General features: G+C 48.0%; 3 protein-coding genes across 9 annotated transcripts; 1 reads left to right on the top strand and 2 right to left on the bottom strand.

Moving 5' to 3' along the window:
• Positions 1-8085: 8085 nt before the first annotated feature.
• Positions 8086-23269, bottom strand: SNRNP40 (small nuclear ribonucleoprotein U5 subunit 40). The gene is made up of 10 exons (XM_037882037.2): positions 23033-23269; positions 22134-22263; positions 19567-19660; positions 18478-18643; positions 17312-17434; positions 15994-16114; positions 14152-14234; positions 13655-13716; positions 10246-10349; positions 8086-8570 (listed from the first exon to the last, which is right to left on the bottom strand). The coding sequence occupies exons 1-10, from the start codon at positions 23171-23173 to the stop codon at positions 8521-8523; spliced, it is 1074 nt and encodes a 357-aa protein (XP_037737965.1). The 5' UTR covers positions 23174-23269; the 3' UTR covers positions 8086-8520.
• Positions 23270-23398: 129 nt separating this feature from the next.
• Positions 23399-60467, top strand: ZCCHC17 (zinc finger CCHC-type containing 17). Of its 7 annotated transcripts, XM_043532044.1 has the most exons (9): positions 23529-24532; positions 24696-24786; positions 24941-25115; positions 28033-28090; positions 29785-29885; positions 31330-31421; positions 32995-33095; positions 39061-39200; positions 57062-58471. In XM_043532044.1, the coding sequence occupies exons 3-9, from the start codon at positions 25050-25052 to the stop codon at positions 57242-57244; spliced, it is 741 nt and encodes a 246-aa protein (XP_043387979.1). In that variant the 5' UTR covers positions 23529-24532; positions 24696-24786; positions 24941-25049; the 3' UTR covers positions 57245-58471. The 7 variants fall into 7 exon arrangements, with proteins under 7 accessions (XP_037737966.1, XP_043387983.1, XP_043387981.1 ...); XM_037882038.2 differs by lacking the exon at positions 24696-24786 and having other exon boundaries at positions 23399-23536; XM_043532048.1 differs by lacking the exons at positions 24696-24786; positions 57062-58471 and adding an exon at positions 60411-60467 and having other exon boundaries at positions 23402-23536.
• A 746-nt stretch (positions 60468-61213) lies between these two features.
• Positions 61214-83951, bottom strand: FABP3 (fatty acid binding protein 3). The gene is made up of 4 exons (XM_027828404.3): positions 83667-83951; positions 76915-77087; positions 62057-62158; positions 61214-61476 (listed from the first exon to the last, which is right to left on the bottom strand). The coding sequence occupies exons 1-4, from the start codon at positions 83737-83739 to the stop codon at positions 61423-61425; spliced, it is 402 nt and encodes a 133-aa protein (XP_027684205.2). The 5' UTR covers positions 83740-83951; the 3' UTR covers positions 61214-61422.
• Between the last annotated feature and the right edge of the window lie 18839 nt (positions 83952-102790).

Genomic DNA, 102790 nt, shown 5'->3' on the forward strand with positions numbered 1-102790 from the left:
GGTTAACACTGCTAAGCAGAGATAGTGCCATACCATGACGGTGGAGTTTACAGCCGGTTGGACCAGTTTACACAGAGAATGCGGATGCATGAACAGTTAGATCAGAGGCAGCTACAGAGAGGGCCGAATCTGGCAATAAATCGGGAAAACGCATAGTAGAGTTAGGAAGCTCAGCGGACCAGATCTTCTCCTGAGTTTCACCATTGTGAAAGGATCTGGTCCGCTGAGCTTCCTAACTCTACTAAAGAAGATCCAGTGGAGTTAATGGAGTGGGACCAGAGCAGAACTGGCAGAGGCGACAGGCATTTAAACTAACAGTTTCCTGTTCCTCACCCCATGACGGGGAGGGGTGGCAAGGGGCAAATGTCTTCGGACGGAAAGCCAGGAGCATGGAGCAGAGCAACTGGCAAAGCAGGGCTATCGCTGGCCCAGCTTCCTCCAGCCTCAGCCACTAGCCCAAGATCATGCAGGAAAGGCCCGGACAGACGTATGGGCTGTATGGGCTAAAGAAGTATGGGCTGGATGAATGGACTATAAGGTGGATAGAAAGCTGGCTAGATTGTCGGGCTCAACGGGTAGTGATCAATGGCTCCGTGTCTAGTTGGCAGCCAGTATCAAGTGGAGTGCCCCAAGGGTTGGTCCTGGGGCCGGTTTTGTTCAATATCTTCATTAATGATCTGGATGATCATAGAATCATAGAATATCAGGGTTGGAAGGGACCTCAGGAGGTCATCTAGTCCAACCCCCTGCTCAAAGCAGGACCAATCCCCAACTAAATCATCCCAGCCAGGGCTTTGTCAAGCCTGACCTTAAAAACTTCAAAGGAAGGAGATTCCACCACCTCCCTAGGTAACGCATTCCAGTGCTTCACCACCCCCATAGTGAAAAAGTTTTTCCTAATATCCAACCTAAATCTCCCCCACTGCAACTTGAGACCATTGCTCCTTGTTCTGGCATCTGCTACCACTGAGAACAGTCTAGATCCATCCTCTTTGGAACCCCCTTTCAGGTAGTTGAAAGCAGCTATCAAATCCTCCCTCATTCTTCTCTTCCACAGACTAAACAATCCCAGTTTTTAAGGTCCGGCTTGACAAAGCCCTGGCTGGGATGATTTAATTGGGGATTGGTCCTGCTTTGAGCAGGGGGTTGGACTAGATGACCTCCTGAGGCCCCTTCCAACCCTGATATTCTATGATTCTATGATTTTATGAGACCCAGGAATCCTGACTCCCCGTTCAGTCTTTTAGCCACAATGTCATCTGTATCCCTGGCCCTGCTGGGAGTTTGTGGAGGTCAACACAAATCACCTCCCACTGCCATCCTTTCCTTTTTCCATCCACACTGATCTGTGTTGGGGAACTGAAGCAAGATCCATGCTGTGTTTCACTGCACTGTGTGGAACAAGCACTAGGCTGCAATGGGAAGATAAACAACAACAACGTCAAATAACTAAATACATTGCCTCCCTCATTCCACTGCAAGACACCAGGCCCTGCCCAGTGCTCTCCGTGAGTACGTCTACACTGCAATTAGACACCCGCAGCTGGTCCACGCCAACTGACTCGGGCTAAGGGGCCATTTCACTGCCGTGTAGATGTTTGGGCTCAGACTGGAGCCTGGGCTCTCGGACCCTGCGAGATGGGAGGGTCCCAGAGCTTGGGCCCAAGCCCAAACATCCACACCACAATTAAGTGGCCCCTTGGCCCAAGCCCGAGTCAGCTGGCACAGGCCAGCCACAGGTGTCTAATTGCAGTGTAGACGTACCCCGTGTGCGCTTTGGCAAATCTCAGTGCTGCTTCTCCCCTGGCCGGACAACCGGGAAGTCCGAGATCTCTCCCATTGTATGAAATAGTAAAATTTTCACCCACAGGGAAAATCGCCATTGCAGCTTAAACTGCTGCTGCTGTTCTCTCCGGTCTCTGGTGTGAGAGCGCCGACCGCACCCACTGGCTGTAATGCGAACAAGTGCGTGGCCGGCGGCTGTTCCAGCTCCTGCACACACAGCCGCTGTGACACACTGAACCTCCCTCCTCGGACATCGCACCCACCACCCAGACACAGCTCTGACAACGTCCCTCGCTCCTGCTGCGTAGCACCCCCTGCTTGTCTAATCCGGTGCCCCCCGCCCCAGGGAGCCACTGCTGACATCAGCTGCTATTCCAGGCCTTTGCCTCTCTGAAAACAAGGTGGCCAGTCTGAAACTGCGTTCTTGATGTGCACAGATGTAGTGGGTGAAGAGAGAGGGGACACCCCACTCAATATCAGATTACAGCCTAACCCAGGAGAATATCCCATGGTTGCTGCGGTGGAAAGGCTACTAGGCCAGCTGTTTCTGACACAAGAGAGAGGTATTTTGCTTCCCCTTTATGGAGCAACTGGGAAAAGTCTAGATGGACAACAAAATTTATCTGAGCCAGAGCAGCAGGGAGAGAAACCTCCCTCTCACAGCTTCCCAGCTCAGCTCCGGTTTGTTCCGCTCCATGCTGCAGGCTCTGCAGCTGCTTGCACTGGCATTTATGAAAAAGCTTTTTTAAAAACAAAGATGATTCAGAAACCTGCAGGATTATCATAGCATCACTACTAAATAAGCCTGGGAAAGCAGTTGCTCTCAGCTGAATCTCTCTCTTTCCCCTGACACTTGGGTGTGTATATATATATATAAACAATAATCCCGGGAAGTTTATAATAGGGTTATTAAAAGCTAAGAAGAGCAAGTGATTGCATCTTTCTTGTTGTTCAGCAATGATACTAACAAGGAAGGGACACCAGCAATGTGCATCACCGAAAGAATAGAATCATAGATTAGGGTTGGAAGAGACCTCAGGAGGTCATCTAGTCCAACCCCTGCTCAAAGCAGGACCAACCCCAACTAAATCATCCCAGCCAGGGCTTTGTCAAGCCTGACCTTAAAAACTTCTAAGAAAGGAGATTCCACCACATCCCTAGGTAACACATTCCAGTGTTTCACCACCCTCCTAGTGAAAAAGTTTTTCCTAATATCCAACCTAGACCTCCCCCACTGCAACTTGAGATCATTGCTCCTTGTTCTGTCATCTGCTACCACTGAGAACATTCTAGATCCATCCTCTTTGGAACCCCCTTTCAGGTATTTGAAAGAAGCTATCAAATCCCACCTCATTCTTCTCTTCCGCAGACTAAACAAGCCCTGTTCCCTCAGCCTCTCCTCATCAGTCATGTGCCCCAGCTACCTAATCATTTTTCGTTGCCCTCTGCTGGACTCTCTCCAATTTGTCTACATCCTTTCTATAGTAGGGGGGACCAAAACTGGACGCAATACTCCAGATGTGGCCTCACCAGTGCTGAATAGAGGGGAATAATCACTTCCCTCGATCTGCTGGTAATGGATCCTACTAATGCAGCCCAATATGCTGTTAGCCTTCTTGGCAACAAGGGCACACTGCTGACTCATATCCAGCTTCTCATCCACTGTAATGCCCAGGTCCTTTTCTGCAGAACTGCTGCTTAGCCAGTCGGTCCCCAGCCTGTAGCAGTGCATGGGATTCTTCCGTCCTAAGTGCAGGACTCTGCACTTGTCCTTGTTGAACCTCATCAGATTTCTTTTAGCCCAATCCTCCAATTTGTCTAGGTCCCTCTGGACCCTATCCCTACCCTCCAGCCTATCTACCTCTCCCCCCAGCTTAGTGTCATCCATGAACTTACTGAGGGTGCAATCCATGCCATCCTCGAGATCATTAATGAAGATGTTGAACAAAACCGGCCCCAGAACGGACCATTGGGGCACTCCGCTTGATACCAGCTGCCAACTAGACATAGAGCAGTTGCTCACTATCTGTTGAGCCCGATGATCTAGCCAGCTTTCTATCTACCTTATAGTTCATTAATCCAAACCATACTTTTTTAACTTGCTGGCAAGAATACTGTGGGAGACCAGATCAAACGCTTTGCTAAAGTCAACATATATCACGTCCACCACTTCCCCCATATCCACAGAGCCAGTTATCTCATCATAGAAGGCAATCAGGTTGGTCAGGCATGACTTGCCCTTGTGAATCCATGTTGACTGTTCCTGATCACTGGTTAGAGATCAGCTGTAATTCCCGAGCAGGGATTCCAGCTCCACACTGCACCCATGATGGATGGATTCATAATCCTAATTTATGTACATTTCAGTGCATGCTATTTAATATGATGCAGAGTTCAAAATGAATCTTCCCTGCCTACCCTCTCCCTTCCTGCTTCTGTGTCTGAAGGGTCATTAGTTTACATTTCTGTAGAGCCTTTCATCCCAGCAGATCCAGGAGTCGGATTCTCCTCTCACTCACCCCCACGGGTAACTCCCCTGATTTATGCCCAAAGTACAATGGTGTGAGAGGGCAGAGCTGGGGCCCAGGGAAACAGCAGCACTGGAGTGCAGCTACCTCTGAGGTGGAGGACAGCAGCCAGGTTCACTGCATGGTGCACGGTAGGAGCAGAGGGAAATTTTTGACCTCACCCCAGGGCAAATACCTACTGTTAGGGAAAGTGCTCTCGGATCTGTACTTTCCACCCAGGGCAGATAGGACTTAAGTTTTTTAAGATCTTGTCTAAGAGAGCCCAACTGCACTCTCACTTCCTCCTGCTCCATCCGTCTGAAGTCGGTGTGGGATCAGAAGCCAACCCAATTCCTTACCCCACCGTGAAACTAGTCCTCCCAGGATTTGAACATGGGGTTCCAGGGAACGTAGTTCTTTCAAAGTTGATACTTAACATGTTAAGACATCCCCTCCAGCTGTCTACAGTGAAGTGTTCAATGAAAGATGCACATACAGGCCAACAACTTTCATGGTGTTGTTAAGCACACACAATCCAGTCTGTGCTGAATTCCCCTCAACTTGATGTGAATGTAATAATCAAGGATTAGCAAACCAGACCCTTGGCTTCTAATTCCACTGGCTTCAGGAGAGAATTAACCTAGGGATAAATTTGACCCACTGCATTTTTCAAGAGATTCAGGGGGGATTTCTGACACTGTTTCATTAAAATCTGTAACCACCTCTAAGAACATGGGGCTGTAATGCAAGCTGTTCCTGTGAACTGGGGTAAGCAGACTGGGGATGGGGTAAAGGATAGGATGCTGCAGTCTAACAGATCCCCCAAACCTGCACAATGGGGAAGTTGGTCAGAGGTGCTTGATCAGCCTCATTCTTGGCAACTTGATCCCTGCAATTTCCCCCTCACTGTTAACGTTTATGGCCCAGTTTATTGTGCATAATGCAGCACTCACTTTAAGGCAGTTTGCTCTCGCATTACTCCACCAGGCACCAGTAGCACACAGGGAAAATGGGCCTGCGACAGGATGCTCTGCTCACTGCTGGACAGTGCCTCCTCCTGGTGACCTGGGGATTAGCTCTGCCAGGCCCCCCTTTCCTGTGGCTCCTCTCTCGCTCCTCTTCACACTCAGCTCTCTGGCCAGGTTGCTCAGCGGTTTCCCCTTCTGGGGTGGCCGTTCAGAGTTTGTCTCCACAAGCAGCATCAGGTAGCCCTCATGCCTGCCGCCCTGACTGTGTCACTCCCGCAGTGACTCCGGTAGGCTTCGTATCCACTGCCCTTAGTAATACCACTCTGCAGGGGTTGGCAGGGGAACCCAGGCCCACCCTCTACTCTGGGGGCCAGTCCAGGGCCCTGTACTGAACAGTTAAGGTCTGCATCTACCCCAACCTTACAGCTCTTACCCCACGACTCCACCCTATCATGCTGCTTCTCCCTTACCTCAGGCAGAGGGGCTGCAGGCTTCCTCCCCGCTGATCCCCATGTTGTTGCGGCGCTTCTCTAAAGCCTGGAGGCCCTCCTAGGTGAGCTTCCTTCTAGTTTGCTCCCTCCACACACCTAAAGCTCCCCCATTGGCATCTTACTTGGCCGATTGGGCCCACTTGGCCTCATTCAGCACTTGCAGAGCCAGTGTGGGGAGTACACCCCATCAGAGGGCCCCACACGCTCAGCAGAGGCAGACGCTGCAGCACACAGCACTCTCAAAGGAAGGGGGGTTTGTCTTTTCCTCCCTTTGCTTCCCAAAGCACAAGCTGCATTAACGATGGCTTTCCCCACTCCTTAGCATCCCATGGCTAAGGATGAGATGGATTCTCCATCACTTGCAATCTTTACATCAAGCTCAGCCATCTCTCTAAAACAGCGATGTCCAATACGTTCGCCACTAGCCACATGTGGCTAATAGGCTATTGAATTGTGGCTAATGCATGTGGCTTTTTTATAATGTGGCTAATGAGAAAAATTCAAAACCACAAGTGTGGCTAGCATTGAATTTCTATTGGCCACGGCTGCTCTAAAAGATCCACTGTAGCTCAACCAGAGATTCTGGGCTGGATGCAGAAATCACTGGGTGTATACTCTAGCCTGGTTATGCAGGTCAGACTAGATCATTCTGTCCATCCCTTCCAGCCTTAAAGTCTATGAGTACGTGGTGAAAGAGAACAGCAAATTGCTGGGACTTTGACTGCCAGGGTGCAGTGCAGAAGAGTGAGCTACACAGGGCCACTCATGCTCTCAGAGCTCGCTTGCTCTCATGAGAAACACCCTTTGATTGTGCTGTCCAGATCCATTCTAACCTTTACAGCCCCAAGCTCGCCCACCTTCTAGCAGCTTCTTTATGCACCACTCGACAAAGCTCTGGCAGAGGCTTCCCTCCAGAAAACCCACCCACACAAGCAGAGGATGAGTCAGCGTACACTCCAGCTCTGGCTTCTTCTGAAACGGCAGCACAGGGTAGGCTACAGGCCCTCTGTACTGAGGTCAGTGCAGTGCCTCAGGGGAGGGGTATGCCATGGAAGGGCATCCACAGAAGACCCTGCCTGGAAGAGACTAGGGATCATTGCAAGAGAGCATGTGGGGCACAGATCTGTACATGTGGGTTCCTGTAAGCTTTGGCAGCATGCATGTCCATCTGGGTGCATTGTGAACACAACTCTAGGTCAGATGTTTAGCCCAGAGCACAGAGACCACACGGTGAATTTATTCTGTGCAGTCAGGCAACTTTTGATTTACAGACTTGAAAAACTTGCTGCGAGGATAAAACCAATACTGTACCTACTTGTCCAACCCCTTGCAGGCAGCCCAGGGGAGGGGGCAGGTAAAGTGAGCACAGTTGACTGAGCCAGCAGCTTGGTGAAAAGCTGATGAAGGCACTTTTAGAAAGGACGGGTTTAGATCAAAGGCTATTGGCCAAAACAGTGTCTCTGAGCAGCCTGAGCCACCCAGGTCACAGGTGCTCTGTAAAGACATTTCTATTCACTTGAGAGAGGAACTGTGGTAAGAGGAAACCAGGCTCACCCAAACACCCATGTCTGGGCATCGGAGCCCACTGCACCCTTGTCGAGGGGCAACCCCACCACCATCTGATGAAGGCTAGTAAGAGGCATGCTAGGGGGACTTCCATGGGTTCACTTGTGCTGTCCAACCCCATTTACTCTAGTTAGGGGACCGATATTTGACAGCTACTTTAAAGCATAAAGGAGGGTTGTGGACAAAGCCTGAACTCTTCATCTAGAATGATCCCATGGGCAAAGCAGTTCTATTTCTGCCCTTTGGCAGTGGACTGGCCTAGATGCAAACTCCCAGCAGCAGGGATGTAGTCAGTTGGGAAGGATTTCTGATCATCCTGAAAGAAATTCATTTCTGGAGCATCAAAGGCAAGGCTGAGAGACAGACTGGCTAACCGGCCAGAAACCCTGCTACTAGCCCCTTTCATTCTGCTCCAGCCCCCACAAGAATGCTCCCTGCAGAAACTGTGTCTATGGGGAATGGGGAGAGTGACTGTACTGGTTCCTTTGGCTGCCGAGTACTAAATACTCTAACTTTGTCCTAGAAACCCCTGTCCCTTTAAAGTTTATTTATAGCATTTGGCTGGTATTCACACAAAAGAAGAAAATAGGATCCAGAGGCTGCCGGATCATTATTTCCAGCATGGTCACTTTTATTGCTCTGAATAAAAAATAAAGCAGCTCCTCTGAAGATGAAGTGGATTCTTTCCCTGGACTCTATTAAAGCAAAATTCCCCATTTAATACTGTACAATAGAAGAATAAAACAGAGCAATAAATTCCAGGCACAGTTCTTATAAAAAGTTGTCTATTTAGTTTTTCTGTATAAAAACAACCAAGAGAAACTGGACAGGAAATATACAAATCACTTAATGCATTTTAACACATTTGACAATAAATTGTAAGTGATTCTGGTCATGGCCAATAACCTCTTCAGCAGCTGAAAGTGGGAATACCTGAAGCATCTTAAAAATTCCAACGATTTTAGGCTCTAATGCATTTCCTACCAAAAATTCTCCTCTCTTCTCTTTGTGGGAGGCGCATCCAGATAAAGCTTCTTTGAAGCCTTGTTGGTTAAGACATAAATATTGCTCTGCAAATGAAGCTGGCGTGATATTTTCCATTACCACATGTGTCTGAAGGGGCTGGCATTGGTTAGAAGCAATTCAATTCTACTTCTGTAAACCAAAGGAGTCAAGGTCAAATATTAAGCAGTCTTCTCATCTTCACTGGATCTCTCCCATATACAGTCTTTTGTCACTAGATGCAGAGAGTACTGAGTCACGAGAGAGAGAGAGAGAGAAACAAAATCAAAACTTTAAGAGCCCATTGGAGAGTTTAGTTGCAGATGAGTGAACACCCATCTGGATTTAAGTACTCATTTCACCTGCTCTCAATCTTGTGTCTATAAAGTAACTTTTGAACTAAAATGGTTTTCTCCCCAGCATGCTTTTCAGAATTAGTTACCTGACAGCTAATCACATTTTGCATGTTCCTGACACTGATGTTTTTCCTATCCCAAGTTATAATTGCAGGTATACCTCAGATTAAGGTACACACTCTGTTTACACTGTTACTGCTGTTCTCCTTAAGAAAAACCGCAATAAAATGTCAAAGATGTTATTTTCTTTGCCAAAAAAATATTCAGATATCAGAAATTTAAGTACTCTAATTCTGGTTGCTAGCCACTAGAGGGAGCAATCTCTTTATCAAAAGTCTTTAAGGGCCATTATTCTTGTTTACCACAATAGTTATGAAACAAAACATTCAGCTGTCATCCCAACATAACAAAGCACTGAACCACCTTTAATTCAGACATAGTTGTTCAGTGGTTTCACGACACAGATCTCAAGTGCAGTGACAGTCTCTCTAGACCTGCTGTACCCGTTACCCAGAGCAGGCTCCCATGCAAGTCAATTGGAGACTTTCTTGTTTAAGGATTACTGATTTAGGCCCATAATCTCAGTCTTTGGAAGTCTGTGCCCCTCTGCATGCAGAGGTGTGGGGGTCTTGGAGGAAGGGAGTGGTTTACAAGATTAACTGGATGTTAACAGGAGTCACTCTCATAAACCCTTGCCCATGGAGGGGACAGATCACTTGTTTATTTTTTCAGACAAATGATTGATTCACAAAGCGGTACTTAGCTGAATGCAATTGCAAACAACAAACCCCCTCTGTGGAGGGGAAGATTGCTCTGCGCTTTTAGCACCTTCTCTGACCTGGAGACAGAACAATGAATAACCAAGGCACAAACCCATAATTCATGGCACTGAATTCCCACACCCAACCTTCTGTGCAGATATTCATTCCTGGGAAAAATGCATTTACAGGGGTGAGGAGTGTTGATTTCCTGGCCAATGCAATGGGGCGACCCAGCCCATGGTAACTATGAGTCTTTGTTTCCATGGAAACAATGTAACCCTGAGGACCTGTCTGTACTACAAAGAAGACTATACTAATAAACAGGTGTTGTTAAGAATGGTTTCAGCTAACGCAGTGCTGGCACAAGCACAGAGAGGGCATCGTGTGATTATGACGGTTTTCAAAACCATCTAGCAGATTGAGTTAGATTTCCCCTCCACCCCACCGAATCGGGGTACCACGGTGTCTGTCAATACCACCTAGAACAGGCCATTTAAAGAAACAACGGTAAAAGGTCACTTCACATGCATTTGAATTTGCATGTGTGTTAATTTCCAGCGCTTCCCCTTTATGTCTGAGAACACTATGAGGGGAGCTCAGCCCAGTGAGGTGAAGGAACATACAGAAGGTTTTATGATGGTGTTTGCTGGTGACAGCATTGCTGCTTGCAGAAACCCTACAGCACAGTGCCCCTCTCTTGGGATCTGAGGGAGTCCTGCACTTAGCATACAGGCTTAGAAATATTTCAGCAGCACTCAGTCTCATTTCCCCAGAAGACTAGAGCTTTTTGACAAATCAACAAGACTTACTAATTGGTTCCTCTGGATGGAAAGCCACCTCGTTTACTGAGCCGGCATGGCCTGGCAGCTTGTAGAGAATTCTCCTGGAGGTTGTATCCCACACATAAACAAACCTGCAAGACACAGTCGTTATGAGGGTGAAAGCTTCCTGATGGCAGGACTTCAAAAAAGAAAAGAAACTTCCAGCCCCCAATTTGTCTAGGTTTCCCGGTAACTTACATTTCCCCAGCTATACTTTAATAGTTACAATTGTCTTCTAACTTTAACATGCCAAGAGACTACTCCTGAGATGAAAATTTGTCATTACCAGGCACAGAGAAAAGAAAGGGACAGACAGCGAGAGCAGCCTGGGCAGGGAGCAAGCTTCTCGGCCTATACCTGTAAAGGGGTGAGAGCCCTAGCAGGGCGTTTCACACAAGGAGGCAGATGGCTGGAATTACATGCCACAGAGCCACTCTGCACCCATCAATAATTTTGGATGAAGTGGCGTCTGGGACGAGAGGGGTGTCAGTGGGGGCTTTATCTGAGCGCCACTGCCCCAGCATGCTAGTACAGGGCACTGAGAGCCTGATGTGTAGGCTTTGGATGAGAGCAGGTCTGAGATCCTGACTTCTGGTGGTTATGTAACTCTTTGGAAGAGCAGGATGCTCATCCCAGTGTCCTGGGGAAGTACCCGGCTACCATTCCGCCTCCTTACAAATTCATCCTGAAAATTTCAGCTGGATATCAGCATTTTCCACAGCTTGTGACAAACTACTATGTAGTACAGCTGTTTGCTGCTAGACAGCTGCCAGCCCAGCAGCACCCTGCAGCAGTTGCTATCAGTCAGTGTGTCAGCGCGCCTTGGGATGAGCACTGCTATAGAAAGACAGGTTGTTCCACCAAGGAATGGCTGATTATTTCACACTAAAACCAACTCTCGATACCGTTTAATTCCTCACAGCTAATAACGTTTATAGGTGGATTTCTATCTCCTAATCGGTTACAAAGTCAGGAGTCACTTCCCAGTGACCTAGTTTATGAGGGGATTGATCAGATTTTGTAAAGCCCTTTTGTGAATCTCTTCCTACTCTCCATCCCTGTTTGCACCATGTCTGGGTCCTGTCCAGCTGTGTCGCCTTGGCTGAAGGACATTGTGAAGGAGACACTAGAATATTTCCATGTGATGGGTCAGAAATTAACTGCTGGCAGTATGAGTAGTTCAGCTTTTAAGCAGATTATGTTTACAAAGAGAACTTCTTTTGAGGAAAAAAGCCCCCTGCAAATCATGCTACACCAAGAATGCAAACTGACCAATGCCTGAAACGTATTATTGTAAATATGGTTCATTTATGTGTCATTTGATGCCAGTCCGGCTGAGAAAGTAACTGTTCAACTAATGCCCAATTTCACTGGAAGACTTGACCCTAGCTAGAGTGAGATTTTTAGGGGTTTGTTGTCAATCAGAATGAGAAAGAGCTCTGAGCAAAGTATCATAAACCAGGCAAAACCACTGTGTGTCCCACCTGAATGACTTCCTTTCAAATACACCAGAACTGTTTTATCATGTGAAATGCCACTCATTACAGGGTTCACATCTTAGAGAATTCACTGAAATGGGCTCAGGAAAGCTGCCAGTTACGGACTACATTTAGACTGCTCTCTCTTTTGCTTTGGCATGGAAATGCTAACAGAAAGAAGAGCTCTTGGTGGACATCACCAGCCTCTCAAACTAATTCTGCTAGCTGGGGAATAAGTTTTGATGCTGCAGTAATTGGCTAGGCTGAATGAGAAGGTTGGCTCAACTGCTTTGCATCACTACTAAAAGGGACATTGCAAAGAATGAGGGCACAGAGGACGACCAGACAAGAAAAACTGCATAAAGGCAACCTACAGTGTTGTATTACTCTGAAATAGGTCTCTCTGCAAAAGGGACCCCATAGTTATCTCTCTCCAAATCAGATGTGCTCTGTTTAAAAGTCTCTTCTGCCAGCCCTGCAAACTCAGCCCGAGATCTGAGTGCCAAGCCTGCGTCAGCCCACTATTTCTGCCTTGTGTATTACCAGTAATCAAGATTCAGTAAATCCTTAGTTACAGCTGTTCGATCTTATTGCCTTCCATATGGTTTCACAGGAGTGACGGGGCAGAATTGGGCCTTGTAATTAGAACTTTAAACAACTCTTAGTTGACACAGAATCCAGCTCCCTCTCCCAGACGTGTGTTGCTCCAGAGGGTTAACTTATTTTTGGTCAGGTAGGTAGGTCCTACTCTGGATATGCACATAGAGCAGATCTGCTGAGCAAGCCATAGTCACTTTCCAGACTGGAACCACACTTTACCTGCTTCATTAAAGCTCTTTAAAGAGAAAAATATGCTACCCACAAGCATGGGTAAGTTATGAACCCTTATTTAATGCTGCATCTATTTAAACTAGAGTATAGCTATTTCAACTTAGTAGGTGAGAGCTGTGACAAATCTTTGCTCCAACATTCTCCCTGTTATCTATTTTCATTAATGCTGTGGGAGAGGCAAGGCACTTCTATTTGCTTCTTTTAGGCACAACAAACTCTTGAAGGCTCAGCAAATAGTCATTTTACATGCTTAAGGATCTCCAGCTAAATTTAGTCATCTTGAGGGTCCATGTAATGTAGCAGGAAACCAATCATTACTTGGCAGCCAACTTTTACACCTCAAAGAGGCAGAATACTTATTTTCACTTTAGTTTCCTACTAGGACTTAAAAAAAAGATTTTGCAGCTGTATTATTAGTGGAAGAGTACTCCGGACAGGCCCAGAATATAGCATCCCTATCTGTCCCACCATGAGACAACCACATGCACTTGGTTATGCATTACACACAAAGTTCATTTCAGGTTGTGGGACTGCACCCAGCACCCACGGACCTAATCTAACAGCTTGTAGTTTTAACCCTGAGTCACCATGCTGCGCTGTCCAGTCAAGGACCAGACGTAGCTCTAGCTGTGTTAATAAACAGCAGCTGTTCTATTGTCTAAGCAATAACAGCATTAGCATTTCATGTAGCAGCACTTGGAAGAAGCATCACACAAAGGCTACTCAGTCTCTCAGCTGCTCTGTAATTTGATCAAGAACGAACCATGTTTGTAAGTCCTTTGCAAACCCCATTCTGTTACTGCTAAAGGTCTTGTTATCCTCAAAGTATAACTACATGTCATGTAACAAATACATCATGGATATTATTTTAACAACTACATTCACATTGTTACATTATTGTGCAGTATTGTGTTCTAAGACTGCAGCTTCAGTCTCAGCTATGCCCCTGGGCTCATCTCTTGTATGTGCCATTTGGAAAATGAGTCTAACTGAATTTAACTCACAGGGTTAGGAGGAGGCCCAGCTAGTGTCTGTAAAGTGCTTTGGGATGGAAAGTGCCAGACAGAAGCACAATGATTAAGTTTTACCTGTCTGCTGATCCGCCGGCTATTTTACTCCCATCTGGTGACCATGAGCATCTCAGAAGATTCTGCGAAACAAACAGAAATGCACACAGGTCCATTTCGATGAGAAGTTTTTGGTTCCCCTTTTGCTTAAAATAAAGTCACCATGGGATTTTAAATATCACAAAGAACACTTTAATGATCTCCTTTTCGAAGATAAGCCTGTAGTTAAGAGACTGTATTTTAATACTGGAAACATCCAGTGCCTTGTTATTTTACACAAAGTAGATACTAAATGTAGAAAATATTTAATTTACAGCTAATTATAGCTGAATTGAGCAAAGAAAGCCTGTTACTACAGCTTTAATTGGAATCCCCCTTTACACATTAACCTTGCCTCTAGTCCTCATTAAATCCTTTCTAGTTTATATTTTTGAGTTTAGTAATTTGTCTGTAAATTGTTTTTTAAAGAGCTGCAGCGTTTCATTAATGAGCAGCGTTTCGGTTAGCAGAACACTCACCTTCTCAAAATTATGCACATTCCCCTGGAATATCTTCACACATCTCTCTTTAGGGGCAAACGGTCGCACATCCCAGATACGAACTATAATGGAGCACATAAGAATATAAGAACAGCCATACTGGGTCAGACCAAAGGTCCATCTACCCAGTATCCTGTCTTCCAACAGTAGCCAATGCCAGGTCTCCCAGAGGGAATGAACAGAACAGGTAATCATCGAGTGATCCAACCCCTGTTGCCCATACCCAGCTTCTAGCACAGGGGCTAGGGACACTTCAGGGCACGGTTTTGCATCCATGCCCATCATGGCTAATAACCTGGATAGACCTATCCTCCATGAACTTATCTAGTTCTTTTTTGAACCCTGTTATAGTCTTGGCCTTCCAACATCCTCTGGCAAAGAGTTCACAGGCTGACCGTGCCTTGGGTGAAGAAAGACTGCCTTTTGTTTGTTTTAAAATTGCTGCCTATTCATTTCATTGGGTGACCCCTCGTTCTTGTGTTATGAGGAGGAGTAAACACCACCTCCCGATTCACATTCTCCACACCGGTCACGATTGTATAGATCTCCGTCATCCCCCCCTCAGTCGTCTCTTTTCCAAGCTGAGCTGTTCCAGTCTTTTTAATTGCTCCTCAGATGGAAGCTGTTCGATATCCCTACTCATTTTTGTTTCCTTTTTCTGGACCTTTTCCAACTCCAGTGTATTTTTCTTAAGATGGAACGACCAAATCCGCAAGCAATATTCAAGATGTGGGCGTACTATGGATTTATACAGAGGCAATATGATATTTACTATTTTATTATCTATCCCTTTCCTAATGATTCCCAACATTCGGTTCTCTTTTTTGACTGCCGCTGCACATTGAGTGGATGTTTTCAGAGACACAATGACTCCAAGATCTCCTTCTTGAATGGTAACAGATAATTTAGACTCCATCATTTTATATGATTGTTTTCTCCAATATGAATTACTTTGAATTTATCAACATTGAATTTCATCTGCCATTTTGTTGTCCAGCCACCCAGTTTTGTAAGATCCCTTTGTAACTCTTCGCAGTTGGCTTTGGACATGTGTCAGCAACTAGCGAAAGACCATTAGTTATTGTACCAAACAAAATGACTACGGGAGCAGCCATCTCCACAAATGAGTATTATTTGTAATTCTTTTTTGTTTTAAATAGCTTTTATTTCTGGTAGTATATTTAAGCTATTACAAGTATGTTCAAACCATCTTAGCTCCTAGGCTAAATCCACAAGAAACATGAAATTCAGAACAAAGGCTGAAATTCCATCCTTCCTTCAGTACATTGTCCCAAGACATTACCAGGTTCTCTAAACTGGAGGCTGTTTTAGATCAGTAAACCCCAGAACACTCATTCCAATTCATTGTGCTTGGGGTGTCAGCTGAACGATCTGCCTCTTGCAATGCTGAATATTATGGAATCAGAGACAGCAGGATAGATCTGGGTCAGCTCACTTAGGTCCTGACAAGGTGGGGTTGATGCTCCCTGAATGTCCGCAGTGCTTTCCACTCCTAAGTAATCTGTATTGAGGTCTCCTTCACCTCACTTTGACGAGATGACGAGCCCTCCCCGTGCAGTCACCCTTTTCATGAAAAAGCATCATTGTAAGTAGAGTCACTATAACTGGAATTACCCCTTACAGACACACTATCATCAGTCTATCAGACAAGTTCAGCCTAGATCTTCCTTTGTTCCTTTGGCATCCAATTACATTGAGTTATTTCTCTCACAATGCTATGCAATCCCACTCCTTAACCAGCTGTAGCTCTCACTGGTGTGAAAAACTCTGCTTCCTAGGATGGCAAGCTGTGGCAATTACCTGTGTTGTCCATTGCGTTGGAAAGCAAGTAAGAGCCTTCTGAACTCAAACTGAGGCCTGTCACTGAGTCAGCATGCCCTCTCATTGTGTACGTTAGTTTGTTCTGGCGAAGGTCCCATACCTTTAAGAAAAGCGCACATGCATGGTATTGTGGTTTGGTTCTCCATGTAAGGAAGCACCTGTCGATGTAATTGGTAAGAGTGGAAGAAGCTAGCCTGACTGCTCTGGAGGCTGAACCCACAGAACTGGTACATCATAGGCAGCAACAGTGCAAAGTTCTCCTCACCATTTGTCTCAAGCCTGATCTAGAGAGACAGCCGCAAAGACCCCTTGTTGGTATTCTCACCAGAAACTAATTAGTGCAAATTGTGATGCACACGCCTACCCAAAGAAACTGACTGGGACCTCAGTCCTCAACTCTTTTCACACAGGCCACTGAACAGAACAGTCATGAGCTGGGAACAACTCTCACTCACTGCTGGGCTGGATTGGAACTGGTAAATTAGAAGAATTAAGCCTGCACATCTGTCTCAAGCATGGTATATATGGCTTCATATACTTCCTACCCAAGGTACCCCTGCTTTATGCAGTAAGGAGTTGGATGTTGGCAGCAAAATGAATGATGCAATCACCACATGGTCAGTGATAACCCTACCAACACTTTGGAGCTACAAACTGTCTGACAGAGAGAGGGCATGACAGCCAGGACCCAGAGGTTGTGCTCTGTTCTTGTTGAAAAAAAAAAAAAAAAAAAAAGAGATTGTGGAATCTTAAGCTTCAAACGGTCAGCCAGAAATGACACTGCTCTAGTGCTTCATCTCCGTGACAGCCCCTTCAGCATCTCAGCACTCCCCAGGCCTAGCACTGACTTGCCCAGGCCCTAGATAAGATGGAGACTGGATGCTCGGAGGAGGAACCATCACCAGCTGTGCTATACAGTCATGTAAGAACAGTTCTGCAGACCACATCACTCAAAAATAGCTGAGCAGTGTTTCATTTAAACTAAATGTAATCTTAGCAAATATCTTTGTACCAGCCTGGCCCTATCTTACCTAATGGAATCACCTCCTGGTAGGAAACTGGAGCTGGGTTTGCAGAGGCTAAGTTTATCACAGAAGATGCTCAACATGGTCAAATCAGTCTGGCTCTTTAGGAAAAATGTATCAAGTGTCAGACTTCCACAAGATTAATATAACCATCAAGACTAGCCCACTACCATATCATGCCATTACCCACAACATCTGGGATAATGTAAAAGGTTTGGGGAGTCTGTTTGGGATAGTTACAATAGGAAAGTGCATTAAAACAGTCAACATACCTTGATATCATTGTCTATGCCTCCTGATATAATCTGATCACTGGTGTCATTGAAGGTCACGGCTAATACCTGGTAAGTGTTCTGAAATGTCTGGACAGCAGCTTTTTTACGAATATCCCACAGCTGAAAGGACACGGGAAGCAAAAGTTTTTAAAGTTATACGCACACCATACATTTCACAGTACAACTAAGTAGTCACATCAGTACTCCCCACATTGTCAAAGTGCTTAAGGGCTGAATTTGGGGGAAGAACATGTGGAGGATCTCTACAGGACAGATGAAACCTGTTGTCCTGAGACACAGGTTTGTTTTCAAGTGGCGGGGAGAGACAGGGAAAAAATCAGACTGCATTTTTTCTAAACTTAAAACTAAGGGTAGTTAGTAGGAAAAACTGGAACACGTTACCTAGGGAGGTTCTGGAATCCCCATCATTAGAAGTTTTTAAGAACAGTTGAGACAAATACCTGTCAGGGATGGTCCACTTAACTGTGCCTCAGTGTGGGGGTGGAGGGATGGACTAGATGACCTACTGACGGCCCGCCCAGCCCTATATTTTTATGATGCTGTATAAATATAACTCCATTCCCCAAAGAGGATCTAATAATGTAGGTTAGACTGCTCCAACATGGACACTTCTGTGGTGCCTTGGTAATGCCTGCCCAAACGGTGGTGATGGGGTTTTGGGCAGGGGGAAGGAGAACAGTATTGATCTTTTAAATGTTGTTAGCCGGTGAACTTACAGGAGCATAATTAAGGACAGAACTGGACACACAGAACTGGACAACTCTGATCCAGGAAAAATCTCATTTAAAAATCCATCTTGATTCACAAAAGGAGCCAGCCATTTTCCGGGTTTAGTTTCATGTTCTTTTCTAGGATTTTGATTTTAGTTTTAACAATCTAGTATTGTTTATCCAAAACATTTCAGGGCCAGCATATATGAGGATAACTAAGGAAGTTAATGGATAAGTGACTCAGGCTGGAATTTGGTTCAGAGGCAATTCTGGATGAAGAAGTCTCAGATGAACAAAGTTTTACTCAAGTGGTTTATTCAATTAGTTATTTTTGCAAAGTCACCAAAGTTGAATGTCCTTTATTCAGATGGGTCATCTAGTGTTCGTATAGTCTCCATCACTGCAAAAGTCAGCCCCTGCAGAAGTACTGACCTTTACTGTTCCATCATCGCTGCCTGTACAGACGAGCTGGGGTCCCCGCCTCGCTGGATAACAGGAGTTAACAAATGATGTGTGCCCCTTCAGCCTCTTCACTCTTTCTCCAGTCTCACTATCCCACACAGCTACTGTTTTATCTGTGGATGCTGAGAAGAGCATGCTAGCATGGGGGGGGAAAAGACAACATAGCTATGGAATCCTGAAGGGTGATAAAATATCTGCCCCCAACCCCTTTTGTTACTCTACAAGCACAGCCAAGACTAGAGGTTACAAAATTAAGTAGATGCTAGCTAGAAGACTAAGCCCAATACTCAGAGGCTGATATCAAAAGATGACTCAAGGTTTTGTGGCAGGACCAAGGGGTAGCATGATGGTGAAAAGCCCATTTTCTATGTTCCCCTCAATCCAATTACTGGAGGGGTGTCTGCTGGCTTCCTGCCAGATTTCACCTCCTTGACATCGCTTGGGATGATGGTGAAGTGGGAGGGATATCTTTTGTAAAAACCTCAGATATTGTTGGATAATGTCAGAAGCTGTCTCTACCAGTCAACTTCTCCTTCCCCATCTTTCTTTCCTTATCCCAAATCTCTGCTCCATTCTCTCTTTCACACTGAAAGTCCCCCTATTCACTTTCTCACAGATTCGCTTGCTAGGGTTGGGACAGAATGTCTAGGCTTTAGATCTTCTGCTCCCCATCCATGGGCCTTGGAACTTGTCACGCTGACTTTACTCTTTGCTCCTGCACTCTAGAACAGATGTAATATGTTGAGATATTTCTGGGAGGTGCAACCATTCAAGTAACCCCATTGCATCTCCTCGTCAGAGCCACCAGCTGAGAGCAAAAGCAATGAAGAGGAGCTGGAGAGTAGCTTATATTCACCAGCAGCAAGTATCCCCCTTGCCAACTACAAGTATCTTTTACCCAAGATCTTTTACTATCTCTACCCAAGACCTCAACACCACCACCTTCATTTAGCAGCTTCTTTCATGCAAACTATCTCCCAAAACATTTTGGAGCGTTCATTCAGAAACAGCAGCAAGGCAGGCTAATTATAGGTCAAGTCGGTTTCATCTGGTATTTACCTGCCATCAGTGTTATAGTGCAACTCCATAACTGCTCCACTGTGTCCCTTCAGGGTAGCAAAATTATCACAATCCCCATACACATGCCACAGCACTGTAAAAAATAAACCAAACAAACCCAAAACTATGTTTTAATACCAATTTGTCCAAATATCTATAGTGACACTTCCTAAACTCACTAAAATAAAGTGCCTATAGTATTCAGCACCATCTCCAAACCCAAGTATTTACTATGTGGAATAGGAAGCCTTTAAATGGTCAGTGCAAGTTCCATGTGAGAGAGATGGCTGAAATTTAAAATATACCTTAAATATTGGTTTGTGTGTGTTCTTAAACCAAGCTGGATAAGGGAAGCATGTTTTTGTAAATACCTCCACTGCCTTTCCAAGCACTAATATTTTTCTATTGTGGACATTCATAAACATACACCATTTTATTAGCTGTATGGTAAAATTTGCTTTTTTGGCCACCTGTAAGTGGTAGTAAGGAACATGGAAATTTTGGTAACGACCAAGGATATTATCAGATTCTTCAGAGGAAGGTGGAAAAAACTCTGTAGTGGACAATTAAGGAACAGTTTGCCCATAGTGGATTCGAGAAAATTTTCCCCATCAATGAGTGGCTGCCTCATGCCCAGAAGCAAGAAGGTTTATTTCCCTTATAAATATGTATTCTATCTAATGTAAACATGGATGACTTCCATATATATATCTAATCTTTTTTTAGAATCCTACTAAGCTCAATGGCATGTTGTTGCAGTGAGTTCCACAGGTTAATTATCCATTGTGGCGAAAAGTATTTCCTTTCCTCACTTTTGAGTGTCATGTTGGCTCCTGTACTATAAGTAAATAGAAGCATCTGTTTCAACTTTCCTATATACTTCATGCTGTATACTTCTTAATTTAGAGAGGTGACAAATATGAGGGGATGTGAAAGGAGCCCCAGATCAATCTTTCCTTATGCAGAAGGATTTCCCATCAGTTTATATTCCTGTTTGTATGAATATGGATTTAACTGCATGTTGAAAACAACAGTAACAAAAAAAACAAAACCATAACAGTACTATGCTGCTACTCACAAGAGTTAGCGTTGGGCATAACCCTATAAAGTCACAGCCTTCCTTGGGAAAGTTGCATTGGTATAACCCTAAGTGTGAATTTAAACTAGGGGTTCTCAAACTGGGGGTCGCAAGCTGTCAGCCTCCACCCCCAAACCCCGGTTCACCGCCAGCATTTATAATAGTGTTAAATATTTTTTAAAATGTTAATTTATAAGGTGGGGGCTGGCACTCAGAGGCTTGCTGGGTGAAAGAGGTCCCCAATACAAAAGTTTGAGAACCACTGATTTAAACTGATATAGTTAAACTCATGCAAATTCCTCAGTAAACACGCTTCAGTATAAGAATGGCTTCTTCTGGTTTAGTTTAATTCAACTAAGAACAGGATTAAGTTAAATTGAAAGGAACAACTTTTAAACCAAAATAAGAGCATCTACACTGGCTTTGCACCAGTCTAAGTATATCGATTTAAAAAACAGATTTAAATTTAATTTGTGCAATTTTCCAATGTAGACAAGTTCTAAATCTAATAAATGTGCCAGTCCTCCTGACTGAAAGATGCTCAGTGTGGGCTCTGGGAGACTGACAAAGAGACTGAGTTCAAACACCACCCCACCAATAATAATTCTGTTGTTAATGTTGCTAAGTTCCCCTTCAGAAAATGAGAGCAAGAACAATCCCTCCAATTCTAACTGATGTGGTGGAGTGCAAGGTGAGAGATGGGCTGGGTCCCAGATAATTTTAGGTTACCAACACTTTGAAATACTCCTAGAAGTACATAGCACAGGGGCGGGCAAACTTTTTGGCTTGAGGGCCACATTGGGTTTCTGAAATTGTATGGAGGGCCAGTTAGGGGAGGCTGTGCCTCCCCAAACAGCCAGGCATGGCCCGGTCCCCGCCCCCATCCGACTCCGCTGCTTCTTGGCCCCGATGCCCCCCCTCCCCCCCCAATCCCCCCTGTTCCATGACAGACCCCCAGGGACCCCTGCCCCATCCACCCCCCCCCCCGGCTCTCAGTCCCCTGACCACCCCTGGACCCCCCACCCCTAAATCCAACCCCCCCTCTCCTTCCTGACTGCCCCCCCAGGACCCTTGCCCCCATTCAACCCCTGTTCCCCAAGCTCTGACCATCCCAATCCCTATCCACGCCCCTGACCACCCCCCAAACTCCCCTGTCCTCTATCCAACCCGCCCCCTGACCACATTGCCTGGAGCACCGGTGGCTGGCATAGCATTGCGCTGCACGGCTACGTGGCTGCAAGAGACGGGAGACAGTCTCCCAGGCCAGGAGCTCAGGGGCCAGGTAGGACAGTCCTTCAGGCCGGATGTGGCCCACGGGCCGAAGTTTGCCCACCTCTGACATAGCAGGTCAATGCCAAGCTATCAGCATTCTGTGCTCACAACAGCTCACTCCATAGCCATTTGAACGTATAAAAAGCAGTTTACAGCAGCACTGGATTTTGTCAGAAAAATAGCTCATATCACGAACTACCGATCATTACAAACTCACAGATCAGTCTGTCAAATCCTGCAGATGCTAAAGTGGCTCCATTAGGGTGAAACTTGCAACAGTAAACTTCTCCTTCATGTCCTGAGAGCAGCATTATGGGTGCCTGGAGGGAGGAACATCGTGGAGGGCCCTAAAATACAGAGAAAATACAGAGAGCGATAATGAAACATATGAACCAGAATGTTTGCAGTGTGGGAAAGGAAGGCAGAAAAAAAAATCATAACTCCCTTACTGGTTTTACAAAGCTAACATTTCCACTTCTCTGTCCCCATTTACCAAAGAATCTCAAAGCACTTATCAAACCTCACAACTCCAGATGTGTCCCCATTTTACAGATGTGGAAACTGAGGCACGAGGAGGAGAAATAACTTGTCTAAAGTCACACCGCAAGTTGGTGTCAGTATAGATATTATAACCAGAGGAACCACACAAAGAATCTAAACCACGTTATAACAGGAGTCCAGAGAATGGGGCTGGGTAACTGCTCGCCTGCCCCAAGGGCTCTCTTGGGAGGGGTTCAAGTCTGCCACCCCTCTGGCTCGGGGTGCACGGGAAGGCACAGAGGGAGACAGGGAAGCAGCAGCTGGAAGCCCTTGTGTCAGTGTAGCCGGGGGAAGGCTCGCCAAGCCAGGCTCGCCTGAGCTGGCCGCAGCTCCGCCCGCGGGGGACGCTGCGGGGCACTGACAAGGCGGCGGGGGCACGGAGCGGCCCATCCCGGCATTGGGAACCCCGGGGCCAGGCTTGGCCCTGAGTGACCCCGGCGGGGGGGGGACCGCCTCCCTGCCCCCCCCCAGGGGAGACACGTGCTGCTGGCGGGGGACACAGCGAGAGCCCCCGAGGAAGCCGGGGCGGCGGGGGGAGCAGGGCCCGTGGGGCGGAGGCCTGGGGCCGGGACTCACCGCCTGCAGCAGGGCCCCCGGAGGCGGCTGCCCCCCGCCCGGGCCGGGCCCCAGCAGCAGCTCATGCCGGGGCCGCTTGGCCGCTGCCGCCACCAACGCCAGCTCCGGGCCCGGCCCCTTGCGCTTCTGCTGCTCGATCATCGCCGCTCCCTGTCGCCGCCACTCGGCCTCGGGGCTCGGACCCGCGCTAGGCCTCAGAGGCTTGACGCCGGAGCAGCCAAGCCCCGCCCCCGTCCTCCAGTCATTGGACAGAACGGTCCAGTTTCCCCTCTCTGATTGGTTGCGAGCACCGACCGCGCCACCACCTTCTTTTCAGTGCGCTGATTGGGTAGAGCTGGCCGTACTTATCGGCGGGCTAGCTGAGGGATTCTAGCATCGAGCGCGCCCATTAGCTGTGTGAGTGACACTCAGGAGCATGCTGCGTGGTGATTGGCCGGCGCAAGGTTCGTCAGGCTCGGTTGTACCGGGGCGCGGGCGGGTTAACGGCGGCGAAGGCGCCCTGGGGTGAGTGACTGGGGGCAGCGGGGTGGGCCGGCCGGGGGCGGCAGCGGGGAGTTGAGCCCTCAGCCCTTTCCCCGACTGGGGGCTTGTCACCCCCCCATCCCCTGGCTGCGCCCAGGGGCGCTGGGCGGGCCGGGCCTCCCCACCCCAGCTGCTGCCCGTCGATAGCCGCGGCGGGGTGATCGCTCGGCGGCGATCGCACCTGCGGGCCCCGGTGACAGCCCGTGTGATCGGCGCTGTACAGACTCAGCGCAGCGATGCGCTGGCCCCGCCCCGGGGGCTCGCCGTAAGCGCTCGCTATGGGCGCTGGGCGCTAGCCGGGGCGGGGCGGTATCGAGGAGGGGAGGGTGCGGCGTGTTTAGTGTTTCCGTCTAAGCCCCTGCTCTTGGAGCTAAGGACAGCCCGGAAACGTGAGCCGGAGGCAACCGGAAGGACGGCATGTAAAAAGAATCCCAAAGGCGGTGTTTAAAGAACGTTGTGATTTTTAAGTCATTCTAATGATTTGGGCTCATTACTTTTTAACTGGGGGGCTGGCAGTCCTGGAGATGCTCCAGTGTCTCCTTGTATGGGTGAGAGCGCGCCCCTCTGCGGCTGAGCCAAGCATTCGGAAAGCTCTAGTCCCCTCGGCCTTTTAAAGGGTGACGGCTTAGGCAAGGAATCGCGGGCTCCGTTTGTTTACGTTCTGGGTTTTTCGGCCTGTGTCGTAGGTACTAGGGAAGGGAACAGATTATAATCATAGAATCTCAGGGTTGGAAGGGACCTCAGGAGGTCATCTAGTCCAGCTCCCTACTTAGAGGAGGACCAATCTCCAATTTTTGCCCCAGTTCCCTAAATGGCCGCCTCCAGGATTGAACTCACAACCCTGGGTTTAGCAGGCCAATGCTCAAACCACTGAGCTATCCCTCCCCCCAAATACACCCTAAATACAGTCGCTGAAGAACAATAGGAACTACATATGCATGAGGGTGCTGAATTCTGAAAACAGGGCAAAATTGCAAAGTATTATCAGAGCCAATTTACAGTCATGGGTACATATTTTGCTGTATCTGCTTAGGTACTATAATACTTAGTATTTATGTAGTACTTTTCATACATACACACTTTTATGGGGGGGAGGAAGTGAGACAGAAACTTAAGTGACTTTCTTATAATTTTTACACAGCATGTTATTGGCAGCTGTATCATAGAAGTACCCACGTCTTCTGGTTCTTTGGCTTGTCTACCAACTGGATTATACTGCCATAGTATATAGTGTAAGCACCAGTCACTATAGTAATGGATATTCAGAAATTAGTGTGAGTAGTGTGAGTGAAAGTGGGGCAGGTAAGAAGGCCTCCTCAAGAGCTATTTTTTTTTATTACCAGTGAAGATATTTCTCTCAACAAGTGGTGTCTGTCTTCATTTCAGTTATGAATGGGGTTGCTCCACAGAAGGATAACATCTCATAAATGGAATCAAAGTAAGCTGCAAGGTTAGGAAAGAATTGTGCAGTGCATGCTCTTAGAAAACTTCCCAAATGAAGTCTGTGAGACCTGAGACGATGGAGACATTGCCTGAACTCTATGACATCTTCCAAGGAGAGGTATGTGTTGTCGTTGCTTAGGGTCACAAAAAAGTATTGGAGACATGAATAGTGCAGGATATTGAGAAAGAATATAGAGCCTTTCATTTTTAAATCAGCAGTTCAGAACCAGCCCTAATTACTGGCAACAAAGCTAAGTGACCTATGTGAAATGAGCTGCTATTGTGTATTGTGGTTCATAGAGAACAAGTGTCTACGTCACAAAACTACTGCCACCACAGCTGCCTCAGACTGACCCCTTGCTGGCATTCCTGGTATAGAGACTAAGGCAGGGATGGGCAAACTTTTTGGCCCAAGGGCCACATCTGGCTATGGAAATTGTATGGTGGGCAATGAATGCTCATGAAATTGGGGGTTGGGGTGTGGGAGGGGGTGAGGGCTCCGGCTGGGGGTGCGGGCTCTGGGGTGGGGCAGAAATGGGGAGTTCAGGGTGTGGGAAGGAGCTGCGGGCTGGGGCAGAGGGTTGGGGTGCGGGGGGGGGGTAGGGCTCAGGCTGGGGGTGCGAGTTCTGGGGTGGGGCTGGGGGTGAGGGGTTAAGGATGCAGGAGGGTGCTCCGGGCTGGGACGGAGGGGTTCAGAGAGTGAGAGGCGGACAGGAGTGCAGGCTCCAGGTGGTGCTTACCTCAAGCAGCTCCCGGAAGCAGCAACATGCTCCCTCTCTGGCTCCTATGCGGAGGCGCAGCCAGGTGTCTCTGTGCGCTGCCCGGTCCGCAGGTGCCACCCCGGCAACTCCCATTGGCTGTGGTTCCTGGCCACTGGGAACTGTGGGGGTATCACTTGGGGCGGGGACAGAGTGCGGAACCCCCTTGCTGCCCCTACACATAGGAGCCGGAGGGGGGACATGCCGCTGCTTCTGGGAGCTGTGCGGAGCCACGGCACATGTGGAGCAGGGCAAGCCCCCGACCCCACTCCCCGGCTAGAGCACCGGAGCGGGCAAGCCCCGGACCCTACTCCCTAGCGGGAGCTCAAGGGCCGGATTAAAACATCTGAAGGGTCGGATGTGGCCCCTGGACTGTAGTTTGCCCACTCCTGGACTAAGGAGTACATAGGCTATATAGAGAGAGAACTCCCCTCTCCCCCACTAGGTTAGACTTGATGCACATTGATAGGGATGAGAAGAGGACTTCAGTCTCTTGAGCCGCTGCCTTTTACCAGCATTCTCAGATTAAAGAAAAATATTTAACACACTTTTTTGCAGATATTTTAACTAGTGTTTTGAGAACAGGTTGAGACTCTTATTGCAGGTGTTATTTCATTAGATGTTTTTAAAATAAAACTGATGGGTGAGCCACATTGCTAATGCAAACACCTCCAGTCTGAAGAGTAATAACTCTTTAATTTAAGAGGATTAGCTAAGAATGTGTATTCATAAACATGCTAGTCCTCTTGTAGGATGAGAAAAGCTGTCTTCAGAAAATTCATGCTGATTATTTCTCTCAGCCAAGTCTAATTTTTCGACTCAAGTATGAGGGATCTGAAATCTTATTGCTTTAATTTTTGTGGAGCTTGGGGATAAAGCTTTCCATCCTGCCTCATGCTGTGAAATACAAGAGACTTTAGCTTTTAAAAGTTGGAAACTGTCTTGAATTTAATAGGTGCTATCAAGAATATTTGTTGTTCAGTTTGGCACAACTCGAAGTCCTGAATTGCAATACCTCGGGCTCACTCCACATATTGGTGCCTGAACTTAAGGGCACTGCACATTTTAATGTTAGCTTTCCATTCTTCTAATTAAAAGGGAAGTGAGATCCTGTCTGCCTTGTTATAATCAAAAAAGCCCTGGGTACTATTTTCCCCCCTTAAGAATAGTAAGAAGAGAACAAAGGCTAGAATTATAGGTGTCAAGGGACAGAGAATGAGTTAAAGAGCCTCTCAAGTCTAGATTGGTTCAACTCCAACATCAGGCCCTGATTCCATAATAAAGCTCTGCATGGGTGGATCCATGCCATGACTAATTAACTTCAGTGAAGTTCTCTGCAGGCTCAGGTGTCTATTTGCATAGAGTTTATTGCATAATTGGGGCCATAGTCAGCAGTGAGCAAAAGTCATTACCATCAGATGTTTGTTTGTAATAACTATGTGAAATTAGTTGATAGGTCTCAGTGCAGGTACTAGTGGACAAGTATCCATTTCAAAACCACCACTGCCACAATTGACACTGACTGGCCTTCTTTTGGGTAGTCTTATTAGAGAGGCCTAGGATAGAATAGAGCATGGAGGGATGGATTAATTCCCCTTAATCATAGAATCTCAGGGTTGGAAGGGACCTCAGGAGGTCATCTAGTCCAACCCCCTGCTCAAAGCAGGACCAATCCCCAATTTTTGCCCCAGATCCCTAAATGGCCCCCTCAAGGATTGAGCTTACAACCCTGGGTTTAACAGGCCAATGCTCAAACCACTGAGCTATCCCTCCCCAAATGGTAGGGTGAGTCCCTTCAGAGGCACACTAGTTTGAAGATTTAGGGAAGTTTTTGTTGTCTGTCCACTGTCTGTTCCATAGATGAGCATAAGACTGTTTCCAAGGCTGTCAGTCTGGCCTGTCAGCACTAAATTTACTCAAATGGTAAAATAGGGGAAAATAAAAGTTAAAAATATTGGCTCCTGCTGCTGAATATAGCAAATAGATTCTCTTTGAAAAATGTCATTTTTCAAGATCTGTCTGTAATCTTGCAGGGCAGAAAATAATCATCCTGTGCTTTTGTGTGTATCTGATGCAACAATATGTGTTGTTATGCAGCTCTCCAGTTCAAAAGAAGATAACCTGAAGCAGACTCATACAAGGCAAATTAGAAACAGCTGAAACCAAATGAGTGCATGTAAAGAGGGTGGGTTGAAGGGAAGGAGAAAATGAGACAGAAAATGGGTGTAATGTACAAGATTCTCTTTCAGTCAATGGATATATTGATTTTCTTCACAGGTTGCTGCTGTAACAGAATATGGGGCATTTATAAAAATTCCAGGCTGCAGGAAACAAGGTTTGTTTCTCAGACTAGATTTTCAGACTTAGTTCCATGCTGGTTTGCTTAATACAAACCTCCCCTTGCAGAAGGACTTGGCATCTTTTAGAAAATGCTGCAAAATGAGTCTGTTGCTCACCCCTTCCCAGTTGATTAAATCCTCCCAGTATGGGGTTTGGTTTCTTATGGAGATCTTGTATGTCCCCATTTATGCTACATAAGGGCTCCAGATACAGTGATGGGGCTATATAAATGCTTGCATTAATACTGAATATATTCATTTAACATTTTTTTCTGTAAATGAGAATAAGTGCATTTCCAGGTGATTATAGAATATGTTGGAGTGGCATTATAAGGCACTAGACTGGAGTGCAGTAATTCCCTACATATTCAGGGCCTGGAATGCTTAATTTCTGCTATGAAATGGAATTCATAGATGGAAGGAAAAATCATAATGGTAAATCATTGACTGCCTCACAGTCCAGGCTTTCCTGGTTATTTTTCATGTTGTTCCTATCAGTTGTGTGAAAGACTTGCACTAACAGGTGAATCTGAGTATACAAGGGAAATAGTGAAACTGTACAGGGAATGCTGTCAAATGCACAAGGTAAACAACCTGAAAAAGTATTAAATATCTTTTTCTCTGGTCTCTGCGTTGCAATGGCACTAGGGGTGTTACTTGTGACAAAAATAAGTGGCAAGTTTTCCAGTGCAACTGTGACACTAAAAAAATCCCAACAAACAAAACCTGGAGTTTCCTTTGAGATGTGATAATACCCTGAAAAATGCCACTATGGGTTCAATAGTTAATCTTGCTTGGACAGTCCCACACCAAATGTTTAGTTTGTGCAAGTTAAAAGGATGATTTTTCTCCCTGCTAGTTCTGCAATGCCAAGCCAGAGTCTTCAAGTCAAGTTATGTTTTCTGCCTCTGGTGTTGCCAGCTAAAAATTGTGCTGCTAATGCCCAAAATAGAATAGCATCTTGTTTGTCATCCCCCAGCTCTGCTAGGTCCACAGGATTGGCAGGAATTAAAACTTGATTGTGCCTCTTAAATTAGCACCTTTGCTGTCTGATAGGATGCTCTTTCTTTTAGTTGCTTTTCTTACTAACTGCACTCTAAGATCTAGACTATGCAGCCTCCCATCTTCCCCTTCCCACGAGAGTGATTTGTATTCTGAAGTAATTAGCATTGGGTTTAATACAGTAGGTACCTAATCCTGCAGCCTTTATGGATGTCTACATTCCATTGAAGTCATGGAGACTTTTGGCCCAATCTCGCAGTAAGTTCCATCTGGCTGCAAGATTCCCATCTGCACAGAGCTTGTTGCTGCACCAGAACCTTAATTTTGCATGCACCTATGCACAAAGACTTGCAGGATCAAACTCTTCGGGGGAAATTACACTAGCTCTATGAGATTGGAATGATATAAGCATTTTTTAGCTGTCAGGTTCTGATTTTGCAAGAGCTGCCCCATTGTGAGTTTGGAGCAGATTTTGGTGGGTTTAGCTGGATGCATTTGGCTTATAAATGGTTTTGAAAAACCAATAAACCTCATAAATCTTTATTCTGCATGAAGTAGTGGTTGAGTAACCCAGATATTTAATTTCACCTAAGGATATTCCAGACCTTGATGCTCTTATTTTCTAGAGGATAAAATGTTATGTTCAACCAAAAACAATTTTACTTTTTTCCCCTAAAACCACCTCTAGGCCTTGTCCATAAAACCCACATGTCAGCCTGTCGGGTCGACAAACCCTCAGAAATGGTAGATGTTGGAGACAAAGTGTGGGTGAAGCTTATTGGAAGAGAGGTAAAATTCCTTATGGTGTCTTAAGCACTGTGTAAACTAAGAAAAAATTTGCAACGACAGCAAGCTAATTGTTTTCATGTTAACAGAAGCTTAGTGTTCCAATCACTTTGTCTAGTGCATGATGCTGTTTGTTGTGAACACAAACTAATCATGTTCCTCATCACATGAGCATTTAAGAACCAACCTTTTGTCTGGTTTGCATGGGCTTCACAGATCACATGGCATTCTTCATAAAAGTAGGAGTTCATTCTTGATCAAATGTCATCTTGCCTCCCCCCTGCACCATTGTTCAGACTACTGTTTGCTGGTTGGCATGTCACCCTGTAGGTAGCTACATGACTCCTCTATGGTGTTTGTATATCATGTGAAGTACTTTAAGATTTATTGGAAAGTAAGGTGCTATATAGATGTAAACTGCTCACGATTGGAAAGGTCTCTTAACCCATTCTTAGCAGAAGCTGAGAATTCTCTTAATTCTATTTGAGGGAATGAACTTTCTTTGAAAGGACACTGCTACAGTGTTCATTCTGTTTTTAAAGATGACTTGCAAATTAAAAAACAATAGGGCTTGTGCCCTCTTCTGCTTCTTTGTGGTGTCTAAAGAAGGTCTGATGGGATGTGTGTGCAGGGTGGATAAATGTTGTTTTTTAAAATAAAATTATCTGTTAAAGCACCCAAAAGAACAAATGGACTTTGCAAATAAATAAATGAAAAATAACTCCCAAGTTTTGGCCTGACTGCAAATTGCATCAGAGCGGCGCTTCACTGTAACCTGCCCATTTCATTATTTCACACTATGATGGGGTTTACCCCACATCATTAGCAAGAATGTTTAAAAGGCTGTGTACTCTAGAAAGATGTCAAGCAACACACAACCTGTGAAACTCTCCAAGATAATATGGAGAGCAAGAGCTGATTAGGATTCAGAAAAGAGCCTTTTATACGGATAATTAGAACATTCCCATTTACCGAAAAGGACAAAAATGTGTAAATGATGTAAAGCCTCATGTTTCAAGGCATAAACCAACCACTAACCTGGCTCGGATCAGGAAGAAACTTACCTTGTGGCCAGGTTATTCCATAATTGTCCATTTTGGAGTTTCTTGTACACACCCTCCCTTCCCCAAAGTATTTGCTACTGGCCACTATTAAATACCAGATACTGGCTAGATGAGTCTATGTTCTGATCTGTTGGGGTAATTTTTATGATCTTATTTCTGAGACCATTATTTTTAAGTAATATACTCTGGTCCATTAACTAGAACATTGAAGTGTAAATGAAACTAAAATATACTTGTCAAAATTAAAACATTTTGTGATGTATCCTTGACTTTAGAGCATTCACTTCTTTACTAATTGGCAGTTTCACTCATTCTTTGTGGGTTTTCCTGTAACCGGATTCTGTTATGACTTGCTTTTTTCCCTCCGTGTCCGTCTCTTACAGATGAAAGATGACAAGTTGAAGCTGTCTCTTTCCATGAAGGTCGTCAACCAAGGAACAGGAAAGGACCTTGATCCAAACAATGTTGCCCTTGAGTAGGTAAATCTGCTCTGTTGGGTGTAACAAATCAGCCTGGCGACTATTGCTTCCTTTGTTCCCTGCCCTCCTATTACAGTGACTGTCCTGGTCCTCCTGCCAGGAAGGAGGCGGCAGCTCCCTCCTGAGCCCATCAATGCCGCTCTGAAGCGAATGGAGGGGTCTCTAAAGAACAATCTAAGATGTTCCCTCTGCAGCACTGTTGGCAAAGGACTACATTTGAATACCAAATTTCAGCATGCTAACAAAACGTGCTGTTCATAATGACCTGTCCATGGCAATCTTTCTTCCTATGCTGAGGGTGTATTTATTTCCTGTGAGCTTACAGCCCTACAAACACTTACCATCCCAGGCACAAAATCTCCTTGTCTGCTCTTTCTTGTGATGACGTTTTATTACTCCGTCAAAAATAATTATTTTATCCCAGGCATATGTTTGTGTACATTATATATACGTGTATGTATATATTAGTGTGAAGTAGGGTGTCACGGAGTGCCCGGGCGATGCTCTGGAACTGCTCCCCATGAAGCCAGTCAGGACTCTGGGGCAGTCGCCTTCCGGTGAGCAGCCTGTCTCCAGGGCACAAAGCTCACACAGCTTCCACCTTCCTGGGTCTGACCTTGGAGCATTCAGCATCCTCTGCCCCTCCGTGTGCTTCCCACAGCGAGTCCGCTTAGGCGGGGCTCCTGGGGAAGCCAGAGGGTCCTGCACCCCAACTTCGCAGTCAGACGGGACTCTCAGCCAGCCAGTAAAATAGAGGTTTATTAGACAACAGGAACATGGTCTAAAACAGAGCTTGCAGGTGCAGAGAACAGGACCCCTCAGCTGGGTCCATTTTGGAGGGCAGTGAGCCAGACAACCACGTCTGCACTTCACTCCATGTCCTAGCCAGCCCCAAACTGAAACTCCCTCCAGCCCCTTCTCCTCTGGGCTTTTTCCTTTCCTGGGCCAGGAGGTCACCTGATTCCTTTGTTCTCCAACCCTTTAGCTCTCACCTTGCAGGGGGGAAGGGCCCAGGCCATCAGTTGCCAGGAAACAGGGTGTCGGCCATTCTCTGTGTCCAGACCCCTGCACACACCTGCCCTGTAGGGCTCTGCAGTGATTATACACCCTTACCCCACCACCTAGATACTTAAGAACTGCATAGGGGAAACTGAGGCACCCCCACAATATTCGGAGGAAACATTAAGAACAGTCCCACTTCGTATATACGTGTATGTATATATTAGTGTGAAGTAGGGCAGCTGCGTGTGAGCCAAAGTATAAGGCTATACTATAAAGTATAAAGCTATGAGTGTTTGCCTGTATTCTGTGAAACTGACTCTGAAATGAGTCCTCTTATACCAAGAAACAAATAGGGAGCAAGCGTAATATGCTCTCTGTGGCTTCCTCCACCAAGTAGTCAACTGCATTCTGCAGAGTAGTCGCTTTTATTTAGATGCCTAGCTATGGATTTAAAAGCTTAACTTCAAGCAGCCATGTTTGAAAATTTTGGTTTGAGCTTCCAAGCAAATGCATGGGGTTAGAGGTGATGCAGATTGGAAGAGAAAAATAGTTCTTTTCTTTCCACAGTCAGGATGAGCGGAAGAAACGTTCATTCAGAGACTACACTAGTCAGAAGATTACCCTGGAAGCTGTCTTGAACACTGTCTGCAAAAAATGTGGTTGCAAAGGTACGTTTGTGCTGTTTCCATTCTTGTTCTATTCTAGTTTTTTGTCTTGACCTTCATTACGGAGGTATCAGTAGTGACTCTGCAATTATGGCTGTGTTGATATATTCAGTTAAAGCATGCTACCCATTTCTCGCTGTAAAGATTGAATTTAGGTCTCCAAACTTAACACACTTAACTCTTCAGAGGACAACTGAAATTTGTGTCATTTCTAACTATTGCAGGGGAAACATTTAGAAATGCTCATTCTTAGAGATTTGATTCTCATAGCCATGCTCTTTTGAACTTCATCTAGCTAAAGAACCAGTCGCTACAGTTTCCATACTTTTTTCTCTCACACACATTGCATTTCACAGCAAGGATACTGTTCTAATTTTACACTTCAACAGAAACTATTATTTCCTTAATTCATCCTAACTGCTTGCTATTTCAAGAAAAGCCAATGGAACTACTTAGTTCCATCAGCTACTAGGAACTGAATGCATGTTTGTGAGCAGTTCTGTTAGAATCTCTATCCAAACACTTAGTTTTAATGTGTGTGAGATAAGTAAGTTTGGAAGGATTAGATTTTTTTTATTGGTAATCATTGCTTTCACCACACACAGACCAGCACAAAATATTTCCATCTATGATAATGAAACTTATAGATAGTCAAAGAAATTAAGATGCTGCATGAAAATGAGTTTAAGCCTTCCAAGGGGAAGTGGGGACAAAAAACCTAACTGGCTTCAAGACTGAGTTTGATAAGTTTATGGAGGGGGTGGTAGGATGGGGCTGCCCACGATGGCACATGGCCTGTTGGTGACTGCCAGTAACAAAAATCCCCAACAGCTGAAGACAGGACACTAGATGGAGAGGGTTCCAAGTTATTACAAAGAATTCTTTTCAGGTGTCTGCTTGGTGTGTCTTGCCCACATGCTCAGGGTCTAACTGACCAACATATCTGGGGTCGTGAAGGAATTTTCCCTCAGGTCAGATTGGCAGAGACTCTAGGTTTTACCCCATACTGTAGAGGAAGGTGGAAGGGTCACTTGCATGTTTAAACTAGTGTAAATGGTGAATTCTCTGTAAATTGAAGTCTTTAAACCATGATTTGAGGATTTCAGTAACTCAGCCAGAGGTTAGGTGTCTATTACAGGAGTGGGTGGGTAAGGTTCTGTGGCCTGCAATGTGCAGGAGGTCAGACTAGATGATTATGATGGTTCCTTCTGTCCTTAAAGTCTGAGTCTGAGATACTTTGCATATTTTGACGTGAAGTTCACAGTTTGTGTTCAACAGTTAATAAAGCTTTGCCTTTTTGAATCTCAACATCTACTATTAAATAAATCTGCAAAATTATGAGGTTTCAGAACTGTGAAAATTGATCTTTATTTTTATGCATTTTTCCTATTTTTAGCTGTCAAAATTATAAAAAAAAAAAATATTGAATTCTGAGAAGCCTAGATATGAGGGTTGTTTGGAAGTGAATCTTGGCTTAACTGGGGGTTTCCTTAACGTATAGTGATTTTGTTGATGGGTCATATACTTGAGCAACCTTAGTCCTAATTAAGCATTTTGCCTGCGGAATTTGTACCGTGCCCTATTTGTTCTTATATATTACGTGGTCATTGGCTAATAGTTATTGTGGACTTTTAAACTGTGTTAAAAAAGCTTAATAAGTGTACATTTAAAAGCAGTTTCTGCTGATGCTAAATATAGTTACCTGTCCAGTATGGACTGCACACAACCATCTTGAAAATACTGCTAAAAACCATTTTCTAAAGTAGATTCCTAACTATGATAATGGTTTTAAAGCATTATTTTTAAAATGGCTTTTTCTGGTCCAAATTGACTAGGCAAGATGTGTTGGCAGGAACTATTTTTACAGTTCAGCCATTGGTGTGTACAGGGTAGATCCAAAATGAGGCTAATTTCCAAAACTAAGCAGTTGTTTCTGTATGGCTTGCCAGAATTTGATGATGATTTTTTTTTTTTTAAATTCGACTGATAATATCTATTTGTTTTTTAAGTACTTTTATTTTTGTCCATTTTAATTTTCAGTTGTGAGAAATTATTGGGGCATCAGACAGTTAGTTATTTAATGGCAGTAGACTTTGAGATTCAAAAAGGGACAGCTTCATTAACCTTTGAACACAAATTGTCAACATCGCCTGTCAAAATATAGAATCATAGAATATCGGGGTTGGAAGGGACGTCAGGAGGTCATCTAGTCCAACCCCCTGCTCAAAGCAGGACCAATCCCCAACTAAATCAAGGATACAAAATATCTTTAAATCAAACTGAGTTCTCATGCAGCATTTTTCTTAGTTTTCCTATCTTTGTTTTATTATTATCAATGGAAATATTTTTTTCATTGGTTTGTGTGTGTACAGTAAAATTGACACCGATTTTAAAAAATTGAATCCTTATAAGCCTTGGGGATGTCTTAAGATGCTTGGCTGGAAAGACATTCCCATTCTTGTGAAGAGCTTCCCTGACATGGGCTTATTCTCTCTGCCATATGCCCCTTCTGCTGTTGAAGCCCCTGCTCAGATAAGTCTCTCCCATAGTTCTTTGTTCAGACACCAGGAAGCTGGGTTTGTCTGATTAATCCCTCTTAAGTGACCTGTGTTCTATTCAGTACCCTGGGTTGGTTAATCAGTGCAGATTAAACCAGTTGAACATTAAAGGAAAGGAGATTGTCACTGCTGCATCTAATAAAAAAAGCAGTGATTTAAATGTCTGAAATACAATAAAAACAAATGAGAAACCACCATCTTTAGTCTTACAAGGCAAATCAGGACTGACCTCTGGTCCCAGTTTCCAAGTATTTTAAAGTACTGAATTTTATTTTTATAATTATATAATATGTGGTCAAAGGTAGATAAATTAGTTCCAGGTTAAGCAGGTCCCATTTCCCTAGGTAAAATAACAGGGACTATTCCAGAACACTTAAGAAGGTTCTAGAACTAATTAAGGCAGGCAGGCTAATTAGGACACCTGTAGCCAATTGGGAAGCTGCTAGAATTAATTAAGGCTAATCAGGACACCTGGTTTTAAAAGGCTGTCACTCCAGTTAGTGAGGTGCGCGTAAGGAGCTGGGAGTGAGAGGGTGTGCTGCTGGAGGACTGAGGAGTACAAGCATTAACAGACATCAGGAGGAAGGTCCTGTGGTGAGGACAAAGAAGGTGTTGGGAGGAGGCCATGGGGAAGTAGCCCAGGGAATTGTAGCAGTCGTGCAGCTGTTCCAGGAGGCACTCTAGACAGCTGCAGTCCACAGGGCCCTGGGCTGGAACCCGGGGTAGAGGGTGGGCCGGGGTTCCCCCAAAACCTCCCAACTCCTGACCCAACACAGGAGGTTCCACCAGAGGGGAAGGTCTCTGATCTGTTCCCTGACCCACATGGTGGATCAGTAGAAACTGTGGGGATTGTTCTTACTCTTTTTTTTTTTTTTTCCCCATGCTGCCTCCGATGAGGTTATCTGAGTGAATGGCAGATTTGAGCCACGAAAGTGGCCAAACTGAGGGCTACTGTGAATCTCTGAGGCGAGCAAAATCTGCCAATAAGCGCAGGACCCACCAAGGTAGAGGAGGAACTTTGTCACATATAAACACACGCAAAAAGGGCTACAATTAACTGTAAATTAACCAAACCATATTTTAAAAATAATTCTGAAACGTATTCAGTATTTCTCTCTTTTGGCCCAGTTATCTCAGTGCTCATCCATCTCTGTGAAGCACTGTTATCCCCATTTTACAAATGAGGAAACAGAGATGGAGAGGTGAAACAAGGTCATACAGCAAACCAGTGGCAGAGCCAGGAACAGAATGCAGGACTTTAGTCCTATTTTAGTGTCCTGTACACTGAGTCATCTGTCTGAAAATCTGCTTTTTCATGGGGCCGAAGTTCTCTCATTCCTGCCTACTGCTGGGATGTTTAGAGTTATACAATAAGGTGGCAACCTCAAATGAGAGACAACGACCACTAAATGGAGTTTGAAATAGTGATGGATTTTTAATAGTATGGTGATAGCATATTCCATCTGTTCCTTTGTAGAGAATGCAGCTTGGACACACTAACATAAATTCAAATTGATGAGCAAAACAAAAACAAATGTATGTAGTGGTCCCTTTCATTATCTTTAGTGTTGGTCAGTTTCAAAGGGCTCCAACTGTGAAGAGCAAGTTCATTTATTATTAGGGCTCCGTATCTGTCATGGAGGTCGCGGAAGTCATGGATTCCGTGAATCCTGCAACCTCCATGACTTCTGCAGGGGCCAGTGTGGCTGACCCCAGGGCCACCCAAACAGCTGGCTCCAGGGCCAGCCGCTCTGGCTGCCACCAGAACAGCCACACCAGCTGCTGCTGGAGCAGCCCTATGTACAGCCACACCAGCCGGAGTAGCCACGGCCCCGGGAGGCTGGCCAGAGCAGCAGCAGGCCCCTCACGCCTCGCCAGTGCGTCTTGTCAAAGTTTGACTCAGACTCACAATTTATCAGACCACTCTGTTTTATTAGCAAAGCTGCTCTGCTAATACATTTAGAAGTGAGCCCCCCGAGTGGGGCTTGTCTCTTTAATTTATACAGTTTTTTGGAGAACAAGTTACAGAGAAGTTACAGACAAAAGAAGAAAAAGATTTTAGTCACCACCCTTCGAGATCCCTGAGACCAGTCACATATCTTCAATTACCTGCCACCCTTAACAATCTCCTTTAACAGCTTCCAGTTAACTTAACTAATTGCCCTTCACACCTTCCATTCTGATGCCTGCTTCTTAGATGTGCTGGCTCTATCTTAATTGCTTCTCCATTCAAAAGCTAACTGTCCCTACGTGTGCTCCCTCAGATACTTTGTAACATGTTTTGGCATGCCCTCTCATATACAATGTATCCAGCATGTCCCCTTATACAATGTTATACTTATACAATGTTATACTTCCACAGTCTCCCCCCACAAGATTTAATCACAGGTATTTTTAGTAAAAGTCATGGACAGGTCACAGGCCATGAATTTTTGTTTGTTGCCCGTAACCTTTCTGTGACTTTTACTAAAAATACCCATGACTAAATTGTAGCCTTAATTATTATTTGTATTATAATAGCACCCAGAGGCCCCAACTGAGATCAGCACCCCATTGTACTAGAGCTAGAAACTGTCCCTGCCCTGGAGAGCTTTGCTTAAACAAAGACTGGGGGGAAGAACAAAAGCACAGTGGAAGGAAGTGTCTTACCTTAACTCTCACAGCAGATAGAGGGGAGCAGCCCAATGCTCACTTGGTATTAAGCAGGCATTCTATCGCTTCTAAGGAGATTTTATTTTAACATCAACAGACTGAAGTAATCACTATAGAAATAGGTTTCAGAGTTTCTGGACAGTCTCTACGTAAAAGAATAAATGGACACAAATCACATGTCAAGAATTATAACATTCATAAACCAGTCGGAGAACACTTCAATCTCTCTGGTCATTCGATTTCTGACCTAAAAGTGGCAATTCTTCAACAAAAAGACTTCAAAAACAGACTCCAACTAGAGACTGCTGAATTGGAATTAATTTGCAAATTGGATACAGTTAACTTAGGCTTGAATGACTTGAATAGAGACTGGGAGTGGTTGAGTCATTACACAAAGTAAAACTATTTCCCCTTGTTTATTCCTCCCCCCCTCCCCCCCCACTGTTCCTCAGACATTCTTGTTAACTGCTGGAAATGGCCCACCTTGATTATCACTACAAAGGGTTTTCTCTCTCCCCCCCCCCCCACCCATTTTTTCATGTTCTGTGTGTATATAAATCTCCTCACTGTATTTTCCACTGAATGCATCCGATGAAGTGAGCTGTAGCTCACGAAAGCTTATGCTCAAATAAATTGGTTAGTCTCTAAGGTGCCACTATAGAAATAGGCTCCAAGTAGAATCTTCATTAGGCTCCTCAAAAGAAATAGCCCAAAAACGGGGATTTATTTTGCTTTTTTCTGTTTCAAACATTTTGCAGGTCATTTTGCCAAAGAGTGTTTCATGCAGCCTGGGGGAACCAAGTATAGTCTGATACCGGAGGAGGAGGAGGAGACAGCAGAATATGAAGGTGATAAAAAGTCCAGCCACACTGAGAATTCTTCAAAAAAAAGGAAAAAGGTACAGGTTGTAGCCTTGTTGATGTTAGACCACAGAAAAATGGACCAGTTTACAAGCAGGCAGCTCATTGGTTTGAGAATGGGGTAGATTTTGGTTTTGAACAGTTTGTGTGGTGAAATAGACAATTTATGCAAGTTTTTTTTCTAGCTGTCTTTAGACTTACTCATTTTTAATAAATTTAGCTTGGATATTTGAGGTGCTTGTTACCGTAGTGGGGGGAGGGATAGCTCAGTGGTTTGAGCATTGGCCTGCTAAACCCAGGGTTGTAGTTAAATCCTTGAGGGGGCCATTTAGGGATCTGGGGCAAAAATTGGGGATTGGCCCTGCTTTGAGCAGGGGGTTGGACTAGATGACCTCCTGAGGTCCCTTCCAACCCTGATATTCTATGATAGTATACTGTAGTCTTACAGTCTCATCGGTTTCCATGTAGTCCACTTGTCCATTCTTTCATTCTCTTCTCCACAAAAACGAATGATAGAACTGAGCTTCCATCTAGTGAAGTAACTCTAACTCTAGTTTATCTCTAGGCTTTCAGTGTCAAATGGAGCTCTTCACCCCATCTGTTTATACACAGTAGCATGGGAGTGGAAGCCAGCCATGGGTCCTTCATGTCTGGAATGGCTTGATAGTTCTACCCCGCCTTGTCACAGTTCAGGGCACGCCCTTGTGGTCCATCACGGGCACCCACTCTAGACTGCAGGCTCTTTAGCCATCTCTCCTGGGCAGAGACATGTGGATTTTTTCCTGACTGGGGTTTTTCCAGGCTGCACAGTTCCCTACCTATACTGCGAGCTCCCCAGCAAGTCAGACTGCCTGAGCATTAAATAAAACCAATAAGGTTTAATGAGGTTTGTCGTTTTTTCAACACCATTAAAAAAACTCCTTAAAAAATAAAAGGACCTACTTGCATGCTAATAAGCTTACCAGAAAACACCCCAATCCCAAAAGGGTTCTGGCAGGTGATCAGCCCTTCTCACCCCATAAAGGGGATTTTCTGTGGTTACAAGTTCATAAGAACTTCGGTTCAGAACAATCACACCCAAGAATCCATGAGCCCCTCCTTTATGCAGCTCAGGACTTTGATCTTCAGATTCCAGGAATAGGTAATCAGCAGACAGTGGGTTTCTCTACAGGGCATAGCTTGGCAAAGTTTGGGTCTAGAGGTGGGAATTTGCATTCACCTCCTCCTGGATATTTCCTAAGAAACCCACTCAACTCTGTTTGGTCCAAAACTGTCTCCTTGTCTGGCACTTATTTAAAATACTGTAGTGCTTTGAAGCTCATACCACTTCCTCGGGTTTACTCTGGTCACATCTCCCCGCTAGAGAAGTTGCATACAATCCCACAATAAGACTTGAATTTGGTGTTTATGGTGTAATTGATTCCAAAGCTACCTAAACTTAATTCAGTAAGATCTCCCAAATATATTGTAGGAAATTGCCATATCTGTCGCACTCCTATATACTTTCTTAAATTTTTTTTTTTTAAGTTCTTAAAACTTTGTCACAAACTACTTTCACAGAGATTTGAGGACCCTTTTCAGAGTGCATAAATTTTCTTAAAAAAATAAGGACATAACAAAGTAACTTGGATGCTTGTAATGAGATAAGATAACTGCCATACTGGGTCAGACCAGTGGTCCATCTTGCCCGGTATTCTGTGCGTGACTGTGACCAGTACCAGTGCTTCAGGAGGAGTATACAGAACAGGGCAGTTAGAGTGATTCACTCTGTCTTCCCCTACCAGCTTCTGGCAGTCAGAGATTTAGGGACACCCAGATTTTGGGATTTCATTCCTGACCATTGTGGCTCATAGCCACCGAGGGGCCTATCCTCCATGAACTTATCTAGTTCTTTTTTTGAACCCAATTATACTTTTGGCCGTCACATCATCTCCTGGCAATGAGTTCCACAGGTTAATAGTGTGTTGGGTGAAGAAGTACTTCCTCTTGTTTGCATTTAACCTGTTGCCTGTTTAATTTTGTCTGTTGACCGCTAGTTTCTTGTATTGTAGGAAAGGGTAAATAACAATTTTCTCTATTTACTTTTTCCTCACCAGGATTTTATAGACCTCTATCATAACCCCCCTTAATCGTCTTTTTTTCTAAACTGAACAGCCCTAATCTTTTTAGTCTCTCCTCGTATGGAAGTCATTCCATGCTCTTCATCATTTTTGTTACCCTTCTTTGAACCTTTTAGAGTTCCATTATATTCTTTTTGAGATGGGGTGACCAGAACTGGAAACAATATTCAAGGTGTGGGTGCACCATTAATTTATATAATGGCATTATGATATCTGTCGTCTTTTCTGTCCCTTTCCTAATAGTTCCTAACATTCTGTTAGCCTTTTTGACTATTACTGTGTATTGAGCTGAAGTTTTTGGAGAACTATCCATGGTGACTCCAAGATCTGTCTTGAGTGGTAACAGCTAATTTAGAACCCATCATTTTATTTTTATATATATATATATATATATATATATACACACACACATACACAGTAACTCCTCACTTAACGTTGTAGTTACGTTCCTGAAAAATGCGACGTTAAGCGAATCCAAATTCCCCATAAGAATTAATGTAAATCGGGAGGGTTAGGTTCCAGGGAAAAATTTTCACCAGACAAAAACTGTATTATATACACACAGTATATGTTTTAAACAATTTAATACTGTACACAGCGATGATTGTGAAGCTTGGTTGAGGTGGTGAAGTCAGAGGGTGGGATATTTTCCAGGGAATGCCTTACTGCTAAATGATGATCTAGCAATTGGCTGAGCCCTCAAGAGTTAACTTGTTGTTGTTAATGTAGCCTCACACCCTACAAGGCAGCACGAATGAAGGGAGGGGAGACAGCATGGCAGACAAGACCCACACCGTGTGTGTGTGTGTGTGTCAGTCAGAGAGAGAGAGATGTGCATTTCCCCTTTAAGTATGCTGACCCCACTCTCAAGTACACTGCCTTGTTGAGTTTCAGATTAGCAGCCATGTTAGTCTGTATCAGCAAAAAGAAAAGGAGGACTTGTGGCACCTTAGAGACTAACAAATTTATTTGAGCATAAGCTTTCGTGGGTTACAGCCCTTTCATCGGATGCATAGAATGGAACATATAGTAAGAAGGGGTTTGTGTGTGTGTATGAATGGATGTATGTGTATATATACATACAGAGAACATGAAAAGGTTGAGTAAGAGGCTAATTAAAATGAGCAGCAATTAGCAGGAGAAAAAAACTTTTTTAGTGATAATCAAGATGGCCCATTTAGACAGTTGACAAGAAGGTGTGAGGATACTTAACATGGGGAAATAGATTCAATATGTGTAATGACCCAGCCACTCCCAGTCTCTATTCAAACCCAAGTTAATGATATCTAGTTTGCACATGCCTAGAACCCCGACGAGGCGTATTCTATCTGCTACCCAAGATCCATAAACCTGGAAATCCTGGATGCCCCATCATCTCAGGCATTGGCACCCTAACAGCAGGATTGTCTGGCTATGTGGACCCTCTCCTCAGGCCCTGTGCTACCAGCACTCCCAGCTATCTTCCAGACATCTTTGTCTTCCTGAGGAAACTACAGTCCATCCATGATCTTCCAGAAAACACCATCCTAGCCACTATGGATGTAGAAGCCCTCTACACCAACATTCCACACAAAGATGGACTACAAGCCTTCAGGAACAGTATCTCCGATAATGTCACGGCAAACCTGGTGGCTGAACTTTGTGACTTTGTCCTCACCCATAACTATTTTACATTTGGGGACAATGTATACCTTCAAATCAGTGGCACTGCTATGGGTACCCGCATGGCCCCACAGTATGCCAACATTTTTATGGCTGACTTAGAACAACACTTCCTCAGCTTTTGTCCCCTAATGCCCCTACTCTACTTGCGCTACATTGATGACATCTTCATCATCTGGACCCATGGAAAAGAAGCTCTTGAGGAATTCCACCATAATTTCAACAATTTCCATCCCACCATCAACCTCAGCCTAGGCCAATCCACACAAGCGGTCCATTTCCTGGACACTACTGTGCTAATAAGCGATGGTCACACAAACACCACCCTATACCAGAAACCTACTGACTGCTATACTTACCTACATGCCTCCAGCTTCCATCCAGGACACCCCACACGATCCATTGTCTACAGCCAAGCTCTAAGATACAACTGCATTTGCTCCAACCCCTCAGACAGAGACAAACACCTACAAGATCTCTATCAAGCATTCTTACAACTACAATACCCACCTGCTGAAATGAAGAAACAGATTGACAGAGCCAGAAGAGTACACAGAAGTCACCTACTACAGGACAGGCCCAACAAAGAAAATAACAGAATGCCACTAGCCATCACCTTCAGCCCCCAACTTAAACCTCTCCAGCACATCATCAAATCTATCCTGAAATATGATCCCTCACTCTCACAGATCTTGGGAGACAGACCAGTCCTCACTTACAGACAGCCCCCCAACCTGAAGCAAATACTCCCCAGCAACCACACACCACACAACAAGAACACTAACCGACGAATCTATCCTTGCAACAAAGCCTGATGCCAACTCTGTCCACATATTTATTCAAGTGACACCATCATAAGACCTAATCACATTAGCCATGCCATCAGGGACTCGTTCACCTTCACATCTACCAATGTGATATATGCCATCATGTGCCAGCAATGCCCCTCTGCCATGTACATTGGCCAAACCGGACAGTCTGTACACAAAAGAAAAAATGGACACATCTGACATCAGGAATCATAACATTCAAAAACTGGTAGGAGAACACTTCAACCTCTCTGACCACTCAGTAACAGATTTAAAGGTGGCAATTTTGCAACAGAAAAGCTTCAAAAACAGACTCCAAGGAGAAACTGCTGAGCTTGAATTAATATGCAAACTAGATACCATTAACTTGGGTTTGAATAAAGACTGGGAGTGGCTGGGTCATTACACATATTGAATCTATTTCCCCATGTTAGGTATCCTCACACCTTCTTGTCAATTGTCTAAATGGGCCATCTTGATTATCACTACAAAAGTTTTTTTTTTTTTTCTCCTGCTGATAATAGCTCATCTTAATTAATTAGCCTCTTACTCCACCTTTTCATGGGGTGTGTGTGTGTGTGTGTGTGTGTGTGTGTGTGTGTGTGTGTTCGTACTATATGTTTCATTCTATGTATCCGATGAAGTGGGCTGTAGCCCACAAAAGCTTATGCTCAAATAAATTTGTTCGTCTCTAAGGTGCCATAAGTACTCCTGGTCTTTTTATTGCCTTGTTAAGTAGATCAGCAAACTGAGACTGTGGCTGCCAGGAAGCTCCCTCCATCCTGAGCCCTGTCGTGTGTGTCCCCTGCTCTATGGAAGACTGGGTAAGGGGGTGCAGGAGCAGGGGGGAGGGGGACACCCTGACATTAGCACCTCTCTTCCCTCCCCCCCCCCCCCCTTCCCTCCCCCACAGCAAGCAGGAGGCTCAGGGAGCAGCTCCAAGACAGAGGGCACAAGCAGTGCATGGCAGTGGGGGGAGGGACAGCTAAACTGCCCGCAGTAATAGCCTGCTGGGTGGCTGCTGCACAGGGAACTTAGGGGAGTGGGGAGCTGCTAGGGGGGCTGCCGGTCCACCCAGGTTCCAAGCCTCCACCAGCTAGCTGCAAGGGGCTGCTCTTCCTGAAAGCAGTGGACAAAGCAGGCGGCTGCCAAACAACGTTATAAGGGAGCATTGCACAACTTTAAACGAGCATGTTCCCTAATTGATCAGCAACAAAACAACGTTAACTGGGATGACTTTAAGTGAGGAGTTACTGTATGCAGCTGGGATTATTATTTTTTCCAGTGTGCGTTACTTTACACTTATCAATGTAGAATTTCATCTGCCATTTTGTTGCACAGTCACCCAGTTTTGTGAGATCCCTCTGTAAATCTTCACAGTCAGCTTTGGACTTAACTATCTTGAACAATTTTGTATCTGAAAATTTTACCACTTCACAGTTCACTCCATTTTCCATATAATTAATGAATATGTTGAACAACACAAGTCCCAGTACAGATCTTGGGGGAACCCAGCTGTTCGCCTCTCTCCATTGTGAATTGATTTGCACCTTGAATGACTTGACGCTATCGAAGTGTTCCTCCTGCATGCAATGGTACCTGAATCTCTTCCATGGTACAATTGAGCTGGAATATTGGAATTGGGTAGATTTACTTTTTCTTCTCAAAAAAGCCCTGGAGAACTTAATCGTGGCAATACAAGCGGGGCTCTATTGAACCTGTTCTATAAACCTCTGAAATGTAATAGAGAATGAGTTCATTCCTGCAGGGTTTTGGACTAGCCTATGGAATTCTACAGTAGTGTTTATAATTAAATTCTGTAGGATGGTTCCAAAGATGTGGTGGTGATTTACTGTTCAGTTCTTTAGGACTTTTGTGTAGGAGTTGTGCTCTAAGTGTAGGATTGATCTTTACATCAGAGGTCACCAAGAGGTCATCTTGTTTAGATTGCTGACATTCAAATGCCATCTTGGATTCAGGCATACTTATTTGCGGAGAAAAACCGGGAATCTGTACTTTTACATTGCTCTCTTGGATCACAGAAGGTGGTCAGTCTGATAAATTTAAATTATATTAATTCTTTAGCTAGGGAATTCTTTAGTTGGGAATGAGACCTACAGCCTGGAGGCATCACTAGTCTGTGGGTCTACTTACCCACTCTATCTGAGGGAATTGTTGAAAGTAAAGAAAGTGCACAGCGGTGTTAGTCATGTCTACTCAAAAGGCAGACTGTTATCAACTAGTATTAGATGGGATTCTCTCACACGCACAGGCCCCTAGGCACCCTGACTGCCCATGGACTTTGCAGGACTAAAGCTAATGAAATATTAATGAGAAGACTGCATGGAGGGCCAGCTAACTTCTAAGTGATGATTCACGCTGATCAGCACAAATGCCAGCTTTTGTTCAGGAAACAGTAGTCTGTACCAGACTCTGTATTCACATAGAACCCAACTAACTTTGTCACATTGTTGATATAACTTCTCAGTAGTCCAATGGCTAGGTCCCTAGCCTAAGACCTGGGTTCAAGTCTCTGCTCTGCAACAGACTTCTTATGTGACTTTGAGCAAGTCACTTAGCCTCCCTGTCCATCAGTTTCCCCTCATATGTTACTACACTAAAGATTGTGAGGTTCTCCGGTATTATGGTAATGGGGGCCAGATAAATACCTTAGATTATGAAAAAGTTCTGTGAAAGCTGCCTCAAGTTTTGTTACTGAAACAACTCTTTAACTTTTTGGGTCACAGGAGAACAAAAAACTCCCATGGCATAGTGCATACCTAGTCTCGGCTGGGCATGTGTAGGAGGAAAATATACTGAGCAAAAATTTCCCTTCTGATTTTTTTTCCCCCACACATCCCCCATCCATAAGAGGTCAGCTATTCCCAGGTATAAGACTAAAATCTCCTTCAGTTTATTTAATTCCACTTAAGCATCTAATTTTCTGCTCAAATGCTGTGCTTTCTGTAGCTAAGCTACATCTTTCTTCACATAAAAGGTCCTAAACTGGACACTGTGCGTCAAAAGTGGTCTGACTAATGCATATAAAGTGACAGCACAATCTTCTTGGATTTACATAATCCCAAACAGAGCTGGTTTTGAAAGGTGACTTTCAAAAAGAACTGGAACAATATTTCAGAAGTATTTTTCCAGTCTGTTCCTTCATGTATAGCTTGTCTCAGAAAAATTCTATTAGAATTGGAAAAGGTGCAGAGAAGGGCAAGTAAAACGATTAGGGGAATGGAACAGCTTTCGCATGAGGAGAGATTACAAAAGCTGGGACTGATCATCTTAGAAAAGAGATGATTAAGGGGAGGAGACGGGTATGAGAAATCTATAAAACTATGAATGGTGTGGAGAAAATGAAGTGTTATTTACCCCTTCATGTAACACATGAAGTAGGGGTCACCCAATGAAATTAATAGGCGTCAGGTTTAAAACAAACATAAGGAAGTGCTACTTCACACACTGCACAGACAACCTTTAGAACATGTGTTGTCTCTCTGAGCACCTTTAAATCTGGAGTGTGTTTACAAGAAAAATAAAAGAAGTTTTTTCTATCTTCCAGTCCTGCAAACTCAGCTGAGAATCAGGAGTCAGCTAATGCATCATCACCATCAATAAAGATTCTGTAGACCAAATTCTGCCCTAATTTACATCTGAGCAGCCACATTGCCTCCAGAGGGGTTTCGCTGATTTAGCTGAGAGCTGAATTTGATCCTATAGTTGCAGCTAAGTTATTTCTCTTGCCACTTGTATGAGCCAGAACAACATCCAGCTGTGTGGGATGGTACAAGGTTAATAGGAACATAATCTTCAGAGTTATGAGTAAAGAAGACAGAGACACTTGAATAGGGTGTTGGGTGCAGTATAAGAACCTAAATACAATTCAAAGATGCTATTTTTACATAGCTGCTTCTCCACAAAGGAACCACATCGTAATTATGGAAGAGACTATTGTCTCTCCATAACTCGAGAGAGAGAGAGCGCGCACCATTGAAAGTAGTTGTAATTATAGGAGACAGTGATACTCTTTGCTACAGTCTCTCCTATATGTTCTGTAGGATGAAAAAAATTTCTTTGATTTCCAGTCAGAATGAAGCCCACTACAGCCTCCAGCATTGTAACCTGTCTTTTGCCACCATTGCGTCTTTCCAGCATGCCCAAAATATTTAAATCCTGTTGTAGGTCAAATAAACTATATAAATAAACAGGCCCCGTAGTGTGGATTACTAAAAATACAGGCTGGTTGGTTGTCATGCCAAACAATGCTAATATCACAACTTTACAGGAAAAAAAGGCAAAAGTCACTTGTTTTGGAGCACACTGCCCTCTAGCTAGGTATTTGTGGTCCCATCACTGTCCTATGTGAATAGTTATATAGTATTTCAAAGCACTTACTCTAAACCATTTACAAACCATGTCATTCTCCAATATTCAACTTTGTTGGATTTACATCGAATCACATTTGTGTGGTGTTAATAATCTGGGAAGAGGCTATAGGATCTTCTCTTCTAAGGGAAGAAATATCCCTGGCAATGTGAGGTAGCCTTCCTCTCCAGCTAGGAAAGTTTCACTCCTTACAGATTCGACATTGGTGGGGCCTCATCTGGAGTATTGTGTCCAGTTTTGGGCCCCACACTACAAGAAGGATGTGGAAACATTGGAAAACATCCAGCGGAGAGCAACAAAAATGATTAGGGGAGTGGAACACATGACTTATGAGGAGAGGCTGAGGGAACTGGGATTGTTTAGTCTACAGAAGAGAAGAATGAGGGGGGATTTGATAGCTGCTTTCAACTACCTGAGAGGTGGTTCCAAAGAGGATGGTTCTAGACTATTCTCAGTGGTAGAAGATGACAGGACAAGGAGTAATGGTCTCAAGTTGCAGTGGGGGAGGTTTAGGTTGGATATTAGGAAAAACTTTTTCACTAGGAGGGTGGTGAAACACTGGAATGCGTTACCTAGGGAGGTGGTAGAATCTCCTTCCTTAGAAGTTTTTAAGGTCAGGCTTGACAAAGCCCTGGCTGGGATGATTTAATTGGGGATTGGTCCTGTTTTGAGCAGGGGGTTGGACTAGATGACCTCCTGAGGTCCCTTCCAACCCTGATATTCTATGATTCTATACCAGTTGGCTTGACTATTTATTTCTATTTCCTCACCAAGTGACTGCACAGCACTAACAGCTGTGACAGGGCAGGAGTGATTTACAGCAAGGCTGTTCCAGCAAAACTCCCCATGAGCCCTGGGATGGGCTCGAGGTTACTGGAGAACATCTTCCCTAAGATAATAAGGAGTGCTGTCAGCTTCGGTGACACTTGGCTTCTCCCGTTACACTCCCCTCTAGGGAGGAATGTAAATCATTCTTTATATGACAGAAACAATGAAAAGGTTATGGTTAGGGCTCCCATTACTTTGCTGCCTCATCTCCCTCTGTCCTTCCGCTCCTTGAAGCATGTTCACAGCCAGACCTTGAGCCTTGTTAACAATCTTTCAACCGGTTGAACTAAAAAAGTAAAATAAAATAAGTCTTTTTGTCAGCTTGGCTTAACGATGAAATCCTAGCGGATCTTAAACATAAAAAAGAAGCTTACAAGAAGTGGAAGGTTGGACATATGACCAGGGAAGAGTATAAAAATATTGCTCGGGCATGTAGGAATGATATCAGGAGGGCCAAATCGCATCTGGAGCTGCAGCTAGCAAGAGATGTCAAGAGTAACAAGAAGGGTTTCTTCAGGTATGTTGGCAACAAGAAGAAAGCCAATGAAAGTGTGGGCCCCTTAATGAATGAGGGAGGCAACCTAGTGACAGAGGATGTGGAAAAAGCTAATGTACTCAATGCTTTTTTTGCCTCTGTCTTCACTAACAAGGTCAGCTCCCAGACTGCTGCGCTGGGCATCACAAAATGGGGAAGAGATGGCCAGTCCTCTGTGGAGATAGAGGTGGTTAGGGACTATTTAGAAAAGCTGGACGTGCACAAGTCCATGGGGCCGGACGAGTTGCATCCGAGAGTGCTGAAGGAATTGGCGGCTGTGATTGCAGAGCCATTGGCCATTATCTTTGAAAACTCGTGGCGAACGGGGGAAGTCCCAGATGACTGGAAAAAGGCTAATGTAGTGCCAATCTTTAAAAAAGGGAAGAAGGAGGATCCTGGGAACTACAGGCCAGTCAGCCTCACCTCAGTCCCTGGAAAAATCATGGAGCAGGTCCTCAAAGAATCAATCCTGAAGCACTTGCATGAGAGGAAAGTGATCAGGAACAGCCAGCATGGATTCACCAAGGGAAGGTCATGCCTGACTAATCTAATCGCCTTTTATGATGAGATTACTGGTTCTGTGGATGAAGGGAAAGCAGTGGATGTATTGTTCCTTGACTTTAGCAAAGCTTTTGACACGGTCTCCCACAGTATTCTTGTCAGCAAGTTAAGGAAGTATGGGCTGGATGAATGCACTATAAGGTGGGTAGAAAGTTGGCTAGATTGTCGGGCTCAACGGGTAGTGATCAATGGCTCCATGTCTAGTTGGCAGCCGGTGTCAAGTGGAGTGCCCCAGGGGTCGGTCCTGGGGCCGGTTTTGTTCAATATCTTCATAAATGATCTGGAGGATGGTGTGGATTGCACTCTCAGCAAATTTGCGGATGATACTAAACTGGGAGGAGTGGTAGATACGCTGGAGGGGAGGGATAGGATACAGAAGGACCTAGACAAATTGGAGGATTGGGCCAAAAGAAATCTGATGAGGTTCAATAAGGATAAGTGCAGGGTCCTGCACTTAGGACGGAAGAATCCAATGCACCGCTACAGACTAGGGACCGAATGGCTAGGCAGCAGTTCTGCGGAAAAGGACCTAGGGGTGACAGTGGATGACAAGCTGGATATGAGTCAGCAGTGTGCTGTTGTTCCCAAGAAGGCCAATGGCATTTTGGGATGTATAAGTAGGGGCATAGCGAGCAGATCGAGGGACGTGATCGTTCCCCTCTATTCGACATTGGTGAGGCCTCATCTGGAGTATTGTGTCCAGTTTTGGGCCCCACACTACAAGAAGGATGTGGATAAATTGGAGAGAGTCCAGCGAAGGGCAACAAAAATGATTAGGGGTCTAGAACACATGACTTATGAGGAGAGGCTGAGGGAGCTGGGATTGTTTAGTCTACAGAAGAGAAGAATGAGGGGGGATTTGATAGCTGCTTTCAACTACCTGAAAGGGGGTTCCAAAGAGGATGGCTCTAGACTGTTCTCAATGGTAGCAGATGACAGAACGAGGAGTAATGGTCTCAAGTTGCAGTGGGGGAGGTTTAGATTGGATATTTGGAAAATCTTTTTCCCCTGGGAGGGTGGTGAAACACTGGAATGCGTTACCTAGGGAGGTGGTAGAATCTCCTTCCTTAGAGGTTTTTAAGGTCAGGCTTGACAAAGCCCTGGCTGGGATGATTTAACTGGGACTTGGTCCTGCTTCGAGCAGGGGGTTGGACTAGATGACCTTCTGAGGTCCCTTCCAATCCTGATATTCTATGATTCTACTGAGATCCCTTGTTCATCTCTTCTCATGTCAAGCAAGCATGAATAGCCCAGGACTTCTCCAGCCAGCAGGCCTGTGCCCAGGTGATTCGCATTACGGACGCTGTGCAGTGGTCTTTCCTTCACCTGGAAGAGGGAAGTGGACTCTGCCTTCCTCCACCCCACTGCTTTGTGACTGGTTTCCTGAGCAACAAGGGCTAGCTTCATCCCCACAACCCCCCATATTTCCTTTCATGCCAGCCCTCTCATGCTTTAACCACTGGACAGTTAACTTGTTTTAACCCCGTTATTGATTTAATGCTTGTTAATAGAGGATGCATGCTCAGAAATGTTGTGTTCTCTGTGCACTGCTTACACTGTCAGTTAATAGAGCATTACAGTGGCTGGATGACTTCAATCTAAATGAGATACACATAGCAAGGGGTGACAACGAACAAAGGGGGCTGGGGGGAGAAGGGAGTTGGGGCAGAGACAAGTTACAGTTGGGAAAAATCCTGATACAGTACACTCATTGTTAGAGTATATCTTGTTAGTGCCCGGGGGAGGGAAGGTCAGAAGACCCTCACAGAAACAGGCACAGTGAAGAGTGAGCTTGTGCTTACCAGTGCAACAGTCCCACAGCAAATAAATGACACTCAAATATCTGACTATGGCACAGTGTAAACCTTATATTGGCTTCATTTCCTGTGATCTGGGAGTGATGGAGTTTGTGTAGTTGATCTTTGAAGTTGTTCTTAACCCTTTTCAGTTGGCACAAATATTTTTTCCAGGCAATGGTTTAATTTCACCAGCCTGGTTTGTATGCTTGGCACCCCTTCTGCCCAGGAAACCTCCATTCCCCTCCCCAACCCCTTTTCAACCTTGAACTGTATGAAAAATGCAAAACAGCCCCTAGTGCATGATAATCCATTCCTGAGAGTTTTGTGGGTAAGAGTACTGAACTCTGGCTTGGGTTCTATTCCCAGCCCTGCCACTGGCATGCTGGATGACCTACAGCAAGTCACTTCCTCTCTGCCTCAGTTTCCCCATCTGTAAACAATGGGAATAAAATGGTGCTAACCTCATTTTGTAAAGTGCATTGAGATCTGCTGATGGAAAACCGTGTAGAAGAGCTAGGGATTATTATTAAAGGCCAGCATCGTCTATAGTGAGCACAAAGCTGGGAGCCAAATTGATAGAGCCCTGTGCAGATGCAAATTTATACCCATGGATGCCAATCTGTATCCACGGAACGCGAGGGCTCTCCCAGGAACTGCAGCAGTGAAAGAGGAAGAATGTGGGGCCGCCTCTCCCAGGGGCTCCCTCTCCTGCAGCGTAGCTGCACTTTCCCCGGCCCTGCCCTGGTCCCTTCCATGCAGCTGTCTGCGTCTATTGTCTGGGGGCGTGCGCGCCACTAGAGCACAAGTTGACGGTGAACCTGGTGCCCGCCCCAGTGGGCGGGACTGGAGTCGGTACAAGCACGCCAGAGGAGCTGCCGGCACGGGGCACTGGCTCCTGGGAGAGGCGGCCCCATGCTCTGCTCCTTTCGCTGCTGCGGTTCCTAGGAGCCCTGCAGTTCCGCGGATACCAATTTATATCCACAGAGATCCACATCTGAGAGTATAAATTTGTATCCGTGCAGGGCTCTACAAATTGATGTTGGTAAAGCACATCAGGATTGCAAAGTATTATTAAAGCCAGTTAGTGGTGCTGGTTGGCCTAGAATGTGGGATGTGGTACCACATTGTGCTCTAGCCTCACAAGAGCAGATGGACTGGACAGGCAGCATCACATTCTTAAGGAAAAACTGGTCATCTGGGTTTTTCACTAACCACCTCCTAGAATACACAGGTGCAATGTCGTACTCGTTTAGAAATTTTGTTTAAAAATGCTCTAATTCTGTAGAAGTGTTGGGTACGCAAAAGCAGGTTGGTTGAACTGGGGAAAGCCCAACACTCCAAGACATCCAGGCATTTGCTCATGCTGCCCCAAAAGGGGGTCAAGACAGATGGCCCCTTCTGAACTTACCATTTCCCTGTTTAATCTCACCCACTGGTAGCAATACCTTTCAGAGCTATTGTAAGAAAGACAGAGTATAAAGAAAACCTTTGTTAAGCAACTATTTAACTCATTACCCCTACCACATTTCTTAGCCCTGGTCTGGGGGGGGTGATTGATTTAAGTTACACAACTTCAGCTACATGAATAACGTAGCTGAAGTTGACGTACTTAGATCGACTTACCGTGGTGTCTTCGCCGCGGTGAATCGACTGCTGCTGCTCCCCCGTCGACTCTGCCTGCGCCTCTCTCAGCGCTGGAGTACAGGAGTCGACGAGAGAGTGCTCAGGGATTGATTTATCGCTTCTAAACTAGATGTGATCAACCCCCCACTGGATCGATCGCTGCCTGCCGATCTGGCGGGTAGCGTAGAGTTCTTTTAATTTCAATTGCTTAACTAAACAAAAATGATTTGAAAGTAGATTTATAGAATTTATTAAATATCCTTAATTAACACTAGCAACTAATCATATAGGATAGAAGGCAAAAATGGTATTGGACTATGATTTGGTTACATAAATTAGAACATTGGTTGATACAGCTGTTTAGGTTTTCAGAATCAAAGTACACAGAATAGAGAATAACACTTACACTCAATTACTGGCTTGGAAAGTGACTTTGTTTAGATTTTCCGCCTGAGTCCCCTGACTCAGTCCCTCATCCTCACTTGCCAATTAGTTACGGATTTTGATGTTGCTAACACAACAGAAGAAACACAAACCAAGGCTAGATCACAAGACAATTTGGTCAATTATTTACATTCCAGTTCATCAAGGTCTCCTTCCTAATATGTAGTAGTCAGCCCTTGTTGCCCACTTCCCAGTGAATGATTGTCTCAGGATCAGATAAACACTCCTAACTACCTAAAATAAACTCCTACATTATGATAGACTGAGAGCAGTACAAAAATTTTGAAGGCTTGGTCTCACTTTATATCTACATACACCTAGAACTTGAAAAGCAGTATGAAACCATTAACTAGGGTAAACACATGTACAGTTCTACAGTTCACAGTACATGTAGTTAACAGTAACGTCTTCAGTTTTAAAGCTACTTTACCACAATCTTAATTGGAACCTGTTCCAAAATAAAGACATACACACTAACTCTGTCAGTCTTTAGAGCACATACACAAGCATGTATGCTTCCTCACACATTAGGTGCTTTGTTTCAAGAGGTGGTCAGTGAGTGATTTGGTTAGTCACCCAAAGAGAAAGTTTGTATTACTTCTCACCAGATCTTTACTCAGCCACCAGCCTTTAGCTCAGTTATTATTCATAGCAGGAGTTAACGCTGCAAACATAGGTGGAGTGAAGGACAGACGGGATTATAGTCTCTTTCCGATGAACTAGCAGGCAACCTGAATTGCTGGAAAATAAGAGACAGTTAAAGGTGCCTATCCAAGATAGGTACTTTACTTGGAGTCACCAGGAGGCCTCCCAGGTGGCCGGCCTAGGATCTCAGTCATCTTTCTAGGCATCTTTGGCTTTTGGGCAGCAATGTGCTGAAGAAAACAGGCTGTTTTATCCTATCCCATGTGGTCCAACCTGGTTCCTTTTCTTGGAGGTGCTGATGTGGACCATTCAGATGGTGACTCCTATTCTTTGATGCTTTTTAAACTTGTTCTAACAGTCCATTCATTATACAATACAAAGTGACTTCAAGAACTGTTGTTCTCCAGCAGTATAAACTGGAACAGCTGTATAAACCTTCCATTTTTGTTCTCCTTGTTTTAACAACAATAGTAGGACCTTAGTATGTCTGGCTGAGCTGAGTCCATGTGTTATTAAACAAAGTAACATTTTTGATTTATTCCCTTCTGTGATCAAGTGTCCTTATAAACACACTATTTGGCTTCAGTTGCTTTTATTTACTACCTATTTCAACAGAGGTATATTTTGCTAATGTTATGGCATAGGCATGCTTGATTGTAAATATTAGCCTTACTTCTTCACTTTATTACTAAATTAAATCAATATGAATGTACTCTCTTGCCCTCCCTAACAGGATTCCCCATGAGATAAACCTGTCATTAAAGTTTCTTCATCCAATTAAACATAAGAATTGCCTTACTGGATCATACCAGCTGTCTGTTCAGTTCAGTATCCTCTGTCTGACTGCTTCAGGGGAAGAAATCCTGCTCTGCTAGTTATGGGGTAACCTGTGCTTAGTAGTCAGTGATTGTTTTATGTCTCAAAACATGAGAGTTTAGATCCTTTTCCTAGCTCTCTTTAAGAATATTAATTATAGCAACACTGGCTATTCTTGTTCTCCATGTCAGTTTCCAATCCTTTTTTGAATCCTGCCAAGTTCTTGGCTTCAGAGGTCTGGCTTTAGAAATGGGAGGGTAGGTTATCCTAAGTTGCTTCATGCCTAATAAAGTGTGTGTTGGACGGGTCCACTGAAATGAGGTTTTGCTTTGAGTAGCTATGAGTGAGAGTTAGGATTGCACCTTTGGTGAGGTTGTGTGTTTGTCCCTGCCTTTCATAGAAAGGCATTGTGGCTCTGTAGCATACTTAAGTGGCCGCCATCATCAGTAGAAAGGTAGGAAACATATACTGTGGATGACTTTTATAAGCAAACTCCTAGCAGATTAACTGGCAAGAATTGAGAAGAGCGTCAAAATTGGATGCAGGAGCTGGAGGCAGGTGAATCAGGAGGAAATATTAAGAGCTAGACAAGTTGGCTAGAAGAGCACAGCAGTAAGTCACATTCAAGAGGTTATCGTCACAGCCATAAAGGCAAGAGACTATTTCTTTTCAAATGATGCTTCCATTCGGCATACACTAATGGGGCACCAGTCTGTATCAGCTCCATTGTTGCTTGCTCCGAACTATGCCCCTTTGTACTACTTTCAGCAATTCTGATCGATGCCCCTCTTTCTATTTTTGTACACTTCATATTCCTCTAGGCTCCATGTACCCTCACTCACCAGTGCTCTAATCCAGGAGTTCTCAATCCTTTTCTTTCCGCCCATCCCCTGTGGGCTCCCACCCCCAAATGCTGTAAAAACTCCATGGCCCACCTGTGCCATAGCAACTGGTTTTCTGAATATAAAAGGCAGAGCCAGTGTTAGGGGGTAGCAAGCAGGGCAGTTGCCTGTGGCCCCACGCCATAGGGGCCAGCAAAGCTCAGTTGCTCAGATGCTGGGGCTCCAGCGAGTCTAATGTTGGCCCTGCTTGGCAGACCTTCTGAAACCTGTTCACAGCCCACTGCAGGCCACAGAACCCTTTCTGAGAACTGCTGCTGTAGGGAACAGTCCCCAAGGGTTCCCTGCCAAGCTTAAGGGGTTCAGTTACTTTCACATTTTTGAGTGCGGGGGAGGGGAGATACAGAAATTGGTTTTAGACCAGCTAGTTTAGAAACCCACTTTATGAATAAACAAGGACCTGATCTTGCCAACTACTTCCCAAGTGAGTCATCTATATTTGAATAGTCTCTGACTTCAGTGAGACTAGGCACATGAGTAGGGATTACTTACACGAGTAACAGTTTGAAGGATTGAGGTTTGTGCTTTATCAAACAGCCCCCATTATGGTAACCCTAGCCTCAGTTTGCTGATATGGTTTGACATGTCAGAATTATTTAACTGCTGCGTAGCTCGACCAGCAGCCCATCCTGTTCTTCCCAGCATGAAGCGGTATGTTAAGAAATGACTTGACATTCTTGTTCTGAAAAGCAGCTCGCTGCCTTAACCAGTGAGCAGAGGTGAGCACTTTGCAACCGGTGTGGCTTTGTCTCCTTCTTGCCAACAGGAAAAGAAGAAGAAAAAGAAACACAAGAGCAAGAAGTCATCAGAGTCCGACAATTCAGACAGCACCGACTTGGACAGTGATGGGGCTCAGCCAGCCAGCAAGAGGGCCAAGCATTCGGAGAAAGCTAGTAAGCCTCAGAAAAAGAAGAAGAAAAAGAAGCACAAGAAAAAGCACAAAGAATGAGAAGGAGAGGAGCTAGAAAGGGGCACTGGTGTTGTCATCTCCCTGCCTGCCTGCTCTAGCCTTCTAGAGTAAACTATCTGGAGAGAGTAGAGTTAAATCACTACACGCTTGTTTCAGGGATGAAGAGCTTCCTTCTTAAAGCAGCATTCAGTCACTGATGTTAAAGATGTTGACTATGAAATTAATTATCCACTATAAAGTTACACAGGCTGCCATTCTCCTGCTGAGAGGCCAATGGTTCTGCCTGCCAAAATAGATTAATTATACCCATTCATCAGTGACTCTCCCATCCTGTAAAGCTTCACGTTCCTCTGAGTGAGCTGCCAGGGCTGCAGTGAGTTCCTTTGAAACGGCAAGGAGTGTGCAGGACAGCAGCAGCGTATCCAGTGCCTGTCAAAGGGTGACAGCTGTGCCACTCGGGTTTGGTCCCTGCAAAACGTTAGAGGGAGCCACTCACACACCCTGTCAGCTGATTGTCTAGTCATGGGCACTGCCTCCCTGCTAATTGTTACAGTTATCACCCCTCTGCATCTCAGTCCTGCTCTATGCACTGTTTTTGTAACCATGTTACTATGTGGCTAGGGGTGTGATTTTTGTTAGCAGTAGAGTTATACTGGTGTAGCTCCTAGTGTGAACTCCGTTATGCCCTTATCATAGGCGCTGACTGCACGGGTGCTCTGGGGCTGGAGCAGCCAGGGGGAAAAAATAATAGTGGATGCTGAGCACCCACCGGCAGTCCCACAGATCAGCTCCTTCCCCTCCCTCCCAGCGCCTCCCGGCCGCCGCGATCGGCTGTTCAGTGGTGTGTAGGAGGTGCTAGGGGTGAGGGGGTGGAACGGGGCAGGAAGAGGCAGGGTGGGGTGAGGGCAGAGTCGGGGTCCAGCACTCCTGGGGAAATCACAAAGTTGGCGCCTCTGGTCCTTATACTGATACAGCTTAATCCCTTGCCATGCAGGAATGGCTGTACCAGTATAAGGCATCTTTATAAGAAAGTACATCCACAGTAGGGGGATTGTATTGCTTTAACTACACTGGGATAATAAAAGCAGAAAAGCTTTTGTGTGTAGACAACCCCTCAATCTTGTCCATTCTGCCTGCTAGCGGTGGCAGAGGGTTGGCAACAAATCAGCTAAATTATGTTATGGAGACACTCAAGGTGAACATTAGCTTTGTCAGTATTGCTAGCTGTGTAAATTATGAAAAATAAACCTCTGAAATGCTCAATTACATTCTTCTGATGCTGTTTTGATTTTTTTTGGTGTATCTACACTCCAGACTCTGCTGGCATACCTATGTCAGTTGGGGGTGATTTTTGTCTGACAGAGCTGTGCCACAGTTATACCAGCAAAACCTCACTTTTACCGCTATAGCTTGTGTCCCCTGTAGGGGGTGGCCTTACCATACCAGCAAAAGCTCAGCTTTGTCAGTAGAGCTGTGTCCACACTAGGAGCTCTTTGCTGATCTAGTGTAACACTGTTCCTATACCAGTAAAGTGTTCCTGGGGTAGCTATAGTCGTTTGTCTGGGGCAGCAAAACAAAGGCCTTGTCTAAACACACAAGTTGCAATGGTTTACGGGTGTATTTCAGAGTAGTTGAAACCTGTTTCAAATCCATGTAAGATAAACCTCTATAGACCACCGTTAAGCTGAACTAAGGGTTGTCCCCATAGGGGGTTTGCATCAGTTTCAAATACTACCTTTGTTAAAATGCTGCAGCTTTCTCATATAAATCTGCCCCAGACTGGTCAACTGACCTGACAAGGAAAAAAGGTGGCTTTGTACTGTCTTGCTAGTCTGATGTACAGAGAGAGAGCAAGTCTGAAAGTCTCTCTTGACAACTGAAGAACTAGAAGGATTCAAGTCAGAAAATATTATGATCATCTAGTCTAGCCTCCTGCATGACATGGGCCAGAGAATGACATCCCTGACAACAAGGGTGGTTCCTAATTGAGAAGATAAGTGATTCTTACTCTCATTTAAAACTCTGATACACCTATTTAACTCACTAGGGAGAAAATCTCTCGGGGAAAGCCCTGGGTGCACTGAGGAAATTCACTGCAGTGTAAAAGGATATGCCAACTCTAATGTGACTGCACTGAACTGATGCAAAGTAGGGCTTCCATCAATACAGCTAAACCAGTAACGTACTGAAGTAAGCTACATGAGTGGAAACCCTGCAAAACCTTTTGTTTGTACACTGCAGAGTACAATGGGGGCCCTGATCACTGACCAGGCCCCTAGCCACTACTACAAGATAAATTTTAGTGCATTTGCAGCACCAGATTGAATTTCCTCAAGGTAGACAAGGCTTAAGAATTCAGCCCTAGATTGAAAGGGCAGGCTATCGAGAGAGCTCTCATTCCACATGTGTTCTTCAGCGAAGTCAGGGAAGACCAAACATTTCTGCCACTTATAAGGTCTTCAAGCACTGGTGGCGTGGTGTGATATGCTTCACTTGAATTTTCAGTTCAAAATCAGACTCTTCTTTGAAAAGTCCCAAAGCAGGACTCCTTGGTTGTCGAAAACTCATTTCCCAAACCTCAGTGTGATGGATCTAGCTGGGCATCCCTTTCTCCTAACTCTGATTTCCCATCTTCCCCTCTGCTCATATACGCAGTATCATGCTTACGCTACACAGCAGCATTCTCTGCTGAAGTTGTGGTGTAAGGATTTGGTTATGTGGAATGGTGTGTGTGTGTGTATATATATATATTATACTCTGAACAACTACTCCTAGTAAAATTGCTGGTGCGAAAAATATAACAGCCCGGAGAAAACCAGGCTAGATTGTGACTCGTGCTTTCATGGCAGATACTAATCCATTGCAGGGGGACCCCTAACAATGAAATCTTGAAGTGAGTCCTGTGTGGTTGGAGTAAAGAGACACGTTTGAAGGCTGTGTCATTGTGGGGTCTTCATACTAAACTTGGGGGCAGGCTGGAATTGCAATTTCAGCTTGCTTTTCTCTGTAGTAATCGTAGTAGAACACTGTCTTTTTAAACCACCGTGGCACCCTCTTAGCTGCCTGGTTACAAAACAAACGGGAACAGTGCCTATTATGTCTGCATTTGGATCCAACTTTCCCCAGAGTAGTAGACATCTGTGTTGCCTGAACAGGCTCCTTAAAGGTAAGTCAGCCCTGGGAAAATGTTTTTCTCCTTCCTTAGCTGCAATTCTACCTGGGGCCAAGGCCCCTAGAGGGAGTGTAATGCAAAATGCGAACAAAGAGAACTCATGGAGCTGGAATGGAGAGGGAATTGGAGAGACTTGTGGAGCTGTATCCAGGTGAGTAGCAGTATCCCTCTGTTTTTCAGGACCCTTGAATCTAGCAGCTAGCATGTGATCCTAAAAGACCCAACTGCTGCTCAGCTTATTGGCAAACTGGAGGGGGATTGAAAGAAGATGGTGGAGGGACTGATCCAAGGTTAAACAGTGTTTGATCAATCAATGACTAGAGCGTTGTAGAGTAGGTGCATTGAGGCCTTATGTCTCTGGCCACACTGCGTATCCTCAAAAAGAACAGGAGTTCTTAGAGACTAACAAATTTATTTGAGCTTAAGCTTTATGGGTATCCTGTTGTTTTTCCACTGGCGGGAGCACTAGTAGAGAGGCCAGCAGAGACCACTGATATTTTAAACACCAGGCTGCTTTGACCTGCTCTGAGCAGGGCTACGACTGTAGCTGGCTAGAAAACAGCCTTTCCCTCCCTGGAAAAATCTAGAATTTTTTAAAAGAATATTTGTTCCGCCCTGGCTGCCCAGTGAGCCTGGAAGCGAAGGCTGTATTAAGCTGCTCTGCCTTCCTTGCTAGGGTTTGTTGGTCTGTGCAAGTCCAAAGCCACAGTATTACCGAAGCAGAACCCATCCCCGGCCCAGAGCAGAGAGTGAGGCCCATAGCTAGAGCTGCTGAACATTAGTCCTGGTATGGAGATGGCTTGTGAGCCTTTCCCAGAGCAAGCCAGACACCAATCTGTAACAACTTTGGTTTATTATTTTCCGCATGGGGTTTTACAAGATTAAACAAAAACACAGTACCACAGAAAGCAGAGTCACGGGCAGAAGGGGAGGGCTCACCAGCACTGGCTCCATGCTCAAATATTCAGTTGAATACAAATTGGGGGGGAGGGGGAATAGGCAATTCAGTGAGTTCAGCACCAGGTGATCAGCAGAGAGCTGGCGTCTATGTTGCCTTTTCATAGGTGCGAGTGCAGATAATAGCGTCCATGGTGAGAGTCTGGAATCAGAAACAAAACAAGGGAGGTTAGAGGAGGATTTGGGGTCAGTCCCTCGTCAGGAGCTTCACAGCTGACTTTTCCCCCCGCAGGTTCTGTCAGGCATTCACCGCAGGGCACGGCAACTTAGGCTGCATTTCAGGGAATTAACAGATCTTGGGATCTGCCCCCTAGCTTCTCTCTCCGCTTTTAACCTATCCCTATAGGATAGATATTCAGCCAGCTGTTCTGGTTCTTCTAACCCGTCCAAGGCCTGATCTACACTTGTTGGACTGGTTTAACTGTGGGTTGAGAGTGTATCTTTATACCGGTACCTCCCTGGTATATGTTGGTATAAATGTACCTTATTACCAGGATAGCTATTTCTCTTTCTGGTAAGGGAATATGCACCTTTATGCTGATGTATCTTCTTCCACACAAGGGGCTTTGTACTGCTTTAACGGGGCTAGTTAAAGCAGTTACAACTTACTGCTGTAGACAGCCTCTAAGCTTATCTGATGCCACCCAGTGATTGGCAATATCTTGAGTGAATGGAAAGGCAGGTGCTGTTAGCAGATCCTAGGAATGCTTTTGCCCTCTTACCAGAATTAACTTCCCATCCTCTAGTTCTCGGACTAATGTCGTCTCCTTTCCATCCCATTTCTGCACATGGATAAGTTTTCCTCCATCTAGTGTCACAAGAGACTGCAGGGGAAGAGAGAGATCAAAGCGCATAGCACAGGAGCAGCACAAGTGGTTTAAAACGGGGCAATAAAATAGATCCTGCGTGGGCTAAAGGTTCGCAGCGTCTCTGCTCACGCATCCCCAAGGATTTGCCCTTGAATCCAGGTCAGCAAGACCTTTCATGTCTATCAAAGGGGTGAATGCCTGGGAACTGTGAAACCGAGGAAGGGGTGCAGGCAGAGTGGTGTCACTGCAGAAAGAGCCATCAGAATTAGCTCAGGGCTGGAGGGGGGGGATTTTTAGATCTCACTGATGCTTGGTTGTTCACTGCTGCAGCTAGAGTAGGGCAGAGCATTCGCCCAGCCATCCCAGTGGCTGTATTTTGGTGGCTTGTACAAATGAAGTTTCTTGGTGGCTGCAGAGAGAATGGACCCTGCCCTCCCAGCTGCTAGAATTAGTTTACAGGGACAGTCATGGTGGCAAAGAGAGAGATTTTAATCAGGCCCGGAGCTACCGGGGAGCAAAGGGGACATTCTATCTCCCCTTCCCAAAAGATCATCAAAGGGTCCTAAATTGTGAGAGAGGCTAAAATATGAACCAGGTTGTCCAACGTAAAGCCATGAACAGCGGCAGATGGGAGAGTCTTCATCCTTGACATACATTCTAAATCACAGCAAAACATTGACACCAGAGCTACGTTTTATTTGTAAACTCTTAAAATCCAAGATTTTCCAGGAGTTTCACCAGCCCCTGGACTTCTGGAAGATGGGTTGTTTTTTAAATAGTGACATCCAGGGGCCTCAAAATACCATTCCCCCCCGTAAATCATGGGACCCTAGAACTGACCCTGAGTTTAATGGTGCATCTTGACATGAATTTCCTTGGTGAGTTAATGTCAAAAAAGGGAGGAGGAGGAGGGAGTTTTTCCTACCCTTTGGTCCCACCTGAGGCTGCTCTTGCCTCAACCTTAAATTGAAGGGGCTGATTAATGTCCAGGGGGAATAAACGCTCAGGAGATCCACTGGGAAGATGGGGCGGGGGATGTTGCTGTTGTTATGTGAGAGGTTGGGGGTGGCCACATTGGTTTGGATAAGGAAAGGGCAGCCCAAGCTGCTACAGACCAGAGCAGAAGTTGGGTCGGGTTTGGAAGACTGAGGTGTGTCTGTTCATTGTGGCTGATGAGAACAGGTGTAGTTCGAGTGTCTCTCCCACAGCGAGGAGGGGACTGTCCAAACCTGCTCTCTCCTGGCGTGGCCTTCACTCCAACCTGACAAAGCCCCAAGGCTTCAATTACAAATGCAAAGCCTGTCCTGAGACACCTAATCCCAGGGCTTTTCAGCCTTGGTTCCTAGCCCTCCCTCAGGGAGCCACTCTGTCTCTTATAATAGAGTCGGTGCTGCTTGAGTGACCCCCACCCTGCTCTGACTCCCGGGATGAATCAGACAGGCAGCTCTGCACCTGCCTGTGGGGGGTGGGGGGGTGAGGGAGGGAGGGAGGGAGGGAGGGCAGGTGGATGACTCAGAGGTCCACTGAGGCCAGTGAGCAAAGGTGTCACTATTCTTTACGCTCAGCATCTAGAACAGCGTGCTAATAACGGTCACCCTTCACTCAGGCCCCAAGGACTGATGGTCCTGGTGATCGCTGTGGCATGGTGCGTGAGTGGCCATGGCTTCATTACCTCTGCTTTCCCCTCGCCGCTTGCTTCACCACCTCCTCAGAGCTGCTTGGGCTGTTCAGAGAGGACTGAATCACGAAGGCCTCTTTATTTAATCACTGCCCAGCTGGTTGCTCAGATGAGCCAGTTTTCCCTTGGAAATGAGAGCTGTAGAGGCTGAATTTCATCTCCCCACGAGCTGCTTATTGACAGGGGTGGGGGACTCAGGTCACAGTGTCACAAATGGGTTTCTGAGCAGTGTAATTAAAGCTTGATGGTTCCCTCCACCTGCCCCGGCCTTGGCAAGGCTTTGTTTACACTGTGTCTTGTGTTGACACTGGCCTAACAGCCAGGCCTGGCCATGGCTAAGGTCAGCGTGACAATTCTCTTGTCTAAAGAGCCAGAGAACCCCCGTGCAATCAGGTGCTGTGAGGCCAATCCAGGTCCCTCTCAGGCCAGACAGCCTCCTGCCCTCTGGAGATGGGCTGCATTCCCCAACCCCCCTCCTGCTGCTGTCCCAGTGTGCCCCTTCTGCATGTGTTTGCAATAAAAACTTTCCTCTTCCATGCCCGCAGGGACGGGCTTGGACTGCAGGACTCAGCTGCTGCTTTCCAGCACCCCAATGCCTGGGGAGTACCCATCTCTGTAGGATGCAGTTACCCCCAGCCACCCTCCTGGAACATTCTGGGAGGCACCCCTAGGGCTCTCTAAACTCCTTGCTGAACCCCCCAGATTGTTCCATGGCTCCCAGCTGCTAATCCTGCTTAAATGTGAGACCCCCACCAAGCCCCTTCTCACTGGTGATCTTGCCCCACTGCTCTCTTCCCTGGTCTGGGACACCCACCGGCTGCAGGCATGTTCCCACTAGAGAAGGTGGCCTCCTAGCCTTTTGGTGCTCCAGGCACCTGGGGGGATACACGACTTGCTCTCTCCCAAAGTGGGAGCATGGGGCAGAGGGCAGAAGGCTCCATAAAGGCAAGAGAGAGGAATGGTGCAGCAGCTGGGTGGGACAGGGGGGCCTCCGTGTGATGTTTCACAGCACTTTTGGGGGAAGCTTAAACAGATCCTAGGACCTAGAGATGGCAGAGATCTGGCCAGCCCACTCCTGTTCGCAGTGAGAGCAGCATCAGACCCCTGCCATCCCTGTCCAGGAGGTGGGGACCACAGCAGGGTTGTTCCTTGCTGTATATCTGGGAGATCTATGTAGGGTAGCTTTGAGTGTCCCAAGGAACAGGACTTCCCAACCTCCAGGAAACGAGTCCCCAGCCTTGCAGATCTCACCATTAGGGAAATCCCTTCCCCAAATGCCATCCGCTGGCTGCCCCTTGGACTGTCCCACCCAATCCCCATCTTCCATTGGTGCAAACCCATTCCAGACAGCAGCACCCACCCAGAACTGGGGCTTTCATTAATTGCTCTCCTAAGCCCCCTAAACACTTGTCCCTGAATCGATTCCATTCCTAGCCGCCTCTCCCCTTCCGAGCCCTGAGCTTCTCACCCCTGCTTAGCAGAGATCCTCTATCATAAGAACATAAGAACGGCCATACTGGGTCAGACCAAAGGTCCATCTATCCTGTCTTCTGACAGTGGCCAATGCCAGGTGTCCCAGAAGGAATGAACAGAACAGGTAATCATCAAGTGATCCAGCCCCTGTCACCCATTTCCAGCTTCTGGAAAACAGAGGCTAGGGACCCATTCCTGCCCATCCTGGCTAATAGCCATTGATGGCCCTATCCTCCATGAACTTATCTAGTTCTTTTTTTGAACCCTGTTATAGTTGTGGCCTTCACAACATCCTCTGGCAAGGAGTTCCACAGGTTGACTGTGTGTTGTGTGAAAAAATACTTCCTTTTGTTTGTTTTAAACCTGATGCCTATTCATTTCATTTGATGACCCTTAGCTCTTGAGTTATGAAAAGGAGTAAAGAACACTTCCTTATTCACTTTCTCCACACCAGTCATGATTTTCTAGACCTCTATCATATCCCCCCCTTAGTCATCTCTTTTCCAAGCTGAAAAATTCCAGTCTTATTAATCTCTCCTCATACGGCAGCCATTCCATACCTCTAATAATTTTTGTTGCCCTTTTCTGAACCTTTTCCAAGTCCAATATATCTTTTTTGAGATGAGGCAACCACATCTACATGCAGTATTCAAGGTGAGGGCGTACCATGGATTTATATAGAGGCAATATTATATTTTCTATCTTATTATCTTTCCCTTTCTTAATGATTCCCAACATTCTGTTCACTTTTTTGACTGCCGGTGCACATTGAGTGGATGTTTTCAGAGAACTATCCACAATGACTCCAAGATCTCTTTCTTGAGTGGTAACAACTAATTTAGACCCCATCATTTTATATGTATAGTTGGGATTATATTTTCCAATATGCATTACATTGCATTTATCAACATTTAATTTAATCTGCCATTTTGTTGCCCAGTCACCCAGTTCTGAGATCCTTTTATAGCTCTTCGCAGTCTGCCTAGGACTTAACTATCTTGAGTAGTTTTGTATCTTCTGCAAATTTTGCCAACTCACTGTTTACCCCTTTTTCCAGATCATTTATGAATATGTTCAATAGGACTGGGCCCAATACAAACCCCTGGGGGACACCACTATTTACCTCTCCCCATTCTGAAAACTGACCATTTATTCCTACCCTTTGCTTCCTATCTTTAACCAGTTACCAATCCATAAAAGGACCTTCCCTCTTATCCCATCACTGCTTATTTTGCTTAAGAGCCTTTGGTGAGGGACCTTGTCAAAGGCTTTCTGAAAATCTAAATACACGATATCCACTGGATCCCCTTTGTCCACTATTGTTGACCCCCTTTAAGAATTCTAGTAGACTGGTGAGGCATGATTTCCCTTTACGAAAACCATGTTGACTCTTCTTCAACAAATTAAGTTCATCTATGTGTCTGACAATTTTGTTCTTTACTATAGTTTCAACCAGTTTGCCCAGTACTGAAGTCAGGCTTACCGACCTATAATTGCCAGGGTCTCCTCTGGAGCCCTTTTTAAAAAGTGGAATCTCAGCTGCATGGCTGGAAAGGGTTAAACATCCTGCAAAATGAATAACCCACAGAAGACATGAGGGGAGATAATGTTTGTGTTTTTGTGTATTTACATATGTATGAGTAGGGTCAACAATGTAATCAACAGTCCCTCTCTATGCTGTACTCTGATAATTCAGAGGTCAAAAGAAGATCCTAGCATTTAAATGAATTGTAAACACAGGATATCTCAGTATTCATCTCTCTTTGAAATGTATAGCAAATAATCTGTGAATGGTGGAGGAACAAGCAAATGGCCTTATGTTAATTCGTATAGCTAAGTACCGATGATGGACATCCTTCAAAGTCATCCTAACTGTTCCCCGAGGAACTCTCAACCTGTCAAAGAGGACATGAAATTGTATAAAAGATCCTTGGGTCCTGATTCTGTCATCTCAGATCTGCTTAGGCTTCATCAGGGGAAGTTTGAGTCGCAAGACTGAGGTCCCAGTTATGCTGGTACACCCTGAATATGGTATTTGGACATTGGACTATAACCTATGAACTGAATTCTAAAGAAACTCTTTGCAACTACAAAGCTCACCATCTCTGCTATGAATCTGAACCTCAATGGATTGAATTCATGTCTGTATGTATATTGATCTTTTAACCATACACTTTCTCTCTCTCTCTCTCTCTTTTGTTTTTTAATAAATTTTAGTTTAGTTAATAAGAATTGGCTGTAGCGTGTATTGGGTAAGATCTGAAACATTCATTAACCTGGGAGGTGATGTGCCCGATCCTCTGGGATTGGTATAACCTTTTCTTTTATGTGATGAAATAAGATTTACAGAAATTTTCATCATATTTGACATAGGTACCTGGATGGAGGCCTGAGGCTGGATCATTTTAAGGGAACTGTGTTGTTTGGACTCCTGAGTAACCAGTACGGTAATAAAGAAGCTGTTTTATGCTGTCTTGGTGAATCTAAGTATTGGAGTATCTGCTAGCTTTTGGCGTTTGGCTGCCCCATTCTTTGCAGTTCACTCTAATTGAGTGACTGTAGCTGGCTCCACACTAGGACCCCAGTCATAGCATCGCATGAGCTCTCCTCCAGTCATTTGGTACAGAAGCTGATTTAAATGATAGGTTACAGACAACAGTTAATAGTCCTGCAATTTTACATCAGAACTCTTAGGTGAATACCATCGGATCCTGGTGACTTATTACTATTTAGTTTATCAATTTGTTCCAAAACCTCCTCTAATGACACCTCAATCTGGGACAGTTCCTCAGATTTGTCACCTAAAAAGAATAGCTCAGGTTTTGGAATCTCCCTCACATCCTCAGCTGTGAAGACTGATGCAAAGAATTAATTTAGTTTCTCCACAATGGCCTTATCGTCCTTGAGTGCTCCTTTGGCATCTCAATCCTCTAGGGGCCCCACTGGTTGTTTAGCAGGCTTCCTGCTTCTCATGTACTTAAAATTTTTTTGCTATTACTTTTTGAGTCTTTGGCTAGCGGTTCCTCAAATTCTTTTTTGGCCTTCCTAATTATATTTTTACACTTCATTTGCCAGAGTTTATGCTACTTTCTATTTTCCTCATTAGGATTTAACTTCCACTTTTTAAAGGATGCTTTTTTGCCTCTCACTGCTTCTTTTACTTTGTTGTTTAGCCACGGTGGCTCTTTTTTGGTTCTCTTACTTCGTTTTTTAAATTGGGGTATACATTTAAGTTGAGCTTCTATTACGGTGTCTTTAAAAAGTTTCCATGCAGCTTGCAGGGATTTTACTTTTGGTGCTGAACCTTTTAATTTCTGTTTAACTAACCTCCTCATTTTTGTGTAGTTCCCCTTTCTGAAATTAAATGCTACAGTGTTGGGCCATTTTCCCCACCACAGGGTTTTAAATTTAATTATATTATGGTCACTATTATCTAGCAGTCCAGCTATATTCACCTCTTGGACCAGATCCTGTTCTCCCTTTAGGACTAAATCAACAATTGCCTCTCCTCTTGTGGGTTCCAGGACTAGCTGCTCCAAGAAGCAGTCATTTAAGGTGTCAAGAAACTTTATCTCTGCATCCTGTCCTGAGGTGATATGGACCCAGTCAATACGGGGATAGTTAAAATCCCCCATTATTATTGAGTTTTTTATTCTAATCTCCCTGAGCATTTCACAGTCACTATCACCATCCTGGTCAGGTGGTCTGTAACATATCTCTACTGCTATATTCTTATTATTCAAGCATGGAATTACTATCCATAGCAATTCTGTGCTACAGTTTGGTTCATTTAAGATTTTTACTTCATTTGATTCTGCACTTTCTTTCACATATAGTGCCACACCCCCACCACCATGACCTGTTCTGTCGTTCTGATATATTTTGTACCCTGGTATTACTGTGTCCCATTGATTATCTTCATTCCACCAAGTTTCTGTGATGCCTATTATATCAATATCCTCATTTAATACGAGGCCCTCTAGTTCACCCATCTTATTATTTAGACTTCTAGCATTGGTATATAAGTACTTTAAAAAATTGTCACTTTTTAGCTGCCTGCCATTGTATGATGTAATTGAATGTCGTTTGACTGTTTCTCATCAGATCCTACCTGTATTTTATCATGTTTCATCCTCTCCTCCTTATTAGGACATAGGGAATCTCCTTTTATAGATCCTCCTCTAAGGGATGTCCAAACCACGTGTTCTTCCGCACCTGTCGGCTTTCCCCCAGCCCTTAATTTAAAAACTGCTCTATGACCTTTTTAATTTTAAGCACCAGCAATTGGGTTCCACTTTGGTTTAGGTGGAGCCCATCCCTCCTGCATAGGCTCCCCCTATCCCAAAAGTTTCCCCAGTTCCTAATAAGCCTCCTCCCTACACCATCGTCTCATCCACGCATTGAGACTCTGTCATGCTGCCTGTCTAACTGGCCCTGCACCTGGAACTGGAAGCATTTCAGAGAACGCTACCATGGAGGTCCTGGACTTCAATCTCTTACCTTGCAGCCTAAATTTGGCCTCCAGGACTTCTCTCCTATCCTTCCCTATGTCACTGGTACCGACATATACCACAACCACCAGCTCCTCTCCAGCACTACACATAAGCCTATCTAGATGTCTCGAGAGATTTGCAACCTTTGCATCAGGCAGGCAAGTCACCATGCGGTTCTGGTCATTGCAAACCCAGCAATCTATGTTTCTAATGATCGAATCACTCATTACTAATGCCTGTCTCTTCTTAATAGCTGCAGTTCCCTCCCCCAGAAGTATCCTCAGTGCAAGAGGATACCACAACATCATCTGGAAGGAGGGTTCCAACTATAGGATTCGCAAAAAGAAAAGGAGTACTTGTGGCACCTTAGAGACTAACCAATTTATTTGAGCATAAGCTTTCATGAGCTACAGCTCACTTCATTGGATGCATGCATCCAATGAAGTGAGCTGTAGCTCACGAAAGCTTATGCTCAAATAAATTGGTTAGTCTCTAAGGTGCCACAAGCACTCCTTTTCTTTTTGCGAATACAGACTAACACAGCTGCTACTCTGAAACCTGTAACTATGGGATTGTTTCCCTGTGCTCCAACTGGATGTTCTCCTTCCCTGAGATTTTCATCCTCCTCAACAGCACAGAGGCTGTCAGATTGGGTGTGGAATAATCAACACCTTCTGCAGCACATAACTTTTTCTGAGAGGTCTCCCACTCCACTACTGAACGTAAACCTGCTTAGCTTACAGGGTCTGAAAATATCAGGTGGTATGGTTACAAAAACCAGGCACTTCTGAATTCAGTAGGAATTTTGGATGTGCGCAGGACACAGGATTGGTTCCTGCATGGTTACAGAACTGCAGTAAAGTGGAACAATTTTCAGTTTGTGGGATTAGAGGATATCTGGATCCACATTGTAAGACTGACCCACATGATGAGGAAAAGTTGAAGTGCCTTTGCTGTCTGTTGCAATCTTAGTTTCTATGGAGAACTTGTCATCTTCTTTTTATGTTTTTACAGGAAACAAAACTAAAAAAAAAGGGTAATGGTTGTTGAAAATAGCAATTCTGGTCCTCGTGAGCATTGGGAAGATGCCAACATTTGTTGTTCAATTTTATCCTACTTTTTCTACAGAAAATTACAGTGGATCAGTATTTGACTTGGGAGAAATGAAGTAACAGAGAGTGGCCCAGATTGAACTTGAGCACTTCTGAACTTTGAGGGTATAAATCTGGAAGGCAGGTGCTAGATTCCCTTTCTGAATGTTAGATAAGTCTGGAAATGGCTCAGAAGTGGAAACTGAGTCACATACTCCTGCGGGCCTGGTATCTAAAGCTGCCCAGATCCTCTAGTAGAGTCTTCCCTTCCTTACTTATCATTTTAACTTCTCCTGGCAGGGTCCACAGACCTCTGACCCTTGCTAGGCTTCAGATAGAGGCACATTGTCCATTCATTCCACGCAATTCGGGGACTGCCAGCCGAGGCCACTAGCATCCCTAATCCAATCTGGGGCAGTCTTTTACTCCTTGTGCCTATATGTTCCCCATTCACAGCACCACCCCTTTCTAGCAGCCAGCTCCCCACCCACAGCAAGATCCGTGTATGGGATCTCAACAGCCCTGGCAGCTTCCCCTCCCTTTCTGGTTGACAGCAGCCAAGGGAATGCTGGGAGATGTAGTTCCTTTCCTGCTCCAGGCCCAGCTTTCCAGGCAGGGAGCTGGTCAAGGAACTACACCCCCACCCCACGTACCTTGGGCTCTCAGCTGCCAGGCTGGATCCCTGCAGGCAGAGGGTGAGAGCTGGTCTGGAATGTTGTTGCCTGTCTCTGGTCGTGGCAGGGGGATACAATGTATCAGGGCCCTGACACAGGGTATCATACCCCCTGGGGGGGAGGGCAAGGCTGGCTGTCTGCTCCCCCCAGGGGCTGGCCGAGCCTGCGGGGTCGGGGGTAAGGTGTTCTCTGGGGCTGGAGGCTGGCTGCCGCGGTAACTAGTGTGCTGCTGCACGCACTGAGAGAGGAGGAAGCGAGCGTTATGGGCCCTTCTGAGCGTGGGCCCAGCCCCATGCAGCCACTAGCGCCATGGTAAACCAGTACTGGGTGGAACCATTCTACTGTGTCCCAGAAAGTCTCATCTGTGTACCTCTCTGTCTCCCTTAGCTCCTCCAGCTCAGCCGCCCTGGCCTCCAAAGCCCACACACGGTCTCTGAGGGCCAGGAGCTCCTTGCACCGAATGCACACGTATGCCACCTGCCCATAGGGCAGGTAATCATACATGCAGCATTGAGTAAAATAAACTGGGTAGACCGCACTCTGGTGCTGGACTTCAGCCTGCATTCTCCTTTTACTCCTGCAGCTGGTTCCTGTGTTATTTTGTTTTTAATCAGGGGATGTGTTTTAGCTTAAGTTTAAAGAAATTTAAGGAATGTTACATGTATCCCCCAAACTCCCTCGCGAAGCTCCCCTCCTAGCCGCTCCTGGTCGCTTAGGAGCGGGCTCTGTAAAGCCCTGGTCTTCCTGAGTAGCCCCGCCCCCTGGTTAAAGGTTGGCGGGTGCTCTCCCCAAACCGCACAGCTTTGGGCTGGCTGGGCTCAGCGGGGCGACCTGCGGCTGCGTGCGGTGCCGAGATCAGTGCAGCTCTGCAGCGGCTGCCTCGGGCTGGAGGCTACTGTGCTGCCATCCTGCTCTTCCTGCTATTCTGTACCCTTTGGCCAGCTGCCCAGGGGCACCTGAAGGGCACATGCTCAGCGTACAAAGAATAGTCCTCAGCACTTCACGCCTGCTTGCTCCATATGGGAAGCCCAGGTGGGTTTAATGTAGATTCCATCAGACCTAGTCACCCTGTATGTTTTTCTCAAGCTCTCCAGTGCCATCACGAGATCCCCTGGGCAGCCTGAGCTAAGAGAGAGTTGACCCCCCACCCCACCCACACACACACAGTAGAATCAGCTGAACATTTTGGCTAGTGAATATAGGCCCAGGATCTTACAGAGCCCCATAGCAATGCACATTCCTGTTCTTTCACTGTAAGTTACAACCTGCTGTGACAGGGAGTCAGGCATGGCCGTGTGCTTCTATGGACAGGACCTGAATTTACTCTCCACTCTGCCAGTGACCCTCAATGCCTCCTACTGTCACATCCCTGCTCTGTGCCTCTGTTTCCCCATCTGCAAAAAGGAGGTGGGGGAGAGATGATTCTTGCCCAGCTTTGTGAAGTGGTAAAAAGCCTCTTATGTAAAGTGCTAAGTATCTTTAGCCATTTATATAGATTTTCCAGCTTGTACCATACATTATAGGACTCTCTCAAACACTCCCCTTAAAAATCCCATGCTGCACTAAGCACTGTCCCTGCAAGGCCAGAGCCTCGGGGTGGGGGACCCACTGTGACTCAGTGGCATAGCGAGGACAGGAAAACTGGGTGGGCCCCGGCCTTTGGGTGGGTGGGCGGGCAATGACGGGATGTGGGAGGGAGGGGGCCAGAAAGGAGGGGGACCCGCCTCCCTGCAGCCCCTGCAACTGGCCCTTACCGCTCAGCAGCAGGCACCCAAAGATGAGGCTGCCCAGGGCACATAGGCTGGGGGTGTGGCCATGGAGCAGAGGGGGCCCCACCGGGGCTCAGGCTTTGCCCACCCCTCCCAACCCTGGCTTGGTGTCTGTCTGCGTCTCACTCCTGTCGGCACCACACACTTCTCCCAGTCTCCAGCCCCAGTGCTAGCCCCACCCAGACCCACCCCTACGACTCGCCCCCTCTCAGGTGTGGGGGTGCCTCGTGAGGATGGGTGTGGGCGGGGCAAGCGCTGGGGCCAGAGACGGGGCAGCTGCACTCGGGCGCCAGCAGGACAAGGACATGGCCAGCGGGACGGACACCGAGCTGGGGGCAGGAGTCCCAGCCTGTGGGTTCGGGTGGCTCCAGCCCCAGTTTGGGTGGGCCGGGAGGCTAAGTGGGTGGGCCACAGCCTACTCAGGCCCACCCGTGGCTACACCCCTGCTGTGAATATGACAGAGCCAACGCGGGCGTGTGACCGATTGTCCCGCTTAGCTTTGCCATTCGGACTCTGGGCAGGTCTTGGTGTTTGGCTGGGTGGCAGGTGTGAGCAAAAGGGCAGTCCTGGTGCACGCGTGGTGGAGGCGCTAGGCAGGGATGGACAGAAAGCACCAGGCGGCGCCAGTGGAGACCTTTCAGAAAGAGCATGTGCTACGTCCCTCAGTAGGGCTCAGCGTGATTGTCCTGGGCCTGGCCACGCTCTCTTTGGGGGGCTGGAACAATTTCTGTAGTGGGAGGGCTGAGAGCCATTGAACCAAACTGTAAACCCTGTATAGGATGGAAACCAAGTCAAGCCAGGGGGTGCTGCAGCCCCTCCAGCACCCCGAGTTCCAGCACCCATGGGGGCTGGCCCCATTCCTTGCTCTCTTCCTTCCTTCAGCGCTACAGGAAGCATCAGTGCAGTTGCCTGGGTCTCCCCAGGCCTCCATCCCAGCACTCTCAATGGGGGGGAGCCCCATCTTGCTCTAAGAAATTAAGCAAGGTTGGTTATATGTACAGAGGCTGAAATTCACCCCTGCATCAAGGGCCAACCTGAGGCCTGTACCCCAAGAGAATGACTGCATCGCTCCAGCAGGGGGCAGACTTTGTATATGGACCTGCCCCCGACATACGCACACGCACCCACCCAGCGCATGCCCGGATCCTTTTAGATACTAAATAACACTGACGAGAGATAAATCAGTTTCACAACAAGCAGCCCATGCAGAAGCCCCAGCGTGCTGGGCATGTCAGCAGTTTGGCAAGCCCCAAGGCAGGCTGGAGTTTATTTTTATAACACAACAACCTTGATGATATCCCCATCGTTAATGAAAGGGCACAAACTGCCATGTTTGAGGTCTTTGAAGTGTATTTAATGGAGCCTGGGAGCCTCATGCCTGTGCCAGCTTACTGTCCGTGCAGCCAGATCTCACTTTGCTCCAGGGAGGGGAGCGTTCTTTGCTAACAGTAACCTGAAGACGGAGAAATCCAGGGTGTGCTCCCTTTTGGGGGGACTCTGATGGATAGAGACGCTAGAAAAGGCAGGTTTCCTCCCCTCAGAAAGGGTTTTTCCTGGTTGTGGGTTCCCTCCCCCAGGGGTATCCCAACTTGCCGTCCCTGTTTCTTTGGAGGACTCCTGGAAGAGGAGAGATCTGGTGTGGGGTAATTTGGCATAGAGGGGTGGGAGTGTTTGAATCTTTCCCTAAGAGAGGTTCTTGCATCACTGTTTACCAGGGGTCGAATTAAGGAGGAGTTACCAAAACCAGCGTTTTTAAACATCCCATCCAAAGCGCCAGTTGATCATGCTCCATTCTTCAGACCTGTGGTGGTAGAACCCTACCAATTCTCCAGTCGCTGATGGAAAACAGGGGCTGCAAACCTACATTTCTAATGTAAAAAAATAAAAATGCAACAAATGTTTTTGGAAAGCCCCTTCCAGGCATTCCTGGTAGGCCACAAAGGAGCAAAAAGGGGGATGCAAACCTCTGTTTTTACCCTGGGGAAAGTGAGGGCTGGGTGTATTTATTGTGCACAACTTGCCTTCACATTACAAGCTTCCAGTGCATCTGGCAGCCAGGCGTGGATAACTTCCCCTTGATTTTATCTCCCAAAAGAACCTGATTTTGCAACATTGAACTCCTGCAGCAGCTCTTCTGCAGCGCGTCAAGAGCAAAAGGACTTGAGAGAGGGGCCCCAAGCTCAGAGGATCTCAGCAGTCCCAGGAGAGGGCAGGGCTTTTCAGACGGGGATGGGAGAGGACAGGACCTAAGCCCAGCAGCCAGGCTTCACTTAAACTCAGTAGGGAATACAACAGCCCACAGTCACCGGGGTGGTGACCCTGCAGCAGACTGAGGGTTACCCACACCAAACTCTTGGGTGCTTTCTGGTTGCTCTGCCAAGCAGGGCTGTTCACTCTGGGCTCTCTCTGGTGAGGCAGTGTCCAGGGAAGCTGGGACTCTAGGACAGGTAGGGAGACACCCCCTGCTCAGGTTGGGGTGGAGTTTTACCAAAGGACTCCCAAGAGTGCCCTGTGGCTCAGCAGTGGGGCCCTGGCAGCCTCGCAGCTTGCTTCGTACAGCAGCTGCAGGAAAGGTGCCTATCTGAATGCTCACCTTAGTCAATGGACTGGAGGGAATTAATACAGCCTCGGCTGCTGTCCCTTCTCTGATCCTCGGGGCACGTGGAGGTTCCTCAGCCACCTGCAGCTGTCCAGGTTTGAAACTTCTACTCTGCCCTCCCTCTCTCTGATTCAAAAGCCCTTCCGATTTGTACTGGCTGTTTATGGTTATGAGCCGTTGTTCCGGGGGGTGTGGAGACAAGGGGCCATGGGCACAAAGCTCAGATACAAATCTCCTGGTTGAAAGGACAGTTATTACAAAATACTGTGTCACTTTCCCTTGAGACATGTCCCCTGAGCTGGAGAGCTTCCAGGCTCAATGAGACAGGACAGGCAAACCCGAGGCAAGGCAGAGAGGGAGGGATTGTAGGTGAGAAGGAATGGGTTGAAGAGGCAGACTGAAGGGTGTAGGTGCTAAGGTACCACATATCTAGATTGCAGAGAGGGCCAGGGGGCCAAGGACCCCGGGCCTTGGCCCATTGTAGAGATCAGGCCAACTGCAAAGTTGGATCTAGATCGGTGTCTAGATTCTAAATATACCTGAGAGTTTGGGGATGTTTGGCTCAGGCCAATCTCTAGTAATATCTATTACCCCTTGGCCATTTGGAAACCCATGTCCTTGATTCACAGCCCTGCATTACATTTGCTATGCTGGTGGCAGGACACAGATCTGAACTAGGGCTTGTCTACGTGGGGACACTCAGAAAAATTAATCTGAATTAGTTTGGTCGTTTACTTAACTGCATTAACTCTTAATAAGAGTGCTCCCACAGGGGATTAAAGTTACCTTAATTCACTTCCAAAGTGAATGCTGAATAAGAGCATGCACACTGGGATTTAATGTGTTTTCACTAATTCACACCTTTAATTCAGATTCATTTTCCTGAGTGGCCCCATGTAAACTAGCCCTTGGCTATCTAGCAGAATCCCCATCTGGTGGCTAGGGCTGCCCTGTGTGTGTCCTGTTTGTCCTCCGTGCCAACTGTTCCTCCTACCTTGACATGTCTGTTATCTGCAGTTGTCTCATCGAACTCCTCCCCCAGTTTGAAGCTGATCTCTGTGTTCTTGAAGGTGCTCTGGGTCTTCAAGGTGACTTTGTCGCCCTCCAGCTCGATGATGGTGGTGGGCGAGATCACGTTTGCAATCTGTCTCATGCCAAAGCCCACGCCTGTGGGACAAACAAGACCAGACAGCACTGAGTGGGAGCTGCAGGCGGTGGGCTCAGGGCCTGCTCACAGGGCAGTGGGCTCAAGGCCTACCTGCGGGGGAGCGGGCGGAACAGATCCTCAGCTGGTGTGAACGAACTCCAATAGAGCCGTGTCATTTGACACCAGCCTTCTGCGTTGGACTGCCCTGCCTTGGTTCCTCCTCGGGCAATGCAGCTCCAAACAGGGCTGTCACAGCTGCCGCCGCATGGCCTCTCCCTCTAGCACTTCACTGCCCAGCTCAGCCTTGCTGCCTCTCCCCACAGCTCCCGACGAGAGATCACCGACCAGCGGGAGCCCACAAGACACATCAGGCCTGATTCTGCCCTCGCTCCCACCCATCGCTGCCAAGGGGTGACTCCCCATGCATTCCTGGGGGCTGCATTCAGGCCTATTACCACCTTTCTATTTCTTGTGAGACAAGAACCAGAGGGGGCAGGTTCACGCTAGGCACTTGCACTTGGCACGGGCAGGTGTGCGACAACACACCCGTGATCATTTCTGACTCCTACAACCAAGAGCTTGGGAGCCTGCCCTCCAGCATCTCAGTAGCTTTAGTGGGGTTGTGTGCTGTAAGTCCCCTTCCCAAATCAGTTCTCTCTTCAGCTGTACTGACTGACTCACAACTGACAAATAATTTCCATCGCTCTCCGGGTAGCACTGGACCATTTCCTGAGCGTTGGTGCCTCTTGTCTTCACTTATCTCAGTTGGGTTTTTGGCTCTGTGAGCGCCTCTCTCATCACAGCCTTCAAGGGGCATTCCTCCTGGCTAACAGAGAGAGAATGTGGCCCACTGACCCCAAATCACTGCCAGTGAGCAGCTGAATGGAGCCCGGAGTGGAGCCGTGCTCTGAAATGTACTGGCATTTGTACTGGGCTCCCTGCATCCACGAGTCAGTATTTTACAACCCTCAGGACACTCGTCAGAGTGGGAGATGCCCTCGGGACTCAGTCTTTGGCAGCTGTTCAGTGGCCCAGCTCCACTCCCTTTCCACCCACTGAGCGCTGGCCCTCAGCCTCCCTAGCCCTCATCTGGCCAGTGGTAATCTGAGCGATGGGTTTGTGGTTACAGATGTGCCCAGAGGAATGTGAGCAGCTGCTGTGGAGGGAGTCAGATGCTGGAAGAGGCTCAGATACACTGGGTAGGGGAGATATATGGCAGGCACTGAGGAGGGGGCAGTGAGGAATGAGACAGAGGGCTTCACACGCTAAGCAAACACTTCCTCTGAATGTGTGATTCCAAGGTGCACCTGAGCTCCCAGCACAGCTGCAGCTTGGTTTGTCTGTGGGATCCATGCTGCCGGCAGGCCTTCTTTCTGGAGAGCGCCCTTAGGGAAGGTCTGTCCTACACAAGGCTGGGCTCAGGTTTATTCAGGGACAAAAGCCCCCCACACCTGTGCTCAAGTGCTTTGCTCCATGAGGGCTGCTGTGCTGAGCGCTGACCCTTCCCCAGCATCCACGTGCATGGCTGCGTTCCCACCTGCAAGCTCCTAGCTGCTGTCTCTGGGACACCCTTGCTCACCCGCTGATTTTCTTGGGGCTGCAAAGGTGCAAGAGGACAGATTTTGGCCCAGTGTCCACTGTCTCCGCACTCGTCTACATGGCAGCTGCACTGTTCCCAAGCACGCGTCAGACTTGTTTCCGACGTTGATGCCAGTGGCATTCAGCAGGATCATGTGGAAGGCCCCTATGGCTGAGGCACAAGGGCTGACGTCCAGCGCAACACCTGGGAGGGGATTAAAGTGCTGCGTACCTGCTGCTGGGAAGGCCAGGGTGTCAATGGCAAGCAGCAAGTGATCCTGCGATAGGCCAGCAGTTAGCAAATGTTGGCTCAGCTGGGGGGACCACCTGAGCAAACGTGCACTTAAGGCACAACAGGGCTTGGCTTCATGCAACTCGGCGCCTGTTTTCCTTCTTTCGGGACATGTAGCAGTAACTGCTGCAGGCACAGGAGCGGGTTAGCCACAGTCCTCACCGTGAAATCACCACCACCAGTTAGAGACAGTCTAAGCGGCACCCTCTCTGCTTGGGGCTGAGCTGTGTGGTGCAGAGACCACGTCACAGCTGGGGAATGCAGGAAACCGTGGCCAAGAATGACTTGTGTAACACTGACGCTCCTGGGGAGGTAGGCTGGCAGCAGCAGGGATCAAACCTGGGAGCCTGGATCCTAATGCATCAGCCTCTACTGCCAGAGCTAAAAGCGCCAGCTCTCCTTGGCAAGGCCGGAGCAGGCTCAATCAATCTGTTTGGCCTAGCCACCGCTGGAGGGGAACAGAGCTTCTCAGCAAGTGGGCATGTGTAGTGAGGTGGAGTGGCCACCCACCGAGGTAGAGGGGAAGGAGTCTGACATTCTGTACCTTGTGGGACCACCCTGTACCCCCATGAATGTTCATCCTTATAATATGATTGTGTGGTATCCAGTGCAAAGTTTGTCATGTCGGGTGTCTTCGGAAGGCTCATGATTCACTGAGCATTGCTGTTATAGTTATGTTATAGGTTGTAATTTCATGTGTATAGTTATGAGGCTGAGAATATAATATATCCTCATGGTTTAGAACAAGCCCAGACAAACTCTCCAAGAGCAGAGGGGCAGTTCACACCTCATCAGGGCATGTGTGGGACAAACCCAGCCCAGCCTCACAGGAACAAAGGACACTGGCCTAGGCAGCAACAAAGGATCTGTTGAACTCTCGAGTGAGTCACCCCCCTTCCTTTGGTCAGTTTGGGACTATGATGAGGTAATGCTCACCTGACTCTGAAGTGGGGGCAGGGCAAAGCCAAGAAGGAAGAAAGAACACGATAAAAGGGAGAGATGTTTGCCATGCTCTTCCTCTCTCTTCCACCTCCATCTACAGCAGGGATCTCAAACTCAAATTACCAGGAGGGCCGCATGAAGACTAATATATTGGCCCGAGGGCCACATCACTGACACCTCCCTGCCCCTGCCCACCCCTTCCCCGCCCCCATTCCAACCCCTTCCCCAAAGTCCCCACCCCTGCCCCACCTCTTCTCCGCCTCCTCCCCTAAGCATGCAGCTCCCCGCTCCTCCCCCTTCCCTCCTGGAAACCGCTAAGTGCCGCCAAACACTTCCTGTTTGGTGGCAGGAAGTGCCTGGAGGTAGGTAGAGGAGCGGGGATGAGGCATGCTGAGGGGGGGGGCGGTGGGGGAGGGGAGCTTGGTGGCTGTAGGAAATAACGGGGGGTGGGGGGAGTGCGCAGGGAGCTTGGTAGGCTGCAGCAAATAGCTCCGCAGGCCGTGTGTTTGAGACCCCTGATCTACAGACATCACCACCAAGTAACTGAAGCGCTAATCAAAGGGGAGAGCCTGGCTGAAGAGCAACCAGCCTGTGGTGAGAAGCATCTAAGTTTGTAAGGGCATTGAAAGTGTTAAGATCCGCTTAGAATGCATTTAACTTTTATTTCATTTGACCAAATCTGACTTGTTGTGCTTTGATTTATCATCACTTAAAATCTATCTTTGCAGTTAATAAATTTGTTTGTTTATTCTACCTGAAGCAATGCATTTGGTTTGAAGCATGTCAGAAACTCTCCTTGGGATAACAAGCCGGGTACATATCAATTTCTTTGTTAAATTGACGAACTCATATAAACTTGCAGCGTCTAGCAGGCATAACTGGACACTGCAAGACAGAGGTTCCTAGGGTTGTGTCTGGGACCGGAGATATTGGCTAGTGTCATTCGGTTACACAATCCAAGGAGCAGGTTACATGCCAGAGGCTGTGCGTGAACAGCCCAGGAGTGGGGGTTCTCACAGCACAGCAGGGTAAGGCTGGCTCCCAGAGTCAAGGATTGGAGTGACCTAGCAGATCGCCAGTCCAGATAACACCAGGGGAATGTCAGAGTCACTCCGTGATCCCTGGATGGTGTAGCCTGGCTAGGCTCACACCTCCTGCCGGAAGCTAAGGGGCAAGACAGGAAGTATAAAAGGCGATGCCTCTAACTAAGTTGAGGCTGAGCCAGGGAATGAAGCAGACGTCTCCAAGCTGCTGCAGATCCCCGAACCTGAACCCACGCTGCGCCATGCCCTGCCCTGCTCCTGGAGGAGACTGAACCAGGTGAAGAGCTGCCAAGACTGCCGCTCGCCATATACCCCAATGAGACGGGAGATGACCCCAAGCCGCAGATACATTATAGTGGGATAGTAGGAAGTAGCCCAGGGACACCAGACAGTAGTTTGATTTCTGTTGTTGCCTGAACCCCGGTCAATGTGTTTTGGGCAGATCCCCATTGATCAAGTGGCAGAACACTCCACCGCTGGGCTCTGACCAGGGTCCCCCTACCCCCTGCTGCCAACCTCCCCCCTGGGGTGGCAGCCTCCTCACCTTAGGACAAGAGGCCTGCATTTGTCTGCCGTCTGCCAGAGCTGGGATGCCAGACTGTTGTATTGCTCTGCCCCACCTAAGGGCCTGAGCCTTAACCCTGCTTGTTTGCTCTACCTTGCCTAAAGGCGGCAGCTTTAATCCCCAGTAGAGTGGCATCCCAGAGTCACAGTGAGGTGGAGTGGCTTCCCACTGAGCCAGAGGGCAAGGGACCAGCGCAAACCCACTACAGCATGGTTTTCACTAGTGATTTAGGGGGCCCATGCTGAGACACCTAAAGGGTTGCTAAGCACCCGTCCTCTGCAAACCCTCTCCTTTAAGGTGTGCTCAGATGACCACCCAGAATCACTAGGCCCTTCTGCAAAATCTTGATCTACATTTGTCTGGCTTCCCCCGTAGCAGCCCAAAGCTGGCTCTGCACTGAGTGTCAGCTGGGCCTCTGCTTCCAGGAAGCCAAACCTTCCCAGACAAAGTAATCGAAGGCCAGAGCTGGCCCTGAATAGTCAGACTGGGATGAAACTGGGTGACTTCTCCGTGTGTGTGTGTACACATGCCTGTGTGTGTGTGCACGCATGTATGCACAGGGAAACATGTACAGAATGTTTCATTCATTTATTCCAGGCCGTGTTGCACCCCTGATATTTCAGTGTCACGGTCGGGGGGGACCGTGGACCCTGTCCAACCCGCACGACTGGAAAATGTTCCCACCCTGTTTATTCAATGGCAGCAGCTTCTGGGAGCCAAGTTCGAGGGAGCAGCCATTTTACACAGCAGGCCCCACAATCTGCTAGGGAGAAGGCTGGAGCAGCCACTCGCCATCTTTGACAGATCCCCTCCCTCAGGGTAGCTCAGGCAGGCTGGCCAGGGCAGGGGTCCCCTGAGGAGTCAGGCAGCCCCTCTTGGATGCTTTGTTGATGCTAGAGGTTGCACTGCTCTGGAGCAGTGTCTGCCCCATGCTCCAACAGTCACTCACGTGCAAAGCAGAGCACTGCTCAGCCCAGGTGAGTTGGAGGTGGCTGGGGTGTCCAGTGTGGCACTGGGCAGGTCAAACCCTTTCCTCCGATGCCACAAGGAGGAGACCTGGGGTCCAATCCTGCCCTCAGTTCCACCCCTGCAGCTTCACTGTGATGGTGCTGGACCAGGGTCACCCTCCCCCCTGCTTGCTGCTGGGCCCAGCTCACTTGTCTGAGCCTTGCCGACGCCCAGCGATGAATCCACATCCATCTGCAAACGCTGCCTGGCACAGAGCAGTCGGCGCATGGCGGAGAGGAGAGGCACCGAGTGAAGCCAAGCTCCCGCTGCCAGGGCATGGCAAGGCAAAGGGTAGGAAGGATCTTACATCAAACACAAAGGGCCTCTAACACCCCCCCCCCCGCCCCTGCAGAGGGGGTTGCATGGGTGCAGCTGATGCCTTCGAGCTCCCTGATGCTGGCTCAAGTCACTGTGGCCGAGAGTGATGAGCCTGGCCAGTTGCCACGCCTCGCTTGCCCAACTGGGGGCTGACGCTGCAAAACCCAGGCTTCCCCTTTTGTGTCTGATTGTAGATATATCAGTACCGGCCTGGCTTGGATCCGTTACACTGACCTTGCTCGCCAGCTCTTGCAGTTAGACACCCCCTCCCCCGCCCCCCAGCTGTCAGACGTGCAAAACACCCTCCTGCCAGAGACATCAGCTGACAGAGCAATTAACCTGCCACTTCCATGCCCCCCCATCAAGGTCGGAAAGGGGCGCGTGTGTGCGCGCATTTTAACTACAGCACAGCAGCCCGTTTGCCTTTGATTTAAAATTTTTAAAAAAGGAAAGAAAGACCATTCTGCCCACTGCTTGCCAATACCACTTGTCCTGTATTTTCCATTTCCAAAGCATTGCTCCAGCCAGGAACATCTGCCCCAGCCCTACGTGTGCTGGAAATTCAATGTCAAATGGCCAGAGAAAACAGCCACCAGTGTTTAAAACGTTACCCGCCGAGCGAGGCCACGCCCGGCCCAGGATGCGCGGGGACACCTGCCTGCGCACCGTGCGCGGAATTTAGCGCCGCCACGGGAATGCGCCAGGCCCGGGATTTCACTCTCTGTTCTTTGCCTTTTCTCCTGGCCAGCCTGCCGCTCTCCTTGTGTCTCTAACCCCCCCGCCATCACTGCCCCTTGGGAACAAAGGCTCGTCCCCGCACCCCCCAGTTCCCAGCCCCCTTCCACTCGCTCACCAATCGCTTTCATGTAATCATCGAAATGACAGCTGCTCATCAGCTTCCAGGTGCCGACGAAAGCTTCAGCCATGGCGAGCCCCGGGCCGTGCAAGCGGCGGCTCGGCGCTGGGCGGAGGCGAACCTGCTCTCCGACCTGCCCGCACGCTGCCTCTTTAAATAGCTCTTCTGATCACGTGCTCGGAGAGGGAGCGAGCGGCGCCCTGGCTCCCCAGCCCGCCGGAGAAGCGGACAGCCCGGGCCCGCTCGCTGGGGGGGCGCGCGGACTGCGCGGGGAGCGCTCCAGCTCTGCGCGCTTTGCGCTCTTCTTGCAAGCAAGGCACCGGCGTCCTCCCCCGTCTCCCGGGCCCGCCGCTCCCCGCGGCTCGGATGAGATCCCAGCCTGTGCAGCGCAATCTCGGGCATGAATTGACCTCTGCGGAGTGACACCCCAGTGTGCAGATGCGGGTCAGGAATCAGACCTTGGCTTTCCTCCTAGTATCTTCTGGGTTGGGGGTTCAGTGGCTTATGCAGCCCTAAGGTTTGGCAGCGACCTAGGAATGATTATTTGTATTCTAGCTCTGCTCAGATTGTGCCCGGCGGAGATCTGGGTCCTGCTGTTGTAGGGCGGGGTGTGGACACGCAAGGAGAGCCACCCCCTGCCCCGAGGAGCTCACAGTCCAAGAGACCAGACATGAAGGAAAAGCCAGTATAATTATGGCCATGTTACAGATGGGAAAGCGAGACTCAGGCGGGGGAGGCGTCTTGCCCTAGATCACATAATGAATGGCAGAGCGCAGAGCAGAATTCTGATCCTGATTTCCACCTGACCGACCCCACTGCCCCTCTGAAGCAGGGCAGTTGCCCAGTCCCTAGTGGTATTTGGCGGACAGTCCCCCAGGGCCAGTAAGAGTCAGGGGAGTTCCCACTCTCTCCTGTCAGACCTCAGGGCACATGGTATAAATCCACTTCTTCCCGCTTCTCTCGCTGGGCTAAGCCCTGCCCCTGCTCACACCCACCTTCTTAGCTCAGGGGCTGGAGAGGGCATGGTCTCGCTTTTTATTTGTAACATGGTTTTGCCCATCTCTGCTGCCATTCACCCAAGGCCTCAGTGCCATCGATCAGCACCCATGAGTGCAGCCGCGCACCCCAGGGGCAAGATGAGTAGGGGTCACGGTGTGGGGCTGGCCGCCTCTCCGAGTGCAGGCATCAGGTCTCAGGCTTTTACCTCCTGGGGGCTGACATCCTCCGATTGTCCCGCTCTCGGAGCGGGTGCTGGGCTGTAGTCCTCCGCACACAGGCTGCAGCAGGTCGGGAGTTTGTGGCCCGTGTGGGGGCAGTGACCCCCGACAGCTTCATCTGAACAGGAGCCTAGCAGGAGAAGAGGCATTTAAACCACCCAATGGCCAGCAGGCCTGTCTGCTTTGCCCGGGGTCTGACATCCCAAAGTGGAGACCTGGAAAGGCTCAGCTGCCTCAGGGCACCCCTAAACTCAGGGGAAGAGGGTCAGTTTCTGCCCCTCCTTGTGAAAGTGTCTAACCCCCCCATGAGGCTTTTGATCCCCCCACCCCCGGGACTTTCCCCTCCTGGTGAATCTAGCCCAGCAGGGGCATGGAGCCCAGTGTTCAGAGGGCACTGATCTGCATTGGCGTGTCTGGGGAGAAGGGCAATCAGGATTCGCCTCCCCTGCCTGGGTGCATTTCCTGCTCGTCAATTAACTCAGGCTATAAGTCCACTAAACAGCACTGCAGCCTGGTCATCAGTTCTAGGCAGCTCCAGAGCCAGCACTGTAGAGTTATTCTCATTCTGTAGATAGGTAAAGTGAGGCACAGAGAATTGTCTCTCCTCCTTCTCCCCCGAACCCCGGAGATGCACAGCAGTGGCAGGAAAAGAATTCAGGCATCCAGATCTCGTATCCGTAAACCAGGGTGTAATGCAGATGCTAATAGTCCTTAGCATTCACATGGTGGTTTTCTTCCATACACCTCAAAGACATAATTATCATTGCAGCTGGGGAAACTGAGGCACAGAGCGAGGCAGTCCCCGGTCCTCAAAGACATTTAGGCATCTAAATAATCTTTGAGGATCGGGGCTGAAGTGGCTTACCCAAGGCCATGGAGTGAGTCGGTGGCAGGTCCTGGCTGCTGGCTTCGTTTTGCACTATTCTACCTGAAGTCACAGCAGCAGCATGCCAGCAAGGCTGACCCCTGGGGCCGAGGGGAGCAGGCGTGTATATGTGCAGGAGATGCCTTGAGAGCCAGCGTGCCCCGATTGCAGTGGTAACAGCTGCTGTCTCCGTGGCTCGAGGTGGGGCTCAGGGGACCGCTGCTATGACTGGTGACACTGTGGTCCCATGTGGGGTTTGAGCCTGATCAGCCCCCTGCCCCCAAGAGCAGCAACCCGAAGCTGGCTGGGACGTCTCCGGGGTGGTCCTCTGCTGGGATTGTGATTCTGGCCAGGCTTCAGCCCTAGTGTTTCTCGCTGGGGGGCGGGGTAGGAAGATGAGAGCGTTGTTCTCATTTCCCAACAAATTCCTTCTCCCCACCCTGGGGAAGGGCAGAGCTCTGCAGCAGCTTGGTCTGGGACTCTGCGAGCGTGGTTCTGTCGCCTGGGGTAAGGAGCTGGACGTCTCGCTTGCAGGTGAGCTATTGGTCCATGGCCTCATCTCATGGTCACCAGGGCTTTGTGCAGCCCCCTCCCCCTCACCCAGGGTAGTGCACATTGAAAAGATGAGTAGGCATGGCTGCTGCATGGTATAAAGAGTGTGTGTAGCCTGACACAGGGGGGTTGTGGATTTTAGGAGCTCCACCCAGCGCTTGCAGAGGAAAAACGGGGGAGGCACAGTCTCAGTTTTGCCCCCATGCCTCCCACCCTCCTTGCACCCTTTGTGTAACTTAGCCACGTCTGTGACAAGCAGCAGCCACGTTCTCCTCCTGCCCTGAGCCACAGACTCTATGGACCAGGGCTGAAATCCTGGCCCGCAGTTTGTACAGCGCCTAGCGCCATGGCGTTCTGGTCTCTGACTAGGGCTCCTAGCTACTGTGGGAATATAAATAGTAAATGACTATCATACAGACATCCATGACGAAACTCCCATTGACGGGACCAGGGCCTGACTTTCACCCCACAGACTTTGCTCCATGGATCTCGTTCACCTCTGGACTTTACGAAGAGCACAATGGGTCATTTTTCAAGAACACTTTGCAGGCCCTGCAGCAAACATTCCCTGGGTTTCTAAGTGCTTCTTTCTTCAAAGCACTTCAACAATCCTTAACATTTTTGTAGCACTTTTCATGTCAAAGCATCACCCGGATATTAATGAATGATCCTTGCAACAGCCCTGCCAGGGAGGCTGGTGAGCTGAGCTAGGCAGTTTTCAGTGAAAAAAATGCAGCAACAGTGACATTGAAACAGTTCACGACAGCATGTTTTTTTCACTGGATTGTTTTGGCTGGAGAGACCCTCCCAAATCCACGGAAGTAAATCAATGTGTTTCAATAGTTTGGTTCCAAAGGACTTTTCATTTCACAATAGCCTTTCATTTCATTTTTAAAAAATAAATCAAAACCATCTGAAAAAGGTAAAAAGTAAAATAAAACATCGATTTTGTCCGAACAAAATGTTTAATTCAGAAAAAAATGTTTATACTTTTCAATTCACCAAAATTTTGACAATTGTCATTTTGCTTTGATCCCAGTTTTTTTGTTTTGTTTCAGATTTGCCCATGAACCAAAAAAATTAAAATCAGTTATTCGTGGCACAGAGGCCCATTGGTGCCAACAAGCAAAGGGTTCACTGTTCTTTACAAGCAACTCCTGTCTCAGACCTCACAAACCAACTGCTGTCCCAGACCTGACAAACTCACTACTCCTAAGGGCTGATCTACACTGGGAACTTATATTGGCATGGCTACATCTCTCAGGGGTGTGAAAAATGCACGCCCCCTTGAGAGATGTAGCTACACCAACCTAGCCCCAGGTGTAGCCAGCACTAGGCTGATGGAAGAATTCTTGCCTTGATCACACTTTCCCTTCACTGAGCACACACATTACTTGACAAACGTCACTTGTTTCCTTTTCCAAAGTGTTCATAGGCAGCACATGATTTTTCTGAATCTGTTTCTTACAGGAAATGATTTGCCAGCTAATCTCAGGTTTCAGAGTAGCAGCCGTGTTAGTCTGTATTCGCAAAAAGAACAGGAGGACTTGTGGCACCTTAGAGACTAACAAACTTATTTGAGCATAAGCTTTCGTGAGCTACACTTTTCCACTGAATGCATCCGATGAGGTGAGCTATAGCTCACGAAAGCTTATGCTCAAATAAATTTGTTTTTTTCATAGATAGATTCATAGATATTTAGGTCAGAAGGGACCATTATGATCGTCTAGTCTGACCTCCTGCACAACGCAGGCCACAGGATTTCATGCACCACTCCTGCAAAAAACCTCACACCTATATCTGTGCTATTGAAGTCCTCAAATCGTAGTTTAAAGACTTCAAGGAGCAGAGAATCCTCCAGCAAGTGACCCGTGCCCCATGCTACAGAGGAAGGCGAAAAACCTCCAGGGCCTCTTCCAATCTGCCCTGGAGGAAAATTCCTTCCCGACCCCAAATATGGCGATCAGCTAAACCCTGAGCATATGGGCAAGATTCACCAGCCAGATACTACAGAAAATTCTTTCCTGGGTAACTCAGATCCCACCCCATCTAATATCCCATCACAGGCTATTGGGCCTATTTACCATGAATATTTAATTACCAAAACCATATTATCCCATCATACCATCTCCTCCATAAACTTATCGAGTTTAATCTTAAAGCCAGATAGATCTTTTGCCCCCACTGCTTCCCTTGGAAGGCTGTTCCAAAACTTCACTCCTCTGATGGTTAGAAACCTCTCTAAGGTGTCACAAGTCCTCCTTTTCTTTTTGCGAATACAGACTAACATGGCTGCTACTCTGAAACCTATCTCTTGTTCTGTATTTCAGTTTCTTAATATCTGAGATCTGCAATCAGAACAACTTTGCTTTGTTTGGATGGGATGCAAAGATCTCATAGAAGGTCTGTGTTCCCGTATTGGATGAGGGTGATTATCAGTATCAGGTTTCCGGTACAAACACTTATGTTTAAAGTGGTGAATATTGCTTTCCGTCAATATGCTCCAAATAGTTACTTAGCGTGTGCTGATTCGGTTAACTCTCCTGCTACCAATCACATCTCTGGTGCATTCCTCCAGAGCGAGCGCAAAAGGGGTGTGAAAAATTGGCTCCGCCAATCTCTTCTAATATTCATGGGATTTTTTTTTCTTTTTTGCAGTTCTATGTAGACCCTTAGCTTCAGCTCCGCCTTCTCTCCACTGCCCTGTGTTATGGTGATAACACCAGTGATTAGGACTTGCTCTGCCATAGGGTTCCTCTGTGAGCTTAGACGAGTTACTTGGGCCCAGATCCTCCAAGATATTTAGGGTCCGAAGTTCCACTGAAGTCTGTGGAATTTAGGCACCTAAATACTTGTGAGGGTCTTGGCGTTAGCCTGTGTGTGCCTCAGGTCCCTGTCTGTGCTAGGAGAATACTAGCGCGGCCCTTCTCCACAGGGGCGCGGTGCGTACCATCTCCTAGACAGGCACTGCTTCACCGGCCAGACCAGCACCCTGGGGGCTTTGCAGGGTAGAGCTGTCTTGCAGCTGTTGCTGCTAAAGACTGTGCATTAATTTCATTAGCTGAGGTCCGGAGGGAATGCCTGTGTTGTGATGCTAGTTTTTGGTCCGGAGAGACCTCTGTTCATATTTAAATGGTCTCCACCAGAGGCCCTGTTTTGGAGCCATGACTGCTTGCTGACGGTCCCAAGGGAGTCCCACAATTGGTTCACGCTGGTGCTACAGTGGCCTCCTATTGTGGGTGACTGAGGACCAGAAGGCAGGGGCCTGCTCTGCCTTATGCTGGGAGTAACTACCTTGCCAGAAGTGGAGTTATTCCGGGTCTACACCACCGTGACAGAGATCAGAACCTCACCCAGAGACACTACCTGGTCTATGGCCACGGAATCCGGGCCATGGAAATAAAGGGGCTCTAACTAATCAAGTTCTGAACTGGGCCTCAGGAGAACTGGGTTCAAATCCTGGTTCTGGCACAGACTCCCTGGGTACCCTTGGCCAAGTCACTTAGTCTACGCTGTGCTTCAGATCCCCATCTGTGAAATGAGGGTGATACTTCCCACCTCGCAGGGGTGCGTGGCCAAAATCCCTTTGTGATTGTGAGGTGCTGTGGGCCATGTATGATAGATAGGGCCAAATAGTCCTGATCGCTAGCAAATGCATGTTCTGCAGCAGTCACCTTACTGCCGGTCTGTGCCTTGGAAACTCTAGCTCTGTGAATTGGGGCAAGGAAGAGGGGCCTTTAGCCAGAGTCTCTCCCATGCGTGGCCTGACACAGGGCAGTTTGTTAGTGGCCACATTCCTTTCCCCAGCCAGCCGCACTGTGCTGACCTGATGGGTTTAGGAAGCAGCTGTCAAATGCTTGCGCCTGGCCACTGCTGGATGGAGCTGCTGGTACCTGTAGCAGCCAGGTGGTCGTAGGCCAGCCCCTATTGATTTCTGCAGAGCCTATTGTGATCCTAAGAGAACCCCAGTGCCAGAAGGCAGGGGGCTCACTGTATCAGGCAGGGAGTTTCCGCTGGCCTGACCTGTTCAGTGCGTCCCAATTCACGTAAGTCATGATCTGTGTCGAATGGGTGTCATGTGAGGTATCCCTGGAAAACCAATAACACCCTGATCGTTAATATTCCTGCGTGGTGTGTGTACGGTAAACACCAAAGGACTGAGCAAGTGGGAAGGAAAAATGGGACCAAAACAGGGCTGGGGAGTGGGGAAACAGGTGTTTCCAGACAAAGGAAAGGCCAGTGCCTCCCTCCAGCTGCAATCAGACAATTGGCAATCACAGTCAAGTGGCCAGTCATTGGCCTATCAGCTGCTGCAGGGACAGATCAGTTTCCATTGTAGAAAACACCAGCGGGGAAGAAACTTGCGTGGAACCTTCTCCATCAGGCGTCCTGGCACCTTTCCTTATAGCGGGGACACTGGCCTTTGAGGAGACATTTCCAATGTCCACTGGACTATACAAGACAGGGGTAAAGAACCCCAAGTGATCTCTCATCTAAGATTACAAAGGAACCGAGCAGTTTGGACTTTGTGGGAGACCCTGACCTGGGGTGGTCAGCCATCTGGCTGGAGGGATGTGTGGTAAGACTCTTACCTGGAACCAAATCTGTGGTTTTGTTAAGTCTTAGTCACTGGAAAATGTTTTTCACTTTTATTTGTTGGCAACCCTTTCTGTCTTTATCCCTGACCCCTGAACTCACGTCAGACCTCTCTCTTTTTGGTTAAATACACCAGTTTTACTTCTATTCTAAATCAACCCAGTGCTGTGTTTGCTATGAAGTGTTTATTAGCTCCAGTCAAAGAAATAAGCTGTGTGCTTTTGTCTCTTTAAAGGCGCAATGGGCTTTTATCACTCCTCTGAATGTTCCAGGGCAGGGCTGGACATTTCCGGGCAGACGGTTTGGGGGAAATGCAGGACTGGGGGTGTGTTTGGGACACCTGGCTAGTAGTAACCGAGGCTGGTGAAGACCAGAGTCTGGCTGAGGTGTAACAAGCAGGCTGCTGGAGTCACAGCCGCTGAACCAGGGCAGCTCAGCACACAGACTCTCGGGGCACGCTTGTCCACTGGCTGGGAGTGTCCAGACAGGGAGCTACAGCAGCAGAGCATTTTAAGGCTCTCCGGGTTACAGGACAAGCTGTGACACAACCTCTCACTGGCCTGGACTGCACCCCAAAATGTGAGCACCATGGTCTCCAGTTATCCCAGGACACTGCTTTCCTGTCTGGAACTGGTGGGCTGTGGGAATGGGGTACAGAGAGACCTTATTCCCTGCCCCATTTTGTCTGGCTGCTGATTCTGCACTCCACACCCTTGTCAGAGCCTGAGACACCATCTTATCTGCACCAGATTTTTGGGCAGGGAGATCTGGATAGAACTTCTTTCAGAGACCGTGGGTGTTACTGCGGGATCCACACCCTGTCTCCAGAGATTAAGTGCTCTGCAGTACTCTTCCCCCTCCAGCCAGACCAGCTCTCCTACATGGCAAGATACACCATGGACGCTGATAACAACATATCAGCCAGGAAACTCAATGATCTCTTCACAGATGGGGAAACTGAGGCACCAAAGCAAAGTGACTTGCTGCAGGTCACCCAATAAGCCAGTGGGAAATCTGGAAATAAAGCCCAGGAGTCCTGACTGCCTGTCCCGTGCTCTGCCCACCCCTCCACACAGCACATATCACCCCTGGGTCAGCCCCCAGGCTTTGGGATAATGTGATGGGACCTCTAGAAAATTACTTTGTGCACAAAAGCATAACCCAGACATTCCCAAGTGTCCCGAAGCCAGGCTGGGCCGGAGGAGGGGAGAGTTTGCTGTGAGGGACGTGGGAATTCTGAACCGAATGGGGAGCTGTTGGTCATAGAGGACGGGCAGAAGGTTGGAGGAGGCGCTGAAGCCTATGGGTCAGGGCTGCCCTGTGCACTCAGCTCCTGGGGGCAGAGCCAGGTCCACAGAGGCAGGGAGACACCACCTGAGGGAGCAGCAGGACGGCTCCTTGGCCCTCAGCGGGGGGCCCTGAGCAGAGGATACTGGAAGAGCAGGGAGGAGTTGCTGTGTGTGGGCATGAAGGTCTCAGCCATGCCCCTCGCGGGTCAGCGACCAATGCACTGATGGACCAGAGGTAGATAGGGACCTAGGGAGGGTGGGAAGGAGCTGGTGGAAGTTGCTCACAGGCCCTGGAGAGGGACGGCTCCCTGCTGAGGCAGCCTCCGTTCTCAGACCCGGGGGGGGGGGGGGGGGCCGGACATGGCTCCAGCTGCTCACAGGCCCTGGCGGGGTGGGGGGACAGCTCCCTGCTGAGGCAGTCTCCGTTCTCAGACCCGGGGGGGTGGGAGGGGGCCGGACATGGCTCCAGCTGCTCACAGGCCCTGGCCGGGTCGGGGAGACTGCTCCCCGCTGAGGCAACTTCCGTGCACAGGCCTGGGCGGGGAATGGCTCCCCCCTGTTCCCCCCAGCAGACTTACTGTTTAACATTTGTGCCTGTGGCTGGAACAAGCTGATTAGGCAGAACAGCAGCTTGAGCAGCAATTAAAGCGCCTTTGTCCCACCTCAGCCCTTTGGCGAGGCGCGGCCAGCGGCTGACCAGGGAACTTGAGGAACCCACAGATCACTGGGCAAAGGCCTCCTGGGCGCCAATCGTCTCTGCTCAGCCCAGCAGCGCCAGGACGTCCTGCAGCCCACCCAGCCACAGGCCTGGGGGCCGGAGGAACAGCACAGGACCATGGCAGCCTGCCCTGGGAGCATGGGAGAGGAGCCTGGAGCCCGCCGCTCTCCCCCGTCTCTCCCGGCTCTGCCCTCTCCATTTGGTGGGGCTGGGCGCTGAATGTCTCTGCTGAGCATCCTGGTGGGTTGCCGCTGCCCAGGATCCACAGTCCTGGGCTGCTGATGCCCGCTGGGGTGTTTCCTCAGGCAGGAGCTGGCTGGTGGCTGTAGCAGGCCCTGTGGGTGTTGCAGGCCCAGAGGGGTCTGGGAGTCTTGGCCCCCAACCTCCGTGCACACAGGACCTAGCGGCATCCTTCCGAATCGTGCATCTCAGACCCTATGAGCCAATGGGAGCTGTGGGTGCTCAGGCTCCCGATTTCCCGGGGGCTAGCAGCAGGGCCACATGTTTGAAAGGGCTGGGCTCACTGCCATGGGGTAGCGCCAAGGCTTGGGACAGGCAGGGCCCACGGTGAGCCAGTCAGTGCTCCCTCAGCCCTGCCCAGAGCACTCTGGGATGCAGCCATGAAGCCTTTAACCTGCCGGCTCTGCTCAGGTCGCAGAGCTGCCCCACTGATTAACTGATCGGCCCCCGGGCGTGGCAGCGCTGCTGCAGCCGATGCTGTTAGGAAACTGACCCATCCATCCCCCCAGGAGCCGGCCAGCAGGGCCCAGACTTGGGGATGGCGGAGTAGGAGCTGTTTAAAATATCAGCTCACATGTGTCACCAGCGCATAGGAAAATCCATCCCCAACCTTTCCTCTCCACTGGGCTCTTTTCCAGTGGGATCAGATGATCGAACGGGGCCAGAGGGAGCCTGAACCGCCCCGCACAGATCCACGGGTGGGTCTGAGCTAGGAGTGGGAGTGGAGCTGTGGACTAGGTCTGCCCTGCAGTCAGGGGTGCGGCTGCAGCACGTCTGGACACACCCAAGCTGGCTTTGGTCTAACTCCAGAACCAGAGAGCAGTGACGCTGCGGCAGCACGGTCTGTTCACGCCTGCCTGGGACTTGAATGGCTCGCCCTGCCCCTACTGCCACGCCTGCCTTGCTACTGCTAGCGAGAGCAGAGCCAGCTCGGGGGTGTCTGGACCTGCTGGGCGCACCTCTGGTTGCAGGGCAGACGCACCCCATGGTTATAACATTTGCACTAATAGAGGTGGGCAGGATACCTGCTCTCACGTGCTAGATGAGCTGCTGGCTGGGCACGGCATTCATGTCTAGGGGGGTGGGGTGGCCTCCTGGGGAAAGCCTTGGCCAGCTGGGTACCGTGGTGGCCAGGTGGAGGGTGCTACCCCGTGATGCTGCCCAGTCTCACTCTCATTTGCGCTCTGACCCCAAGGCACATTAACCTCTCACTGTGTGGCAAGCAGCTGGGAGAACTGCACCCAGTGCCAAGAGATAAGGGCAGGAGGCATGCAGCCAGCCCGATCCCGGTGCAGAGCTGGGAGAGATTCCAGGAGGCCAAGCACGTCCCTTTTGTCTGCACCCAGCCTGCAGGTCTCTGGGATCCAGGTCGTGCTGCCCAGAGCCAGGCCTGAGAGATTTCAGCTGCAGGTCCCAGTGATGCCACCCCGTGGAGCTGCCCTGGTGCCAGTGTGACCCCCCACACCAGGAGCAGAGCAGTACCCTACTCGTTGCCACCGCATGCTCAGCCAGAAGGTTTGGATAAAAGTGTCAGACACATGGTGCCTGATTCTCCCCCATGGACACCTGGAGGACTCCAGGGACTCCTGATTTATTCCACCAGGGGGTGCTGGAAACCACTGCCAGTGTAATTGCCATGAGGCCCCAGCTGCCCACAGCCCCATCTAATGCTCCTTGCCCCCCCGAGACCAGCCCAGCTTATGAAGCCCATGGAGCCGTCAGGCTAGAAGCAGAGTTTGGCATCTAAGGATAGAACAGTGACCCTCCCGCCCTTGCCTGTAGTCAAGCGCACGGCGTAGCCAGCTTCTGTCACTTCACATGGCTTGGCAGAGGGGCTAGGATTGCCAGGTGTCCGGTTTTCAACCAGAACGCCCAGTCAAAAAGGGACTGTACAAACACAGAACAATGGGGTCCTGGCCCATGGCTGGGGCTCTTAGGGGCTACCACACTACAAATAATAAATAATAAGCATACTGCAGTGATGGGCACTATAGAAAACCCTTAGGTAGTGAGATAAGCAGAACTTAATACCCCGTCTAGTGGCTAGATCATGTAGAGAGGTTTGTGGGTCTGCGGCCTGATGTTTTAGCAGAAGCACGTGTTTGACCCAGAGGCCCCACGTTCAGCCCTCCTGGGTGACTCCTCCAGCAATGGCTTTACACAAATCGTTAATTACCATAGATAGCTAGGACTGGGGTTTAGCTCCCCTCTGCACCCTCCAACAGCAGCGTTGGCCCAGGACTGACGCGGGACGAAAGACAGCCAGCATTACAGCCCAGCTGTTCCTTGCAGCTCTTTCAGCTACTGCCCCAGCTAAACGCTACGTCACTTGCAAGGACTAACAGGCTCCCAGCACAGGGCTGCGTGGCTGCATCTTCACCTGTGGCATGTGAGTGAAGGGCAGGAAACAATGCCTGCTCATACAACCTGAGCCCACTGCCCACGGGCATTACAAGCATAGAGCCAAGCTAAGGCCCCGTCCTGCAATCAGATCTGACCTCACCAATGGGGCAACTGCAGTGTAGAGCAAATGAGCAGATTTGCACTGGACCCAGAAGCCCTGCAGACCTCAGCATTAGCCCAGGGCAAGTCAGCACATAGAGGAACACCGGGCTCTGACAAATCCTGGAGCGTGAAATATGGATCTGAACAATAACCATCTGATCAGACTCCTTCAGCACAAGGGGACGGCTTCCTTGGTTTAACGCCAGGGCACCACCTGTTGGGCAAAAGATATCACTGCAACCCTAGTTTGTTTTATAAGAGCAGGAGACATCCTTAAAAAATTTAAACCTGTGGGTAGGTCCTTTAAAATCACAATAAATCACCCACATTTAAAGATCCAGGTGCAGTTTGTTCTAAGTTGCTATTCTGGAGGAAATGTGATGGGCTCCAGCTTCCCCGGCTCCTTTGTCCAAGACCCTCTGACCGTCCCTATGTGTCAGCGGCAGATTGCAAGGCAGGACTTCAAGTCCCCCAGTGACCCGTGTGTTCATGGGCAGGAAGAAGGACACCTCAGTGTTTCACCTACTAGTGTTTCCTTCCAGGTCAATTGTGGGATGAGTGGTGGGCAGGTGCTCAGCCCAGTTCCTAACAGGCCGGTGACCATGTCACAAAATAGTCTCACCACGACTGGCACTAACTGGCCCCTTCAGCTGAGGTGCCGAGGGCCAGATGGGCCATGGAGACCGAACAGCTCTCTCACCTTGAAAGGGGTCTCCCGTAGAGCAAGGGCAACTTGTGTTGGCAGGGGCGGTGGGCGAAGCTGGCCCTGCCACTGCCCATGCAGTACCCCTTCCCTAGGGCGAGACAGCTGCCCTCCAAGGCTGTCATGCTTTCATGGCATAGTTTTCATTGGACCTAAATTCATTATAAAATTTAAATGATAGCCCCATCCCCACCCCCGGCCATAAAAAGGTCTGGGGCTGTGCTGTGTGCTTCCTAAAGACACGTCTGGAATGCTGATGGGTGCATCAGCAGCCTTCCCCAGGGGGCAGCCTTGTTGTTACTCAACAGGCTGGCTCAAGTGTCGGGATTCGTTTCTCGGAGTGCTAGGTCTGTCTGTCTTCTCCTGTCTGCAGGGCACACGTTGTCGGGCCTGTCCTACAAGCACCGTGCATGCCATCGACAAAGAACAATCCGAGGGATCTGCACAGCGCCTGGCCAGGGTGCTCACTGAATCAGTGACCGAGGATACAACGCCGGGTTTGGTTCTGGAGAAGTGGCCAGACTCTGTAAAACTGGGCTGGGACCATGTCCCTTGGGTGCCTCAGCACTGCCGGCCCCAAGCAATGAGGAATGATGGACGGTACCTGGGTTCATTCATGCTGTTCCAGGGGGAGGTTTGCTGGGCTCTCATCTTCCCAGCCCTAATGACTCCTGGCAGCACCTTGCATTGCCCCACCCCCACCCAGAGCACCCAGAACAGGAAATAAGGGCCCAATGCTGAGCACTCTCTATTCCCATTCATCTCATTAGGATTTGAAGCCCTTAGGCCCCAATCCTTAAAGGTACATAGGTGCCTCAGTCCCAGTTTGGGGCCCACTGTGATCCACAACATTGCCACTGAACCCTGCAGGCTCCTAAACTCACTTGGCCCCCTAAGTTTTCAGGGTAAAAGTTCCCACGGCATCTATGTTTTTGCCTCTGGCCATGTGCATGGCTCCCTCCCTCCAGGCATCTGGATGCCCAGCTGAGCCCCAGAGCAATCCATGAACTGGGGGGAAGATCAGGGCTCACCCACCTAAGTAGGGTTGCTAGGTGTCCGGTTTTTTACCAGAATGGCCGGTTGAAAAGGGACCCTGGCAGCGCCGTTAAAAGTCCAGTTGGTGGCGCAGCGGGACTAAGGCAGGCTCCCCGCCTGCCATGGCATCGTGCAGCTCCCTAAAACAGTGGCATGTTCTACCTCCGGCTCCTATGCGTAGGGGCAGCCAGGGGGCTCTGCACACTGTTCCCACCCTAAGCGCCAGCTCTGCTGTTCCCATTGGCTGGGAACCATGGCCAACGGGAGCTATGGGGGTGGTGCCTGCAGACAGGGCAGCACGCAGAGCCACCTGGCCATGCCTCCGCATAGAAGCCAGATGGAGGACATGTCGCTGCTTCCAGGAGATGCCTGAGGTAAGCACTGCCCAGAGCCTACACTCCTGACCCCCTCCTGCGCCCCACCCCCTGCCCCAGCCCTGATGCCCCTCCTGCTCTCCGAACCCCTGAGTCCCAGCCCTGAGCACCCTCCTACAACCCCAAACCCCTCATCCCCAGCCCCACCCCAGAGTCTACAACCCAGCCACAGCCCTCACCTGCCCCCTGCACCGCAACTCCCTGCCCCAACCCAGAGCCCCCTCCCACACTCTGAACCCCTAGGCCCCAGCCCAGAGCCCCCTCCTGCACCCCAAATCCCTCATCCCTGGCCCCACACCAGAGCCTGCACCCCCCGTCAGAGCCCTCACCCCCTGCTCTCCCCCACCCCCCAACCCCCTCCCCAGCCTGGTGAAAATGAGCAAGTAAGTGAGGGTGGGGAGTGCAACCGATGGAGGGAGGGGGGATGGAGTGAGCAGGGGCGGGGCCTCGGAGAAGAGGTGGGGTGGGGGGCGGGGAAAGGGTGTTTGGTTTTGTGCAAATAGAAAGTTGGCAACCCTATAAGTCACGTGCAGGGCCTGACCCAGGAGGGGTGCTCGGAGGCCACCCACCAGATTGGGTCTGTGATGGGGTGTACTGGGCCCTTTGAGGTCCCCTGCTGGAGTCCTCACGGTCCTACCACAGACCACCCCAGAAAAGGAGCAGTAAAGGTGGGTCCTCCAGGCCTGCCTAGAAAGGCTGCAGGGAAGCAGCCAATCAGAGCCCAGCAGGCTCAGTTAAAAAGGAGCAGAGAGAGAGCGCAGGTTCATACCCACCTGACAGGCGGCGCTCACAAGGGCTGTGTCCCCCATCACAGGGTCCCTTCAGAATCTGAGCCCTGCTGCAGGAGGCCGTGCCCAGGTGGTTGCTGGTAGCCCAGTGGTGACGGCCCTCACCTGGGATATGGGAGACCCAGGTTCTGTCTCCTTTCCACCTGAGGGGAAATAAAGGATTTGAACAGGGCTCTGGGATAGTCTGATGTGGGGCTCTGATAGTTTCTCCTGTTGAAGCTGGTGCAGGGGGAGTGGACCCAGGGGCTCTGACCTCCCAGCTGGGTGCCCAAACCACATGACTATACGGTGTCCCTTTGTGGATCTAGGCCTTGAAGGCTCAAGCCCTTATGCTCAGCAGTTTTGAGGCCCGCTCCATGTCCCTGGGAGGTTCTTGGGACTTTGTCATCTTTCGAGTGGTTCTGTGCTGGCATTTGGTTCTGGGAATCTCACGCCAGAAAGACGTTAACAAGCTGGAGGCAATTCAGTGAAGAGCAAAAAAACCAAACAAACGATGCAGGAGTTGGAGAGATGGATTTAAGAGGAAATCTTAGACAAGCTAAAGGTCCATTGCTCACCTAAGCAACTGCTAGGGAGGCCTGGGGCTTACAACTCTGCAAAGTGTAAGCAGCAGGGAGGGAGAGGAATTATTTAGAAGGTAACTAGATGCCCAGGATGGATTGAAAGGGAGGGGAGCTTAGGGTGAATATGAGACAAGCCTTCCCAAAGGATGAGATCTCTGAGGATGTGGAACTGTGTACCCAAGGGAAGCTGCAGAAGCCCCATCACTTAGGACATTTAAAATTGGCCTGGAAAGAGCCCTTGGAATTGCCCCCCTCAGGGATGGATCCTGAGGGGGGCATTGCAGGCCTGCAATGGCACTGGGAGACAGGCTGGAGGTTCTGAGAGGCATTTCCCAGCAATAGCTTCCAGGAGCTGATACCAATTTACCCCGGATGATTTATTTCGTAGCATTTCCTCTTATTTTTTCCCAGCTAAATGAGCTGGCTCAGCAGCCGCGGGCTCACTCCCTTTTCCCCGTCGCTCTGTGTGACACCGAGCAGTCGGGCGGGGGCCTGTCCCCCCAGCGCTGTGCTGCAGTATGCAGTCACTCTCAGAGTGCACGCGCCCACTGTGGGTGGGCTTGACAAGCTCCCCAGGGGGTTACAGACATGCAGCTTTTCAGACGTGCTCAGCTCCCCTTTAGGCACCGAAATGAGACTCAAGGGAGCAGAAGGGGCAGGAATGGGGCTGGGAAGCCCGCTCACAGGCGGTGGCACATGCTGTGGGGCTGAGGCCTGGTAAGAATTGCACCAACAGTGCTGGTTTCCCTCCTGTGCCGTTGTGCCAGGTAACGGGGGGTAGGCCTGCTGAGCCCCAGCTCTCTGGCCTCCCCCACTCCAGTACATTTGGAATGCTGCACCTGTGATAACCGTCCTGGCTCCTCGCCATATGGCTCCCTCCACTTTAAGTCTTTTCATTAGCTCACCTGCTTCCACCAAATCAGCCACAAGGGGAGGGGGAGATGGAAATGGACCATCCACCTCCTCTGCACCCGCCCCATGCACGACTCTACTCACCTGCTCATGCCTCCTCATGGCAGAAACTTGCTCCTATTCCCCCAAATGCGGGGGGCCTCCACCTCCCTGCCCACAGTCTGTCTCCCCACAAGCACAGGGAGCCTGCTCCAGGAGCAGGCGGCTCTCACCAATTCACTGGGCTTAGCTGGAGAACTGCGCCCATTGTGATCCATGGGGAGGGGTGGAAGGTCTCAGGGAACAGCAGGGACAGGATGTCATTTGGGCAGCAGCAGGGTGTGGAAGACAAGCTAGAAAACCAACCAAATGCGCATCTGCTACTTGTCATTTTAAACTCCCCTGCCAGTGTCAAATCTGATTCGAAGTGTCTGGCCCAAGGTCACACACTGAGCTGGGACCTGAACCCCAATCTCCTGAGCCCCAGTGCTGTGCCTTCACCCCAGAACCAGATCTGGGACGTCCACCCTCTGTAAACCTCATCACAATTCACAATTCAAGACACAATTCACTCCGCCCTCGGTAGACTGCCATGAGAACAAACGTCTGAATCCTCTGGACGTTAAAACAATGCAAAGCACAGCCCCTACCAGAGCCCTGCACAGCCCCACTGCTAACTACACGTGGCCAAGGGAGTCCGCACGAGAGCCATCTACAGCCATTTGTACTCTAACCAAATTCTGCACACCACCTGGAGTTCACGATGCATAACATATCCTATGCCTTTTGTATAGATGAGCTATGAAAGCATACCTATAGTCCTGGGGCACAGTGCCCTGTTTCCGGATAGTCTTGAAAAGGCTGGTGAGTTTCCTGACCAGGTGGGCACCTCCACACTTGTACAGTTCAGATGGAATGCTGTCAGGGCCTGGAGACTTGCCCATGGACAGCTGCTTGATGGCCTCTAGTAATCTCGTCTAAAGAAGGAGTGAGGGACAGCTCCTCCAGGATAGGATGCTGCAGGAAGTGAGTCAATAGCTTCATTGGACATAGGCATTGACAGTTCAGAAGACTATCAAAGTGCTCTGCCCAGTGAGAGAGAATATCACCATCCTCTGTGAGCAGCCCGTTACTGTCCGCTGTGAGGACAGGGGCTGTACCACTGGATTTTGGGCCATACACAGCATGGAGACCTTCTTAAAGGCCTTCATGTCGTGCTTGTCAGCTGCTCCCTGCAGTTTTTCAGCCTTCTGCTCCCACCAGTGTTTCTTCATTAGCCTTAATCTGGTTTGTAGTGTATGTTTGGCTTGATGGTACCTGGCCTTCTTCATTGCTGATTTCTTGTCCAAGATGTAGAACTTGTGTTTGGCGTGCATGGTCTTCAGTAGCCAGTCTATCTTATGGTCATTCTCATCAAACCAGTCTTGGTGTTGCCACCTTACAAAGCCAAGAACCTTGGATGCTGTATTATATGTGACATCTCTGAGCTTCTACCAGGTTGCCTCAATATCTGTGGGGTTCTTTGGGACCTCAGCTAACGCAGTCTCCAGTGTCTGTTCCAACTTTGTTTGCTGGGGTCTTTCATGGAAACCATATTGATCATCTTTGGGGGGTTTGAAATGACATCTGGGGTGCTTTGGTGCGAAGTGTAGTAACATGATACATCTCATTACCCAATGGTCTGACCAGCATTTGGTGCCTCTCAAAGAGTGGGTGTTGTATACATCTTTAATGTCTTTAGACTGTACTGTAACCCTAAGCTTCGACAGCATGCTCATCAGGGCTCAACTTCGCTGGGTCGGACACATGGTCCGCCTGGAGGTTTCCTGTATGCCAAAAGCAGTGCTCTCCAGCCAGCTGAGCACAGGAGCCCGCTCTAAGGGTCGACCCATCCTCAGATATAAAGACACCTTGAAATCCAACTCAAAGCATGCACGATAGACATTAAAACCTGGGAACTTGTTGCCCTGGACAGACCCAGAAGGAGAGGTCTGTGCCCACTTTTGAGGAGCTGCATATGAAGTCTCTGCGGGAAGAGAGCATGTCATAAGGTCAGTGCTCCATCCTCCCCCCAGCAACGACTACACTTGCAAGACCCCAGATCGGACTCGCTTCCCACGTGAGAAGCGATAAGAACAAACCCAGAACTGAAGTCAGCATCATCTGAACACTCATCCATCATCGTGTATCCTGTGCCATGCCTTGTGTGGCCGCCATTGCAGTTGACATCAGCCCAACCGCCCCTGGCCTCCCCGCACCCCATTAATCACTTCCTTTAAATCCAAGCATGCTTGTTGTCTGCGATACACTCTGAGCTGACAGACAGATCTCGTTGCTGCTTTTGGTGACATGGCTACGGGTGCACTATGTTATAGCACTCACCTCAGTTTAACAGAGCCCAGCAGGAGACCCAGCGGAATCTCATATTACACGCGCAACTTTACCAGAGGGTTGCAGACGTCTTTACTTATGTAGGCCACGCTGTATACCCAGCTGGGCCCTCACCCATATGATGGCCAGGCCCTTTGCTCCGTACTCTGGTCAGTACCCCATTGATTCAGGTGAAAACCAGAAAAGGCTGCCCCTCCCCCAAGCCGCTGTGAGGTCACTGTCTCACCCCTGTATCTTGACGAAATTGGCACTCGGTGGGCCTGGTTCTAGCGGAAACAAGGCTTTTTGGGGTTTCAGATTGTCACCACAATGCAGAGAAATGCCATCGAGTTGAGTGTATGTCCTCACCCCACGCTCTGCATGGCCAGTTGTGTGAACTCTGGCTATTCTTGAT

This window comes from Chelonia mydas, chromosome 19 (genome assembly GCF_015237465.2).
Source record: "Chelonia mydas isolate rCheMyd1 chromosome 19, rCheMyd1.pri.v2, whole genome shotgun sequence".
In the NCBI taxonomy this organism is placed as follows: Eukaryota; Metazoa; Chordata; order Testudines; family Cheloniidae; genus Chelonia; species Chelonia mydas.

Bases quoted from the DNA above. Each gene is read 5' to 3' on its own strand.
- SNRNP40 (XM_037882037.2), bottom strand. From the start codon at position 23,173: ATGATCGAGCAGCAGAAGCGCAAGGGGCCGGGCCCGGAGCTGGCGTTG. The intron at 19,661-22,133 runs GTGAGTTTGTAA...TATTTTTTACAG, and splicing joins AGGATTTGACAGACTGATCT to TGCTGTGGCATGTGTATGGG. The intron at 14,235-15,993 runs GTAATTGCCACA...GCTCCATTATAG, and splicing joins CAACGCAATGGACAACACAG to TTCGTATCTGGGATGTGCGA.
- ZCCHC17 (XM_037882038.2), top strand. From the start codon at position 25,050: ATGAAGTCTGTGAGACCTGAGACGATGGAGACATTGCCTGAACTCTAT. The intron at 29,886-31,329 runs GTAAAATTCCTT...CGTCTCTTACAG, and splicing joins TGAAGCTTATTGGAAGAGAG to ATGAAAGATGACAAGTTGAA. The intron at 31,422-32,994 runs GTAGGTAAATCT...TTCTTTCCACAG, and splicing joins CCAAACAATGTTGCCCTTGA to TCAGGATGAGCGGAAGAAAC.
- FABP3 (XM_027828404.3), bottom strand. From the start codon at position 83,739: ATGGCTGAAGCTTTCGTCGGCACCTGGAAGCTGATGAGCAGCTGTCAT. The intron at 77,088-83,666 runs GTGAGCGAGTGG...TTTGTCCCACAG, and splicing joins TGATTACATGAAAGCGATTG to GCGTGGGCTTTGGCATGAGA. The intron at 61,477-62,056 runs GTAAGAGGGCAA...TTCTGATTCCAG, and splicing joins AGGATGGGAAGTTAATTCTG to ACTCTCACCATGGACGCTAT.